The 119,336-nt window shown below is 42.3% G+C and overlaps 3 protein-coding genes and 2 long non-coding RNA genes across 10 annotated transcripts; 3 read left to right on the forward strand and 2 right to left on the reverse strand.

The window, feature by feature from the left end:
• Window positions 1-1,755: 1,755 nt before the first annotated feature.
• On the forward strand, window positions 1,756-36,439 carry CD244 (CD244 molecule). 5 transcript variants are annotated; one of them, XM_081491651.1, is made up of 10 exons: window positions 1,756-1,976; window positions 2,260-2,776; window positions 25,080-25,418; window positions 25,508-25,783; window positions 27,232-27,336; window positions 27,803-27,870; window positions 30,061-30,114; window positions 31,827-31,892; window positions 33,766-33,822; window positions 35,120-36,439. In XM_081491651.1, the coding sequence occupies exons 2-10, from the start codon at window positions 2,611-2,613 to the stop codon at window positions 35,198-35,200; spliced, it is 1,212 nt and encodes a 403-aa protein (XP_081347777.1). In that variant the 5' UTR covers window positions 1,756-1,976; window positions 2,260-2,610; the 3' UTR covers window positions 35,201-36,439. The 5 variants fall into 5 exon arrangements, with proteins under 5 accessions (XP_081347777.1, XP_081347779.1, XP_081347781.1 ...); XM_081491653.1 differs by lacking the exon at window positions 2,260-2,776 and having other exon boundaries at window positions 25,493-25,783; XM_081491655.1 differs by lacking the exon at window positions 2,260-2,776 and having other exon boundaries at window positions 25,493-25,783; window positions 27,283-27,336.
• A 189-nt stretch (window positions 36,440-36,628) lies between these two features.
• On the forward strand, window positions 36,629-45,877 carry LOC145506625 (uncharacterized). Its single transcript, XR_014054074.1, has 3 exons — window positions 36,629-38,349; window positions 43,963-44,066; window positions 45,593-45,877. It is a non-coding gene; the product is annotated as an uncharacterized LOC145506625 (long non-coding RNA).
• LY9 (lymphocyte antigen 9) lies at window positions 37,168-72,795 on the reverse strand. 2 transcript variants are annotated; one of them, XM_081491649.1, is made up of 11 exons: window positions 72,606-72,795; window positions 72,273-72,485; window positions 68,814-69,137; window positions 50,483-50,758; window positions 49,648-49,986; window positions 48,232-48,501; window positions 47,059-47,166; window positions 46,032-46,085; window positions 41,327-41,649; window positions 40,944-41,018; window positions 37,170-38,399 (listed from the first exon to the last, which is right to left on the reverse strand). In XM_081491649.1, exons 3-11 carry the CDS (start codon window positions 69,097-69,099, stop codon window positions 38,331-38,333), a joined length of 1,800 nt encoding a protein of 599 aa, XP_081347775.1. In that variant the 5' UTR covers window positions 69,100-69,137; window positions 72,273-72,485; window positions 72,606-72,795; the 3' UTR covers window positions 37,170-38,330. The 2 variants fall into 2 exon arrangements, with proteins under 2 accessions (XP_081347774.1, XP_081347775.1); XM_081491648.1 differs by lacking the exon at window positions 72,273-72,485 and having other exon boundaries at window positions 37,168-38,399.
• A 14,114-nt stretch (window positions 72,796-86,909) lies between these two features.
• LOC145506621 (SLAM family member 7-like) lies at window positions 86,910-108,686 on the forward strand. Its single transcript, XM_081491680.1, has 8 exons — window positions 86,910-86,988; window positions 92,617-92,961; window positions 95,616-95,716; window positions 95,858-95,960; window positions 96,063-96,329; window positions 97,370-97,607; window positions 105,001-105,055; window positions 108,436-108,686. The coding sequence occupies exons 2-6, from the start codon at window positions 92,754-92,756 to the stop codon at window positions 97,402-97,404; spliced, it is 714 nt and encodes a 237-aa protein (XP_081347806.1). The 5' UTR covers window positions 86,910-86,988; window positions 92,617-92,753; the 3' UTR covers window positions 97,405-97,607; window positions 105,001-105,055; window positions 108,436-108,686.
• Window positions 94,620-97,473, reverse strand: LOC145506626 (uncharacterized). The gene is made up of 2 exons (XR_014054076.1): window positions 97,360-97,473; window positions 94,620-97,066 (listed from the first exon to the last, which is right to left on the reverse strand). It is a non-coding gene; the product is annotated as an uncharacterized LOC145506626 (long non-coding RNA).
• Window positions 108,687-119,336: the final 10,650 nt, after the last annotated feature.

The following is a 119,336-nucleotide window of genomic DNA, read 5'->3' on the forward strand; positions in this document are numbered from 1 at the left end:
ATTGAAGGTAGTCTTAGGTATCCCAAATTTACAATTAATCTCAGAACTGGGACTATTCCATCTTTCATGGGAGGAAATTTATTCTTCCTACTGTATCATGCCTTGAGCACCATCTCAAGGTCAGGGGCATGGCCAGATCAACTCTGAGGAAACTTCCCAGGGCTAAAGGGCTGCCTCTTGGGAGGGGAAAAAAGAAAGAAGAGATGATAACCATTAGATCAGCAGGAAAAATCTGTGTAGGTCTGCATTTAAAAAAATAAACAAAACTTTATTGTTCAGAGTTTTTAATATGCATACTCTCAGGTACAGTTTTTAATTTCATTCTTTTTTTTAAAAAATACATTTGTTTGTGTAATATGCATATACATATCAAAATAACTTGTTAACCGGCTTGTTTTTCTTTACTTCAATTAATGGAGATTATACTAATTTGATTCTGAAAACTACCCTGTGAGGGATGGGAGCCAAGTATTGTTGACCCCACAGGCTCAGAAAATACTTTGGTCAGGATCACACAGGCTGTGAGTTGCTGAACTGGAACTCAAGTCTACATGTGTGTGTGTGCTGAGTTGCTTCAGTTGTGTCCAACTCTGTGCGACCCCATGGACTGTAGCCTGCCAGGCTCCTCTGTCCATGGGATTCTCCAGGCAAGAATATTGACCTCCTCCAGGGGATCTTCCCTACCCATGGATCAAACTTGTGTCTCTTAGGTCTCCTGCATTGGCAGGTGGAATCTTTACCCCTAGTGCCACCTGGGAATCCTACATTCTTGACTGTAAATCCGGTGTTCGACTGAGAAAATCATTGCTGCCTTTTTTTTTTGGTAGGCAATTCTTTCATTCTGCCTCCCTTCAGCCCAACTTCAGACACAGTGACTGGACATGGATCAACAGATGGAAATGGAGAAGAGGGACTGAATTGAAGGGAACTGAAAGTATTTTCTGCTGAGGGGAAAGCAGAAGAAAAAGAAGGGCATAGAACTCTGGGTGCGGAAAAAAAAAAAAAGAACTCTGGGTGCGGTCTCAAAGCAATTGAGTTCTGGGGAAAGTTGGATGCCTCCACCACTCCATGGCGGTGTGAAGAGAGTCAAATGCTGTCTGGCCTTTCTGGAGGGTGGAATCAAAGTGTGTGTTGGGGGGCAGCAAAAATGGGTCTACATGCTGTCTAGGTGAGAGAAGCTGAGAAGAAAGAACTATTACAGGAAAGTAGAAAAAGAAGAAGGGAAGCAATTTAAAAGTGCAGATCGGAAACTAGACAAAAGGATATTATTATGGAAACATTTTAATTTGGATGTGCTTAAGGTTGAAACTATGGTATCAACCTTCAGAAAATCCCCAGGCCTGCCAGATTTTTCTAGTGCCTTTACTTGTCTCCTTCAGCATTTCACCTATTTGTCTAGTGATCCACTTTTCAATCTACATCCTTCCCAAACCCTCTCTCTTTCACCTTCACAATGTCTGTTGGGATTGGACAGGCTTACCTAATGGCTGTTTGGTCCCCATATAGTTTTCTCTATATTGCCAGTAGAATGCAGAGAATAGGAAACTTTCTTGGGCATCTGTCCTTTAAACAAAGCAGCTGGGCTGGGGCAGAGCTCAGGAGAAGAGTTCTAAGTTGGTTTTGTGAGTCACTGTGTATTCTGAGCATCCGCCCACTTGAAGCGAACTTCGCAAGTTTAGCTTGTGGGAACTATCAGACCAGGTCCAGGGGCTGGGGCTTCCTCAACGACCTTGCTAGCGTTCAGCTGACGAGAACATCCTCAAGCTGAGGAAACTGTGGCTGAAGCGAGACTGAGTTCTGCTCCCTGTCACCCTTCTGCTAATGGGTGGCTGCTGAGCTTGTGCAGAGCAGAGTATCTGGTGGGAGAGGAGCTGGCTTGACCCCTCTGTCAGCATCCTACATCTGTTCTGTGGGGATGCTGGGGCAAGTGCTCTCCCTCACACTCCTCCTGCTCGTCAAGGGACATCAGGGTCAAGGTAAGGAGGCCCAGCCTGGTAGGGGTGGGCTGCCATGGACCAGGCGCTGTGGCCTTCAGGGAAATCAGGATGTGAGCCTCTGGATTGTGCTGCTTACATATTCACCTGGACCTGTGACTCAGAGCAGCTCCCTGCAGCTCTGGGCAGGCTGGGTCAGACAGCAAAGGCTGGCAGTGGGTTGGGAGGTCCTTGAGAAGTGTGCATCTGGCCATGCCATCAGCAATCCAGGCCACTTTGGCAAGGTGAGTCCTTCCCACTGGCTTCTGTTTTCCTTTCCATCTAGGGGGAGAAAGTGTCCTTCCTGCTGGCTGTAAGAATGAAATATCCTCTCATTTGCTGCAGTTGCCAAAAGAGAGAAGCACCAGCCGTGAACTTGGGTTTCTCAAAGAAAGTCGGGTGGTTCTGGAGCTCAGAGACTGACAGATTATTCTCTGAGGCAGGAAAGTTGAGCCCTGGCAAGAAATAGGGGGGTGGAGTGTGGGGAGGGGGATAGGAGGCATGAGACGAAGGCCCGAACAGAGGCTTTACTTGCAAGGGCTGGTCCCTCTCCATCAACTCTGTCAGCAGCCCAGAGGCCAAGGGAGCCTGAGAATTATTAGGGAAATATTGGCTGCAGGCTTCCCTAGTGGCTCAGATGGTAAAGAATCTGCCCGCAATGAGGGAGACTGGGGTTCTATTCCTGGATTGGGAAGATACTCAAGAGAAGGGAATGGCTACCTACTACAGTATTCTTGCCTGCAGAGTTTTGTGCACAGAGGAGCATGGCAGGCAGAATTCCATGGGATCACCAAGAGTTGAAGGTGACTGAGTGACTAACACTTTCACTTTGGCTGGGGACAGGGGGCGGGAAAGGGAAGAGAAGGAGACAGTATTAGGAAGTTCCATAGCAAACTGAAAACTCTCAGCTGGGCCCTGAGCCAACAAATGAGGGGGCAGGGAATCTCAGTGAGGGGTGCTCCCTCTTTCTCTCCAACCTTGTCTAGGATGCTCTGAAACTTGGAGCCTGCATTTTAAATCAGTAACTCTTTGCGGGGCATGGTGAATGGAGGCCGAGTGAGAGGAAGGCACACTTGGTTGCAAAGGGAGGAAACTGAGACACAGGGAAGTGTTTGTTTACGGCCTGTTACAAGCCTTCCCTGGGTACCCAGTTCAATCACTGAGCCCCTGGCACTCAGAAGTCCTTCAAGAAGATACATTCTAGGCTCTGACATTTGTATGAGTACAGGTAGAGTGGGGCAGGGTATGATGAGGAGCAGGGAGCAGAGAGAGAAGTCTGGAGCCTGGGGCTCATGTGTGTGGGCTGGGCAGATCCAAAGATGCAGGATCCCAGGCAAGAAAGCTAGATTAGAACCTTGAAAGCCAAGGTAGGATTCCCAGGGTTTGATGCTTGGCTTTGGGAGTGCAGGAACAGAAGGTCGGGCTGACTCTGAGATCATGAGCCTACGTGATGCTCCCTCCATCCTTGCGGCAGTCTCTGGGCATGGCCATGCCAAATTCATTGCAGGGGGAAGCCAGATGAGTGATTCTTTTAACACTGAAAGGGATGGACTTGGGCCTTAACGGAAATTTTCTCTCTTCTTGCTATATACTGTGTCTGTGGGGCTGGGCTTGTGTAAGTTGACTGAAACTGCTATAGTCATTTGTTTCGATTTTTAAACTTCTTAGTGTAAAATAATTTTTACATTTCAGGGAAGTTGCAAGAATAGTACAAAGAATTCTTGTATTTCCTTCACCTAGATTCACTAGTTGTTAACATTTTATCACATTTGCTTTCTCTTTCTCTCCAAATATATGTATGTGCGAATAGCTGTATAATAATTATTATTTTTGTGGAATATTCAAGGGTAAATTACAGACATCATCCCTTTTACTCTTAACTATTTTAGCACACATCTTTGAAAAACAAGAATGTCCCCATATCATGATATCAGCACAGTTATAAAATTTGGTAAATTTAACATCAATGCAATCAAATATATAATACATATTTAAATATTACCAAATGTCCCCCCAGTGCTGTGTGCGTGCTTTCTAAGTCACTTAAGTTGTGTCCGGCTCGGTGTGACCCTATAGACGTAGCCCATTGGGCTCTTCTGTCCATGAAATTCTCTAGGCAAGAATACTGGAGTGGGTTGCCATGCCCTCCTCCAGGGGATCTTCCCAACCTAGGGATCGAACCCACATCTCCTAGTCTCCTGTATTGGCAGGTGGGTTCTTTACTATTAGAACCACCTGGGAAGCCCCAGATGTGCTATATAACATCTTTTTTCTCATCCAGAATCCAACCAGGATCATGTATTGCATTCAGTTATTATGTCTATTTTTTAAACTATTTATTTATTTGGCTGTATCGGGTCTTACTTGTGGTGCAAAGGATCTTCTTCGCTTTACGTGGATCTTTCATCGCAGCACATGAACTAAACTCTCTACTAGCAGTTGTGTCTCTCAGGCTTCAGTACCTGAGACACACAGGCTTAGTGGCTCCAAGGTACGTGGTATCTTAGTTCCTCAACCAAGGATCACACCTGTGTCACCAGCATTGCAAGGCAGATTCTTAACCACTGGACCAGGGAAGTTCCAGTTGTTGTGTCTTTTTGGTCATCTTTAATCTACAGTCATTCCCTAAACTTTCTTTGTATTTCATAACATCAACATTTTTGGAGTACAAGTCAGTTGTTTTCTAGAGAGTTCTACAATCTGAGTTTGTCTGATGTTTTGTTATAAGACTCAGGTCATGCATTTTTGGCAGGAATACCACAAAAGTGTCTTTTTCAGTGCATCCAACCTGGAGACACAATGAGAGTGAGACTTTTTTTTCTAAAACTTGGTTTACTGAAAAATTCAATATGCATCACATATGTGTAAGAAGTTCATATTATGCTTTGCAAATGTCTTCCAAAGCTTCCTCACTTCTCATAGAGTAAAAGCCATACATTTTACAACGGTCCATGTGATCCAGCCTCCCTGACCATTACCTCTTCTTCTCTGCTCTTTTCACTGCATTTCAGTCACACTGACCTGAGGGCCCTCACACTTGTTTCACTGGGGGCTTTGCACTGTTTTCTACTTGGAATGCTGCTTCCTCCTCATTTTCTCTGAGGCTTGCTTCCTTATCCTGCTCAGATACTACCTCCGCAATGATATCTTTCCCACTAAAAATAGCTCCTCCATCTTGCAACACCCTGTCTCCCTCTTGGTTTATTTTTCTCTGTATGCTCATCTCCATTTTACATACTATATGTTTATTTTTGTTTCATTTTCTGTCTCCCAGTTTCCACTTCACCTTATTAGAATGTAAGATCCATGAAGGCAGGGCTTTTGTTTTTGTTCACTCCTGTATCTCCAACATCTTGAGCAGTATCTGGCACAAGTATATCCTCAATAAATATTTATTGAATGAGTGAATACTTTAAATAATACATAGAAAAAGTGAGTTTATTGGCCTACCAGAAAGTTTCATTGGGAAAATAGTTTTAAATTTTAAAGCATGTACTATCTCTGTGGCCTTGAGGAAGTTAACCAACCTCTTGTTTCTCAGTTTTTCATTCAAAACATGAAATTAAGAGTGGTGCCTGCTTCCTAGGGGATGTGTTAGGATTAGATGAGATACAATATATAAAGTGCTTAGAGAAATGTTGAGTTATTATAATAACTCCAAACTGAACGTTCATGCTATTCAGCTCTTTGGAAGCAGGGCATATGTTTCACTTAGTTTTGTAGTCAGAGTGAAGAAGAGAGAGATTATTTGGTAATCCTTTGTTGAACTCTAATTAATTGAATAGAAAGTGAGTTAGAGAATGTTGAGATAAGATGATAAAGTTTTAAGTGTGACCCTTTTCTGAGGGTTTCTCGTTGTCATAACCAAGATCTTAGGGAGACTTCAACATTTTTTCTTTTACTATTGCTATATGAAGATATTTTTGACATAAAGATCTTTGAATTAGATGGATAGATTGATATTGCACAGTCTTAAAAGAACTTTTATGTTTTATTTTATTAAAACAAGTATTTATTAAAGCTGATTTTGAGTTTTCATGGAAAAAACACACAGATAAGCAGTGCACAGGCATTTTTTATTCAAAAAATGACTAATACATTTATTTCTCATAGAGTCCTGTGTATGTAATTTCATATGCAGGTATGCTCTGTAAATTTGTGTCTTTATTCTCTTAAAGTTTCTGACAATTTATCAATGTTATATACCTTCTAGATGGCTACCATGTTGAATTTTTTTGGAAAATGTTTTAGCAGTTTGTGTCACTTGCTTCTCTTTTTGCTTTTATTTGTTTATTTAAATCAGAGGATAGTTTCTTTATAATGTGTTAGTTTCTGCTGTACAACAACTTGAATCAGTTATAAGTATACATATATAGACGTCAACATTTTTAACTTAAGGCAACATGTATTTAAGACATTGAAGCACGTGATTATACTGTACTGTAAAATAGTCTGTTTTCACAATAGCATCTCCCTCTCTATTCCCATTCCTTCCCTGGATATGTTTTGAGCAGCTCTGCACCAGGTGCTGGACTAGAAACTGAGGATTCAGATGTGAATAAGTATACAACTCCTATGTTCACAGAGCCTACACCATTTACATCAATTAACATACAATTACAGCTGTGATTAGTGCACAACAAAGTGCCTAACACAGCAAGTGCTCAAAACATGTTAGTTGAGAAAATAAATGAATTCTTTTCAGACATCTTAGAGGAAGACTGGGATATTTTTGGGTCAGATATGTTGTGGAGCAAGGAACTTCAAATCACCGCTCATAAGAGTGGACTTGAGTCCTAAAGTTCAGTTTAAACCCTAAATTCAGATTTTGGCTATGCATTCTGAGGAAACTCTAAAGGACACACCAGTTTCATCCATCTCAGTAGAACCGATTCAAATGTATTTTTTTTAATGGCTGAGTAATATTCCATTGTGTATATGTACCACAGCTTCCTTATCCATTCGTCTGCTGATGGACATCTAGGTTGCTTCCATGTCCTGGCTATTGTAAACAGTGCTGCGATGAACATTGGGGTACACGCGTCTCTTTCAATTCTGGTTTCCTCGGTGTATATGCCCAGCAGTGGGATTGCTGGGTCATATGGCAGTTCTATTCCCAGTTTTTTAAGGAATCTCCACACTGTTCTCCATAGTGGCTGTACTAGTTTGCATTCCCACCAACAGTGTAAGAGAGTTCCCTTTTCTCCACACCCTCTCCAGCATTTATTGCTTGTAAACTTTTGGATAGCAGCCATTCTGACTGGTGTGAAATGAGGAGAATAGCATTGAAACATGTATATTATCATATGTGAAACAGAACACCATTCCATGTTCGATGCATGTGACAAGGGCTCAGGGCCGGGGCAATGGGATGATCCAGAAGGATGGGATGGGGAGGGAGGTGGGTGGGGGGTCCAGGAAGGGGAACACATGTAAACCCATGGCTGATTCATGTCAATGTATGGCAAAAACTATTACAATATTGTAAAGTAATTAGCCCCCAACTAAAATAAATAAATTTATAAAAACAAAAAACAAAAAAACAAACAAAAAAAAATAAAGGACACACCAGAGACTGCAAGGTTTGAGGTGAGATGTGCTCGACAAAAAATTAAATAAATAAGGGCAGGGACAGCATCTTACAGACAGCTCTGAAGGCTGCAGACTGTTCCTGTAGGTTGTGTTGAAACTTTCACTTCTCAGGTGGGAGTCACTGATTGCATATGCTTTGACTGGGATCCGGGCAAGTTCTAAGAAGACTGGATTCATTTTTGTCCATCTTTTCCTCTTTGCACTTCCCCTCAAACAAAGCATGAACAGTGAAGTTCCTGTGTATAGGAGAGAGATGAGGACTCAGGAAACTCAGGGCTGCAGCACTACCAGAGGGAGCCAGTTCTGTAGAAATATCTCCAGAGGTAGCTGAACCATTGTCTTCATGATATGTGTGCAGAGAAGTGCACACCATTGTAAACATACATTTTAATGAGTTATTGTTAAGTGAATACATCCATGTATCTACCACATGCTCTCTCCCTTTGTTATCTCCTCTGTCTTCCACAAATATAACTACTCTTTTGACTTCGAGCATCATAGGTTAGTTTTGCCTGTATATAAATGGAATCATAATTATGTACTCTTGCATTTGGCTTCTTTTGCTCAACATCTGATGAGATTTATCTCTGTTTTCACTTGTAGCTGGTTGTTTTCATGGCTGTATTCTACTGTATGACTGTACAATAGTTTATTCATGTATTCTACTATTGATGAACCTTTGAGTTGTTCCCAGAGTTTTCTCCCTATTATAATCACACTGCTATGAGCCATTTTTCTTTCTTCTTTCTTTGGCTGTGCTGTGTGGAACTCAGGATCTTGGTTCTTGACCAGAGATCAAACTTGCACCTTCTGCAGTAGAAGTACAAAATCTAAAGCACTGGACAGCCAGGGAAGTCCCCTGTGAGCCTTTTTGTGCAGGCATGTCTTTTGGATGTATCTCTGGGGGTACAATCCCTGGGTATGTATATATACATCTAGCAGATGCTGCCAAACTCTTTTCCAAAGTGGCTGAACCAAGCAGTGTGTGAGAGTTCCAAGTAGCTTCAGGGTCACCGGCTTTGTGTTCTCAGACCTGCAAATGGGAAATGAAAGCACAGGGCTGTGTAGCCTGAAAGGTGAAAGTAAAAGCCAGGGGAACCACATATCTGTGGCTTGTCTGGTATTCTGCACGAAATTCCTACAAAGAGTCACTTCTGAGAACTGAATTTAATTAATTATTTAATCAAATGAACATTTCATTAAACCCTTCCTATGTTCCAAGAACTATGTAAGATTTTGTAGAGGAAACAAAGATGAAACACAATTTGGTTCTATCCTTAAGAATCTTTCAGACAGAGGAAGATAGGCCTGTACAATATCAACTCTGAGGGAAGACAGAAAATGCTACGTGTCGCTGACAGGTAGATTAAACTCAAGCACAAAGAGTGCAGAGAAGATGGAAATTCCTTCTAGGTAGGGACACTGGGGAAGTGGCCTTGAAGGATAAGCAAGAGTTCAGGATGAGACTTCTCTGGTGGTCCTGTGGTTGAGAGTTTGCCTTGCAATGCAAGAGACACAAGTTCGATTCCTGGTCCGGGAAGATGCCACATGACACAGAACAACCAAGGTCCTGTGCCAACACTACTGAAGCCTGAGCACCTAGAGCCCATGATCTGCAATAGGAGAAGCCACTGCAATGAGAAGCCCGGATACTACAGTTAGAGAGTGGCCCACGCTCACCACAACTAGAGAAAGCCTGAGCGTAGGAACAAAGACCCGGCACAGCCAAAAATAAATACATAAATAAATAATAATAATAAAAATAAGAGTTCAGGAGAGAGGAGTAAGGTAGAAGGACAAGCTAAGCAGAGGGAAGAGCCAAAACAGAAGTAGGGAAAACACAGATTTGAGCAAGGAAACATGAGAAGCAAACATGCATTTATCTTGGAGAAAGACAGTATTACAAATGGGATGATTCAGTTAACTGATACAAAGAGTGGGACCTAGGCTAGGTAAATTTGACGGGGGGTCATGTGGCGGGGGGAGTTGCTTTGTCTGAGAGGAGCAGTCAGTAGGAAGCTCCCAAGGGTGGGGCTAGGCTGAGAAGAAGAGAGGTGAGAAAGTGGGTTGTGGACCTGGAGGGTATTTTATGTACTTTATAATTTTGCCTTGACTAGAGCCAGACCTGCCCCAGCACTTTGGGGAACTCACTGAGCTTTATCCACTCAGTCCACATCAGGAACCCCTTCTGTTGCCTCACCCCATACCTGGTGTCATAACTCAGAACTGAGAAAACCTCAACATCCTTTGCTGGCTAGGGGAAGTTATACTTCTCTGAAAGTTGTATTTTCTCTCTCCTGCCCCCTCTCCTGGTGCTCAGGCCTCACCCTTCCTCCCACCTCACCTTCCTCAGACCAGCACGTCCACATGAGAGGAAGCTGAGCTGACTGTGGACACTGCATGGCTCTGGAGGCAGCAGCTCCTACACCCAAACTTTACTGCTGAGCAGGACTCATTGCTGAGTTGGGTCTGCTCCTTAATTTTCTTCCACACTGGCTACCCTCTCCTTCCTTAGGAGGCAGTGCAGCTAATTACTTGACCTCCGCCCTCCCTCTGCAGAGTTGTTTCACCCCATTCTTTCTTAACCACCGGAAAAGGGGCCTTGAAGTTGCTGAGCACTAGCAACGGAGGTGGCAGCAGCCCTGGGGCCTCCTCTGACCACCGGAACCTGCTGTGGCCTCTCCTCTCTGAACACCCCACCACTTGTCAGGGCCACCTCTACCTCTCACTAAGAATGTGAGAACTTCTGTTGAGTTACCTTTCCACACTGGCATTTATTGTCTCTCTTTGGCATGTATGGCCCTCAGGGACAGGGACGAGGTCTTTCTGCATCAGTTACACGCCCACTCACCTTTTTGCTGTATCCCTCCCACTGCAACCTCACCCCATCTGCCTCCCTGTCCAGCCCTGCCTCACCCTGAAATATCTTCCTTTCCCCCACACTGGGCTGTTGAGGGCTGCAAAAGAATATTCAACAACAAACAGCAACTTCAGACTGAGAGTCTTCAATTTCAGCTGGGTCCACAGGTGTCCTAGGAATCCTTGTTTCTGATCTATAGCTTTCCCCATTCTCCAAAGAGGTGATTCCAAACCTTCACTGTCTCTTCAAGATCCTATTCCATCATCACAACCTCTATTGGCCTAACTCTCCTTCTCCAAGGAAATGAAGATCCCAGTTAGGGATTCTGCCAACCCCATCAACAATCCCATAATGTCACCTGACCTCACCTTATCTCCCTTAAGTGACCACACTCACCTCTGCTCTGTGTTAGGGAGCTCTCCTCCTGTCCTTGGTCAGTCCTTGTGCTCTGGACATCATGGCTTTTTCTGGGAGGCCATCCGGAACCTGCCCAGTCCATGATATCTCTGATCTTTCTTCAACTGCTCCTTTTCTGTTGGTTCTCCACTCTTAGTTCATTATCCTGACATTTGAAAATCTATGTTGGAATACCACCCAGTTTTCCCCTCCCGTATTTTTCTTTCCCAAGTGTCTCTTTTACTACTCATACAGAACAGTTTCCTCCTGGTACCTCTGGTCACTGAAGGTGTATGTGTTTTTTTCCCCACACCAAGGAATTTTCTGTGACACCAGCTGGGTGTCCTACAATTTGACTCAGTTCTGACACCATCTGCCCAGAGACAGAGTTAGAGCTCACAGGTTAAGGGCTCTGTTCCCACAAGATTGCCTCCCCCTGATATTTCAGACACCAGTCTCAAGCCCAGGTTGTAGATCAGAGGTTCCAGTGACCTCGTCCTCTGGTTCAATTAATTTGCTAGAGCAGCTCACAGAACTCAAGGAAATACATTTCCCAGTTTATTAAGTAATATGAAAAAAGGTATAGATGAACAGCCAGATGAAGAGATCCATAGGGCAAGGTATGAAAAGGAGCTTCTGTTCCCTTGGAGTTGGGGTTCACCAAGCTGGAAGCTCCACCAAACTCATGCTATTGGGATTTTGTGAGGGCTTCTTCACTTAGATGTGATCAGTTATTAATTATTAGCTCCTATTAACTCCATTTCCATTCTCTGTTCCTCCTTTGAAGGATGGGGAATGTGACTGAAAATTCCAAGCTTTTAATCATGTCTTGGCCCTTTATTTTTTGCCCAGCCCCTCCAACCCAAGAATCCACCCTGAGTCACCTTTTAAAATATTTTTTAAAAAATTATTTATTTATCTTACTTTTTGGCTGCACTGGGTCTTCATTGCTGCCTGCAGGCTTTTCTCTAGTTGTGGAGGGTGGAGGCTGCTCTCTAGCTGTGGTGTGGGGGCTTCTCATTGCAGTGTCTTCTCTTGTTGCAGAGCATGTGCTCTAGAGTGTGTGGGCTTCAGTAGTTGTTGCGTGTGGCCTTAGTCGTCCTGCGGCTTGTGAGATCTTACCCGAGTAGGGATTGAATCTGTGTCCCCTGCATTGGCAGGTGGATTCTTAACCACTGGACCACCAGGGAAGTCCCTAGTCATTTTAATAAAATAAAGGATGCTCCTGGTGCTCTTCTTACAAAGGAATTTACACAGGTTTTAGGAGCCCTGTGTCAGTGATGGGGTCAAAGACTAAATACTAAAGCAAAAGATGCCTTTATCACTGGGAAATTACAAGGATCAGAAACTCTGTGCCAGGAACGGGGGGTGGAGAGAGACTTTTATGTATATAAAAATGACATATATATGTGTATATAAATATATATGATGTACATATGTGTATATTTCCATTACCTCACAAAAACCAAACCCACAAAGCAAAATAACCCCTGATGTTCCTCCTGTGGTAGTTTCTTTCCTAGCTCTTTTTTATTTGGAGACAGACCCTTTGTAAGTGTACAAACTGATACAATTCACATGAAAGTAAAAGAAAATAGAATAGTGTAATTTAAAAATGACCACAAAGGCAGCATAGCATCAGAAGTGTAGATCACACATTTGATTCCTTAAGTATTTAATAGTCTAGTCTATAGCTTAGTCACTCCTTGTGTACTTTCTATTCAATTTTGTCACAATGAAGGAGAACTGGAATGAAGGCTCTATCTCCATAATTTATTTTATTTTTTGACTTGCACACACTGTCAAATACATTTATTTATTTATTTTAAATTTATTTTATTTATTTGTTTTGGCTGCGCTGGGTCTTCTTTGCTGCTTGTGGGCTTTCTCTAGTTGTGGAGGGCGGGGGCTATTCTCTAGTTTCGGTATGCAGGCTTCTCATTGTGGTGGCTTCTCTTGTTGCAGAGCACAGGCTGTAGGAGCACAGGCTTCAGTAGTTGCAGAACGCCGGCTCAGTAGCTGTGACTTGCTGGCTGTAGGGCACGTGGGCTTCAGTAGTTGCGGCACAGGGTCTCAGTTGTGGCTCACGGGCCCTAGAGCTTGCAAGCTTCAGTAGTCATGGTGCACTGGCTTAGCTGCTCCTCATCATGCGGGATCTTCCAGGATCTGGGATCAGACCTGTGTCCCTGCATTGGCAAGTGAACTCTTATCCACTGCACAACCAGGGAAGTCCTGAAGACTCCATGTTTTGATCTGGTGGTGGTTATACAGGAGTTTATAATTATTCATTATATTATATGTTTATATCTTAGGCACACTTTAATATTTGTGCTACCTCTCAATTTTAAAAAAGGTAAAAGTAAAACAAAACCATCGTAACCCTCTAAAATTAAACTCATGTTCTATCACTCCATTCTCCAAACCTGTTGGAGAGAGTTTTTGGGCCATCCTTAGCAGACCTGTAAGTCAGAGACATGGGTGTCCACAGATATGCTGCTGCTCTGTCTCTGATGCCCTCTTCCATACACCTTTCTCTATCTCCCTGGCAGGTGTGGATGCCCCAGGAAACAGCTAGTCATCTCCTCTGGGAAGCCGTTCTTAATGCCCCAGGGAAAAATAATGCATGCTTTCCTTATGCTTGTGTCGCACCTTGGGCATACCCCCGTAGCACAGCTCATATCAAGTCTTTGGTTATTTTAGGTCTATATTCCTCTAGACTGTATGCATAGTAAAACAGAGATTATAACTTTTCTTTTATGTCTTTGCCCAGTGCCCTTAATAATCCTATTCTGTAAAATAGTGATATTGCAAATATCTACTTGCAGATACGATATGAGCAACAATAATCATAATAGATGCCAGCTCTGAGCAACCTAGAGAGCTTTCTTTGGTGTATTGGCTGAACTTCTTCTCTGGCTTTGGGCCAGTAAGCTGCTTTCATGCATGTGCTAGTAGCTGTGGCTCTTCACAGCTTCCATATTATCCTTACATGCTTCTGTTTTGGTCCTGTTCTCTTCTTACTATTTGGCTTTCATACCTTATTTAAAATCATGCCCTGCTCTATAAATTTTGGTTTTGTATCAAGGACTTCTGGAACCCGTCCTTGAGAGCCCTTAAACTTGTTTTTTTTTGGCTGCATCGGGTCTTAGTTGAGGTATGTGAGGTCCTTCCTTGTGGCTCCTGGGTTTCTCTAGTTGTGGCCCATTAATTGCCCTATGGCATGTGAGATCTTAGTTCCCCAACCAGGGGTCAAACCCACATTCCCTGCACTGGGAGGTGAACTCTTAACCACTGGACCACCAGGAAAGTCCAAAACTTGGCTTTTATTATTGCTCTTGGAGTTACCACCCATGGAATACTCAAGAGCCATCTGCAGTCTGAGTTCTTTACTACCTTGCGTGTGTGCTCAGTTGCTTCAGTCATGTCTGACTCTTTGTGACCCTCTGGACTGTAACCTGCCAGTTTCTTCTGCCCATGGGATTCTCCAGACAAGAATACTGGAGTGGGTTGCCATGCCCTTCTCCAGGGGATCTTTCCCACCCAGGGATCAAACCTGTGTCTCTTCTGTCTCCTGCACTGGCAGATGGATTCTTTACCACTGAGCCACCTGGGAAGCCCTTCCTTTAGCACTTGCTTGTTATGTACCGGGTGCATTTCCATCTTTCCCTATACCATTCTGTTCACGATTCTCCCCAACCCTACTTGCCTGGGATAATCTCTTGGATGTAATATTTTAAAAAAATTGTCTCCTGCTTCCATAGTCTGTGAAGGTGATGTCCTGTTTCTAGAAAATTAAGACTTATGATATATATGTATTTCCATCTCTCTTAATTCTATCTCTAATATTCTGCCTAAGGGCTGCAACTTCTGCTTGATTCCCTGTCCCCAGAGGGCCCTTGAAGCTGTGGTTCTTCCTCCTTGGAATGCTTTTTCTATAGCTCTCCTCCCGGTTGAATTCTTCATATCTTTCATTTCTTAGCTCAAATGTCACCTTCTCTGGCCATGAATCTACCAATTATTCTGTTACATTATCTTTTAAAACTACTTTCGTGGCACTTATGCTTCTCTGAAAGGATCTTGTTTCATTTTTCTCTTATTTATGGTGTATAACCCAACTGAAGTGTAAGCTTCATGAGTACAGGGATCTTGTCTCTCTTGCTCACTTTTCTAGTTCAATGTCCCTGAACAGTGGTTCTCAATTTTGTTCCCCAAGGGACAATTGGAAATGTCTAAAACATTTTTTGTTGTTGTTGTCACGACTGGGGCAGGGGTGCTGGCATCTAGTGGGCAGAGGCCAGGGATGATATTACATATCCTTATGATTCACAGGCCATCTCCCCGTCCCCTGCAACAAGGAGTTAACAGGCCCCAAAGATCAAGAGTTGAGATTAACATATCTTCCCTAGAACAATGTCTGACACATAGAGAATATTCAATAAATACTTGTTGAATACAGGAGTGAATAGTCTTCTCATTGCCTCAAAGGAGCTCACTGATTCTTATACCTGGAACATGGGTTTAGGAAATCTTCATCAATCTGTAAATTTACCTAGCCTACTTTCTAGTCTGTTTCACCTGTGAAAGTTTCCGATCCACTGATTTCTGGTTGTCATTTGAGTTAAGTATCAGGAAGACTTTTCTAATAATTAGCTAAAAGGAGATTTAGAAATCTGTTTTTCCACTCTTGCTCTGGTAATGTTTCCACAAGTGGCAATATCACACTTTGCTCTTATCAAAGTACATATGACTTAGTTAAATGACCAAAACAGCTCCCTGAGGGGTAGTAATTACTCCTTTTTTAATATTTTATCAAAATATAAGATATAGTAATATACAAAAAATTTAAGCAAACAGCTTGATGAACTTTAAAAAATTTATATTACAATGTTATATTATTTTCTGCTGTGCAGCAAAGTGAATCAGCCATAAGAATATATTCCCTCCCCCCTTTTTTTATTTCCTTCCCATTTGGTCACCACAGACACTGAATAGAGTTCCCTGTGCTCTACAGAAGGCTCTCATGAGTTATCTGTTTTATACATAGTATCAATAGTGTGTGTGTGTCAGTCCCAATCTCCCAGTTCATTCCTCCCTCCCTTCCCTGTTTAGTGTCCATACATTGGTTCTCTACTTCTGTGTCTCCTGCTTTGCAAATAGGTTCTAGATTTCACATATATGTGAAATGTGTTAGTATATGTGTTAGTATATGATATTTGTTTTTTTCTTTCTAACTTACTTCACTCTGTATGACAGTCTCTAGGTCCATCCACATCTGCGCTGTCTGTCCAAATAGAGCAATTTCATTCCTTTTGATGGCTGAGTAGTACTGCATTGTATATACATGCCTCATCCTCTTTATCCATTCCTCTGCTGATGGACATTTAGTTTGCTTCCATATTCTGACTGTTGCAAACAGTGCTTCAGTAAACACTGGGCGCATGTATCTTTTGGAATTATGGTTTTCTCAGGTATATGCACAGAAGTGGGATTGCTGGGTCACATGGCAACTCTATTAAGAACCTTCATACCATTCTTCATAGCGGCTACACCAAACCACATTCCCACCAACAATATAAGAGGATTTCCTTTTCTCCACATCCTCTCCAGGATTTATTGTTTGTAGATATTTTGATGATGGCCATTCTGACCAGTGTGAGGTGGTAACTCATTATAGTTTTGATTTGTGTTTCTCTTAATTATTAATGATGTTTAGCATCTTTTCATGTGTTTATTGTCCAACTGTATGTTTTCTTTGCAGAAATGTCTATTTAGGGTTTCCACACATTATTGATTGGATTGTTCTTTTGATATTAAACAATGTTTTAATATTTTGGAGATTAATCCCTTGTCAGTTGCTTCATTTGCAAATATTTTCTCCCATCCTGAGGATTTTCATTTGTCTTGTTTATGGTTTCCTTTGCTGTGCAAAAGCTTTTAAGTTTGGTTGGGTCCCATTTATTTATTTTTATTTTATGTTTTCATTACTTTAGGTGGTGGGTGAAAAAAGATCTTGCTGTGGTTTATGTCAGAGAGTGTTCTGCTTATGTTATCCTCTGAGTTTTATAATATCTGGCCTTACATTTAGGTCTTTAATCCATTTTGAGTTTATTCTAATATATGGTGTTAGGGAATATTCTAATTTCATCCTTTTACATGTAGATGAACTTTTACATATGTATGTACATGCAACCACCACCCATCTCAAGAAGTAAAACATTAATAACCATGCTGATAAGATCCATCCACATTTTTGCTTGTAGAGTAGTTTATTCTTTTTCATTGCTGTGTAATTTTCCATTATATGAATATAACATGATGTATTTACTCAGTTAATGGTGACTGATATTGGGGATTTTCCCCCTTCTTGAATTATTATGAATAAAGCCATTATGAGCATTCTTGTATACCTTTTCTTGAGTATTCACAAATTCTTCTCGGCCATAGGGCATATGTAACTTTAGTTTTAAAAGATATTGTCAGTTTTCCAAAGTGATTGTGCCAATTTGCACTCTCCCTAGCAATAAATGAGAGCCTCAATTGCATCTCATCCCTGTGAACACTTGGAATTTTCAGTCTTTTAGCCATCTTGGTGCAGATATAGTAGTCTCATCATTTTCTGATAACCAACAATTTGGGGATCTTTTTGCTGCTTTTTTACCAACTGGGTATCAGTTTTTTGTCAAGTGTCCGCCCCAGTCTTCTGCCAGTTTTTGTTGGGTTGTCAATTATAAACAGGCATACCTCATTTTACTGAACTTCATGTTATTGCGCTTTGCAGTCATTGAGTTTTTTATAAATTGAAGGTTTACGTCAACCCTGTGTCACACAAGTCTATTAGATCCATTTTCCCAGCAGCAGCATTTGCTCACTTTGTGTCTCCTTGTCACATTTGGGTAATTCCCTCAATATTTCAAATGTTTTCATTACTATCATATTTGTAATGATGATCAGTGATCAGTGACCTTTGATGTCATTATTGCAATTGTTTTGGGTTGCCACAAACTGCACTCATATAAGATGGTGAATGCAATTAATTGTTAAAATGACAACAAAGGATTCAGATTATTACATAAACTTAGTTGATTAAGCAGCAGCAGGGTTTGAAAGGACTAACTTCAATTTTAGAAGAAGTTCTACTGTGGGTAAAATGCTATCAGACAGCCTTGCCTGCTACAGAGAAATCATTTGTTAAAGGAAGAGTCAATCCATGTGGCAGAGCCTGACTCCCCTTCTCTAACCCACTAACCCCCATCTGAGTGGAGACTGCTCTGATGTGCATGGTGTGAGGGTGTGTTCTAACTTTACTGATTTATATTCAACTGTCAAAATTTCCCAGTACCACTGACTGAAGAAGTTGTCTTTTTCTCATTCTGTATTCTTGCCATCTTTGTTGAAGATTAATTGACTGAAGATATGTAGATTTATTTCTGGGCTTTCTAGTCTGTTCCATTGATCCATATGTCTGTTTTTGTGCCAGTACCACACTGTTCTGCTTACTGTAGCTCTGTCGTGTTTATCTGAAACGTGGGAAAGTTATACCTCCTGCTTTGTTCTTTTTCTTGAATATTGCTTTGGCTATTCTGGGTTTTTTATGATTCCATATAAATTTTAAGATTATTTGTTCTAGTTTGGTGAAAAGTGTCAAGAGTAATTTGGCAGGGATTGTATTAAATCTATAAATTGCTTTGGGTAATATGCCCAGTTTAACAATATTAATTATTCTAATCCAAGAGTATGAGATATCTTTCCATTTCTTGAAATCATCTTTAATTTCCTTTATTAATGTTTTATAGTTCTCAGCATACAAGTCTTTTACCTCTTTGGTCAGGTTTATTCCTAAGTAATTTTTTTTGTTTTGGGGAGTGATTTTAAAAGGTATTGTTTTTTTCTTTTTTACATTCCCTTTCTGATGTTTCATTGTTAGTGTAATGAAATGTAACTGATTTCTCTGTATTAATCTTGTATTCTGTTACCTTGCTGAATTCATCTGTTACTTCTAGTTGTTTTTGTGTGGAGTCTTTGGGTTTTCTACATATAGTATTTTGTCATCTGCATATAATAACAATCTTACATCTTTCTTTCCAATTTGGATAGCTTTTATTTCTTTTTCTTGTTGGATTGCTGTGTCTAGGACTTCCAATACCATATTGAATAGAAGTGGTGAAAGTCGGCATTTTTGTCTTATTCCAGATTTTAGTGGGAAGGCTTTCAGGTTTTCACCATTGAGTATTATGTTACTATAGCTTTGTCATAAATGACTTTTATTATGTTGAGATATAGTCCCTCTATAACCAGTTTGGTAAGGGTTTTTTTTTTTTTAATATCATGAATGGATGTTGAATTCTGTCAAATGCATTTCCTGTGTCTATTGAGATAATCATGTGGTTTTGTCTTTCCTCGTATGAATGTGGTGTATCACATTGATTGATTTATGTATGTTGAACCATTCTCGTGACCCTGGAATGAAAGCAACTTGGTCATAGTGTATGATCCCTTTTTATGTAATGTTGGACTCAGTCTGCTAATATTGTATTAAGGATTTTTGCATCTATTTTCATTAAAGATATTGGCCTGTAATTTTCTTTTGTTGTAGTGTCTTTGTCTGATTTTGGTATCAGGATGATGGTGGTTTTGTAGAATAAATTTGGGGATGTTTTCTCCTCTTAAATTTTTTGGAATAGTTTGAGAAGGATAGGTATAAGTTCTTTTTGGTATGTTTGGTAGAATTCCTTAGTAAAGCTGTCCAGTCTTGGATTTTTGTTTGCAGGGAGTTTTGTTAAATTACAGATTCTATCCACTTACAGATTCTATTTCACAGTTAAATGGTCTGTTTCTTCTTGACTCAGTTTTAGTTGGCTATATGTTTTTAGAAACTTGTTAATTTCTTCCAGTTTGTCCACCTTGCTTGCATATAACTATTCATTGTATTCTCAGTTTAAATTTTTTGTGTGTGTGTGTGGTTTCACTGGTTAAAATGTCTTCTCTTGCATTTCTTATTTTGTTTATTTGGATCCCTCTCTTTTTTCTTCTTGGTGAGCCTGACTAGGGCTCTTGGACTTATTGATCTTTTCTATTGTTTTTTGATCTCTATTTTATTTATTTCCTCTCTGATCTCCTTTATTTTCTTTCTTAAGCTGACTCTGGATTTTTTTTGTTCTTCTTTTTCTAATTCTTTTAGGCTATAGGTAGCTTGGTTGTGATTGTTCTAATTTTTTGAGGTGGGCCTATATTGCTATGAACTCCCCTCTTAGAAGTGCTTTTGCTGCATCTCATAAGGTTATGTTTGTTAACTCACAAGGTTATGATATTATTATATTTGATAGCTCATAAGGTTCTCTCATGAGGTTATAATGTTTGTAAGGTTATGTTTTCATTTTCATTTGTCTATCAGGCTTTTACTGATTTCTTTTTTGATTTCATTGTTGACCCATTGGCTTTTTAGGAGCACATTGTTTAGTCTCCATATGTTTGTTCTTCTCATTTTTTCTTTATGTGAAAAAAGAAACAGTTTCATACTGTTTCAACAGTTTCAAACAGTTTCATACTGTTGTATTCAGAAAAGTTCTCATTTGAGTCAAATTTTCAGTTATTTTATACTTTATTTCTACAATTTTCATTTTTGCTGTTGTTCAATCACTCAGTCATGTCTGACTCTTTGTAACCCCATGGACTGCAGCATGGCAGGCTTCCCTGTCATTTACCATCTCCCAGAGCTTGCTCAGACTCATGTCCATTGAGTCAGTGATTCCATCCAACCATCTCGTCCTAACCATCTCGTCCTCTGTCGTCCCCTTCTCCTCCTGTCTTCAATATTTCCCAGCATCAGGGTCTTTTCTAATGAGTTGGCTAATTTTCATTTGGCTCTCAAAAAATTCATTTTTTCAGGTAATTATTGCTGTATAATGAAGCACCTCCAATCTTAGTAGTTTAAAACAACCACCACTTATTTAGTCAATGGTTCCACTAACTGGCAGCTCAGCTGGGCTCAACTGAGTTATTCTTTTCATTTCAGCTTGCACCATTTATGCAAATACGGTCAGCTGCCAGGTTGGCTGGGGATGGCTATCTAAGATGGCCTCAGCTTGCCCCATGTGATCTCTCATCCTCCAGAAGGCTGAGTCTTGTTTATATGTCAGCTAGACAGGTTTCAAGAGAACATGTAAGGCACATTCCAAGAGGCATGTGCAATGCCTCTGTAGATCTAGGCTTAGAACTAACAGAACCTAATTTTTGCTGCATTCTCTTCAGAAGGCCAGCCTGGTTACAAGAGATGGGAAAGTGAACTCTATCTCTTGATGTTGGAAGGAGCTACAAACCACATTGCAGAAAGCATGGCTACTTTTGCTTTCTATCACACTTATTCTTTGCTATAATTCTCAGGCATATTTTATTTCCTTAAACATGTTAAACAAAATTGCTTTAAAACTTAACGATTGATAACGTTATTATCTAAATGTCCCCTGGGCCTAGTTCTCTTGGCTTATGGACATGTTTCTTCTTCTTATGTCTGTTTATTTTTTATTTCATTTTTGACACTTTTGTATGAAAAATTTTAGAAATATTTAATTTGCCTGCTTTTGTTATTTTTCTATAGGAATAATTTATATTTGTCTGTAGTAGGCAGCTAGATTAGAAATACTGGAGATTTTTTATAATGTTAATCCAATCCAGGGTTGACATTATTCAAAATTGGGCTTTAATCTCTATGAGAGCTGGCCTATTCCTTATTCACCCTTATTTTACCATGTACCTCTTTGTGGTACCAACCCCAAATATGATGAATTTTAGGTGTACCCACTTCCTATCAAGATGTTCCTCAACTCCATGTTCTTTTAGATCCTTGAGTTTACTGTAAACTCTGCTCAGCTTCTCAGCCTTTCAGCTGCTTTTTATGGCTCAGAAGATGCCTCTAATGGGTAGGAGTCAAAAATGCTGGTCTCACTTCTCTGAATTTCCTTCTTATAGATCTTGAACCTATAACTTTATACAAATTTATTAGCTCTCTGATGGTGTTAACAACATGTTTTTATACTTTGCCCATTTTTCTAGTTATTCTCAGTGGAAGCACTGGCTAGCATGTCTTAATCTGGTCTTCCATTATTGGAATTAGAATTGCTTAGATGATTATTAGTCTCAATGTTTAAGTGTATGCTGCAGAATGAAAGCATGTTCTATTTCCAGATCGTAAATTCTCTGGCATCAAGAATCATATTCATGAAGAGGCTCTGCCTTTTTAGGGCCCTGGGTACAGTAGGGACTCAGTAAAGACTACATAATTGGTGAGTACAGTGCATGTCCTTTTTATAGGTTTAGTAATTATTTTACTGTTCACCTTTGTTGTCAAGATCTTTAGATAGTGGCAAGATCTCAAGAGACAAAGTCAGAGAGATGTATAGCATAGTCTCTGCTTTTGGTTTGGTAATGAGCAGAGCCAGTTCAAGTCATAAGAATATGAATAGGAACTCCATGTGTTTTACTTTTAGGAGTGTCAAATCAGAGAAACATATTATATTCACCAAATAGTAATTACAAGTCATTTAATTATTTACTTAGTCTCTTGAGAAAACGCCAGTGTGAATGTATGGTTCAGTTCAGTTCAGTCGCTCAGTCGTGTCTGACTCTGCGACCCCAGGAATCGCAGCATGCCAGGCCTCCCTGTCTATCACCAACTCCCAGAGTTTACCCAAACTCATGTCCATCGAGTCGGTGATGCCATCCAGCCATCTCATCCTCTGTTGTCCCCTTCTCCTCCTGCCCCCAATCCTTCCCAGCATTAGGGCCTTTTCCAATGAGTCAACTCTTCGCATGAGGTGGCCAAAGTATTGGAGTTTCAGCTTCACCATCAGTCCTTCCAATGAACACTCAGCACTGATCTCCTTTAGGACAGACTGGTTGGATCTTCTTGCAGTCCAAGGGACTCTCAAGAGTCTTCTCCAACAACACAGTTCAAAAGCATCAATTCTTCGGCGCTCAGCTTTCTTCACCGTCCAACACTCACATCCATACATGACCACTGGAAAAACCATAGCCTTGACTAGACAGACCTTTGTTGGCAGAGTAATGTCTCTGCTTTTCAATATGCTATCTAGGTTGGCCATAACTTTCCTTCCAAGGAGTAAGCGTCTTTTAATTTCATGGCTGCAATCACCATCTGCAGTGATTTTGGAGCCCCGAAAAATAAAGTCTGACACTGTTTCCACTGTTTCCCCATCTATTTCCCATGAAGTGATGGGACCAGATGCCATGATCTTAGTTTTCTGAACGTTGAGCTTTAAGCCAACTTTTTCACTCTCCTCTTTCACTTTCATCAAGAGGCTCTTTAGTTCTTCTTCACTTTCTGCCATAAGGGTGGTGTCATCTGCATATCTGAGGTTATTGATATTTCTCCTGGCAATCTTGATTCCAGCTTGTGTTTCCTCCAGCCCAGCATTTCTCATAATGTACTCTGCATATAAGTTAAATAAGCAGGGTGACAATATACAGCCTTGACGTACTCCTTTTCCTATTTGGAACCGGTCTGTCAGGAGTTAATATTTATAATGCATGTGGAGATCTAGAAATCTCTCTCCATTGCTCTATTCTCAATGTCCTCCATTTGAAAAAATATGTTTATATAACTACCTCCATCTTCTGTTCTCTCCTCCAAATTCTCCTTGATCTTTTTAAACCCACTCAGATAGGCTTTTAAACTTCCTGCATCCACTGGGCCATACTACATAGCTTCCCTGACAAAAATGGTCACAGGAATTTCCACTTGTTTACCTTGATTGCAGTGGAGTGCTCTAGCATAGGCAATGACAAGCAGCTCTATGTCACACTCCCATGGTCATTAGCCCCCTTCTTGGTCCTTTGGGAGAGATGTACTGGGATATGCTTTGGTAGTACAGTTTTATTTTTCTCTCTTGATTTGTTTTCTATGGAATAATCCTGTGGATACTTCTGGTAACAAAAAAACTGGCAAACATTAATGAATAATGATCACAGCCCTAAAATGAACACTTTTACAAAGTGCTAAAAGAAAGGATTATGAATCTAATTCTATGGGAGGACAGATGAGGGAGCCATGAGTTCAGCTTGGGGAGTTAACCTTACTGGTTCTGGTCATATGAAACCATAATTGAAAAAGACACATGTACACATATTCACTGCAGAACTATTTACAATAGCTAAGACACGGGAGCAACCTAGATGTCCATCAACAGATAAATGGGTAAAGAAGTTGTGGTGCATATATACAGTGGAATATTACTCAGCCATAAAAAGGAACACATCTGAGTCAGTGCTAATGAGGTAGATGAACCCAGAACCTGTTATAGAGTTAAGTATGTCAGAAAGAGAAAAACACATATTAACACATGTATATGAAATCTAGAAAGATGAAACTGATGAACTTATTTGCAGAGCATTAATGGAGATGCAGACATAGAGAACAGACTTGTGGACACAGTGGGGGAAGGAGAAGAAGGGATGAATTGAAAGAGTAACATTAAAACATATACATTACCATATGTAAAATAGATTGTGAGAATTTGCTGTAGGACACAAGGACCTCAAACCAGGTGCTCTGTTAACAACTTAGGTGAGATGGGATGGGAGATGGGAGGGAGGTTCAAGAGGAAGGGGACATATATGTATACCTATGACTGATACATGTTGATACATGGCAGAAACCAACACAGTATTGTAAAGCAATTATCCTCCAATTAAAAATAAAAATTAAAAAAAAAAAAGAATTTCCGGCAGTCACTGCTGGCCACTGTTGCTTACCTCAGCACTACAGGGAAAGAGTGACTTCATATATAATATTTAAAACATGCTGGTTAAGGATTTGTCCTCTAAAGCCAAATTGACTGGATTTTAGATTCATCTTTCTCTGTGTAACTTGGTCCAACTACTTTTAAGTTTTTTCTAACTCAGTTTCCTCATCTCTAAAATGGGGATAAGACCCTTTTCGAGTCATTGTAAAGTGAAAAAGTAAAAATATGTAAAGTGTTTAAAATCTTCTTGTCCCATAATAAGTACTCAAGAGATTTTCACTATTATTACTGGTTTGTGGGCTCTTCAAATGAGGGCACAGAGCATGGGGTAGGGGAGGCAGATAAGGGAGACAGACGTTCAGGTTTTCTTAGACTCTGGGCTCTTCATATGCATTTCCATCCTCTTTGTTTAAAGGAGGTCACATCCAACAATCCACATTGCTCAGGCTTGATACCCTTTCTTCCAGCTCCAGCATGGGTTCTCTTTCCTGTAATTCCTAGGTTCTGCTGATCGTGTGGTTGGAATCTCAGGAGAACCTGTCTGGTTACGGCCCCCCAGCTTACAAACAAATGTATATTCTGTTAAATGGAAGATGCAATCATTCTCAAATTCAAGTAGTTATTTGATATGGTCTTGGAGCAATAATTCTGGCTTGATCAAAGCAAGGGAAACTTTGAGTCAGCCTTCAAATTTTTTCAACAAAAGACTCAATTTTACAAGCAAAGACTTCACTCTTCTCATCGAGGCAGCTCAGCAACAGGACAGTGGCCTCTACATCCTGGAGGTCACCAGTCACTCTGGGAAGTTTTGGACACACAAGTTCCAGGTTTCTATATTTGGTGAGTCCTCAGAACAGCTCATCTTGCCCCTGTAACTCTTGCAGGGCTTGTATTTCCAGCATCTTTCTGATCAGAATCTCTGCTTCTAGATCGTGTTGAGAAGCCCCATCTGGTGGAGAAGTGGAAGGTCCTGGATGGGGACATATGTCGAGTGACTCTGTCCTGCTCAGTCGCCAGAGGTGGTGATGTGAGCTATGCTTGGTATAGAGGGACTGAGCTGATACAGACACCTGGGAACCTCACAGAACTGGAGGAGTCTGTTGATGTCAATGGTTTGCACTTATATACCTGCAATGTCAGCAATCCAGTCAGTTGGGCAAACCACAGCCTCCAACTAACGCAGGGCTGTCAGAGTTACCACCAAGGTAAGTGGAGCAATTTGGGCTATAAGAGGGGCTGAAGGTGTGGGACCCCACAACCAGGCTCATGTGTAAAGGAGACTTGGTTATGAGATCCCTTGACTGACTCCCACAGAGCTTTGCAGCCCTTCCCCAGGTAAGCCTTGGCCTCTAGGTATACAGTCCCTGTAAAACCAGGGATGTCTTGGTTGGGGAAGAATTTTATCACCATAAAGATCTTCCTTCCGGGAGATGTGAGTTTCTCCTTCATATAGGGAATGCTTAGTTGTTTGATGAGTCACTGCCCTGACGTGGATGCTGATCATTACATTCTTTTTCTGAGAGACTGATGGAGACCTCCTTCCTCCTCCTGAGTGATAACTCCCCCAAGCCATATAGTTTCCCAAGAGGTAACTATGCTGTACACTGTACTCTGGGTCATGTGGTCATCAGGATGATCTTGGGGGTACTAAAAGAGTTCTTGTTTTTTTCTTTTTTTGCTTATGTTCATTCTAAGAGTTAACCTGAGTTAAGTTTTTTTTTCCTGAGTTAAGTTTACACCACTTTTCATTATATAAACAAAGACTTAATGTGCCATCAGCATAGGGGACACAGGAAAAATCCTGCTGTCCCCATCCTCAAGGAACTTCTAACCAAATGCAGCAACAAACTAAACACTCGTGAGCAAAAAAGAAACAAGCTGAAGGAATGTGGAGTGGCAAGGACACTGGAGTTTTGTTCATCCAGCCATGGCTTCATCATTCACTAGCTCTTTGATCTCAAGCTGATTCATTATATCTCTGAACCTCAGTTTTTCTTTTGAGTAAACTAGGGATGATAATAATAAGTATCTCATAGAAGTGCTGCTAAGATTAAGATAATGTTGGTAAAGAGCCTAGTCAGCTGGCACCTGCAACATTAATTTATTTCCCTTCCCATGTTGGTTGGGTTATGTATCAGGCTACATTTGTGACACAAGTGTTAAAATTTGTATGAAGAAGAGCAGGGAAGGCAGGAATAACAGAAGGTGAAGTGGAAGACTTGCCTGGCACATAGTAGGTGTCCAACAAATGTTTGTTGAGTTAAAAACAAAAGAATGAATGGGTGTAACATTTGCCGTGAAAGATGTTTTACATATATTAAAGTCATAATTAACCCTCATGTGTAGATAACATTATTTCCTTTCTCTAAGTGAGAAAACAGGCTCAGAGAGGCTAAGGACATTATCCAAGAGCACAGAGTCTATAGAGTTAGAATGGAGCCAGGTCTGTGAGATACTAATACCCATGATCTTAGCATCACTCAAGGGAGGTCACTCGAATGAGCAGGGAGACCACTTTGATGGTGAATTCACAAGGTGAATTCAGCCACCTGAGAGAGGAGTGGGGTTCTGAAACAGATTCTGTAGCAGACAGAGGGGGAGGGAGAAGAGAGAGGGCTTAGCACTCAAGACTCATGTCTTCCATATCCCTCAGATTTCACCTTTCTGTTCATTTTGGTGAGCATCATGATTCTCCTCATGGCAGTGTTCCTGGGCGCCATCACCTGCTATGTGTGGAGGAGGAAGAGGAAGCAGTCACGTAAGTGCAGAGTCCCTACATGTATCGCCTGATTTGACATCCACAGTGGCATGTGCCTGGGTGCCCAGTACATACTTTCCTTGGGGGCATTGGGCGGTGTGTGTGTGTGTGTATGTGTGTGTGTGTGTGTGTGTGTGTGTGTATGGCTGGGGGAGGGGTGGCAGTGGCTGCTGGGCCCTCTTTCTGTTCTTGCCCTCTGGGGTAGCTGCTGGACACCTACAGCCTGTTCCCCAATGTGCAAATTTGCCTGCAGTCTGCCTGGCCTGATAGAATAGGTATGTCAGGTGAGGTTGCTGCCACTGTGCTTTTCAGATCCTGGGAAGAACAGTAACCTGCCTCCTTTCTAGAACTTTTCTCAAGGTCTTAGTCATCTGGGATGGAGGTGGGACTGCCAGAAGTGGAAGCCTGGATAGGACATCCTCTGGAGATCTCTGCAGCTCTTTTCTTTGCTTCCCTCCTCTAACAGGGACAGTCCCAGAAGAAGTTCTGACAATCTATGAAGATGTCAACAACCTGCAAACCAGGAGGAATCACGTATGACACGCTAGGGCCTGGGATTTCTCTCAGCTAGTCTGAGAGATATTTTTTGGAGGATGGCCATTCTGGACAGGGGGAGAGTGAGGACCAGACAATTGTCCTCGGTCCTCCCCATATATCTTTTCTCCATTAGCCTCTTAGCTCTGGCTGTGGAGGAGAAGAGGAAAATAAGGGGGCAGAGAAGACAAAGGAAGCAGAAGGGGATCTTGGTGCAGAATTGTACCTGCTGGGAAGGGATGGTGCCCTGGTATCCTCATTTCTGCCCAGTCTCACCAGCCAGGTTAAGCTCCAGGAAGAGTCCAACCTGCTTGCATTTTGTGTCTGACCACAGATTCTTAGGTCCTTGCAAATCTGAGTTGACTTTTGTGAGTCCTTAATCATTGCCCAGGCTGGGAAGGATGCCAGCCTGACTAGCCAAAGCACAGCAGTTTCATAGCTGACTCCGTGATCTATGCTCACAGTATTTCTGGAAGAAGATGCCTGAGTCTGCCTGAGGTGCTAGAGAGTGACCAGGTTAGGGCAAAGGTTAGCTCCTCCGGGAACCTCTCTGGTCAGTCAGTATCTGCTGGCTGTGGCCAACTCTGCCTGTCATCCAGGGGTGTCAGAGAGGAGGAAACTGCAGGGGGCTACGCGGCCCCTGAGCAGGGCAGGATGTGGTGACAGGCCTTGGGGAAAGGCAGTGACCAGCTGAAATGCCAGGAGGGAAGGGTGATGGGTGTAGGGAGGAAGGGCCCTCTTCCTACTCCCATTCCTGATGCTTCACTTCAAGAGGAAGTCATAGCAGTGGGACCCCTCCTGGTGACCAGTGTGAGGCCCTATGAGGCCTCACAGAACAGAGAAGCAGCTTCCTAAAGGTCTAGGCTTTGGAATTAGGGAATTTGGAATTAGAGCAGCTCCCCTGGCCTATTTCCTTGGAATAATTGGGCATGAAAAACTGCAGGAGACTGTTTCTCCCATCACTTCTGTATGCTGGTACAAGTTCCTGGGGGCAAGTGCATCTTCCAACAGTCACTGATGCCCAAATACTCAGTAAAAATAGCCTTTCTTCCCCAGCAGAATAAAGATGACTTTAAATTAGGTAAAAGGAGAACACAGGGGAAAGTAACTATTGAGAGTAAAAGAGATCTGTTGGGGATGGAAGTCTGTTACTCTGCTTCTGACTCAGGTCTTTTTCCTTCTGTGGCCCCCTCTCTCCACGGCCTGTCCCTAGTGTCCCCAAGGTTCTGCTTGAAGGCTTATATCTCAAGCTTCACGTGGTCTTGGCTTTGGCCTTTCTGGAGATACTTCAGTCAGGTCTGGACTGAAGAGAAAAGCATAAATTTCTGTTTCTTGCCAGATGCTCACAAGTCTAGCCTCCAAGGATGGCTGATGTTTCTCTGCTTCTCTCAGTGCCTTCCTGCTTCTGGGGAGTTCAGTTTGTTCCTTGTCTAATGGACTGTAATGGGCTCCATGGACTCTCCCCCAGAGCCAAACCTGGCAGTATGTACTCAGGGCATCATGAAATGCCACAAGCTCCAATCTCCTGTGGGGCAGGACTGAAGAGGGAAGAAGGAAGGGAGTGTGCCCCCTGCACTGGGCCTTGGCCAGGGCTCCACTCAGCATCACAGCTGCACACGGGGCTGGATTAAGGCCGAGGGCAAGATGGCCACCAAAGCTGGGTCTAGAGAAGGGGATTTGGAACAATTAGGGTCCCTACATTTGTGTCCTTTGGAGTGGGTTGCCATTTTCTTCTCTAGGGGATCTTTCCGACCCAGGGATTGAACCTGGGTCTCCTGCATTGTTGGCAGATTCTTTATCATCTGAGCCCCCAGGGAAGCTGCTTCTTAATAGGTAAGGCTCAGATTAGAGCCCCACCCAAAGCTCAGCCCATTGTCAATAATTACATTGCAAATTTAATCAGAAAGTCAGCAAAGGCAAGTTTCTAAGTTACCAAAGTAAAGCAAGTTACAGGAGACTCCCTTGGGCAGGATCACTTGCAATGCTTTCACATCTGGATGGTTTCTCACTCCTGACACTAACTGCTGCAGGGTGAGTATCTGTCCCCATCCTGAGATATGCAAGGGACCACCTCCTTCCCATGCTCCCCGGAGCCCCTTCTCTTATTGTTTCTCCCCAGTCAATTCAAGTCCAGACAGACACAGCTGTCTGCTCATGTCACCATATGTCCCTTTACTATCTTTTGTGCAGGAGCAGAAACCCCCTGGAGAAGGGAATACCATCTACTCCACAATCCAGCCCCAGGTACCACTCTGGTTTCTAGAATCCATTTCATGCCTATCCATGGGGTTTCCTATGCCACCCTAGAAACTCACACCCTTGAATGGCAGAGTAAGACCTTGGTGCTCCTGGAGTATGGAAGACAGTTTGGCCTCAGTTGCATTACATTGTTTATATAGATAAGTGCGGTTCTGGAATGTCTAGACAGCTGAACAGGGCTGGACATCTGACACAGACATTCTCTTCTCTTCCATGCTTGGTAGCAAGGGTGGTCCATTGGGAGGAGGAAGCTTGTCAGGGGACTCAACTTCTGTTTTCTCTTCCTGATGCTCCCAGTACTTGGGGACTTGGTACTTTGTATTCTCGCCCTTAACTATACCTGTTTTCAGGAGAGATTGCATCTGTGTTGTTCTTTTATCTAATTATGACTTAATAATAACATTTACTAAGCACGTAACTTGCCATTTTCTTATTGAATCTCACAAAACAACCTCATGAAATGGGTCTAATAGAAACCTCATTTCGTAGATGAGGAAACAGACTCAAAGTTTAACTGAACGTGCTCAAGGCCACATAGCTCTGTTGTGACAAAGCTGAGCCAAATGATTTTCAAGTCTTCTCTCTACCTCTACCTACTTCATCTTTAACATTTTGGGATTGTAGGACTTTGTTCATAGACTAGAGAAGCAACCTCTAATATTGACGACTAAAATGACTATTGATAACCCAGATTGGGGGATCTTTTTCAAAAGAAATGCTGCCTCCTGGTGGCCAGTGATTAAAAATGTCTGATAAAAATGACTTTTTTTTTTTTTTTTTTTTAAAGCTAAGACTTCAAGCAACAAACTCTTTAGCTTTGTGGCTAGGCTGCAGGGCAAAGAAAACTCTTAGGGGATGGTGATAAGCTTCAGAGGAAGATCAAGAAAAGAAGGAAGAGAAGAAAGGGAAAGGGAAGAGGGCAAGGAGAGGCAATGCAGGGAGGGAAGAGAGGAGAGAAATGGAAGAGAAAGAGGAAAGGAGGCAGGGAGGCACCCAACCACTCAGAGCCACTCTGGAATTCCCAAGCTGGGTGTTGCTTTCTCTTGTTCCCCTTAAGATGATGTGATCTGCTGATAGTGGGTCAGAGGGTGTCAAAGAGAGATGTAAGGACAATTTCTGGCTTTAGCCACTTTGAATTATAACAAGAGGAATTTAAATAAATGCAAGAGAAGATCTCCTCTCAGACTGAGATGCTGATGAGAATGAGATTTCTCCTCTGAGCAAAAAGAGGATGGTTACCTGCCTTTGAGAACACCTGGTTCAGGTCCAGAGAGGGAAGGCATGATGTCAAAAGGAGCTATTGAGGTGTTGAAGAGGAGAATCTTGGAGAGTCTGAGGTTTAAATCCTGCTTGTATTGTGAGCACACTGTCTGACTTGGGCTATTTACCCTTTTGGAGTATCATTTGTAGGATGGGGCAAATTATGATCATTCTAATATTGTAGGAGTGTTATAAGGGTTAGGGGAGGATGTATATACAGAGTAAGCACTCAGCAGCTAGCAGCTATCTTTAATGACAAAGCAGGACAAGCATTCAGATTGTCTGACCTCCCAACTAGTCCAGGGTTCTTTTCACTAATATTTCGAGCTTCCATCTGGGGAAGATTGAGGGTGAGGAATGGAAGAGATAGATGCCTGCCTCCCTAGGATTGTGCTGGATGTATGCTTCTGAAATGGCTTTATTTCTGTTCTCTTTAGTCTTCTGCTTCCACGTCACAAGATAATGCAAATACACTGTATTCATTAGTACAGGCTTCCTGGAAGGTAAGTCTTCTCTATGGGCTGCTGTTTATACAGATATGTATTTTCTCCATACATATGCAGGTATGTGTTTGCAGAGGGTGTGTTGTGTGTCTGTGTGAGTGTACTTTTAAGTGAGTTGTCTTCCACTGTGTGTATCTGAGTAGCTTGTGTGAAATGACTGTTTAAATGTTAATGGATCAACTAGAAATGCCTTTCTGGTTCTGTTTGGAGAAAAAGAACAGCTCTGAGATTAGGAGGAGAGTTGGATTCTCTGTGAGTTTCTGTGAGAGGCAGTAGACCATCAAAGACAGAAAGGAGGTGCTTTGTGCAGAAAGACCACAGAGTCCTCATTAGACCAGCTGAGGCTATGGTGAGAGATCCTGGAGAGGTTTTCAAGGCAGGGGCATATAATCTACAGCTGGAAGAGTAGACTGGACCTAGAGAGACACAGTGTTGACTTTTAGAGAATCAGACGAAGGTTCTGGCCAGTCACCTGCTGGTGGTGGTCTCTAGACTGAGGTAACCCATCACAGTCCTCTTGAATCCTGCTCCAAGCTGAGCTCATGGCTGTTACCTGTGCCTGGGACCACAAAGTAGGGCATCTTAATGCCCCTGGTCATATTTCTACCTTGGAAGAAAGGTGGTGGGAAGAACGTTAATTCCAAGGCTGGAGTCACAGTATGAAGCCAAAACCTTGCCACTGTAGTGTGGAAGTTGGGAATCTGCCAAACCATGGAAGTGTTGCACTCATATGGGTCAAGGATCCTGTGTTTGTGTCAAATGGAGGAGAGGTTTGGGAAGATTTTTATATTTTTCATTCACTCCCCTTCTAATAAGTCATTAAATCAACTTGGATTCTACCATGCATGTGTACTAAGTTGTTTCAGGACTATCTGACTCTGTGACCCTATGGACTATAGGGTCCTCTGACCATGGGATTCTCCAGGCAAGAGTACTGGAGTGGGTTGCTATGCCTTCCTTCAAAGGATCTTCTCGACCCAGGGATTGAACCTGCATCTCTAATGTCTCCTGCATTGGGAAGCAGGTTCTCTACCACTAGTGCCACCTGGGAAGCCCAGATTCCATGAGAGATATCTATATTTAAATTATGTTGTTGTTGTTTTGTTGTTAAATCATGTCTGACTCTTTTGTGACCCCATGAACTGTAGCCCACCAGGCTCATCTGTCCATGGGATTTATCAGGCAAGAATACTGGAGTGGATTGCAATTTCCTTCTCCAGGGGATCTTCCCCATCCAGGGATCAAATCCTCATCTCCTGTATTGGCAGGCGGGTTCTTCACTGCTGAGCCATGAGGGAAGCCCATATTTAAATTATACACTGTAGTTTATGAACATATAGTTACAGACACCATGATCACATGCTTTGGTATTAGGTTTTGAAAGCTCTGTACACTACTGAGAAAGCTTCTGAGTTCCCATGTCTCCAATGTTTCACCGTGTTCAGGGTATATGCTAGGACTGGTACTTAAGCGTGTGGCAGAATTGTTTACACGAACCGTGTGTATGTATGTTATGTGTTGAAAAGATACACAGTTTGAGGCAGTGTTTGAATTAGATTTGTCTGAAGGGTGTGTGTCTGTGTCGGTGCTGGGAGTATGTGTATGTGTGGATTTCAGGGGTATGTGAGTGTGGGATACTAAACTTTGACTTTGGTTCAGAAATATCATATCATAGGCAAGTGTGTATTTTGCCTTCTTTGGAAGCCACAAACACCATTGTTTACTCCTAGGGTAGAAAACTCTGCACACTTCTGGCTGAGAAAACTTTAGGGACTGTCTGGGTTCTGAGTCTCCTTTGGGACCTCTCACATCAGTTAAAAGTAAGACATTTCTTAACTTGAAGTTAAGCACTCTTTCCCCTCTGAAATTCCAGACTGGATCAAAGAAGACGAAACACAGCCCGTCCTGCAATAAAACTATCTATGAAGAGGTAAGATTCTGGAATTCTTTCTGAATGGGTTTAGTGCTCACAGCATAGCCCTGAAATCACATGTGAGAAAAGTCATCCATAGCATCTCAGAGTTGGAGGGATTTCAGGGATCTTCTAATATGAATCTTCATTTTAGAGTTGAAGAAACGGAGGTTCAAGAAGAGCTATGGTCTAACCCAAGATCTTATCATATTTTGGGGATTTGACTCCTTTTGGGGAGGTTGTATCTTCCCCCAATATTTATTTATTTATTTGGCTGCTCCAGGTCTTATTTATGGCATGTGGGATCTTCAATCTTTGCTGCTGCATGCGAGATCTTTAGTTATGGCATATGAACTCTTAGCTGTGGCATGTAGGATCTAGTTTCCTGACCAAGATTCGAACTCCAGCCTGCTGCATTGAGAGTGTGAAGTCTTAGCCACTGGACCACCAGGGAAGTCTCCAAGATTGAGTTTTAAACTAGGGCTGTCCCCAGACTTGTTTCCCAGCTGTGGGCCACACATTGGACCTCTCTCTCTTCCATGGATATGTGCGTGTTGGGAAGTGAGGAGCAGAGAACGGAGGATAAATGAATCTAAACGATTTCCCCAAGTTAGCAAGTAATTGGGCATCACTCCAGGACACATATAATCTTCAGCTGCTGCTGGGATGGACACTGCACAATGGTGACCACTGTGTCTGGTGGCTGGATTGATTCTCATCAAGCCTTTCAGGGAATGGACAGTAGGCACTCAATGTTTATTGGAGGTTTATTGTATATATATATGAATGGTAGCCTGCCAGTGGCTTTATGTGCACTATCTCATTTAATCTTCACAGAATGCTACGAGGTAGTATAATTACACTTCCCATTTATACCCAGAGAATTTAAGGCATGGAGAGCACTCTGCTCACCAGCCTCATATAACACCTGAGCTTCCACCTGTGGTCTGATAAAGATGTTGCCACAGGTCACAAGGGAGAGTGTGGATGGGTGCCTGCTGGAATTTCTGGCACTTGAGCTGCAGCCCCACACTAAAGCCAGCTGGACAGGCAAGGTTTGTAGAGGCACTGTGTGGGCCAAGGCAAAGTGGGTCATGAAGAAGCGTAGTGTGGTTAAAAAGCACTAGAGATGGAGCCAGGAGAACTGGATTCAAGCCCCTTACTTCTTACTAGTTGTTGACCTTGAGTTATTTCCCTTACCTAGCTGAGCTTCCTTTTGTTACAAATGATGAATGGGGATAATAATTCATAGCCCAAAGGGCTGTTATAAGGATCTCTCAGTCGGTGAGTCTGAAGTTCTTCTTTTCTTCTGCAGGTTGGAAAAAGAACTTCCAAAGCTGAGAACCCTGCTCGACTGAGTCGTAGGGAGCTGGAGAACTTCTGGATATATTCCTAGTTGCCATGGCTGTTCTCACCCCTCTTACAGCCCAGCTTCTGCTTTGGGAATCAGCACAATGGATGATATCACATGATTCTCTGCAGAGTGGTTCCTAGTCTGGAGACGATATAAGAGTTTGTGCGTGGTCTGTATTTGTTTTGAAAATGATTTCTAACAGACGCTTTAAGAGCAAGGCTGTTAAATAATATCTCAACTCACAGACCAGACAAGAACAGATAGAGATGTTGGGTAGTTTCCAAAAGACGACACAGCATGTCCAAGTGCCGGTCATCTCCAAGTGCTATGTAAATGTGTGGTGGTGTTACTATCACATTAAGATTCTGTTTCCCTGGTTTTCCCCTGGTGACTCACCCACTCCTCCCTAATCAATGATGACCACATTTCTAGACCCTTCCTTTGCCCAGACTCATCTTCCAAAAAGGAAGGAAAGATAGTGGGTGCTCAGAGGAGAAGAAAGAGGTCCCTCTGTGAAGGTATACTAAACAGCCCTAAGCCGCTGGCAAGTTCTCCAAGGAGGCCAGGCATGGGCTATACTCAAATACAGAGGAAAAACTTGCCCACTACATATTAAACTTTACCTCTAGCCATCTGGTCACAAAGGGGTGTGGGCAGGAGCAAGAGTAGATGAAGCAAATCAAGCCCATTGCTGAGTGAAAAAATCACCCAGAGTCCATGCCATCCTAATAATCGGGCAGTGCAAGCAGCTTTGCCTACAGAATGAAGTTTGATTTACAAAAACACATTATTAGACATCCATTTTGGCTTCTTTACACATTCCTCACTATTAGAAACAGTATCATTTAAGTTCTGAGTCCTGATGCTCCCCATGGCAAACACTGGAGGGAGGGCTCAGGCAGGTGAGCACTTAGGAAACAGGCACCTTGCTGGGCTGCCCCGAGCCTTCAAGCCAGACCCTTCCACAAGACTGGGGAGCAGGCTGAAAGTCTGGCTGAGCCCAGGAAAGGGGGAACTGGAAGAGGGCCTGGTCAGAGACCCCAACAGGTAACATTGCATGGAGCCTGGTTCTTCAATTGCCCCATTCTGTGTTTAAGGTATGAATTTAATATAGAACTGTGCTATTACTTAAAGGCAGTCTAAATTTCTTTTCTGAAATTTAGGAAAGAAAATGTAAATGGGTCTCTTCCCTACTCTGCACTTTTCCTCTCCCAGCCAAAGGGCACTTGTGGGCCATCAATAAACACACACTGTTTAACTCCTGCTGGAGAGGAGTCCGGACTCCTGGTGAGCTGTCAGTTGTCTCCTAGCCTTGTTCACACTGGAACAGCAGATTCTAGGGTCCCCAGATCCCAGGGGCCACTTAGTCTTGGGGGATAGCCACTTGCTCATGCCCCTCAGATCCTTCTCCCCTGTGGGTGTCTGATTGGTCAAGCTTGCTTCTTCCTGGAAACTAGTTGATAGATTAGGGAGAAAGTGTTGGGGTAAAAATCGGAAAATATGTGCAAAAGGATAGGGAGAGGATCCAAGGCATTTGTGGGCAGCTGAGCAGCTGAGTCAGGAGTTTCGTGAGAAGAAGGAGTAGCAAATTATAGGGGTCACAGCAATTCAGATGAACAGCAGAGATTCTAACCATTGCCTACTGCTGGGTTTTCACATGTCCTGAGTTGCATAGATCTTGAATTGGGCAGATTCATTTAAGGAGCAGAAGAGATCCTATGGGTCCAGGGACTTCTGGGATGCTCTCTTCTGGAGTGTAATAATGATTATCATTATCATCTTATATGTCTTTGTTGACCTCTGTGATAATGCCATAAAAACATAATTATCTATGCAATGGCCAGCCAATGAACAAAGCAGTAATTAAGCTCCTGCTGTATATGAAGCACTGCCTGGCTCCCTGGGAGTACCCACTGCGGGCCACAGAGGACATTCTGATTCCACAGACCATGTGCTGGGGCAGATGACAGCGGAAGCACAGTATTAAAAAACACAAGTACACACAAGAGTATCATGAATCTAAGTCAAGAGCAGTGTAACTTATAGGCAGGGAGACAGGATGGAGGCCACTGTTTGGGGGAGAAGAGAGATATGGCTCTTTTGCATCTGGACATGACAATAAGGAGGAAAATTCTTATGGGGTAAATATGGAAATCTTATACAGAAGGGACATTCTAAGCTCTTAAAAATATATAAAAAGAGTAAAGTGAAAGTGAAAGTCGCTCAGTAGTGTCCGACTCTGCGACCCCATGGACTTCTCCAGGCCAGAATACTGGAGTGGGTAACCTTTCCCTTCTCCAGGGAATCTCCCCAACCCAGAGATCGAACCCAGGTCTCCTGCTTTGCAGGTGGATTCTTTACCAGTTGAGTCACAAAGGAAGCCCAAGAATACTGGTTAAAAAGAGTAATACACACAAATGGTTTAAAAAATCCAGCAGTACAAAATACATGCAGTAAAAAAATCCCCAAGCCAACCCAGCTCCCTCCCAGAGGCAGCCACTGTTAATTGTTTTGTATTTCCTCTCAGAATTTTTCTTTATGTAAACATACAGCTATCTATTTCTTTTTTATTCAACTGGTGACATACGATACACACTGTCCAGGACTTTGTTCTGTCCATCAAATGACGTATCTTACAGCTCCTTCTATATTAGCACATATTAGTCTCTACTTTCCTTCTTTAAAAAAGTGGCAAGCTTTGCCATTGCATGGGTACACTTTCATGCGTTTAATCAGATTCCTACTAAATGGACACTTAGGTTATTTCTAGTCTTTTATTTAAAAAAATATTACAGTGGTCACGATTTCACCTAGATCTTTGTGTTCATAAGTGAGACCATCTGTTGGATTTATCTTAGCAGCTGTTTAGAGGACCACGTGAAGATCCTGGTCCCCTTCGACGACATGACAAGCCTTGGCAGAGTTTTGAGGCATGCATCTGAGCTGAGAGGTTGTACAGTATGAGCACAGAAGGAGACAAATGGAGCCCAGAGGCTGTCTGATCTGTTAATGGATTTGGGAAGTCACGAGGTGTGAGAAAAAGAGGAGAACCAGATCCAGGCATATCTGAGACACTGAAGGAAATTCTGAAGTTCTTCTGTCTGCAGGGGCCCAGGCCCTATTAGGTCCAGCAGCCTCTCCGACTCACTGAGGGAGGTAGCTGGTTTTCTTTTCAGTGGACATTTTCATAGGTAGGTATTTCAGGAGACTCAAGGTCATTCTGTTGTGGTGGTGGCACAACCTGTGAGCCAAAAGACACACAAGAATATGGTTAATAAAGCCTGGAAGGTACCAGTTTTCTCAGCCTTGTGCTGGGGGGAGAGAGGAAGGTGAGGCCAGGCTGTGATTGGTTCATCCTATAGAAGTAAGGTCATATGAATTGGCCTAGGGATGGAGCAATCATTCAAGCTGATGATAAGCATTTATGGAGAATCTCCTAAGGGTAAGGGCCATGTGCCAGGCTCTCTGGAAGGGAGATTTAGGACAGTTTTGTGCAACAAGTTGAGGGGGTTCATAAATGACAATAAAAGGCCTTGCTCTCAAGAAGCTACAGTTTGGGATCCCAATCTTCACCCTAGCAAGAGAAACATTTATATAAAGATAATTCAAGTTTTAGAGATTGAGTTCCATAGTAATAGTCCAAACCATTAGACCTTCATGTTCCAAGGGTTCTGGGAATCCCTTGTTTGTGAGTACTCAGGAAAGGCTCAAAAGAGCAGATGAGACGTGAGCTGATGCAGAGGGAAAGTCTGTTGTTCTTTAGTCACTAAGTCGTGTCTATTCTTTTGCCACTCCATGGACTGTAGCCCGCCAGGCTCCTCTGTTCATGGGATTTTCCAGGCAAGAATACTGGAGGGGGTTGCCATTTCCTCCTCCAGGGAATCTTCCTTACCAAGGGATCATACCTGAGTCTCCTGCATTGTAGGTGAATTCTTTATCACTGAGCCACCTGGGAAGCCCAGAGAGGAGGTTAGGTACCAGCAATAGCTTGGGAATAGCACAAATCTTCTTTGAGATATCATGCAGATACAAGTGTCAGAAAATAATAACTAAAGAAGGCTTGAGGATTTCCTGATCAAGTGGGAAATAGTGGCTTTAGGAAACCCAGAACTAGGATTCCTGAAAATTCTGAAGGTAAAGAATAAATTCTATCTGGAGGTGGCTCAGGAAATGCATTGATTTTTCACTTATATTGTGGGTGAGGGTGGTTTTAGGGAGCTTAAGTTCCTAGAGTGGTGTAGGAGTTATTCAGGACTGACCAGATAAAGGGGGTCTCATGACCAGTCTGAAACTCGGAGCAAGGACTGATGTCAATGACTTTAAGATTGACTAATATTGACCCAAACACAAAGGGCCAGGCCCAAGCAGCTTTGGGAATGTAGTGAACAATACAGATTTGGCTTCAAGGCCAAAGATAAAGTTCTTAGCTGGTTAAGCATTAGGCCATGCTCTAGAAATCAGGACATGAGGCAGAAGATGGTTGAATCAAACTATATAGTGGCACAAGTGTTTATCAAGCAAATTCTATCAGTCTTTTAAGGTCTGGTCCAAATTACTTTTTCCATGAAGTCTTTCCTGTCTACCTCTGTGCAGGGCTATCTACCATTTCCAATGTCTGAAAAACCCTTGGGAACTGCATACATAATATGTAGTCATGTAGAGTATTTTCTCTCCCCATCCAGGTTACTAAATCACTCCAACTCTCCTACATCAAAGATAGATAATATAACAAGTCTTAAAAGTCAAGGCTAGTGCCTTAAACATATCTGAATCCCCAGAGCACTCAGCCCAGTTCTGGGCAAACAAAAGGTATTCGTTAATATCTACTGTTTGATTTATCAACTATAGAGAAGGAGCATAACTGAAAAACTTTAAGAGCTAAAAAAGAGAAAATCTTATTTGAACATTTTACAGGGAGGGAATTCTGGGAGATACTTGAAAGCAAAAGTATGAATGGGCCCAATATTTTCAGGAAAGTGAAAGTAGAGCAGATAGCCAGATTCAGATCAAAGTTAGTTGTTTAAGAGTTTTCAGGATTAATTAAAAACTCTGTGTTTCCTAACCACTAGCTCTGTGTACTTAGGCAAACTTAGTTTCCTCAATCTCAGCTTCTCTGGCTATAAAATTTGCATGATAGCACACTTACAGTGGTGTTATAAGGATTAGATGAGACTATGTTTGTCAATGTTTTATAAACTATAAAAGTTTATATAAACTTATTATTAACGGGAATTTCTATGTTTAGTGCTCAGTCACTCAGTCATATCTGACTCTGCGACCCCAAGGACAGTAGCCCACCAGGCTACTCTGTCCATGGATTCTCCAGGCAAGAATACTGGAGTGGCTTGCCACTTCCTTCTCCATTTCTATGCTTAAGGGATCTTTTAACACTATACTGAAACCAATGTGCTGTAATTAATAGCACATTTTCCGAAAATCTTGACATTATACTGTTGGTTATATTCCAATTGTTTTGGAAAGTTTCCATTTTGATGGATGAGAGATAGATTTAGAAACATATATGGACCATATAGTGTTTGTGTTTACAGACTCTCATTCTCATCAGTGTTAACACCAATCAATATAAGATATTATTAAATTAATTAGAAATGTTCAGCTTTTGGCTGCGCTGATGTAAATCAGGAATATTTATTTCAGTATCTCTATGGGCCAAGGAATGTGTCAGCGGGTGCACAGTGGGTGGAGCTTAAGTTCCTCCGCTTTCAGTTAAAATGGTCTGGGCCTCAGTTTATGGACCTCAAGATACAGAGAAAATTGTTCTCACCTTCTGGTGAGGTTTCTGTACAGAGCAGTAGATTGTGGCTGAATTCTCTTTCTTCTGAGGAACTGGAGTCTTTCCCTGTAACAGAACAACAACAGACTGTCCATAATCACCCAACAAGAGTTTTCCAGAGATTCGCCCTCAGTCCTTGAGGTGAAGGAACACCTCACCAGGTTCTGATTTCACATAGAGGGTTGGACTGCCTTAGTGCAGTGGAGACAGCACCTGTTTTCCCAGCATCTCCCTTATTTATGGTACAAGAATCACAATTCTCTACCCATGCACCGCTGCGCCTGTCCCCCAGTTTGGAGGGATTAGCCTTCCAAGATATTGGATGGTCTTAGAAGGGAAGGGTGAGGGAAAGTGTACTGATCAAAAGAGCTCACCTGCAAGTTAAGGAACACTTGTGTGTACACCGTTTCCCCTTCAGCCACAAGTGCCGGTGCCATGTCATCTGGAGTGACGAGATCATACTCTGCTTGGCCCTCAGAGTCTGAGTCAAGTCCAGCATCTTCCTGAGTGACCGGGTCACACACCCGGTCTCTGCCATGGACGAGCTGGTGCATCCCTGCTCTCTCCTCATCCTCCTCAGTTGTTTCATGGCTGTCAGAGATGCTGTCGGAGGTGTGCCTGGCAGTCTTAGGGAAAGTGTCCAGCTTCTCATACCCGTGGGAAAGCATGGAGTATGATGTGTGACCAGCAGTGGGCTCTGGAACACATTGTTCAGGATTGGTAAAGGATGTACCAGCACCCCACTCTCTCTTGCTTTGTGTAAGGATTCAAGCTGCTCTGACTCCTACCCCAGATGAAGCCTGGAGAACTGGAGGAGAAGGAAAGTTTTCCTGTCTTCCCTCATGGGGCTCCATTCCCCTCCCCCTTCCTCCTTTCTTTCAAGCACTCACTTATTCATTCATTTGATAAACATTCATCGAGTGTGACATGTGATGGTCTTAGCAGCTCTCAGTGAGCAGAACTAGCCTTGTTGAATCAAGTAAACTAGGTATTCTGGGGAAACATAAAGGTGAATTAGACCTGGTGTTGAAGGAGTACACTGTCTAGCTGGGAGTCAGATACATAGATAAATCAAATTATGTAAGGCTAGCTCTGACAGTGTCATAGGAAAACTATGAGGAGAGTACATGAGTGAGAGGACATAGTCTGCAGTTCGGAAGCAGAGAAGAGCTTATGAAATGACGGAATTAAGGGGGGCCTTCGCACTGGGACTTCAATGAGTGAAAGTGTATTCTTGGTGGAGAGAACAGCATGATTAAAGGCAGGTATGAAACTTGAGGCACTCTCTCTTTTGGGAAAGGATGATATTTAAAATATTTAGCAACCACCTGATTTGGGCATAGGACAATCAGAATGGGTGGCTGCTATAAACAACTGGGTGGACCTCTACTGCCTTTGGGGCATATCAATCAACCCATTTGATCTACATGTAGAATAATAATGGCTTATACTTTCTAGGTGCCAACTGTGTGTCAGACACTGTTCTAAAACAATGCTTTTCATGAATAAATTCATTCAACCTGCATAAAACCCTATTAAGCTTAGATAATAACTATCCTTATTTGTGTTTCACAGATGAAGAAACAGAGCACATTAAGGTTGAATATTCCCAAGTTTAAGTGGGAGGGCCAGGATTTGAATGCAGGTAGTCTGGTCCCTGATGTTCTTACCTGCTACTCAGTACTGCTCCCTATGAGTTTTACTTAGGAAAAAAGTAGACTAAAGGTGACCTGGCCCAATATTGACTGGTAATAGTACTTATCTACTTGGGAAGCCAGGGAGTGCTAGTGGTAAAGAATGTGTCTTCCAGTGCAGGAGACACAAGAGACCCTTCCATCCCTGGGTCAGGAAGATCCCATGGACAGAGGAAGCCTGGTGGGCTACAGTCCATGGGGTCACAAAGAGTCGGACATGTCTGAGCCTCCCTGCCCCGACACACAGAGTTATCTCCTATTGAGTGCATACTGTGGACTCCCTGTTGTCCTTGCAGTCCTCACAGCAACACTGAGAGGTTGGTGCCCTCATTTTGCAAAGTAAGGAAACTAAGGTTTAGAGACTGAAATGCCCAAGATCACTAAAAAGGGGGAGAGCTAAGATTGAAACACAGCATTATCTGACCTCAGATGTTATATACCTGGGAATTCCTTGGTGGTCCAGTGGTTAAGAATCCATCTTCCAACCGGGGGATGCAGGTTGGATCCCTGGTTGGGAAACTAAGATCCCACAGGCTGCAGGGCAACTAAGCCCGTGCACTGCAACTACTGAGCCCGTGCTCCTCAACTAGAGAGCCTGTCTGCTACAAACCGCAGAGCCCACGTGCTCTGGAGCCCACGCCACAGCTAGAGAGAAGCCTGTGTGCCACAAACTTCAGAGCCCACACGCTCTGGAGCCCGTGCCACACCTAGAGAGCCTGCGTACCACAAACTGCAGAGCCCACACCACAACTAGAGAGCCTGCGTACCACAAACTGCAGAGCCCACGTGCTCTGGAGCCTGTGCCACAACTAGAGAGAAGCCTCTGTGCCACAACGAAGATACAAGGTCTGCAACTAAGACCTAATGCAGCCAAAAATAAATACATAAATAAATATTAAAGAATTTACACACATGACCACTAGGTTATCTTGCGTTTTGAGTAACAGACGAAGACCACAAGGAGCCATTGGTGGTTATAGAACAGTCATAATTGAGCTTTGCAAAGTGGGATCACAAAGGCTAAAAAGAAGAAAATCTGGAGAAGGAATGGCTAGTTAGAAACTATTATAATATTTTAGACAAGTTACAAGGAATGAGAATGTCTGTTAATAAAGACTTGTTAAGGTATGTCTGTAGAATGGAATAAATGAGAGTCAGTCTTAGTCTACAATTAAGTTAAAAAAAGCAGAATCAGAAAAATTGATAGATTACTCTCTCACATGTAATCAAAGGAAAAATATACAGCTTGTAAATGCATGAAAATGCTCTCAAAGGATGTAAACATACGTATATCTTAACAATGGAGGTCTTTTCAGGGAAATACCTGGGCATTGGTGCCGGAGTCCAGCTCCAGCAGCCAGGGAATCGGCCTGAAGGGATGAGCGGTGTCTGCGGGGAATGATGCAGCCTCTGACTCAAGGTGTGGGACTGCATGTTTATTTCAAGCATCAGGTTTTCTTTTATACTTTGACAAAAGCATTAGGTCAGAGGTTTGACATCTTTAGTTCCCCCTCACCCAGATTTATTATATCCAGAAAGTGTCTTTGTGATTACATTGTAAGTCATGCTTATCTCTGGGCTGTGTACCACATTCCTCAGTTTATTTCTTAAAAAGGCTTCTAGCTATTAGTATCTCTAAAATTCCTAATCTCTATAAGCTATAGTAAAATATGCCAACACTACAACATTCCTTAAACTTTTAGCTTCTAACTATTTTTAATTATTCCTAAACCCTATTCTTTTGCCATAAACATTTTGCTCACAAGCAGGTCTCAGATAACAATCTTTCCCATGGCCTCAAGCTGTGGCCTACGTGCTCATCCTGGAACATTCTTTGTAAAGATCCTTGAACAAATGTAACTTTATGGATTATTTCCTGGGCATAACTGCAGAAGGCTTTGTGCTTTCTCATGCTCCTCACAAGAAAAATAAGCACCTTAACATTCTTTCCAGCCAACTCAACCAAAGGAAGGAAAGGACAAGTCAGAATCACAAGACCTAACTCCTTCATCCCTGGACTGTGCCTGCGGGATGAGGAGAGGGGGTTGGGGCCGTGCCTCCATTTTGTCAGTAATGTCTAACACGGCTCCTGACACTTTAGGATTTAGAAGGAGGGGATTATTTTTAATTTATACCACGTGAATATTTGACTTTTCAATTAAAAAAAGAGAGAACCTATTCAATAAAACAAAAAATTGGTGACAGCATGAACTCAGGCAGTGGCAGAGTCTTTAGAGAAAAGGAAGCTGAAACGATAATGGAGAAATGAAAGAAGTAGGACTTGGGCACTGTTGGGGGAGGCAGGAGGGACACGGATGGCAGTGGTGTCCCCAGTACATTTTTACTCTTCCTCTTGTGCCCAGGATGCCAAAGAAGGAGAGTTCAGGCTAGTGGAGACCAGGGTCTGTCCTGCCAGCTCTAAGGAGGAAGCTGGTGGGAATCTCCAAAGTCCAGATTTATTTCCATCTCTTGCCCCTTTTTCCTTGGTTACACTTCCCTATCAGAAAAGGCTACAGTGTTAGCCACTGAGCCCTGGCTCCCCCGAGCAGGCCCTCCTCCTATGCTACCTCCTTGGGGCATCCCCTCCACGAGAGAGGACACAGGGGTTTTTAGAAGAAGGGTTTGATTGAGTGGTCAGGGTTTGGGGATTCCTTAGAACACCAGAGCTCCAGAGTTCAAGGTGCAATTTAGAACACTGAGATTCCAGAGTGAGAGAGTAGGGTGCAGGCATCTCAGCTCTCCCTCCCAAAGCTCAGCAGAACAGCTCCACTTTTACATGCATTGTGCTTTTGGGGGTGTTGCATAATATTTTGTTTGAAGAAAGCATTCCTTAGCTTTTTCAAAAATTGGAAAACCACTGCCTCAGTAATACTCTTGGGTAATAGGTAACTAGAAAGTCTTATGAATTTTAATTTCAGTGAAGTTTTAATTTTGCTTCTGTTACAGATTTACTATTGCATCTGGTCTTTGTTTCTCCATTCTTGGAGTGGAGGCAATAACTTCATCCTCATCATGGGACACACTGCAGTAATGACAGTCAATGCCTGAGGAATCCTAGATATCCCAGAGGACAGACTACTTCTCCTAGCTCTGGTTACCATCTTTCAGGAGTCCAGCCTCCTTGTGTTTTTTGTTCTCCAAATCACCTTCCTTTAACACGTTGCTTCTCAAACTTTAACAGTTTTGTGATTCACTTACAGATCTTTTTAAAATACAGATTCATGTTCAGTATTATGGGGTGTTGCCCAAGATTTGCATTTCTAACAAGCTCCTGGTGATACTCATGTCGCTGGTCACACATGCAGATCACACTCTGAGTAGCCATGCTCTGGAACTTCCATGTGGCCTGGGGACCCCATAGCCTGTGTCATTGGTGACACATTACCTGATGTGTCAACTGAGGTCTCAGCTTGACTGGAACTGAAGGCTGGGGCTGAACCTGGGAAACCAAGTTAGAGAAGGAGTGTCAATAGGTCTGTGAGAGGAGAGAGTCTTTGATTTTGTGAGAGTCAGAGGAGAGGGAGAGAGATTTCTGAAGATGTAGACAGGGAAAAGGCTTTTGGGAGGAGGGGAACCCTGATGTGAGTACAAGCCCACAGGAAGGGATGGCCACAGTCTAGGGTCATTTTCAGCTGAGGACAATGCTCTGGAGACTCCTGCCTTCTCTCTGGAAGGGAGAGCTATAATCCCTCTGTGGTAGCCACTTATCAGTTTGGTTTGCTGACTCACAGTAATTCTTCCAGGGACCCTGTGTTCTAACCAATCTGTTCTTCCTGGAAACTACTCCATCTCCCTTCAATATTCCAGAAAGAGCTGCCAATCACGAAAGTTCATCCTATTGCCCACAGTGATTAGTCCAAGCAATAGTCACATGACTTAAGTGGAGCCAATCAGGTTCCTAAGGTTCTTCAAATTGGAGTTGGTGGGGAAACATCTTTCTCCCCTTCCTGGTGTCTGAACTACTAGTACATGTGAGAATGGAGTACTAGCTGCTCTGTTTTGGTACACCCACCCTGCCCTTCAGTTGGCTGAAGAAAGAGAGCTAAGCTGGCTCAAAGGGAAAAATAGGGATGAAAGATAGAGCGTTCTAGTGACTTTTGAGTCTCTGGTGATGTTTGTCTCTAGGCCAGCTCTTCCCTTCCTTCCCCAAAGACTGACCATATAAGCCCTCAGATAACAACTCACTCCCCTTGTGCTTCTCCTCACCCTTTTTTGTCTAAGCTTGTTTGAGTTGGGTTTCAATTATTTGCAACTAAAGAGTCCCCACTGACACCCCGCCGTGATCACTCTGAGAAGAAATGAGGTCTTGAGAGACAAGGGGTAGAAGAGGATTAAAAGAGGACAAGGATGTCTCCAAAGGTCCCAAGGAAATGGCCTAGTGCTGGCAGATGTCACTGATCTCAGAAACTCACATCGTCTTTTCTGCTTCCAAAAGCACCAGCCAGAGATCCCAAAGCCCAGAAGGATGAAAAGAACCACCAGGGATATCCCAATCCAAAACTCTGTGCTTCTCTTAGGTCCTGTGAAGAGGAAACGGGGAATATTAGTATAAGTAATAACAAGAGAGTTAGGGCAAACTGTGGACAGAACAGAATGGCCATTCTACCTGCCTCTTAAAATCCCACACTATTGTAGAAAATATTCCTTTTCATTCATTCATTCTACAACTGTTTATTGAGCAGTCATCCTCTAAGCAAGAAATTATAGCAGTAAGTCAGGCACCATCCCTGCATAGAGAGGTTTATGGCTTGCCCAGTGTCACAGAGTACCTGAGCTGGGACTTGAATGCAGGCTGCCAGACTCTAAAACACCCTCATCCATCATATCACTGTCCTTTTCTAAAAATGGCATAAGGAGAGTTTTAGGTAGTGAGTCCAGATTACTATTAATCAGGGCTCTAAACCCATTTGCCAGTCACAGCCTGACTCAGCATTTTCACACCCTGGGTGACCTTCCTTTTTTTTCCCCCCTACTTCTCCCTAGGGAAGAGCAGAGCACAGAATGCAGAATCTCAATTCTGCTTTTGCTGTGTGATCTTGGTTAGTGTGACTGAGGAATTAAACTATTTAATTTAAATTAAAATTTAAAAATAGTTACTTAATTCCTAATTGAAAAACTGTTAAGTATATTTGGAACAAGTTGTATATAAATATATTTTTTCAAAGACAAGTTTTATGAAATCTGAATACAGATCAAGTACTTCCCATGAGAATTTAGCATCTTCATTGAGATGTGCCATAAGGGTAAAGTACATCCTGGATTTCAAAGGCTTCATACAAACTGAAATGCAAATTATGTCATGAATAATTCTTTGTATTGATTACATGTTGAGGGATGATATTTTGGATATGTCTGGTAAAATAAAATATATGATTAAAATTAATTTTACCTTTGTTTTTGCCTTTCCCATACGACTTAAAAATTTAAATTACCTATGTGACTTCTGTTATATTTCTATTGGCATGTGCTGCTCTAAAGAGTCTCACTCTGCTTGCTGCACTTCATAAAGAACCACTTGGAAGGAAAACTCTTGGGTCCAAGGACCCAAGGCTCTGAGGTCTGGGTGAACAGAGGTGGGGAGCAACCTGGACAGAGGTCTCTAGAAAGAAACAGCCGGGAGCTGTTGCTGACAGGGTTGCTGGCTGTGCAGGTGAAGTTGAGGCGTTTTTCTCCACTTCTCCAGAAGATGCTGAGGTGAGCTCCCCCTTGGGAAATGACAGCTCCTTTAGGCAGAGGGGTCCATCCATATGTCACGTCGTGTCCACTGTCCTCCACTGAGCATGTCAGGGAGACCTTGCAGACACCGTCTTTTGTGAGCCCTAGGCTCCTTGTGACGTTTGGCTTCTTCAGTCTCTCTGTGTGAGGAGAAAGGCAGACCAGATGCTGAGTCAGGCCCGGCCTCTGGGCAGGGACCATTCAAAATATATTCATGAAGTTGTTCATTGACACTGCCTTAGGGCTGGGAAGGTTCACCTGGCCTTTCCTTTGGTTGCTATGAAATCTCAGCTTATCACTTGATGCTCAGATATGTGAAACAGAGAAAGGTGAAAAAACATACCTCATCGTTCTATATGGTACACCTTGAAGAACAAGCAAACCAATCAGCACAGATAAGCACAATGCTTCTACATGCTCTGAGACCCTCCAAGGCTTACATTCTGAGGTCCCATCATCTAATTTGTTTACTTATACGAGATAAGGAATATAGAAAGGAGAGCAGAGCACTGTCGCAGAGTAAGTACTTAATAAATATAACAATTTTAAAAGCAACATATGGCTGGCACCCTTTGTTCCCAGTTTCTTATTTCTTTTACTTGATTTTCTTCCTGGTTCTTTGATATCTGAGTCACAGTAGGCAACAATAGATGCGAACTAGCTGACTTGCATATTTTAACAGGATCATGGATTGTGACTCCTTTCCCAAGTACTGAGACACCAACAGGCCCAGGCAGGAAATAGGTTGACCATGTCTGAATGGTACAGGTGAAGGAGCTGGCAAATATAAGTTATACAAACTGTCCAGCCAAGCTCCAGTGAAGCCCAAGGTAGAAGAGGGAGACTGTGAGTTTTGTCCCTCACACTTAGGGAAGCTGAGTACCCTTCCAAGCTCTTGGAGCTCACAGAATATTAAATACTTTCTCCACAGTCTTCTATGATTTTACCCCCGCCATCTTTGCTTTTATACAAAATTGCAATGTTCTATAAAAATACATGTTGGAGAGTTCCTGGTCCCACCCAATAATCAATGCAGGAGGACAGGGCAAGTACTGAAAGTTGCTTGGTTGAGGCTTAACTGGAAGGCTAGAAGAAGGGGGCTCTGAGCAGGGAGATTTCGCCCATCTGCTGGTTGTATTGTCCTCCTGTGAACCGACTGGTGTGAACTGAGTAGTCGTCCTAGTGGTCTGAGGCATTTTGTAGGAGGAGGGAGGTGGGATAGGCAGCAGAGAGAGAAATCTTTCAGGAAAGGAATCTAATGATGGGTGCTCAACTCAGAAACTCACGGTAAACGTGCAGATTGATGTGTTTCATGCTGGCAACTCTGGCATTTGAGCACACGTAGGCGTGGTAGAGGCCAGCGTGCTCCATCTTCAGCTGGACAATCTTTAGAGAGTAGTCTTGGCTCGAGACCCACACTGTGTTCTGATGCAGATCCTTGAGCTCAATGAGCTGATTGGCTATTCCTTCTTCTCTCCACTCTTTGCTGATAATAGACGTGTTAAACATCCAGACAACATTGTCTATGTGCTGACTGTCCAGGAGTGCCAGGGACAGGGTGATGGACTCCCCCAGGACCCCCATCACTGTCTCCCCCATTGGTCCTCCTCGGGAGGCTCCTAGATCTGTAGTCAGAGATGAGATACTGCAATTTCAGCCACTGGTCCTGACCCCTTGACCCTCAGCCTGCCTGAAGGGACTGAAGTCCCAGAAACCCTCGTTCCCAGGATCGCTTCCCCTCTTTTCTGATGAGGCCTCCCTGCTGCTTTCCCATGGCTGCTTGTCATGCACAAGTAAACATCTGGCTCTGCCTAGTGCATACCCAGGCCTCTCCTGCCTCTCTGCCCTTTTGAGGACACCCTAGGAGACACGCCTACCCCAGCAAAGAGCAATCTAGCATCCATACTTTCTTTCCCTCTCTCTGCAGACTCTTAGGGTTTCACAGTGCCCTGGGAGTGCCTGAGTCCCCTGTCAGTCTCTCTTAGCCTCTTGAGGGTAGAGAAAAAGGAATCTGCAAGTCTGTTCTCTTATCTTTCTACTTCATCTGTGTCCTGCCAGAATCCTGGGGTTTAGACTCTATAGCTGCTTAGACTATTTCTGGGCCTTAGTGGAGCCAGTTACCTGTACAGAACTGCGAGACATGGACAGGGTGGGAGCTACTCTGGCTGACCGGGTTCTTGGCTGTGCAGGTGTATAGTAGGTCTGTGTCACAGGGCAACCAGGAGACGGTGAGAGTAGGGTGCCCCCAGGATTCAGAAGCACGAGGATCCCTCGAAGTCCATTGGTACTGAACATCTTCCCCTGCCCCCTCCACGGAGCATACCAGGGTGATGGTACAGGAGGCATTCTCAGACACGTTCACAGACTGTATGGTGACTTGAGGCTCCTGCAGCTGTTCTGCAAGGACAATGGCAATGAAAAGACTACTCCGACCACTTCCCCAGCAGGAAAGGGCTAAGGGGAAAAGATGGGGATGGTAGAGGAGCAGAGGGCAAAAGGGAGATGCCAGCATTGTCTGTTCCTGTGGGAAATTTTTCTTTCTTTTTTACTTAGTTTACTTACTTTGTCTTAATTTCCCACAAAGGTTGAGTGCCTTTCCTCTGTGCTTACCTAGTACCCTGTACAGGTGTTATCACTGTGACTCAACATGACAATAGTCTGAATGCTCTCTCTTCCCCACCAGTCTGTGAATGCCTCAAAAACAGAGCCAGTATCCATACCTGAACATCCAGCACCTGCCTGAACCATAAAAGGCACTCATGAATCTTTGGTAAATATCAATAAATGAATGAATTGAGCCAGCCTCAGACTCTAGGGAGTTGGAAGCTCTGCCTCTATAATTTGAGTTGCCCTTGCCTTTTGGTCTAAATTTGGAACCCATTTTGCTTTCAGACTTTCTTCCTGGTCCTCTCCTTCCCTTTTGTTCTATCTCCTCTGTTCACAGTGTGTGTATGTGTGTGTGTGTGTGTGTGTGTGTGCACACCCGTGGGCGCGCATGTGTGTATATGTGTGTAAGTTCACTTTCTCTTTTTTGGAATAGGCAATATATAAAATTGAAATTGCAAAGATACAAAAAGTATACATACACACACACAAAGAAACAAGCTCTCTTGCCCTTAGTCACCTAATTTTTCTCCTTAGGAATTATTGTTCCTGGAGGGAATTAGTGTTATGAATTTCTTGTTGATCTTTTCAGAGATATTTTAGTTGTAGACACATGTATGATAGCATATTATACATATAGTCCTAAAGCTTTTAAAAATTTTAATAATATATTTTGGAAATTGTTGTATATTAGTATATATTAAGTTGGTTCTTTCTATTTCTCTTAACTGCATAGAATTCCATTTCCTTAATATACACAGAGCTCCCTACAAATCAGTCAAAAAGGTCAAACAATATGATAGAAAAATTAAGCCTTAGGCTTAATTTTGGTGTCTCAGATGGTAAACCGTCTGCCTACAATGCAGGAGACCCAGGTTCAATACCTGGGTGGGGAAGGTCTCCTGGAGAAGGAAATGGTAACCCACTCCAGTGGTCTTGCCTAGAAAATCCCATGGACAGAAGAGCCTAGTAGGCTGCAGTCCATGCGGTCGCAAAGAGTCGGACACGACTGAGCGACTTCACTTTCACCTTCCTCGAAATGCATATGTAGAAGTCTTAACCCCCAGTACCTTGGAGTGTGATTGAATATAGGACTGTATTTGGAAACAAAGGTAATTAATTTAAAATCAGGTCATTAGGATGGTCCCTAGTCCAACATGACTGATGTCCTTAAAAGAAAAAGTTGCAGGATATAAAATTAACACAGAGAAATCCCTTGCATTCCTATACACTAACAATGAGAAAACAGAAAGAAAAATTAAGGAAACAATTCCATTCACCATTGCAACGAAAAGAATAAAATATTTAAGAATGAATCTACCTAAAGAAACAAAAGGCCTATATATAGAAAATTATAAAACACTGATGAAAGAAACCAAAGAGGGCACAAATAGATGGAGAAATATACCATGTTCATGAATCAGAAGAATCAATATAGGGAAAATGAGTATACTACCCAAAGCAATCTATAGATTTAATGCAATCCCTATCAAGCTACCAGTGGTCTTTTTCAGAGAACTAGAACAAATAATTTCACAATTTGTATTGAAATACAAAAAACGTCAAATAGCCAAAGAAATCTTGAGAAAGAAGAATAGAACTGGAGGAATCAACCTGCCTGACTTCAGACTATACTACAAAGCTACAGTCATCAAGACAGTATGGGACGAGCACAAAGACAGAATTATAGATCAATGGAACAAAATAGAAAGCCCAGAGATAAATTCATGCAACTATGGACAACTTATCTTTGACAAAGGAGGCAAGAATATACAATGGAGAAAAGACAATCTCTTTAACAAGTGGTGCTGGGGAAACAGGTCAACCACTTGTAAAAGAATGAAACTAGAACACTTTCTAACACCATACACAAAAACAAAATAAAAATGGAGTAAAGATCTAAATGTAAGACCAGAAACTACAAAACTCCTGGAGGAAAACATAGGCAAAACACTCTTTGACATAAATCACAGCAGGATCCTCTATGACCCACCTCCCAGAGTGATGGAAATAAAAGCAAAAATAAACAAATTGGACCTAATTAAACTTAAAAGCTTTTGCACAACAAAGGAAACTATAAGCAAGTTTTAAAGACAGCCTTCAGAATGGGAGAAAATAATAGCAAACAAAGTAACTGATGAAGAATTAATCTCAAAAATATACAAGCAACTCCTGCAGCTCAATTCCAGAAAAATAAAAGACCCAATCAAAAAATGGGCCAAAGAACTAAACAGACATTTCTCCAAAGAAGACATGCAGATGGCTAACAAACGCATGAAAAGATGCTCAACATCACTCGTTAACAGAGAAATGCAGATCAAAACCACAATGACGTACCATATTACGCCAGTCAGAATGGCTGCTATCAAAGAGTCTACAAAACAATAAATGATGGAGAGGGTGTGGAGAAAAAGGAACCCTCTTACACTGTTGGTGGGAATGCAAACTAGTACAGACACTATGGAGAACAGTGTGGAGATTTCTCAAAAAACTGGACATAGAACTGCCATATGACCCAGCAATCCCATTGCTGGGCATACACACAGAGGAAACCAGAATTGAAAGAGACACGTGTATCCCAATATTCATCGCAGCACTGTTTACAATAGCCAGGACATGGAAGCAACCTAGATGTCCATCAGCAGACGAATGGATAAGGAAGCTGTGGTACATATATACAATGGAATATTACTCAGCCATTAAAAGGAATACATTTGAATCAGTTCTAATGAGGTGGATGAAACTGAAGCCTATTATACAGAGTGAAGTAAGTCAGAAAGAAAAACACCAATACAGTATACTAATGCATATATATGGAATTTAGAAAGATGGTAACGATGACCCTATATGCAAGACAGCAAAAGAGACACAGATGTAAAGAACAGTCTTTTGGACTCTGTGGGAGAAGGCGAGGATGGGATGACTTGAGAGGGTAACGTTGAAACATGTATATTATCATATGTGAAGTGGACCACTGGTCCAGGTTTGATGCATGAGACAGGGTGCTCAAGGCTGGTGCACTGGGGTGACCCTAGCGGGTGGGGTGGGGAGGGAGGTGGGAAGGGGGTTCTGGATGGGGAACACATGAGGGCCTGTGGCTGATTCATGTCGATGCTTGGCAAAAACCACTACAATATTGTAAAGTAATTAGCCTCCAATGAACATAAATAAATAAATTAAAATTAAAAAAACAAAAAAAGAAGAGACTGAAATAAAGGCAACACAGACAGAGACAACCATCTGAGGACATAGGGAAAGAAGGTGGCCATATGCAAGCCAAGGAAAGAGGCCTCAGAAGAAACCAAACCTGCTGACATCTTAACCAGCCTTCTGACTTGTGAAAAAATAAATCTTTCTTGTTTAAGTCACTCGGTCTGTGCTGTTTTGTTATGACAGCCCTAGCAAACCAATACAGACTTTTGCACCAGAGCTGGGGTGCTACTATGAAAAATTCCCAAAAATGTTGAGGTGACTTTGGGACTAGTTAATGGATAGAAGCTGGAGGAGTTTTAAGATGCATGTGAGAAAAAGCCTAGATTGTCTTCAAGAGACTGTTCACAAAAATAGGGATGTTAAAGGTGATTCTGTTAAGAGCTTAAAAGGAAAGAAGACAGCTATAGAGAAAGCCTCTCTTATCTCAGAGATAGACATATATTATCATCAACATAACATTGGTAGAAATATAAACATTAAAGGTGTTCCTGGTAAGGTATTAGTTGAAAATGAAAAACATGTTATTGGAGGAAAAGTGATACTTATTATAAAGCAGCAAGGAACTTAGACTAATTGTGTTCTACTTTTGAACATTTAAGTGATGAACTTATTGCTCAGCTAAGGAGATCTCCAGGCAAAGTGCTGAGGGCACTACTTGTTTTCTCCTTTTGTGCTGTGCTTAGTCGCTCAGTTTAGTTCAATTCTTTGTGACCCCATAGAACATAGACTGCCAGGTTCCTCTGTTTGTGGAATTCTTCAGGCAAGAATACTGGAGTGGGTTACCATGCCCTCCTCCAGGGGATCTTCCCAACCCAGCGATTGAACCCAGGTCTCCTGCATTGCAGGTGGATTCTTTACCAACTGAGCTACCCGGGAAGCCTGTTTTCTCCTTTTGCTTGTGGTAAAATGTCAGAAAGGAAAGATAAAATGAGGAAGGAATTGTTTAGCAAGAAGAAAACAGAATTTGAAGATCTGGAAAAGTTTCAGCCTATCTATATTGCAAAAAAATGAGAATTTGTGTCTGGAGAAAGCACTGAGAGTATGGATAGACAATGGTGTGATTCATGGATCCAACCAACTATCTAAGTAGAAATTCTGCCAGCTTGGACTAAACAGACACAATTCAGTTCAGTTCAGTCGCTCAGTTGTGTCTGACTCTTTGCTACCCCATGAACCGCAGCACGCCAGGCCTCCCTGTCCATCACCAACTCCCTGAGTCTACCCAAACCCATGTCCATCGACTTGGTGATGCCATCCAGCCATCTCATCCTCTGTCATCCCCTTCTCCTCCTGCCCTCAACCTTTCCCAGCATAAGAGTCTTTTCCAATGAGTCAGCTCTTCGCATCAGGTGGCCAAAGTACTGGAGTTTCAGCTTCAACATCAGTCCTTCCAATGAACACCCAGGACTGATCTCCTTTAGGATGGACTGGTTGGATCTCCTTGCAGTCCAAGGGACTCTCAAGAGTCTTCTCCAACACCACAGTTCAAAAGCATCAATTCTTTGGTGCTCAGCTTTCTTTATAGTCCATCTATACATGACCACTGGAAAAACCATAACCTTGACTAGACAGTCCTTTGTTGGCAAAGTAATGTCTCTGCTTTTAAATATGCTGTCTAGGTTGGTCATAACTTTCCTTCCAAGGAGTAAGTGTCTTTTAATTTCATGGCTGCAATCACCATCAGCAGTGATTTTGGAGCCCAGAAAAATAAAGTAGCCACTGTTTTCAATGTTTCCCCATCTATCTGCCATGAAGTGATGGGACCAGATGCCATGATCTTAGTTTTCTGAATGTTGAGCTTTAAGCCAACATTTTCACTCTCCTGTTTCACTTTCATCAAGAGGCTCCTTAGTTCTTCTTCACTTTCTGCCATAAGGGTGGTGTCATCTGCATATCTGAGATTATTGATATTTCTCCTGGCAATCTTGATTCCAGCTTGTGCTTCCTCCAGCCCAGCATTTCTCATGATGTACTCTGCATATAAGTTAAATAAGCAGGGTGACAATATATAGCCTTGGCATACTCCTTTTCCTATTTGGGATCAGTCTGTTGTTCCATGTCCAGTTCTAACTGTTGCTTCCTGACCTGCATACAGGTTTCTCAAGAGGCAGGTACAGATGGCACTAAATGAAGGAAGCCTACCAGGTTTGGAGGATTTTCAAGAATGAGCCAGTAAAGATATCCAGCTGAGATCTTCCTTTATCCTTCAGGGAAAGGGAAGAATGACCCCATGGGAAGTTCAGAGGTTAATGGGTCTGCCACTGGCATCACGGGCCTAAAGGATGTAGGCCCAGGGAGTGTTGGTGGGGTGGTTCTTGGACCTTAAAAATATGTGGTACTCAGTCATAAAAAAAAGAAAGAAAGAATTCCATTTATAGCAACATGGATGGGCCTAGAGATTGTCATACTGAGTGAAGTAAGTCAAACAGAAAGACATCAAATGGTATTGCTTATACATGGAATCTTAAAAATGAACTTATCTGTAAAACAGAAATAGAGTTACAGATATAAAAAATAAATTTCTGGTTACCAGGGGTAAGAGTGTGAGGGACAAATCGGGAGATTGGTATTGACATATACACAGTATTACATATAAAACAGATTAACTAACAGGGACCTACTGTATAGCATAGGGACTCTACTCAATATTCTGCAATGGCCTATATGGGAAAAGAATCTAAGAAAGAGTGGATATATGTACATGTATAACAGATTTACTATGCTGTACATCTGAAACTAACACTACATTGTAAATCAACTATATCCTCATAAAATTTTTTTAAAAATCTAATGGAATTTGCCTTAATAGGGTTAGACTTGCTTGGGACCTGTGACCCCTTTCTTCTTTTCAATTTCTCCCTTTTGAAATGTAAATGTCTATCGTGTGCCTGTGCCAACATAGCAGGTAACTTGTCTGGTTTCACAGGTCCATAACTGGAGAGGAATTTTGCCTCAAACCTCACTTACATATGATTTAGATGATATCGAGATAAGATTTTGAACTTGATGATGGAATGAGTTAAGACTTTGGGGGCTGTTGAGATGAGGTAAATGTATTTTGTGACAAAGATATGAGTTTTGGGGGACCAGAGACCACAGTGCTATTTTTATTTTTATTCAGTGGGGAAAATAAAAATTCCTATGTTGAAGTCATAATCCCTAGTACCTCAGAATGTGGCTGTATTTAGAGACAGAGCCTTTAAAGAGATAATTAAGTTAAAGTGAGGTTGTAATGTGAGCCTTAATTCAGTATGACTGGTGTCCTTGTAAAAAGAGGAGACTAACAGGATGGCTGCTATCCAAAAGTCTACAAGCAATAAATGCTGGAGAGGGTGTGGAGAAAAAGGAACCCTCTTACACTGTTGGTGGGAATGCAAACTAGTACAGCCACTTTGGAGAACAGTGTGGAGATTTCTCAAAAAAACTGGACATAGGACTGCCATATGACCCAGCAATCCCACTGCTGGGTATACACACCGAGGAAACCAGAATTGAAAGAGACACGTGTATCCCAGTATTCATCGCAGCACTGTTTACAATAGCTAGGACCTGGAAGCAACCTAGATGTCCATCAGCAGATGAATGGATAAGGAAGCTGTGGTACATATACACAATGGAATATTACTCAGCCATTAAAAAGAATATATTCTAATCAGTTCTAATGAGGTGGATGAAACTGGAGCCTATTATACAGAGTGAAGTAAGCCAGAAAGAAAAATGCCAGTACAGTATACTAACGCATATATATGGAATTTAGTAAATCGGTAAAGATAACCCTGTATGCGAGACAGCAAAAGAGACACAGATGTATACAACAGTATTTTGGACTCTATGGGAGAGGGTGAGGGTGGGATGATATGGGAGAATGGCATTGAAGCATGTAAATTATCATATATGAAACGAATTGCCAGTCCAGGTTCGATGCATGATACAGGGTGCTCGGGGCTGGTGCACAGGGATGACCCAGAGGAATGGGATGGGGAGGGAGGTGGGAGCGGGGTTCTGGAAGGGGAACACATGTACACCCATGGGGGATTCATGTCAATATATGGCAAAACCAATACAATATTGTAAAGTAAAAAAATAGATAAATAAATAAATTTATAAAAAAAATAAAAAAATAAACTTTTCTAAGTGAGGGCATTAGAAAGGGGGAAAATCCATTAATATCATTGTTTGAAAGGGATATTTTTTAGCACAAAAAAATTTAGTAATGACAAAACTCATAAAGTCACTAAAATGGATCTGTTTGGCTATAAGAAAAATTCCCAACATTTGTCTTATTTTGTTGTAGATTAGGGAACACTTCATCATAAACTGGCATCAGTGCTGGGGAGCCCCTGGCTTAGAGAGCACATCCTTCTCAACATCACACTATTAGTGATTCACCAGACATTGTCCCTGAACCCCCAGATAACCCCTTTGGCACTACATTTGCTTAATTTACACCATATGACTTCCTTCAAATTTTACCACTGAAACTATGTAATTCCATCTCACCAGGCACTCCTAGCCAGAGGGAAAATAAACGGGAATAGTACAAGTTAATTTAGACAGAACTGCTGAATAATTATTTCTTAATTAACTTCAATTTTCATGGGAATCAGTGCTAATATTTAAAATACAAATACACATCTCTAGACTTAGTGCAACGCCATTGGTTAATTATCACCATCTCCATTAGCATCACTGCATGGGGTAGTAAGAAAGAAATCCGAACAGCAAAAACTCTCAGCAGATTCAGCAACCCACCTATACATAAGAAAGGCAGTGGAAATACCCGATACCCATTTATTCAAACAAATCATTCTCCTAAAATTACTAGGAGGAAAATTCTGTGATTGCATCCCAATGCGTGAGGTTGATAAATTTGTACTGTGTAACGTAGTGAAGCTACATTTCCTTTACATACCGTCACTGATTATATGCTGTCTAAACATTCATTATGTAACCAAAGCCCTCACTGATTCCTCTTTGGTGGATTTATTAAGACAGAAAATAGTCAGGGAGGAGTTTTCAAAGGTTAGTAAATAGGAAAGGCTACTGGGGTTTTCTGTAAGATACTTGGGTAATGATGGTGTATATGGTGTACCCAGATATATGGCCCTCTGAATTGTTTTAAATTAAAAATATTTTTAAATCAAGTAGACAGTACCTTGTGGCATGAAACCTGATTCTGATATACCTTCAGTATGAAGTACCCCAAAGAAACATGAAAAATATCCATTTTTGACTTGACTTAAGAGCAGTTTATAAGGAATCACTCTCTCTGGGCAACGGGCACTTATCAAATTGTACTGTGTGTAAAGCTGGCAAGACAGTGCTGTCCTAGAAGAAGTACCATGGCCTACTTTAGGAGCGTACCATCTCGGTGAGTTAGTTAGGGGGACCAATTTAACTTACCTGTTAATGCAGATCTTTGTAACCCTGGCTTTAAAACATCCAGAATTAAATGCACTAAATGAATCTGATTCCTTTCATAACTTTCATTATTGTGGGCTCTAAAAACTAAAATACAATTATGATATCATTTCATTCTCAGATTTTTTTTGTATAGAAAGGAAGATTAAAGCACTGAGAGAGAGCTATTTCCTCACAAAGTAGCAAAGTAACATCCACACTTCTGGGGCAAATTATGCTGGTTCCTAAACAGCATCAAAACAAAAGAGAGAAAAAGCAGATACCGTATTTATATCTAAATCTGTCCTTCTGTCTCAGTAACAAGCAAGCATCCTGACAAAACTTTTCCACACCCAAAGCTCACTCAGTATCAGACCTATTCACACTCCGCTGGCAGAGAGCAAACCAGATGACTCAGAGAATGCAGTTCCTTTCAAAGTGGGAAATTGGGGCGGGGCTAAAATGGCGGAGAAATAGGACGGGGAGACCACTCTCTCCCCCACAAATCTATTGAAAGAACATCTGAACGCTGAGCAAACTTCACAAAACTACTTCTAAACGCTGGCAGAGGACGTCAGGCATCCAGAAAGACTGCGCATTATCTTCGAAAGGAGGTAGGAGAAATTATAAAAGATAAAACGAGAGACAAAAGAGTTAGGGACGGAGACCCGTCCCGGGGAGGGAGTCGTAAAAGAGGAGAAATTTCCAAGCACCAGGAAACCCTCTCACCGGCGGGTTTGGGGGAAGATTTCGAATCTCGGAGGGCAACATAACTGGGAGAAAAAAATAAATAAAACCCACAGATTACGTGCCTAAAGGCAACTCCCAGCAAAGAACCCCAGACGCTCGCATCTGCCACCAGCAAGTGGGGGCTGAACGGAGAGGAGCAGGTGGCACTGCTTAGGGTAAGGATCGGGCCCGAATACCCTGAGAGCAATCTGAGGGAGCTAATGTGAGATAGCAACCTAAACTGTGGGACAGCCAGAGAGAGAGAACTATCCCGCGAAAAGCCCAAATATAACGTACTGCCGGCCCGCTCACAGAACAAAGGACTGAGCAATACCAGAGGAGAGCTAGCCGGCCGCGGATCGCCCCATCCCCCGCCGGACACAGAGAGCAGGCGGGACCAGCCAGAGCCAGAAAGGGGCAAACTCGGACCCAGAGAGGGCACTCCCTACCAAACTGCAAACAGGCTCCCAGTTTCTAAGCAAAGACTGCCTGAGATCCCAGAGGGTCGACAGCTGCCGGGAGGGTCGCAGCCAGAGACCAGCTCCCCAGAACTGACACAAAGCACACCAGAGCCGGGCACACCCATAAACCGAGGCAGGGACCAGGGAGGTGATAAGCCGCACTGCCCCAACAGGGGAGAGTGAGCTCGCCAAACTCCTGGCTGCCTGAGCTGCTCCGACCGGGAACGACACAAACCGCGGGCCCAACCGAGTCTGTGCCTTTGTGGAGTACCCGGGAACCTGAACCTGAACGGCTTAGACCTGAAAACTGCGCGCATCTCAGGGCCCACTCCCCGGCCGAGTAACCTGAAGCCTGAGCAGGGTAGACGGGGAAAGCACACACGCCTTGAGCGGGGGCGAACCCAGTGCGACTGAGACACTGCGAGCTCTCCACACACACGCCAGTGATATTGGTTTGCAGTGTTCCTCCCTCCCCACAGCACGACTGAACAAGCGAACCTAAAGAGACTACCTCCACCCCTTTGTGGCAGGGAGGAAATTAGACCCTGAAGAGACCTCTAAACAGAAGCCAAATAAACAGAGGGAAGCGCTTTGGAAGTGGCAGGCCAACAGATTAAAATCCCTGTAGTTAACACTGACTGCGTTTAAAGGGGCCTATAGATCTTGAAAAGTATAAGCAGGAACAAGGATCTATCTGAAACTGAAAAGACCCCACACTGCTCACAACAGCTCCAGAGAAAGTCCGGGATATCTATTTCTACTATTATCATTTTTTTTTTATTTTTTTCTTTCTTTTTTCTTTAAGTCCTCTATTACACCTTTCATTTTCATTTTCATAACACACTATTACCTTGCAAAAAAAAAACAACTCTACTTTTAAAGCAAACTGCATACATATATCTTATACTTTTTGTGTTTTCTTTTTTTACTGTTTTTTTTTCCTGTTTTACTTTTTTTTTTTACTGTTTCTTTTTTTTTTTTTTTTTTACCGTTTTACTGTTTTTTTCTTTTTATACTGTTTTCTTGTTTTCTTTTTTTATATTGTATTTTTTATAAGAGTCTAACCTCTACTCTAGATTTTTAATCATTGTTTTACATAGTTGATATCAATTTTGTACATTTGAGAATACAATCTTTAGTATCCATTTTTACTCAGGAGTGTGATTACTGGCTTGATTACTTTCTCCCCCTATTGACACTCTTTCTTCTCCCCCAGGGAACCTCTCTCTCCCACCCTCCTCCTTCTCTTCTCAACCCAAATCTGTGAATCTCAGAGGGTGTTCTGGGCACCGGAGAACATTTTGGGAACAGAATACTGCCCAGATCTCTCTCTCCCCTCTTGATTCCTCCCTTTCTACTCATCCTCACCTCTATTACCTTTCTCCCTCCCTCTATGTATCTCTGTGAAACTCTCTGAGGGTTCCAGACTGTGGAGAGCACAGAGGGAAGTGCTTACTGGCTAGACTGCTTTCTCCACGTTTGAGTCCCCCTCTTCTCCTCCTGGTCATCTCACCCCCCCCTTCACCTCTCCATATAACTCAGAGAACCTCTCTGGGTATCCCTCACTGTGGAGAATCTTTTCACCATTAACCTAAAAGTTTTATTATCGATGCTGTATGGATGGAGAAGTCTTGAGGCTACTGCAAGAATAAGACTGAAAGCCAGAGGAAACATTAATTAATAAGAGATCATCCAATAGCCTCCACATATACACTGAAACCAAGCTCCACCTAAGGGCCAATAAGTTCCAGAGCAAGACATACCACACAAATTCTCCAGCAATGCAGGAACATAGCCCTGAGCATCAATATATAGGCTGCCCAGAGTCACACCAAATCCATAGACATCTCAAAACTCAATACTGGACACTCCATTGCACTCTAGAGAGAAGAAATCCAGCTCGCCCACCAGAACACTGACACAAGCTCCCCCAACCAGGAAACCCTGACAAGCCACCCGCCCAACCCCACCCACAGTGAGGAACCTCCACAACAAAAAGGAACTTCTAACTACCAGAATACAAAAAGGCCACGCCTAACACAGCAATCTAAACAAGACGAAAAGGCAGAGAAATACTCAGCAAGTAAAGGAAATGAGAAATGCCCACCAAACCAAACAAAAGAGGAGGAGATAGGGAATCTATCTGAAAAAGAATTTAGAATAATGATAGTAAAAATGATCCAAAATCTTGAAAACAAAATGGAGTTACAGATAAATAGCCGGGAGACAAGGATTGAGAAGATGCAAGAAATGTTTGTCAAGGACCTAGAAGAAATAAAAAGCAGTCAATATATAATGAATAATGAAATAAATGAGATAAAAGACACTCTGGAGGGAACCAACAGTAGAATAACGGAGGCAGAATATAAGGTAAGTGAGGTAGAAGATAGAATGGTGGAAATAAATGAAGCAGAGAGAAAAAAAGGAAAAAGAATAAAAAGAAATGAGGAAAACCTCAGGGACCTTTGGGACAATATGAAACACCCCAACATTCGAATCAAAGGAGTCCCAGAAGAAGAAGATAAAAGGAAAGGCCATGAAAAAATACTCGAGGAGATAATAGTTGAAAATTTCCCTAAAATGGGGAAGGAAATAGTCACACAAGTCCAAGAAACCCAGAGAGTCTCAAACAGGATAAACCCAAGGCGAAACACCCCAAGACACATATTAATCAAATTAACAAAGATCAAACACAAAGAACAAATATTAAAAGCAGCAAGGGAAAAACAACAAATAACACACAAGGGGATCCCCATAAGGATAACAGCTGATCTTTCAATAGAAACTTTTCAGGCTAGAAGGGAATGGCAGGACATACTTAAAGTAATGAAAGAGAATAATCTACAACCCAGATTACTGTACCCAGCAAGGATCTCATTCAGATATGAAGGAGAATTCAAAAGCTTTACAGACAAGCAAGAGCTGAGGGAATTCAGCACCACCAAACCAGCTCTCCAGCAAATGCTAAAGGATCTTCTCTAAACAGGAAACACAGAATGTTTAAACACGAACTCAAAACAACAAAGTAAATGGCAATGGGATCATACTTATCAATAATTACCTTAAATGTAAATGGGTTGAATGCCCCAACCAAAAGACAAAGACTGGCTGATTGAATACAAAAACAAGACCCCTATATATGCTGTCTACAAGAGGCCCATCTCAAAACTAGGGACACATACAGACTGAAAGTGAAGGGATGGAAAAACATATTTCATGCAAACGGAGACCAAAAGAAAGCAGGAGTCGCAATACTCATTTCAGATAAAATAGACTTTAAAATAAAGGATGTGAAAAGGGACAAAGAAGGACACTACATAATGATCAAAGGATCAATCAAAGAAGAAGATGTAACAATTATAAATATATATGCACCCAACATAGGAGCACCACAATATATAAGGCAAATACTAACAAGTATGAAAGGGGAAATTAACAATAACACAATAATAGTGGGAGACTTTAATACTCCACTCACACATATGGATAGATCAACTAAACAGAAAATTAACAAGGAAACACAAACTTTAAATGATACAATAGACAAATTACATTTAATTGATATTTACAGGACTTTCCAAGCCAAAACAATCAATTTCACCTTTTTCTCAAGTGCACACAGAACTTTCTCCAGGATAGATCACATCCTGGGCCATAAATTTAGCCTTGGTAAATTCCAAAAAATTGAAATCATCCCAGCCATCTTCTCTGACCACAATGCAGTAAGATTAGACCTCAATTACAGCAAAAAAACTATTAAAAATTCCAACATATGGAGGCTAAACAACACGCTTCTGAAAAACCAACAAATCACAGAAGAAATAAAAAAATAAATCAAAATATGCATAGAAAAGAATGAAAATGAAAACACAACCACCGAAAACCTATGGCACACTGTAAAAGCAATGCTAAGGGGAAGATTCATAGCAATACAGGTGTACATCAAGAAACAAGAAAAACATCAAATAAATAAACTAACTCTACACCTAAAGCAACTAGAGAAGGAAGAAATGAAGAACCCCAGGGTTAGTAGAAGGAAAGAAATCTTAAAAATTAGGGCAGAAATAAATGCAAGAGAAACAAAAGAGACCATGGCAAAAATCAACAAAACTAAAAGCTGGTTTTTCAAGAAGATAAACAAAATTGACAAGCCATTAGCCAGACTCATCAAGAAACAAAGGGAGAAGAATCAGATCAACAAAATTAGAAATGAAAATGGAGAGATCACAACAGACTCCACAGAAATACAAAGGATCATAAGAGACTACTACCAACAGCTATATGCCAATAAAATGGACAACTTGGAAGAAATGGACAGATTCTTAGAAAAGTATAACTTTCCAAAACTGAACCAGGAAGAAATAGAAGATCTTAACAGACCCATCACAAGCACGGAAATTGAAACTGTAATCAAAAATCTTCCAGCAAACAAAAGCCCAGGACCAGACGGCTTCACAGTGGAATTCTACCAAAAATTTAGAGAAGAGCTAACACCTATCCTACTCAAACTCTTCCAGAAAACTGCAGAAGATGGTAAACTTCCAAACTCATTCTATAAGGCCACCATCACCCTAATTCCAAAACCAGACAAAGATGCCACAAAAAAAAGAAAACTACAGGCCAATATCACTGATGAACATAGATGCAAAAATCCTTAATAAAATTCTAGCAAACAGAATCCAACATCATATTAAAAAGATCATACATCATGACCAAGTGGGCTTTATCCCAGGAATGCAAGGTTTCTTTAACATCCGCAAATCAATCAATGTAATACACCACATTAACAAATTGAAAGATAAAAACCATATGATTATCTCAATAGATGCAGAAAAAGCCTCTGACAAAATTCAACATCCATTTATGATAAAAACCCTCCAGAAAGCAGGAATAGAAGGAACGTACCTCAACATAATAAAAGCTATATATGACAAACCCACAGCAAACATTATCCTCAATGGTGAAAAATTGAAAGCATTTCCCCTAAAGTCAGGAACAAGGCAAGGATGCCCACTTTCACCACTACTATTCAACATAGTTTTGGAAGTTTTGGCCACAGCAATCAGAGTGGAAAAAGAAATAAAAGGAATACAGATAGGAAAAGAAGAAGTAAAACTCTCACTGTTTGCAGATGACATGATCCTCTACATAGAAAACCCTAAAGATTGTACCAGAAAATTACTAGAGCTAATCAATGAATATAGTAAAGTTGCAGGATATAAAATTAACACACAGAAATCCCTTGCATTCCTATACTCCAATAATGAGAAAACAGAAAGAGAAATTAAGGAAAAAATACCATTAACCACTGGAACAAAAAGAATAAAAGACTTGGGAATATATCTACCTAAGAAACAAAAGACTTACATATAGAAAACTATAAAACACTGATGAAAGAAATCAAAGAGGACACAAATAGACAGAGAAATATACCGTGTTCATGGATTGGAAGAATTAATATAGTGAAAATGAGTATACTACCCAAAGCAATCTATAGATTCAGTGCAATCCCTATCAAGCTACCAATGGTATTTTTCACAGAACTAGAACAAATCATCTCACAATTTGTATGGAAATATAAGAAACCTCGTATAGCCAAAGCAATCTTGAGAAAGAAGAATGGAACTGGAGGAATGAACCTGCCTGACTTCAGGCTCTACTACAAAGCCACAGTCATCAAGACAGTATGGAACTGGCAAAAAGATAGAAATATAGATCAATGGAACAAAATAGAAAGCCCAGAGATAAACCCACGCACCTATGGACACCTTGTCTTCGACAAAGGAGGCAAGAATATACAATGGAGAAAAGACAATCTCTTTAACAAGTGGTGCTGGGAAAACTGGTCAACCACTTGTCAAAGAATGAAACTAGAACACTTCCTAACACCATACACAAAAATAAACTCAAAATGGATTAAAGATCTAAACGTAAGACCAGAAACTATAAAACTCCTAGAGGAAAACATAGGCAAAACACTCTCCGACATAAATCACAGCAGGATCCTCCATGACCCACCTCCCAGAATATTGAAAATAAAAGCAAAAATAAACAAACGGGACCTAATTAAACTTAAAAGCTTTTTCACAAAGAAGGAAACTATAAGCAAGGTGAAAAGACAGCCTTCAGAATGGGAGAAAAAATAGCAAATGAAGCAACAGACAAACAATTAATCTCTAAAATATACAAGCAACTCCTGCAGCTGAATTCCAGAAAAATAAACGACCCAATCAAAAAATGGGCCAAGGAACTAAACAGACATTTCTCCAAAGAAGACATGCAGATGGCTAACAAACCCATGAAAAAATGCTCAACATCACTCATTATTAGAGAAATGCAAATGAAAACCACAATGAGGTACCATTTCACACCAGTCAGAATGGCTGCTATCCAAAAGTCTACAAGCAATAAATGCTGGAGAGGGTGTGGAGAAAAGGGAACCCTCTTACACTGTTGGTGGGAATGCAAACTAGGACAGCCACTATGGAGAACAGTGTGGAGATTCCTTAAAAAACTGGGAATAGAACTGCCATATGACCCAGCAATCCCACTGCTGGGCATACACACCGAGGAAACCAGAATTGAAAGAGACGCGTGTACCCCAATGTTCATCGCAGCACTGTTTACAATAGCCAGGACATGGTAGAAACCTAGATGTCCATCAGCAGACGAATGGATAAGGAAGCTGTGGTACATATACACAGTGAAATATTACTCAGCCATTAAAAAAAATACATTCGAATCGGTTCTATTGAGATGGATGAAACTGGAGCCCATTATACAGAGTTGAGTAAGCCAGAAAGAAAAACACCAATACAGTATACTAATGTGTATATATGGAATTTGAAAGATGGTAATGATAACCCTATATGCGAGACAGAATAAGAGACACAGATGCATAGAACAGTCTTATGGACTCTGAGGGAGAAGATGAGGGTGGGACGTTCTGGGACAATAGCATTGAAACATGTATATTATCATATGTGAAACAGAACACCATTCCATGTTTGATGCATGACACAAATGCTCAGGCCTGGGGTAATGGGATGACCCAGAGGGATGGGATGGGGAGGGAGGTGGGAGGGGGGTTTAGGATGGGGAACACATGTAAACCCATGGCTGATTCATGTCAATGCATGGCAAAAACTACTACAAAATTGTAAAGTAATTAGCCCCCAACTAAAATAAATAAATTTATTAAAATAAAAAAAACCCAAACAAAGTGGGAAATTGATGCTGATTAAATGGTGAACCGGAGAAGGCAATGGCACCCCACTCCTGTACCCTTTCCTGGAAAATCCCATGGAAGGAGGAGCCTGGTAGGCTACAGTCCATGGGGTCGCTAAGAGTCGGACACGACTGAGCGACTTCACTTTCACTTTTCCCTCTCATGCACTGGAGAAGGAAATGGCAATCCACTCCAGTATTCTTGCCTGGAGAATCCCAGGGACGGCGGAGCCTGGTGGGCTGCCGTCTATGGGGTCACACAGAGTTGGACACGACTGAAGCAACTTAGCAGCAGCAGTAGCTGCAAATGGTGAACCTATTGTCAGGGCCTGATGAGAAGAGCTTAAGAGTACCCACAAATGTGATTAAAAAAAAAAAAAAGAAAAAGAGGAGACTAAGACATCGACAATGCAGACAGAGGGGCCACCATGTGAGGACACATCAAAATGCTGGCCATCTATCTGCAAGCCAAGGAGTGAGGCTCAGAAGTCAAGCTTGCTAACACCTTGATCTTGGACTTCAACACTCCAGAATTGTAAGAAAATGATTTTCAGTTGTTTAAATGACCCAGTCTGTGATATTTTGTTATGGCGACTCTAACAAGCTAATACAGATGGATAAAGGATATTAACAGAGAGAATCCAAATGGCTCTTAACCATATTTTGGTTGTTTTTCACTCTTGACATTTGTATTTATGGAATTGGGTGAAAATGGCCAATATCATTGTTCTCTTCACCTTAGATAAATTCCTGGAGAGGAAAAAAGACTGCTTTTAAAAATAAAAGGTCAAAGCTCACACATGCTTTCTGGAACTCACCGTAGATATGTAAGATGAATTTCTTGGTGATGACTTCAGATTCCTTTTGGTTTATCAGGGCTTTGTATGAACCAGCATCTTTCAGAGTCAGCTTGTTAATAGACAAAGAGTTGTTTTCTGTGATGTTTATTCGCCCTTGATAGCTTTTGTCTATAAACAAAATATTTCCACTTGGGAATGCTACAGCAAAAGGGTTTTGGGGACCATTCCAGGTGATGTGCTCAATTTCTGCATCCACTGAAATGTTCAGGGAGAGAATCGCTGAACCCCCTAGAATGCCTTTCATCACTGTTGAGGCTGAGTCCTTTTCAGAGGCTCCTTGCCCTGCAGAGACAAAAGAGGGATTTGGAGAAGCAGCTGGGATCTTCTAGCCAGCATTCATTCATTTGTTTTTTTATTCATGCATGCATGCATGCAGTCATTCATTCATTCTAAAAACACATGTTGATAATAAATGCTAGATGTTGAGAAATGAGATGATATTTTGGCAGTCCTCCTTCTAGGTCCATTGCTTAGCAAGGTTATTCATTCACTCACCTGACATTCTCTCTCATGAATGTAGCTACAATAATCAGTACAAAAGACCTTATAGGCTTCTATTCCACAAGGAAATGAGAATAGTGACTTTGGATGAATTTCTGAATTTCCCTGAGAATCAGTTTACTCATCTATAAGCTAGAAATGATCCACCTGTACCATCTTCCTCAAGAAATGTGTTAGAGATGAAATAAAATCAGGTTGCTGTAAATCATAAAGGACTAATGAAGTGAAAAAGCAGCACCTTTAAAAAAACAAGATGTATTGTTGGATGACTAAACCGGTGGATAGATGAATAGGTGTGTGATATAGCAAGAAAAGTAAAACCCCAATGGGAGAACTGAGATGGGAGGTATCTGAGTGTTCACTGCAAAATTCTTTCCAGTTTTCTGTTTGTTTGAGAGTTTTCATAATAAAATATTGGGAACAAAAAAAACATCTTTCACCTCTATTATCACCTTACCTTTTCCTTTATGTCCAGGGAATCTCAGCTTAACTTTGGCTTGGTCAGGAAAATCTGGTCTATCCTTGGGAAAAAGGCTTGGGGTTGGGAATAGTAGGTAGCATTGATTAAGCACCTGATTTCCTCATCTCAGGAAAGACTCAGATCACTGATAACCATTGTTTCCAAGGCTTCCAGAGGTCTGACATTTGGCTACAGCAGCTTATTTCCTTGGAGAGGCCTTGCGAGTTCTGCTGAGTGACTCCAGCCTGGATTCCCAGATTTCAGGCTTCTAAGGCTCTCAAGAGCACTCTGTAAACCCTAGACTAAATCAGATGGGTTCAGGACTCAGACTATTCCCACTAGGAATTTTGGGTGGAAATATATGTAGAGAATGTTGGAGAGAGTGGAGAGGCCAAAGAATAGCTGGGAGGGATGAGAAAAGTTTGAAGTGTGTTCTTAAAGCCTAAAGGTCACAGAAAACACAGACGCAGAGCGGAGGCTGGTGCAGGCCAGGGGAGTGGTCTCTGCCCAGATCCCCATCAGCTGAGCACTTGGACCTTCTGGAGAGGCTGCCAGGGAGGACACAGGACTAGACGCCCTGGACGTGAGAGGGTCTGTTCAGGTAGACTCTGGGACAGATTCAGAAGACAGAAGCTCAGCTGATATGATGGTGGTTTGAGGTTGTCTAAAAGAGCTCTTGTCATCCAGAAGACCCTGCTTATGATTGCTATGTGTATGTTAGGCACTTTGTAGAAATCAGTCATTTGAATTCTCAAAATGAATCTCATAAGCAGCCCTTTTTTTTTCTGATAAGGAACTGAAACTTAGAGAGTTTAAGCCACTTGACTGAGATTACAGGGTTGATCAGTGGGAGAACCCAGATTCTGGGTAGATGATATCCTGGGGTATAGAGGCTGGGAGCACTGACTACCCCATCCTGGGAGCCCAGAAAGTGGTAGGTCTTGGCTGGGAGCATATGGATGTGTCTTGACCTTGTCTCTCCTCACAACAATGGTAAACAAAAACTCACACATGTCAGTGGGAAGAGTAGGATGGGGTTCCCACAGGTTAGATCCTATTTCAGCGAGCAGTGCTACATAGGTCCCATACAGGAGTTGCAGAGATGATCCATCTTATCTTGAACTACATCGTTTGATAAATTATTAAAGGGAGGGTTTAAGGACTGTGATAACTGAATTTGACCTGCCTATCCTTTAATATTTTCTGAATAATGTACTTATAACAGTGATTATTATAATAACAAACATAGCTTCCACCAACTGTATGCCAAGCATTTACACATACATCCTTAATCTATGAAACAGTCTTGCATAGTACATCTTATTGTTTGTATTCTACACTTAAGAAACAGAGGCTCACACACCTGATAAATGATGGAACAAGGACTTAATTTCGAATATTCCTTATATTAAAGCTGGGGGCAGGGGGTTGGACTTGTTTACCCTACTGCCTCCTAAGTTCCTGAAATCACTCCTTGGAAACACGGAAGCATCAAGAAAACTGCCTTCTAGACCAAAACAGTGAGGCTTCAGGTCACCCTAACTGGTTGTGTCAGACAGAGCGAGATGTCTCTTTGTCCTGAACTGTTTGAAATTCTCTGTGTTGACCATCTGGACGGCGTTGAATGTGGCTAATTCCAGGTTTATCCAACACAACCAGGAAGCACCCCAAGAGTGAGTGTAAATAGCCTTGCTGCTACTGTGTTGTTATGGTGAACAAAGATGAAATAGAGAGTGAAGAGAGATTAGACTAGGCTCTCTCTACCCCTATACCTGCATCTGAGAGTTTTCTAGAGTTCTCCTCACTGCCAAGCCACTAACTTCATCCTTACTGCTGTCAGGTCACTAGTGCTCCTGCATTATCCTCCCTAAATCCCTGATGAGGAAGCAGAATTCCAGAGGGACAGTAGCTGCCACTGTGTCAGTGGTTGAGACCCTCCCTGGGTACTGGGTCAGCTCTGCCCACTGGAGAGAGGTGGCTCAGACCATGCTTCTGAGAAATTTCCCCAGAAACTAGCAGAAATTGGGCCTTCATGGGGAGGTAGAATTTGGGGAGAAAGGATATTCAAATAGAAGCCAACTAGCTAAGGGCCACCAGACCAACTCCAGATCCCCAGTGAAGCCTCCAAACATGTGATAAACAAGGCAGGATATAAAAAGAAGCTCCAGCAGTCCTATCCTTCCCTTGGAAACTGGTAGGTGGTTTGTTATCAGGACAAGTTTCCTGTATCCCTCTGTTGGTCTTACCCACATTGCATAGGGAACAAACTCATCGTGCAGCATTTCTTATCCTGAAAATGTGAGAGCGAGAGGAATAGAGTCTGAACCTGAGGTTACTTGAGTCTGGGGCTAGAAATTCACCTACTCATGGTGTGTAACTATGTATACTCACACACACACACATACACACACACACACACAGAACTCACAGTAAGGTGGAACCCACACAAAAATTACCAAAAGAAGACAGTTTCTTGCTTTTAACGACTAGTGCTGTGTGCCATGCTCAGTTGCTCAGTCATGTCCGAATCTTTGTGACCCCAAGGACTGTAGTCCACCAGGTTCCTCTGTCCATGGAATTTTTCAGTCAAGAATACTGGAGTGGGCTGCCATTTCCTCATCTAGGAGATCTTCCCAGCCCTGGGATGGAACCTGCAGCTCCTGCGGCTCCTGCATTGGCAGGTAGATTCTTTACCACTGTGCCACTTGGGAAGCCCTTAAATAACTAGAATCCCCAGCAAAAATGTGACCAGCCTCATGGGAATACCAGTGGCCACAGTGTGGACTTACCCATGAGCAGGAAGAGGAGAGGAGTCCATACATAGGGAGAGAATGTGTGTGGTTGACTCTTCGGTGGCTTATTGGAGAAAGGGTGCAGAGCCCAGTCATCTGCACGTCTCCTTGGGCTCGCCATGATGATCTACTTTCAGATCACAGGCTAAAGGAGGAAGCACTTACCACAGCTTCCGCAACTGTGTGTGTGTGTGTGTCCCAGCGAGGGCTGTTTATACCCAGCACCAGACTCCTCCCATATGCTCAGGCTATGGTAGAGCTCCCAAGTCTATTATTAACCTTCACAGTACTTGCAAACTTATAACGGGCATAACTTGCTTCAGTCTCAGGAGGCTTAGTTTCTCAACTTGGCTCTGAAGATGCCCCTTAAAGATCTCTACCTCCTGCTGGAGATAACTAATACATTCCCTGGTGTAATCAACTCTTCTTGAGTATGAGATGGATTTAGTGACTTGCTTCTAGTGAGTAGAATGTGGCAGAAGGGATGGGATGTGGCTTCCATTTTGGGCTGACCCTCTCTACCCTCCCTTCACACCCCCATCCTTCCCTGACCTCATGCAAGGAGATAGGTATTATGTTGTAAGGATGGCCTGCAGTCAGCAAGGAACTAATGTCAATAGTTGATGAGCCCTTGAGGCCTTCCAAGAGCCATGGAGATGAAATTGGAAGTGAACCCTCCCCTGGGAGGGCCTTGAAATGACTGTAGTCCTGACTGACACCTTGACTGTAGCTTAGTGAGGGACTGTGAGCCAGAGGTGCCCAGGTAAGCTGTGCCTAGATTTTTGATCCATAGAAACTGTGGGATAATAAATGTTTAGTTTTAAGCTGCCAAGTTTCATAATTGGTTACATAGCAGTGGATAAATAATACAATGATCCAACAAATTCCCTACTTTGCTTAAGCCAGTTTGTGTTGAGTTCCTGGCAGTGCAACTGAAAGACTTTTAGCTAATCTGGAAAAAGCACCAGGGAAACTGCACTGAGGATGGATATTGTAAGTGACAGTTGTATAATCGACTGCGTTGAGAAGGTAGGTTGTCAGTTCAGTCACTCAGTTGTGTCCAGTTCTTTGCAACCCCATGGACAGCAGCACCCCAGGCTTCCCTGTCCATCACCAACTCCCAGAGCTTGCTCAAACTCATGTCCATCGAGTCGGTGATGCCATCCAACTAGCTCATCCTCTATTGTCCCCTTCTCCTGCCTTCAATCTTTCCCAGCATCAGGGTCTTTTCCAATGCTGTCAGTGATGTCAGTTCTTCATATCAGGTGGCCAAAGTATTGGAGCTTCAGCTTCAGCATCAGTCTTTCCATTGAACATTCAGGACTGATTTACTTTAGGATTGACTGGTTTGATCTCCTTGCAGTCCAAAGGACTCTCAAGAGTCTTCTCCAACACCACAGTTCAAAAGCATCAATTCTTTAGTGCTCAGCTTTCTTTATGGTCCAACTCTCACATCCATCCATATATGACTACTGGAAAAACCATAGCTTTGACTAGACAGACCTCTGTCAGAAAAGTGATGTCTCTGCTTTTTAATATGCTGTCTAGGTTGGTCATAGCTTTACTTCCAAGATGCTAGTATCTTTTAATTTCATGGCTGCAGTCACCATCTGCAGTGCTTTTGGAGCCCAAGAAAATAAAGTCTGTCACTGTTTCCATTATTTCCCCATCTATTTGCCATGAAGTGATGGGACCAGATGTCATGATCGTAGTTTTTTGAATGTTGAGTTTTAAGTCAGCTTTTTCATTCTCCTCTTTCACTTTCATCAGGAGGCTTTTTAGTTCCTCCTTGCTTTCTGCCATAAGGGTGGTGTCATCTGAATATCTGAGATTATTGATATTTCTTCTGGCAATCTTGATTTCAGCTTGTGCTTCATCCATTCCAGCATTTCTCATGATGGACTCTGCAAGATGAACTTATATAAGTTAAATAAGCACAGTGACAATATACAGCCTTGACATACTCCTTTCCCGATTTGGAACCAGTCTGTTTTTCCATGTCCAGTTCTAGCTGTTGCTTCTTGACCTGCATACAGATTTCTCAGGAGGCAGGTCAGGTGGTCTGGTATTCCCATCTCTTGAAGAATTTTCCACAGTTTGTTGTGATTCACACAGTCCAATAAAGCAGAAGTAGATTTTTTCTGTAGCTCTCTTGCTTTTTTTTTTTTTTTTTAAGATTCAACGGATGTTGACAATACAATCTCTGGTTCCTCTGCCTTTTCTAAATCCAACTTGAACATCTGGAAGTTCTCAGTTTGTGTACTGTTGAAGCTTCGCTTGGAGAATTTTGAGCATTACTTCGCTATCGTGTGAGATGTGTGCAATTGTGTGGTAGTTTGAACATTCTTTGGCATTGCCCTTTGTTGGGATTGGAATGAAAACTGACCTTTTCCAGTCTCTGTGGCCACTGCTAAGTTTCCCAAATTTGCTGGCATACTGAGTATAGCACTTTATAGCATCATCTTTTAGAATTTGAAAGAGTTCAACTGGAATTCCATCACCTCCACTAGCTTTGTTCGTAGTGATGCTTCCTAAGGCCCAGTTGACTTTGCATTCCAGGATGTCTGGCTATAGGTGAGTGATCACACCATCATAGTTATCTGAGTCATTAGGATCTTTTTTGTATAGTTCTTCTGTGTATTCTTGCCACCTCTTCTTAATATTTTCTGCTTCTATTGGGTCCATACCGTGTCTGTCCTTTATTGTGCCCATCTTTGCATGAAGTATTCCCTTGGTATCTCTGACTTTCTTGAAGAGATCTCTAGTCTTCCATTCCATTATTTTCCTCTATTTCTTTGCATTGATCACTTTAGGAGGCTTTCTTATCTCTCCTTGCTATTCTTTGGAACTCTACATTCAGATGGGTGTATCTGTTCTTTTCTTTTCGCCTTCGCCTTTAGCTTCTCATCTTTTCTCAACTATTTGTAAGGCCTCCTCAGGCAAACATTTTGCCTTTTGCATTTCTTTTTCTTGGGGATGGTCTTGATCACTTTGTTGAGTATGTACAATTGCCTCCTGTACAATGTCACAAACCTCCATCCATGGTTCTTCAGGTACTCTGTCTATTAGATCTAATCCCTTGAATTCATTTGTCACTTCCACTGTATAATCGTAAGGGATTTGATTTAGGTCATACCTGAATGATCTAGAAGTTATCCCTACTTTCTTCAGTTTAAGTCTGAATTTTGCAGTAAGGAGTTCATGATCTGAGCCACAGTCAGCTCCTGGTCTTGTTTTTGCTGACTGTATAGAGCTTCTCCATTTTCTGTTGCAAAGAATATAACCAATCTGATTTCAGTATTGACCATCTGGTGATGTCCATGTGTAGAGTCATCTCTTGTGTTGTTGGAAGAGAGTGTTTGCTATGACTGGTGTTTTCTCTTGGCAAAACTCTGTTAGCCTTTGTGCTGCTTCATTTTGTACTCCAAGGCCAAACTTGCCTGTTACTCCAGGTATCTCTTGACTTCCTACTTTTGCATTCCAGGCCCCTATGATGAAAAGGACATCTTTTTTTGGTGTTAGTTCTAGAAGGTCTTATAGGTCATCATAAAACCGTTCAGCTTCAGCTTCTTCAGCATTAGTGGTTGGGGCATAGAGTTGGATTACTGTGATATTGAATGGTTTACAATGGAAACAAACAGAGGTCATTTTGCCATTTTTGAGGTTGCACCCAAGTACTGCATTTCAGACTCTTGCTGACTATGAGGGCTACTCCATTTCTTCTAAGGGGTTCTTGCCCACAGTAGTATACATAATGGTCATCTGAATTAAATTTGTCCATTCCAGTCCATTTTAGTCAACTGATTCCTAAAATGTCAATGTTCACTCTTGCCATCTCCTGTTTGACCACTTCCAATTAACCTTGATTCATGGACCTAACATTCCAGGTTCCTCTGCATCATTTTCCTTTACAGCATCAGACTTTACTTTCATTACCAGTCACATCCACAACTGGGTGTTGTTTTCACTTTGGCTCTGTCTCTTCATTCTTTCTGGAGTTATTTCTCCACTGATCTCCAGTAGCATATTGGGCACCTACCAACCTGGGGAGTTCATCTTTCAGTGTCATATCTTTTTGCATTTTCATACTGTTCATGGAGTTCTCAAGGCAAGAATATTGAAGTGGCTTGCTATTCCCTTCTTCAGTGGATCACGTTTTGTCAGAAGTCTCTGCCATGACCTGTTTGTCTTGGGTGATCCTACATAGCATGGCTCATAGTTTCATTGAGTTAGACAAGGCTGTGATCCATGTGATCAGTTTGGTTAGTTTTCTGTGATTGTGGTTTTCATTCTGTCTGCCCTCTGATGAATAAGGATAAGAGGCTTATGGAAGCTTCCTGATGGGAGAGACTGACTGTGGGGGAATCTGGGTCTTATTCTAATGGGTGGGGCAATGTTCAGTAAACTTTTAATCCAATTTTCCATTGATGGGTTGGGCTGTGTTCCCTCCCTGTTGTTTAGAAAGAAAGAAAGTGAAGTTGCTCAGACTCTTTGCGACCCCATGGACACCAGGCTCCTCCGTCCATGGGATTTTCTAGGCAAGAGTACTGGATTGGGTTGCCATTTCCTTCTCCAGGGAATCTTCCTGACCCAGGGATCGAACCCAGGTCTCCCACATTGTAGACAGACGCTTTACCGTCTGAGCCACCAGGGAAGTCCAGACTTCCCTGTTGTTTAGCCTGAGACTAAGCTATGATAGAGGTAATGGTGACCTCTTTCAAAAGGACTTAGGCCCACACTGTTGTATTCAGTGCCCCTGACCCCACAGCAGGCCACTGTAAACCCATGCCTTCGCCACCCACCGGCAAGTCTGGCTCAGTCCCTTGTAGGGACACTGCCTCTTTCTCCTGGCTCCTGGTGCATACAAGGTTTTGCTTGTGCTCTCCAAGAGTCTGTTTCTCCATTCCTGTCAAAGTTCTGTAATCAAACCCCAGTGGCCTCCAAGGTCAAATTCCCTGGGATTTCTCAGTCCCTTTGCCATATCCCCAGGTTGGGAAATCTGTTGTGGGTCCTTAAGAACTTTCTTAACAGTGCAAGAATTTCTTTGGTATAATTGTTCTGCAGTTTGTGCATCATCTGCTCAGTGGCTTTATGGTGGGGCTAATGGTGACCTCCTCCAAGAGGGCTTATGCCACATGCTACATATCCCAGGTCTGCTACAGCCAGAGCACCTGTCCCTGTGGCAGGCCACTGCTGATCCATGCCTCCGCAGGAAACACTCAAACACTCAAAGTCAGGTCTGGCTCAGTCTCTGTGGAGTCACTTGGTGGTTGGGGGTGACATAATTCCTTTTATCTTGCCTTGGGAAGCTGGCTTCTTTTTAATTGACAGTGTAATAGCTGTAACTTCTTGTATCTTGAGATTCATATATTTACTTAGGCTGTAACATTAGAGTACTTGAAAACTTCAGGATGGTGGAGTGTGTAGTTTTAGTTAACATTCAGTGAGTGCTTCTTGGGTGCTAGGTTCTCTTCTAATACTTGACATGTATTAATTCATTAATCTTCACAACAGCTTTATGAGATGGATATTTTTAAAAATCATTTCCACTCGATAGACAGAGTGGACACTCTATGTCCCATGGACAGAGAAGCCTGGCGGGCTACAGTTCATAGGGTAGCAAAGAGTCACACAACTGAAGTGACTTAGCTTGAATAGAAGAGGAAACTGAAGTACAAAGAGATTAAGTAGCCTGCTCTGTGTTTTGTAGTCAATGAGAATTTGAACCCAGGAAGTCTAAGAGGAAGGAAAGGAAGGGGAGGACAATTAGGATAGTAGCCTCTGCCCATGGAGAGCTTCTCCAGAGGCTGGTCATGTTGATGATGTACAATCCAGAGAGAATGTCTCCTTAAGTTTGTGTCTCCTTAAATTTGTGGATCAGTGGTCCCCAATCTTTTTGGTACCAGGACTGTTTTTGTGAAAGACAATTTTTCCACAGAGCGGGAGCTGGGGGATGGTTTTGGGGTGATTCAAGTGCAGTAGGGTTTGTGCTCCTTTGAGAATCTAATGCTACTGCTTACCTGACAGGGGGTGGAGCTCAGGTGTTAATGCGAGTGATGGGGAGCCACTGCAAATTTGGATGAAGCTTTGCTTACTTGCCCACTGCTCACCTCCTGCTGTACGGCTCAGTTCCTAACAGGCCATGGACTGGTACTTGTCCATGGTCCAGGGGTGGGGGACCCCTGCTCTAGGTGCCTCTCTCACTTCACTCTAGTACTGGCCCTGTGGCTAGAACATAGCTGTCTAGAGAGGAGCTGCAGGACGTGGGGCCAAGAATGGTTGCCAAGCCCAGAAAAAGAGTCTTACAACCTAGGAGCTAGGGACTAAATGTTCGTGTCTCCCCAACATTTACATGTTGAAATCAAACTCCACATATGATGGTATTAGGAAGTGGGAGATGATGAGGTCAAGAGGCTGAAGCCCTCAAGAATGGGATTAATGTCCTTATACAGGAGATCCCAGAGTTTGTGCCATGTGAGAACACAATGAGAAGATGACTGTCTATGAATCAGGAAGCAGACTCACCAGACACCACATCTGCTAGTGACTTAAACCTTGACTTCCTAGCTTCCAGAACTGTGAGAAGTAAACTTCTTGTTTATTAGGAACCCAGTCTATGGTATTTTTGTTTTAGTGGCCCAAAGGGACTAAGACAACAGACTAAAGGCAGTGGTGATCCAGCAGGTATTTAAAAAAAAATAATTTTATTTATTTTTGGCTGTGCTGGGTCTTCATTGTTCCTTGGATTTTTTTGTCTAGGTGTGGCAAGTGGAGGCTACTCTAGTTGTGGAGCACAAACTTCTTATTGCATTGGCTTCTCCTGTTGCAGAGCACAGGCTCTACGGTGCTTGGTCTTTAGTAGTTGTGGCATGTGGGTTCAGTATTTGTGGAGCATGGGCTTAGTTGCTCTGCAGCACACGGCATCTTCCTGGATCAGAGATCAAACCCTTGTCTCCTGCATTGGCAGATGGATTCTTTACCACTGAGTCAGCAGAGAATGCCCTAGCAAGTGTTTTAAAGCAGAGGAATGGCATAATTCAAGGACTTGTAGAAAGCTTACTCCAACAGCGGTAGTGAAAGGTGGATGGAAGGAATGAGACTGCAGTATGAGAAGACAGGTAAGGGGCTTTTAGGGAGCCCAGGTAAGAGCATAAAAGTAGCGATAGCCTGGGTGGGAGGAGAGAACAAAGGTGAGAGATGGTTCAAAGGTTTTGATAATAATAAATATAATCACTAATATCTGTTGAGTAATTACTATAGGTAAGGCTTTGTGCTTGGAGGTTTCCCTCCTTTTCTCTTTTAATTCTCTCTTAATTTTCTCTTTTAATTCTCTTTTCCTCTTTAACTTCTCTCAACATTTTGACATGTTTTCTCTTTTAATTCTCAAATCAATCCTACTTCATTGATGTTCCTGTTAGCCCCATTTTAGAGATGAGGAAAAGTGAAAGTGAAGTCTCTCAGTCGTGTCTGACTCTTTGAGATCCCATGGGCTATAGCCTACTGGGCTCCTCCATCCATGGGATTTCCCAGGCAAGAATACTGGAGTGGGTTGCCATTTCCTTCTCCAGGGGATCTTCCTGACCCAGGGATCAAATCTAGGTCTCCCGCATTGCAGGCAGATGCCTTACCGTCTGAGCCACCAGGGAAGCCAACTGAGGCTTATTGAGGGAAATGTCATTGGAAGGACCTTCTTTAAAGTTGTGAACGTAGATGAGTCTTGTGATACACAGACTCCAAATGGAGTATCACTTAAATATAGTAATTAAGTACAGTAAAAATCTAAAATAATGTGAATTCTGATATAATGCAGTCAGCAAGTGGGGTCTTGTATTATCCTAGCCCCTGTGGTCATACAGGGAAGGCTAATGTTCTCATTGGGCTGTGGATGCAAAGGCACCTAGTGCTGGAAAGCAGAGAGGAGGCAGGTTGGTCCCAGCATCTCCAGTTTCTCAGTGTCCTTGAACCAGACCAGCAAAGGGTACAAATGCCTGGAAAATGCTACTGTCCTGGAATCCAGCCAGTCATAGGCTTTTATCTACTGGGCATTGCCCACAGATAGCATCAAACCCTAGCCTGGGCTATGATTTGGATCCTGAAGCCATAGTCCTAAATTTAGTTGCATAGACTCACCATGAGTCCCTAGTTAGCTCTTCGTGAACTCTGCAACTAAGGCAACCCTGCATTTTACACAACTGCACTTTTTTGGACTTTACTTTTAATGTTGTGTGGGGTTCTAATATGTATAAACTCCTAAAGTTTGGAAGAATATGAAAAGAGTATAGAATTTTGACAAGTTCAAAACTCCTTACACCTAAATGGAAAGAGAGTTAAATATCTTAAGAAAAAAAGAAATGCAAAGGAAAAATCAAGTTCTGTAGCTGCAGGAAGGGGAAGAATTAGAGAATACCACAGTGAGCAAGTTGAATCTAGAGGACACAAGCTATAAGACCAGCCTTGTAGAGGGCATCAGCAAAGCAAGTAAATAGAACCTCAGCTAACATCTCTGTGATGCTTGGTCATTAAGCAACTGTCTTTGGCTGAGAGGACTTCCTTGGCAGCTCAGTGGTAAAAGAATTAGCCTGCAATGCAGAAGATGGCCTGCAATGCAGGAGACGCGAGTGTGATCCCTGGGTCAGGAAGATCCCCTGGAGAAGGAAATGGCAACCTACTCCAGTATTCTTGCCTGGAGAATCCCGAGGACAGAGAAGCCTGGTAGGCTACAGTCCCACTTCAAAGAATAGAACGTGACTGAGTGACTAAACCACTTGGCTGAGAAGGTTCCCCAAGGAATAACTGGCCTGGAGGCTATTGTTTTCTTTGTAGTTATGAATCTTTCAATCCTGGAAGGGTTCAGAATAGACATGTTCAAGATATTAATTAATACAATTGTTGAGGCATATGTATTGTTTGAGAAATTTAGCTTATTAAAGTAATAGTTAACTTCGTGGTTCTGATTTGAACTGTGTAGTTGAGTAATTGATTTACATTAAGGATTTTAGTTGGAAATCTTATCAAGTGTATATGAGGTATTGAATATTTTAAAACAAATTAAGAATTGCCATAATTAAAACTTCAAAGTGTTAGATTTATAAGCCTTCTTTAAGTATTTGGGAGGGCTTATTTGTTGATCAAACCTTTAAAAGGAAATTAAATATATAACACTTGATAGTGAGATTTGAAGTTCTTGTTGTTCAATCACCCAGTCGTGTCCACTCTTTGCTACCCCATGGACTGTAGCACACCAGGCCTCCCTGTCCTTCACCTTCTCCCAGAGTTCACCCAACTTCATGTCCATTGCATCAATGATGCCATCCAGCCATCTCATCCTCTGACTCCCTCTTCTCCTTCTGCCCTCAAGCCTTCCCAGCATCACGGTCTTTTCCAATGAGTCAGCTGTTCACTTCAGGTGACCAAAATATTAGAACTTCATCCTCAGCATCAGTCCTTCCAATGAGAATTCAGGGTTGATTTCCTTTAAGATTGACTGATTTGATCTCTTTGCTCTCCAAGGAACTCTCAAGAGTCTTCTCCAGCACCACAATTCAAAGACATCAATTTTTTGGTGCTCTGCCTTCTTTACAGCCCAGCTCTCACAACCATATGTGACCACTGAAGAGATGACAGCCTTGACTATACAGACCTTTGTTGGCAAAGTGATATCTTTGCTTTTCAATATACTGTCTAGGTTTGTCATAGCTTTCCTGCCAAGAAACAGCTGTCTTCTGATTTCATGGCTGCAGTCATCATCCACAGTGATTTTAGAGTCCAAGAAAAGGAAATCTGTCACTGCTTCCACTTTTCCCCTTCTATTTGCCATGATATGATGGAGCTGGATGCCATGATCTTAGTTTTTTTAATATTTAATTTTAAGCTGGCTTTTTCACTCTCCTTCACCCTCATCAAGAGATTTAGTCCTTCTTTGCTTTCTTCCATTCAGTTCAGTTCAGTCGCTCAATCATGTCCAACTCTTTGCGACCCCAAGGACTGCAGCATGCCAGGCCTCCCTGTCCATCACCAACTCCCAGAGTTTACTCAAACTCATGTCCATTGAGTCGGTAATGCTATCCAATCATCTCATCCTCTGTTGACCCCTTCTCCTCCAGCCCTCAATCATTAGAGTGGTATCATTTGCATATCTGAGGTTGCTGATATTTCTCCTGTCTATCTTGATTCCAGCTTGTAACTCAACCAGCCTAGCATTTCTCATGATGTGCTCAGCATGTAAGTTAAATAAACAGGGTGACCAAAAAAAAAAAAAAAAAAAGCCTTGTCATACTCCTTTCTCAATCCTGAGCCAGTCAGTTGCATACAGGGTCCTAACTTACTTATTGACCTGCATACATGTTTCTCAGGATACAGGTAAGATGGTCTGGTATTCCCATCTCTTTAAGAGGGTTCCACAGTTTGTTATGAGCCACACAGTTCAAGGCTTTAGCGTAGTCGATGAAATAGAGGTAGATGTTTTTCTGGAATTCCCTTGTTTTCTCTATGATCCAGGAAATGTTGGCAATTTTTCCTCTAATTCTTCTTTCTTTTTTAAACCCAGCTTGGATATCTTGAAGTTCTTGGTTCATGTAATCCTGAAGCCTAGCTTGTAAGATTTTGAGCATGACCTTCCTAGCATGGGAAATGAGTGCAATTGTCCCATGGTTTGAACATTATTTAGTGCTGCCTTTCTTGGGAACTGGAATGAGGACTGACTTTTTCCAGTCCTGTGGCCACCGCTGGGTCTTCCAGATTTGCTGACATATTAAGTGCAGCATTTTGATAGCATCATCTTTTAGGGTTTTAAATAGCTCTAAAGCAATTCCATTAGCTTTATTGACAGCAGTGCATCCTAAGGTCTACTTGACTTCATGCACTAGAATGACTGTCTCTGGGTGACTGACCACACCATCATGGTTACTGGGGTCATTGAGATATTTTTTGTACAGTTCTTTTGTGTATTCTTTCTGTCTCTTCTTGATCTCTTCTGCTTCTTCTAGGTCTCTACCATTTCTGTCCTTTATTGTGCCCATCTTTGGGTGAAATGTTCCCTTGATATATACAGTTTTATTGAGGAGAACTCTAGTCTTTCCCCTTCTGTTTTTTTCCTCTGTTTCTTTGCATTGTTCATTGAAGAAGGTCTTCTTGTCGCTCCTTGCCATTCTCTGGAACCCAGTGTTTAGTTGGCTGTACCTTTCCCTTTCTCTCTTGCTTTTTGCTTCTCTTCCTTACTCATTTATTTGTAAAGCCTCCTCAGATAACCACTTTGCCTTCTTGTATTTCTTTTTCTTTGGGATGGATTTGGTCACTGTCTTCTGTACAATATTATAGATCTCCGCCCATAGTTCTTCAGGCACATTGGTTACTAGATCTAATTCCTTGAATTTATCCTTCACCTCCACTGCATATTCATAGGGAATTTGATTTAGGTTTTACCTGGCTGCCCTAGTGGTTTCCTCCACTTTGTTTAAACCTGAATTTTTCTATGAGAAGCTGATGGTCTAAGCCACAGTCAGCTCCAGGTCTTGTTTTTGCTGACTATATACAGCTTCTCCATCTTTGGCTACAAAGAATGTAATCAATTCTATTTCAGTATTGACCATTTGGTGATGTCCATGTGTAAAGTCGTCTCTTGTGTTGTTGAAAAAGTGTGTTTGCTATGACCAGTGCATTTTCTTGGCACAATTTTGTTAGTTTTTGCCCTGCTTCCTTTTGTACTCCAACGTCAAACTTGCCTGTTACTCCAGGTATCTTTTGACTTCCTACTTTTGCATTCCAATCCCCGATAATGAATAGAACATCTTTATTTGATGTTAGTTCTAGGTAGTCTTCTAGGTCTTCATAGATCTGATCAACTTTAGCTTCTTCAGCATTGGTGGTAGGGGCATAGACTTGAATATCTGTGATGTTGAATGGCTTGCCTTGGAAAGGAACCGAGATCATTCTTCTGTTTTTGAGGTTGCACCCAAGTACTGCATTTCAGATTCATTTGTTGATTATGAGGGCTACTCCATTTTTTCTTTGGGATTCTTGCCCGCAATAGTAGATATAATGGTCATCTGAATTAAATTTGCCCATTCCTGTCCATTTTAGTTCATTGATTCCTAAGATGTTGATGTTTATTCTTACCATCTCCTGCTTGACCACATCCAATTTACCTTGATTCATGAGCCTAGCATTCCAGGTTCCTACGCAGTGCAATACTGTTCTTTGCAGCATGAGATTTTACTTTCATCATCAGACACATCCATAACTGAGCATTATTTCTGCTTTGGACCAGCCATTCTTTCTGGGACTTTGTAGCTGTCCTCTGCTCTTCCCCTTTAGCATATTGGACACCTTCAGACCTGGGAGACTCATCTTTTGGTGTCATATCCTTTTGTCTTTTTATACAGTTCATGAAGTTCTCATGGCAAGTATACTGGAGTGGTTTGCCATTCCCTCCTCCAGTTGATCATGTTTTGTCAGAATTCTCCACTATGACCCGTCCATCTAGGGCATCCCTGCATGGCATGGCTCATAGCTTCATTGAGTTATGCAAGCCCCTTTGCCATGACAAGGCAGTGATCTGCCTTCTCTTAAGGTTGAAGTCCTTAAGAGAATCAGTTTATACATTTGTAAAACCAGTCAACTATTATCAAAAGTCCCTAGAAAGGTTTGCTAAAAGTTTCTTGACTTGTAAATAGACCAACATGATTTGTAAGCTGAACTGGCCTTAAGGCTGACCAAGGTTTTTAATTTGTTTTTAATAAACTGAATATGAATTCTTAAAAACAATATAGCCTATGAATGATTTTATATGCACTAAAACCATCTTTGGGGAAGTCTTATTGATTGGAAAGTAGTTTGCTAAGATCACAGGGCTAGCAAGCAGCAGAGGCAGGATTCAGATCACAAAGTTTCCCACCTATCCCACTGCATCCAATCCCCAGGCTAAGTCATCCACATCACTTTATTTTTCTATTGATGTGACTTTCTTTCCCACTGGCCTGTGAACAACATGCTTGCAGAGACTTCTTTTCATCTTTGAATCAGCAGTCTCAGTGCAATGCCTTGAATAAATGAGTGAGGAGAACCCAGTGAGAGTAGCATCCTGGAGCACCCCCAAGAGAGGGTTTCAAACAGGGAGGGTTGCAATATGAAATTCCACCAAGCAGTCACATAATATAAGGGCCAAATGGTCTATAGCATGTGACCAATGGGAGACCACTTGTGACCTTCTTAAAAGCAGCATGGATCCTCAAGTCTTGTCAGGACATATAGCCACCACACACTGAAGACTAGGGAGATGCTTGTCAAAATTTGAGGAGTAAGGAAGCCAACGGGGGACACTAGTCAAATCACATCCTCATGGAGATGTCAGCAGAGTTTGCATAGCCTCACAAAGCCATCAGGACTCTTAGGTGTGAAGAAGAGGGGAGGGATCTCTATACCTGCCCCAACTCTACCTTTTCCCTCCATCCACCCACGGATCAGGACTTTTAAGACAACTCCCTCAACCATGCCACCAACAGGCCAAGAGAGCAAAATAATATCTGGTAGTCCTTCATGGTTGGAGGTAGATGTAGGCACACATCTACCTGGATGCTTCCAGCCTTGTTTCTGGGCTAAAGAAGGTACAGTATGTAGGAACTAAATTCATATTATATGCTGATGCTGAGCTAGGCACTAGGAACTAAAAGATGTAAGGTAGACCTGACCCTCAAGGAGCTGAGAGCATACTGGGGAAAGAGTATGCAAGTAAGCAGACTTTTATGGTAAGCAAGGTGGATATAGCCATAGAGGTGAAAAGAGGGAAACTGAGAGGCCCAGAAGAAGGCACCTGCTCTAGCCTGGGGCTTCAGGGAAGTCTTTCCCAAGGTGGTTACAACTTTAATGGGGGAATGGGAGGGTGTTGGAGAAAGGTGAACTAGGTGGCAGGGAGTAGGGTAGTCCAGTAAACCAAGTTGCAGCAACCATTTCCAGCAGTAAGAAATCATGTATGGGGAGTCCTAGATGGGAGACTTGGTGACAGAACATGAGACTGAGCTCAAGATGGGAAGCCAGCAGATCCTGAAGGAGTTTGTCCTCCAGGACTGCGACCTTAGTTAGACTTTTGCTTATAAGGGGTGGGGGACCTTGGAAGGGTTTAAAGCAAGGCTGAGACATGGTCAGCTTTGGCTTTTAAACAGCTCACTCTGCTGCTTCTCATGCTTCTTTCTTTCATGTCCCTTTATTTTCATATCCTGTAATGCAAAAGCTACATGTGATTAAAGTGAGCTCTAAAAATGAGAAATGTCTGTGGGCGGACATTTACATACACACAGTCCATCGGCCATCCTGAGGCGGGCCAGTCTGCTGTATAGGATGGGCTTTTCTCTCCTGTGGTCCTTGATCCTCCTTGGTCTTCCCACTGGTGAGTCTGTCCCTGCCGCTGCCTCTCAGGCACCTCTACCTCCTTGCACATTGGGTTTCTCTAGCAATAGGTCATTGTCACTGAAGATGTTGCTTCACTGGGAGCCAGACAGTGTGTATGTGCTTGTGTATGTGTTTGAGGCAGGGAGGAAAGTAGTGTGTGTGAGGTGTGTGTACTATCATCTCAGATCATGCAAACCCTGATCGTGTCTTGTCACTCTCACACTGCTAGTGAGTCACAAGGAGCCTGGACGTCCCCAGACAGACTGAAGCTGGGGACTTGAGATAGAGGATCTGCTACAGTCAGTTCTGGGACCTCGTCTGCATCTTGCCATCTCAAGCATGATCCTCTCATGCCTTTTTTCCGTTCTGCCCTCGTGAGTCACCTTTATTGTGAATTGGTCTTTCCTATCCCACAAATGACATCAGTAGGTGATCTCGAACCTAGCACCTTGTGACAGGTCCTGTCCCTCTGAGTTCTTACTGCTCCTTCCCCTGCCCCCAAGAACCTGAGTGGTGGCAGAAGACAGGCTTGGAAACCGGAGGCCAGGGGAATAGAGCTCCTGAGAAACCCACGGTGGGGGACCAGGTTCTGCTCTTAGTCATCTGAGTTTCAGTCTTTCGCTTTCATCCTCCTTCGGGAGGAAAACAGCTTGCATTAGTTATCATGGTCATCTGACCTCAGGGTGGCCCCCACACTAGACTTCAGGGTGTGCCCTAAGCCTGCCATAGAATCCCTTAGAGGTATTTAAAATTTGGCAGTTTATAAAGAACTTTTACTCAAATTTAAAATAGTCTGATTCCCCCAACAATCTTGTGTTATAGATAAGGCAGAGAGTATTAAGCCCACTTTACAGAAGATAACTGAGACATGAGGTGACACCTTCTGGCACACAGCTGGTGATCTGTGAGAATGGAAGTCAGTGCAGCTGTGGGAATTCAGAAGCAACAAGGAAACTCAAAACCACACTGTCTCCAACCAAATTCACAGAATTGAAACTCAGAGAACGGATTCCTGTCAGGTTCCCTTTGCTGCCACTTTCCTGTCCTCCCACAGAGCAAATGAATCAATGAGCTTCCCTTCCTCCGTGGTGTCCAGGTCAGGCCCTTGGAGATCATTGTCCATGGAGGCATCCTTTGGGCACATGACAAGGAAATGGGTGAGACAGATCTTGCCTTAAAAAAAATGTTCATATTTCTTGGGTTCAGTTCCAGGAACATCTATTGAGGCCTCTCGTGTGCTGGTCCTGTGCTGTGTGTGATGGGGTAAAGGTGAGTGGTACACAGGGAGGAGTGAGGTGGGGTACAGTCCTGCTGTTGGCAGCACAGGGTAGTCGACAGAGCATCAGCTTTGGGGGCAGGTGACTTGGGTTTCATGTGGACTCTGCTGCTTCCAATAGCCAGCGACTCTGGGCAAGTAGGCTTTTTAAGCTCTTTGAGTCACATGGTCTTCATCTGTGAAGTGGGAATAAGAATATGGACCTTACTAGATTGCTGTGAAGGTTAAATAAAATAGTGTGCTTAATGCACTTGACACAGTGTCTGGCACTGAGGATTCATGTCCTGAGCTAATCCCTTTATGTCTCTTTCCCTCACTTGAAGCCAGAAACAGGATTCAGAAAAGGAAGTTCTACACACATCCCACTGCACATAGCCACTCGGCTAAACCATCAGTCTTACTCTACTTTATTGCTCAGATACTAATTCCCTTCTACCTTCTCCTCTCATTGGGGAACTCATGAACTATGGGGAAAGACAAACAACACAGCTATTTGTATGAAGCAGAATGAAGTAAGCCAACAAACAAACCAACAAAAAGCACAGTTTAGTTCAGTTCAGTCACTCAGTTGTGTCTGACTCTTTGGGACCCCATGGACTGCAGCACGCCAGGCTTCCCTGTCCATCACCAACTCTCGGAGACTACTCAAACTCATGTCCATCGAGTAGGTGATGCCTTCCAATCATCTCATCCTCTGTCATCCCCTTCTCCTCCCACCTTCAATCTTTCCCAGCATCAGGGTCTTTTCAGATGAGTCAGTTCTTTGCAGCAGGTGGCCTAAGTATTGGTGCTTCAGCTTCAGCATCAGTGCTTCCAATGAATATTCAGGACTGATTTCCTTTAGGATGGACTGGTTGGATCTCCTTGCAGTCCAAAGGCCTCTCAAGAGTCTTCTCCAACACCACAGTTCAAAAGTATCAATTCTTCAGTGCTCAGCTTTCTTTATAGTCCAACTCTCACATTCATACACGTCTACTGAAAAAACCACAGCTTTGACTAGATGGGCTTCTGTCGGCAAAGTAATGTCTCTGCTTTTTCATATGCTGTCCAGGTTGGTCATAGCTTTTCTTCCAAGGAGAAAGTGTCTTTTAATTTCATGGTTTCAGTCACCATCTGCAGTGATTTTTGGAGCCCAAGAAAATAAAGTCTCTCACTGTTTCCATTTCCTCCCCTCTATCTATTTGCCATGAAGTGATGAAACCGGATGCCATGATCTTAGTTTTTTGAATGTTGAGTTTTAAGCCAGTTTTTCCACTCTCCTCTTCACTTTCAACAAGAGGCTCTTTAGTTCTTCTTTGCTTTCTGCCATAAGGGTGGTGTCATCTGCGTGTCCGAGGTTATCGATATTTCTCTCGGCAATCTTGATTTCAGCTTGTGCTTCATCCAGCCTGGCATTTCACATGATGTAATCTGCATATAAATTAAATAAGTAGGGTGACAATATACAGCCTTGACGTATTCCTTTCCCAATTTGGAACCAGTCTGTTGTTCCATGTCCCGTTCTAACTGTTGCTTCTTGACCTGCATACAGATTTCTCAGGAGGCAGATCAGGTGGTCTGGTATTTCCATCTCTTGAAGAATTTTCCACAGTTTGTTGTGATCCACACAGTCAAAGGCTTTGGTGTAGTCAATAAAGCAGAAGTAGATATTTTCCTGGAACTCTCTAGCTTTTTCGATGATCCAACAGATGTTGGCAATTTGATCTCTGGTTCCTCCGCCTTTTCTAAATCCAGCTTGAACATCTGGAAGTTCTCAGTTCACGTACTATTGAAGCCTGGCTTGGAGAAATGTGAGCATTACTTTGCTAACATGTGAAATGAGTGTGATTGTGTGGTAGTTTGAACATTCTTTGGCATTGCCTTTCTTTGGGATTGGAATGAAAACTGACTTTTCCCAGTCCTATGGTCACTGCTGAGTTTTCCAAATTTGCTGGCATATTGAGTGAAGCACTTTAACAGCATCATCTTTTGGGATTTGAAATAGCTCAGCTGGAATTCCATCACCTCCACTAGCTTTGTTCCTAGTGATGCTTCCATAGGCTGAAGGAAACTGGGAGGAAGGCATGGCTGGACCAGAAGTATGGAGCTCAGCTAAGGCCCCAGAAAGGAAGCAGCACTTGAACTAAGTTTAAGGAATCACTGTACTCAAGGGTGACCATAGCTCCTTGATCAAGGATAGAATTCTTCCAGGCTGGACTGCAGGTTCTGGGCCAACTTGGATCAGGAAGATCCATCTGATGTCAGCACTCCCTTGGCATACTTCCAGTCAACTCGCACATTCCTCCAAGTGGAGCCAGAAGAGCTGCATGGGAAGAAGGAACACCAGGTCATAGGGTGCATTCTGTGGTGGGCACATAGGACACTGCATGTCCCCCAGTGTGGAATGCCCACTCTCACAGCACAGCAAGCTCTCTCCTACTCCTCGTCACCACAGCTGCTATCACAGGACTTCTCAGTTCAAATTTCAGCAGTAAAATCTCACCACATGGCTCAGAATTGGTGATGTAGCCAATACTTCTGGATTCCAGTTTAAATCAGGACCTGCATCCCTCACTGGGCCAGGCATCATTTTCTCTTTAAACAGCTATGCAGCAGACCTGAGTCAGTTTCAGACTTTCTGCCTCCTGGGACTCATGTCAGTGTTATAAAAATAGAGATGGATTGCACTACTTGGAGTGGGTTGTTTTTTTTTTTTTTTTTTAATATATAGAGTTCTCTATAAGAGCGCTAACTAGTTTTGGTGAGGATGCAAAAAGATATAGACACCAACTTACTTCAGTGACATTGAAAGAGTGCGTGAGTGTTAGTCGCTCAGTCGTGTCTGACTCTTTTCGACCCCATGGACTATAGGCGGTCAGGTTCCTCTGCCCAGGGAACTCTCTAGGCAAGAATACTGGAGTGGGTTGCCATTCCCTTCTCCAGGGGATCTTCCCGACCCAGAGATCGAACTCAGGTCTCCTGCATTGCAGGCAGATTCTTTACCATCTGAGGCACCAGGGAAGCCCTCAGTGACATATCAGTGACATATGGTATCTTGAACAATACCATAGTGAGGTATTTATGTGATTATCTCATTTAACACAAAATCCTGGAAGATGGCAACCCTGTTTCACAGGTTAGAAAACTTGGACTCAGAGAGGTTAAGTAACTTGTCTAAGATCACACAGCTAGCACTTGGTAGAGCAAGGGCTTGAACTCGGGCAGTCTGACTAGTACCCTGGAGTTACACTCTTCTCTCAAGTGCTTTATAGACTGGTATCCAAATGCTTTGTCCCTCTCACCATGGTTAATGTGGCCTGGCCAGCACAATACTAGCCCTCCTGCCCTAGAAAGATATGTTCCCAGATTCTGGCTGCACCTGAGAGGAGCTGGCTTTTGTCTCAGAAGTGGCCAAATAAGCAATTATAGGGGATGCTGCAAGGCAGTTCTTGCCTGGATGCGACTGGGCTGGGTGATTTCTGTTCCTTTTCTCTGAATTGGCAAGAGATGGACTCACAGAAACAGTAGAGATTATCCACCTCCCTCCCCTGACACCAGGGCCTCTCCCAAGGATTTTGCTTACTCTCCAGGACACTTAGTACCTGCAACCTTTAGGACAGTCTTCATTGATTATTTCCTTATATGTTAATTAATTAATATAAATGTGGAAGGAAACCATTGTGGTGTGGTGGTTGTTGTTTTTCAGTCACTGTCATGTCTGACTCTTTGCGACCCCAAGGACTGCAACACACCAGGCTTCTCTGTCTACTACTACCTCCAAGAATTTGCTCAAACTCAAATGGCAACCCACTCCAGTATTCTTGCCTGGAGAATCCCGTGGACAGAGGAGCCTGGTGGGCTGCCGTCTATGGGGTCGCACAGAGTCAGACATGACTGAAGCGACTTAGCATGCATGCATGCACTGGAGAAGGAAATGGTGACGCACTCCAGTATTCTTGCCTGGAGAATCCCAGGGACAGAGGAGCCTGGTGGGCTGCTGTCTATAGGGTCGCACAGAGTCGGACACAACTAAAGTGACTTAGCAGCAGCAGAATGTCCATTGAGTCAGTGATAGACTCTCATCCTCTTACATCCCCTTCTCCTTTTGCCCTCAATCTTTCCCACCATCAGGGTGTTTTCCAATGAGCTGGCTCTTCACATCAGTTGGCCAAAGTATTGGAGCTTCAGCTTCTGCATCAATCCCTCTTGAGTTCTAGTTCTGTCTATAACTAGCAATGTCATCTTGAGCAAGGCACCTAAATTCTGTGGGTGTCTGTTTTCTCACCTGTAAAATAGGAATACTAATCATGGCCCTGACTCTCCCTCAGGTGCTGTGAGCCTTCAATGTAACAGGCTGTTCTCTGCCTGCAGGACCAGGGGCTTCCAGAGCCCCCATGGTGGTGACTGGGACCCTGGGGGGCTCAGTCACTCTGCCCCTGCAGCTACAGGATGGACAGAAGGTGGAGAGCATCTCTTGAGTATGTCGCTCAGTCCCTGGGGCAATAGCCATGGTGACCTTGGTAGAAGCTGGAGGACCAGACACCTTTCACCAGGCAGAATCGCGGTACTGGGGTCGTTTGAGTGTGGTGGTGGGCCCAGACCTCTCACTGCAGATCAGCCACCTGAGTTGGGCAGACGCGGGCTCCTACCGAGCCCACGTTAATCTTCGGAGCTTCCGCATCACCCACACCAGGGAGTACAGCCTGCACGTCTATGGTGAGTGTCTGGGGTATGGCAACAGGTGGGTGTGTGTGGAGCCTGTCTTTCAGTCACTTTTATAGCCTTTCCCATTTCCCTTTTAGAAACAATTATAATTTTCTTTCTAATTATGAGGCTAACATGTGCTTAACTGAGAAAAACGTAGAAAGTAGATTTGCCTGGGAGAATATCCTCAAAAATGTTGATGGCTGGATGTGTCCCAGACCAACTGCTGTAGAATCCCTGCATTTGGGCAGAGAATGGGATTTCGGGCCCTGAGAATCAGCTTCTGCCACAGCTGAATTGTGAGGCCTTGAGCTTCCTCCTTGCTAATAAAATAGAACACTACCTTTTGTGAGAATAATATTCACAGGAAAGAGCTTTGTAAAGCTCTGTACAGATGTAGGAGAACACTACTATCATATTCGTCAAGGAAATGTCAGTGATTGTTTTAGCAGGGGAAACTACAATAGAGACAGTGGGGCGGGGGTGCCAGGCACACACAGCAGCAATGTGGCCAGTGGAGACACAGTCAGGTACTTTTAGATTTAGCCTGCTTATTACTTATGTAGAGAGGGAGAGGAGCCGAAGGTCTCAGATCCCTGGGTCCTCATCCCACAGCCCAGAAAGGATGACACTGAGGCTAAAGGGGCCAGATGACCATAATGGGAGTTGCTGAGAAGCCAGTTCTAGACTGTAGAGAAGTTTCATAGTCAGCAGCTCTGTTCTGTGGGGATGGAGCAGGAAGCGTTAGACCTCGAGACAGAAACAGTCTCATGACAGCCTCCCAGGAGAGACCAGTGGGAGGCCTGTGGGAGCTGGCTTCAAGATAATGACTCACAGGCCACCCACCTCTCATGTTCTGGGAGGATCACAAGGCCTTTGCAAGACTTGGATTATCTGTGATTCCAGTCTTTGCCTGAGGGTCAAGGGTGCTGTGGATGGCAAGTTCACCAGGATGCCATGGCAGGAAGGTACCAATGAAAAGTGAGGATGAACACAGGAAGGTGAGTGATTGTGGGAAAGTGGAGAACCTTCTCATACATTTTCCTGGGTTATGGAACAGGGAATATTCCTATTGTTACTAGATGAAGGGTTTTTTTTTTTTAACTTGGGTTGACAGAATTGCCCTGGTCAGATTCACATGGTTGGGGTGAAAGCATTTCTGTCATAAATTGGCTTGGAATGACTGTGGCCCATTCCTCAGACAGAGCAAGGGAACACTGGGTGGAGGGCTGTTGGGACCTGGGGTAGGGCTGTTCACCCAGAGATGGTGGGAGAGCCCCTCTCACTGTGCTGATGGATGTTCTGGTAGGACGAGCTCAGTGTGGATTCTGAGCAGGCTATAAGGCTGTGCTAACTGAGCAGAGTTGGGTTCTTCCAGAGGCGGTTTCTGGGGCAACAGTGATGATAAAAGGCCAGATTTTCATGCTTCACGGGGCATTTCCCAAGTCACGGTTGTCCCATGACAGCTTTGCTGGCAGGTAGGAAAGTGCAAGTCGCTCAGGGGTGTCCAACTGTTTGTGCCCCATGGACATGGAATTCTCCAGGCCAGAATACTGGAGTGGGTAGCCTTTCCCTTCTCCAGGGGATCCTCTCAACCCAGGGATTGAACCCAGGTCTCCCGCACTACAGGCAGATTCTTTACCAGCTGAGCCACAAGGGAAGCCCAGGTAGGAAAAAGTTTTTATTTCTAAGCTAAGGAGATAGACAGCATATTAAAAATCAGAGATGTTACTTTGCCAACAAAAGTCCATCTAGTTAAGGGTATGGTTTTTACAGTAGTCATGTATGGATGTGAAAGTTGGACCATAAAAGAAAGCTGAGCTCCAAAGAATTGATGCTTCTGAACTGTAGTTTTGGAGAAGACCCTTGAGGGTCCCTTGGGCTTCAAGGAGATCAAACCCATCAATGAAGCTACTACTTCATACTATTGTTCCAAGAATCAGAGGAGATATTCAGTGACACGTCTTATAAAGCCCAAAGCTCTAGAATAGATGTGAGCAGATTCTACCTCTGTGTTTCTTATGTGTATTCAGGGTGGTGCAGGGTCTTGGTGGCAGCACTTCCTACTTCTGCCGCGTGAAGGGAAGGCCCAGAACAGTTTCCCAGTCCTCAGTAGGTTCTTTTTTTGACACACAGAGCAGCTAGCCCAGCCCCGTGTCACAGTGAGCACCAGGATTAGTGGGAATGGACACTGTCTCATCATCCTGACATGTGTGGCAGAAAGCAGAGGAGGGACAGTGACCTACAGCTGGACACCTCTGGGACCCCAGACTGCTGTGTCTCTTGGAGGGTCTGTCCTCAGAGTCACCTTGAGGCCTGGGAACAGTGCTCTGAACTTTACCTGCATGGTCAAGAACCCAGTCAGTAACAGTAGCTCCCATCTTGGTGTCGCCTTCATGCACAGGTACCTGGAATCCGAGCATGTACCCTGCTTGACAGCTCTGAAATGGGAGGTGGAGGAAGGAGTCCTGTCCCCTCAGGCCCCGAGGAGAAAGGCAAACACTTGAGAGACAGTGGGTGGGCCAGGGTGTGTCCAGGTGGTCGGGGAGAGGGAGACCCACTGGAGTCGACGGGGAGGTTGGAGGGGCTGGCTGGGACCTGTGGCTGCCCTGAGCGGGCAGGGAGGCCCTGACGCAGAAGCTGTGGTTTTCTCTCTCCATCTGCAGGGCCAGAAGTCCTGGGCGGTGAGGAATCAGTAGGGGAGACAGTGATCGGCACCCTTGGAAAGTCAGCCACTCTGCCCCTGGAGGTCCCAGTGGGGCAGGAGGTAGAAAAGTTTACCTGAAGCTCCCGAGGCCCTGTTGCTATTTTGCGACCAGGACCGGCAGGGGAGCCAATCCTGGTTGCTGGGACTCAGGGACCCTATAGCCAGCAACTGAGCATCCCCCGCTACAACTACTCTCTTCAGATCAGCTCCCTGAGGCTGCAGGACTCCGGCCCCTATAGAACCTGGATAACTCTGCAGAGTCCCCCAATCAACATCACCAAAGATTTCATCCTGCATGTCTATGGTGAGGGGGTTAGAGGGATTATGTTTGAACTTGAACTTCTCTCTCCTCTCCTTGGCCAGGCTGGGGCCTTCTCATAGCTTGAACCTTCCCTTCTTGGCACAGAGAGACTGCAGGAGCTCAAAATCACGGCCAGCTTTCAGATCGTGAAGGATGGGACCTGCTTCGTCACCCTGGCTTGTTCGCTGGACCAGGCTGGAGAGGATATTCAATACAGCTGGGATCCTCGAGGCCAGGGGGCGGTTGTGTCACACGGGGGCACCACTATGAGCGTCTCCTGGAGATCTGGAGTCAGCGACAGCTATCACTGTACAGTCAAGAACCCCATCAGCCAGAACTCCAGCTCCATCCCTGTCAGGGCTCTCTGCTCAGGTAACCGCTTCCTTCTGAGAACCCTTCTCTCCCAGTCCAGATTCTCAGCATGCCTGCCTGCCTTCCTTGGGGCTCTGGGAATGACTGAACAAAAGAAGGGCTGGATTAGTTTGCAACAGGGAGTGTCTCTGGGGTGACAGGAGATGAGAACTCTGGAGCTCTGCCCACCTTCTGTCGGCCCTGTGCCTAGACGTGAGGCAGGCTCAGCTGGGTAATGGCTCATTCCTGGGACTCCCTGAGGAAAGCTGCTTCACTCACCCCATTCAGTCCTGCAGAGCCCCTGGAGGAGGGGCCCCAGACTTCCTTGCCTGTGTCCTCCTTGCCTGTGAAGCTTCTGCCCTCCTCCTTGCCTGTAGCTGCTCTGAGAAGCACTGGGGCTGTGTTCCTCTGGTGGGCAAGGGTGGCTTCTCCTGGCTTCCACAGGCCACGGCAGGAAACCACCTCAGTCCCAACACACCTGTCCCTCTCGTCTTTTCCATTGATTTCTGAAGCGGTTGTCTCTGCTTCCTGTCTCTGGTTCCTCACCAACCGTCCACTCTTCAACTCCTTGTGACTGGTTTGTCCCAGTGGCGTCCTGATGACTAAGCTCATGGGTTACTCCTCAATTGTTATCCTTGACCTGCTTTCCTCAGCCACTTGGGCCGCTCTCTCCCGGACTTTTTCTCTCCAGCCACAGTCTTTTTCAGGACTGATGCTGTCCTTTGCCCAGGCCTCTCCCCACACCTCTTCTTTTCTTCCTGTTGCCAAAGACAGAAAGTCAGGCGTTATTTAGAACTCTTATCTTCCCCACGCTACCTGCCCTTGCTCACACCTTCCTCACTTCACATATTCTTCACCTGGTCTCCTAACTTCTCTCCCCTCCCAATCACCCTCCTGATTGTGCTGTTAGGGGAATTCTAAATGAAAGAAATGTTTGTGTTTCTTTTCTACTTAAAATACTATGGTGTCTGTCCAGTATCTAAAGTACAAATATTTTAGCACCTCTTTGTTCATAAGCAACACACATTTACAGAGCATTTTTAAGGCCTACTTTGTTCTAGTCATTGAAGATACAGTGAAGAAGACGTCTGGATAAATTCCCACCCCTTGGGGAACCCACAGTTACAGTCGTCGCCATCTTCAGCTAACTCTAGTGAACGACTTTAGAAGCACACGGAGCACGCTGTAGAATGGCCTTCGTGCACGTGTCTCCTCAACGGAATCATGACAAAGCCCATGCTTACCTTTCTCTGCACCTCCAATATCCAGTTTGTAATAGATGGTCAAACTGTGAATTTGGTAAGTATTTAAGGGCAGTCTGTGCTGGGTGTAATGGGACACAAGGAAAAAGGATAATTGGCTTCAGCCATTAGCATTCTCCCTCCCTATGGGGCCTGGAGGATATTTCAACTCCATCCCCCAGGGATGGAGGATACAGCTTCCTCAAGGGGCCTCTAGCTCCCCCTGCACCTCTGACTTTTCTTCCTGGAAAATTCCTCCCCCTGTTTCTCTGTCTTCCTGTTTCTTTCCTTCTCTTCCTTTTACCCAACTCCTAACCTGTGATCATTGTTAATTCAGGTTCCTTCCTACCCTGCTGCCTGAGGAAAGAGTTTCTTCCCTTTTTGATCCTGGGAGCTTTGCAGATTAAATAGATTTTGAACTTGACATGTGGAAAAGCCAAGGGTAGGAATGTGAAAAGAAGGTCACTCTGTGAAACACAGATAAGGAAGTCTACACAGAGAAAGAAAGAGGAGTGTGACCTGATCACCAAATCTCCAGGTGTGAGAGAGAAACACTTGTGCTGATTAAAGCATGAAACCGATTTTGTTTGCAAACTGAGTTCAAAACAATGAAGAAACAGCTACATATTTTCTGTTTAAAACCATCTGCTTATGTTTTGTTTAATTGTATTTTAACGTGTTCAGAAAGAAAAGAGACTTATTCAACTTAAGAAAAATTGAATGGTTTGAAATATAATATAATGATAATCAGATTATTAAATATTGTGCATAGATATTATTTTTTATTAAAATTTATGTAAATGGGCTCAGAGGGCCCAGCTTCAACTTAAATTTTGTCTCCTTGGAGCATTCTTTCACCACCTCATTTAAGCAACTCTCCCTGGGTCATTGTACCCAGTTGGTTTTGTCAAATTATCACAATTTGTAAGTATACATTAATTTGTTAGTTTACTTGTTTTTTGTCTGTCCTCCCCACAAGGCATTCAGCCATTGAGGGTTCTTGGCTTATGGTAGATATTTCAATATTTTTTTTAACACATGAATGACTAGATGGATTAGAGTTGAGAACACTCTTTTTAAGATTTGAGGACTATTAGGAAGTTTCATAAAAATTGGAGTCCTATATGATTGTGTGTTTTTTTCCTTTCTGCTTTTGATAAAAGGAAGAAGAAAATGGAATCTTTAGCCTAAAATTTCCTTGAGTGTTCAATAGCTAGCAAAAGAAAGAAGTTGGAGGTTTTGACAGCAAGCTGCTTTGAAGTGCTAAATAGATTGCTCTAGAGTTTGAACCTTGTGCAAACAATGGAGCCAAAAGTATAATTTAGGTGAGAGAATGACCTTGAACATCTCTTTTTTCACTCTCAACTGATTACTTTAGTTCCTATTTCACTTACAATGAGGATTAACATACTCCATCCATTACAAAGATTCTAGTAAAGTAATTGGTGATATATCCTGAAATATAAATAGGCAGCCAAGATCACAAGATATTTGAGGAAAACTGTGAAAGAGAGTCTCCAAACAAACAGAATCAATTAAAAAAAGAAAAAAGAAAAAAACTTGAAAGAGAGAGAATGCAGGGAGTAAGAGAAAAAAAATACCCCCCCAATCTGTATTTAATATTCTTAGAAACATGAGAAGATACTACATTTTTAAAAAGGAATAGAATGGAGCATGATGGAGTAGGAAGACCCTGAACTCTTTTCCTCCCATAAAGAAAGAAAGAAAGAAAGAAAGTGAAGTCTCTCAGTCGTGTCCGACTCCTTGCTACCCCTGGGCTGTAGCCCACCAGGCTCCTCCATCCATGGGATTCTCCAGGCAAGAATACTGGAGTGGGTTGCCGTTTCCTTCCCCAGGGGATCTTCCTGACCCAGGGATTGAACCCAGGTCTCCCGCACTGCGGGCAGACACTTTAAACTCTGAGCCACCAGGGAAGCCCATGGGCACACAAATTATAACTATTTACAGAAAACTATCAATGAGGAAAGCTGGAAGACTAGCAGAAAAGATTTTCTACAACTAAAGAGACAAGAAAGTAGCCACAGTGAGACATGGTATAGTCAAGACCAGTATCCTCAGGTAGACCATCCACAAATGAGTGGACAATTGCAATTACAAAGGTTCTCCCCAGGGAGTTGAGCAGTCTGAGCCCCATGGAGAGATTCCCAGAGCAGAGGTCCTGCACTGGGAAGATGAGCCCCTGGAATGTTTGGCTTTGAAGATAACTGGGGATTACTTGTGGGAGAGCCAGAGAGCTGTGGGGAATAGAGACTCCACTCTTTAAAAATTTTTTAAATTTTATTTATTAATTTTTATTGAAGTATAGTCAATTACAATATTGTATTAGTTTCAAGTATACAGCAAAGTGATTTATCACCCCTCCACCTTCTCCTTTGGTAACCGAAAGTTTGTTTTCTATGTCTGTGAATCTGCTTCTTGTAAATATCTGTTTTGTAAACAAGATTTGTGGTTATCAGAGGCAGTAAGGTAGAAGGAGGGAGAATTGGCTGAACTGGTGTTTAAAAAGTACAAACTTCCAGTTATAAGATAAATAAATACAGGGATATAATATACGCATGATAAACATAATCATCATTGTTGTATGTTGCATGTAAAAGTAGCTAAGAGGATAAATCCTGAAGTGACATTTTTTGAAGTCACATATTATGAACCCCTACTGGCAGGATTCAGAGTTCTGAAGGCACAGAAAAAGTGGAATTGCTAGATTACTTGATTGCTTGATGTGTTTGACCATATTAAGCTAAGTTTTACAAGTAGAAGAAAGAAATGATCAGTACTAGGAAAAACAAAGAGCTGTTAGAAAGGAAATGGAGTCATAATGCTCTATTTGACTCAAATGTGAATATATATTATCTTATATATTGAATATTAGTTTAACAAAAAGGTATGTCACAACTATCCTGGTAGGCTTTGTGGAAAGTTTTTTGTGTTGTTAAGGGCTATAGGGGAAATGTAGGGTGGGAGTGAGCAAGGTGAAGAAGGGTAGGGTATAAGACGGTCAAATACCTATTCCCATAGCATGAGGTCAATAAATAGCGCCCAAACTCAAGAAATAGCAGAACTAGGTATAATATTTCTATGTATCAAGGGAATATAAGAAACAAATCAAAGAATTGATGATAGATACCTATGTGAGGCAGAAGTTCTGGCGTGTGGCAGAGGTTGGCTATTTTTTGTTATGTTTTATGTTACTAAGTTGAACTTTAAAGGCCATATGTGTGTATATATGTAATACTTTAAAAAATTAAAATGCTAAAAAACATAAAGAGATAAAGAACAACAACAACAAGACAACAGAAAGTTCTAAATTGACTGGGGATGGGAAGACTTAGATCGGAGATGGGAGTTCCTCAGAACAGTTTAAACAAAGGTGCAGGGATTAACCAGTGAAGCTTTAGTTGAAACAAATAAACTTAATCACTGTTGGATATCTTTTCAGTAAATCCAGCTTCAATTATGGATTCAGCATAATTCAACATTATTAACTAGTTAATATTTATGCTTATTCAAAAGATAATAAAATGTCCTAACTGAGGGAGTCATTCTGGGGCTGTCAGTGATCTTGTGTACTGCTTCACACAGTTGTCTATCAAGCGCCCTATGCAGCATGCTCTGTGACAGGAAATACATAGTGATTGAAGGCACAGACTTAAAATGTAAACCTATGTCACAAGGCACTGTTCACTCTCTGCATCTGAAGAGAACCAGCACCCTTCACTCATGGGCTACAGGATGGCATTGGAATATGAGGGAGAAGGAAGAATTTGTTCCGAGTCTGTTTTAGAGATCTTGCAGAAGTCACCAGTGTTTGTGGGAGTGGAGTACTTCATCACTAACCTCAGCTGGGTAGCAACATGGGAGGCTTATTCCTGATAGAAATGATCCTGAAGGACTTCCTTTGTGGTGCAGTGGATGGGAACCAGCCTGCCTGTCAGTGTACACATGCCGCAGAGCATGCGTCACAACTATTGAAGCCCGGGTGCTGTAGGACCCACAAGCCACAGTTACTGATCTTGTGTGTTGCAACTGCTGAAGCTCTTGCACCTAGAGCCTGTGCTCTGCAACAAGAGAAGCCACAGCAGAGAAGCCTGCACACTGCAACGAAGAGTAATCCCCACTTGCTGCAATTAGACAAAGCCTGCAAGTGGCAAAAGAAGACTCAGCAAATATCCTGAGTTACTGTAGTCCTCAGAAATCTAGATGAGAAGAAGCTCAAACCCTGGCCTTTACCCACAAAAAGCTAAGGAAAGTGGGTGTTTATTAGATGTTATTTTAGGTGTGAAGTGTGAACTGAGTATATCTGAGTGTTAGGTACAGCCAGAAGTACTTCCTGTGTTGCAAAAACAGGTGAAAACAGGAAGGACTGACCCTCAGAAGTAAATTAGTCACAGTTGTATTACTGTTGTTGTTCAGTTACTCAGTCGTGTCCAATTCTTTGTGACCCCGTGGACTGCAGCACGCCAGGTTTCCCTGTCCATCGCCAACTTCTGGAGCTTGCTCAAATTCATGTCTGTTGAGTTGGTGATGCCATCCAACCATCTTGTCCTCTTTTGTCCCCTTCTCCTCCTGCCTTCAATCTTTCCCAGCATCAGGGTCTTTTCCAATGAGTTGGCTCTTCGAATCAGGTACCCAAAGTATTGGAGCTTCAGCTCCAATTCAGTATCAGTCCTTCCAATGAATATTCAGGATTGATTTCCTTTAGGACTGACTGATTTGATCTTCTTGCTGTCCAACGGACTCTCAAGAGTCTTCTCCAACACCACAGTTCAAAAGCATCAATTCTTTGGTGCTCAGCTATCTTTATGGTCCAACTCTCACACCATACATGACTACTGGAAAAATCATAGCTTTGACTATATGGACCTTTGTAGGCAAAATGATCTCTCTGCTTTTTAATCCACTGTCTAGGTTGGTCATAGCTTTTCTTCCAAGGAGCAAGTGTCTTTTAATTTCATGGCTGCAGTCACCATTTGCATTGATTTTGGAGCCCAAGAAAATAAAGCCTGTCACTGTTTCCATTTTTCCCCATCTATTTGCCATGAAGTGATGGGACCAGAGGCCATGATCTTAGTTAGGCCAGCTTTTTCACTCTCCTCATTCATCTTCCTCAAGAGGCTCTTTAGTTCCTCTTTGCTTTCTGCTATAATGGTGGTGTCATCTGCATATTTGAGGTTATTGACATTTCTCGCAGCAATCTTGATTCCAGCTTGTGCTTCATCCAGCCCTGCATTTCTCATGATACACTCTGCATATAAGTTAAATAAGCAAGGTGACAATATACAGCTTTGACATAATCCTTTCTCAATTTTTGAACCAGTCCATTGTTCCATGATTGGTATGCAAAAGTAAATCGACGGTCTAGACTATGGAGCAACAAATTGTTGGGAAAGCCTCCTTAGATTTTCTCCATTGAAAAGTAAACAGATTTCCACAATGTGGCTTCTGCACAGCTTTCCCCACCTGTTCTCTCTCTGCACTCCCCAGAGTACAGCCATTAATGCCCTGTGGTTTCTATGGTGCCTCTGTGCTATCATATCTGCTTCTCCCTTTGCCCAGAGGGCTGGTTGCCCTTGCTCCATCTGGCTGGCTTCTCTCTTCTCTGTTCCCATAATTCTTTATCCAAACTCAAATCTGTCTAGCTGCTTATTGACTCATTTATTTTTCTCATCAGATAAGAGCTCTTTGAGGTTAGGAGTCACACCTTATTTATCTCTGTTTTTTGGCCATAGCACACAGTGCTGTTGTTGTTCTTTAGTTGCTAAGTCATGTCCAACCCTTTTATGATCCCATAGACTGTAGCCCAGCAGGCTTCTCTGTCCATGTGATTTCCTACTCAAGAATACTGGAGTGGGTTGCTATTTCCATCTCCAGGGGATCTTCCCAACCCAGGGATTGAACCCACGTCTCTTGCATTGACAGATTCTTTACCACTGAGCCACCAGGGAAGCCCATAGAACACAATAGGTGGTCATTAAATGCTCCTTGAGTAAGTGAATTAAAAAAATGAATGAGTGAATTGTTAATAAAATCTCTGTGGAAGAAGGAACACAATCATTTCTGTTTGTCTACACTACAGTGGGTAGAGTCTAGTTGGGCAGTATTCACAACTTTACAGATGTTTATTTTAAATTTTGAAGCAATAAGAAAGTTCAGAAATAGATGTGAAATTCTAGAGTATCTAAATCCTCTATCCCACAATTCTTATCAGTCTTCTATGGCAATTATGTGTCTTCTATAACAATTACATTCTGCCTTCTTTTCCCTCTGTTCTTTTTAGACTTCTTTCCTGATTATGTTACCTCAATATTCTTCCCTCAGAAGGATTAAGTAGATACAGTTTGGCAGCTTTACTCCATGAAAATGTTGTATGTTTTTTCCAAGTTCTCATGAAGCTTAATGTACAGATATTTTTCATATGGTTTTATATTTCATTCAAAGGGCAAATATAAAAACAACTGACTATAATAAGAATCTATGATCAGCAATCTATTAATATGTTCATAGTTCAGATAAATACAATCCTAGTACCTAAATATTTCAATTTCTTTTTATTGTGTTTTTAAATAAGAGATGGGGCTTCCCAGGTGGTGCAGTGGTAAAGAATCTGCCTGCCAGTGTAGGAGACACAAGAGAGCTGGATTTGATCCCTGGGTGAGGAAGATTCTCTGGAGCAGGAATTGGCAACTCACTCCAGTATTCTTGCCTGGAAAATTCCATAGACAGAAGAGCCTGGTGGGCTACAGTCTATGGGGTTGCAAATAGTCAAACATGACTGAGAGACTGAGCACGCAGTAAGAGACTTTTCCTAAATAGAATTTTTAAATTGTAAAAAAACAAACAAAACCCCAAACCGGACCACTACATTGGAGGAATTTACTCATGGTTTTCCAGCTAACACCAGGAGGGGGCAGCAGCATGCTGACCCAAGGCTTTTTTTGTTTTGTTCATTGCTTCCTCACCACAAGGGCTGCAGTACAACAGGCTTCCCTGTCCTTCACTCTCTCTGGAGTTTGCTCAAACTCACATCCTTTGAGTCGACAATGCCATCCAACCATCTCATCGTCTGCACGCCCTTCTCCTGCCCTCAATCTTTCCCAGCACTGGGGTATTTTTCCAATAAGTCAGTTCTTCGCATCAGGTGGCCAAAGTATTGGAACTTCAGCTCCAATTCAGTATCAGTCCTTCCAATGAATATTCAGGGTTGATTTCCTTTAAGAATGACTGATTTGATCTCCTTGCTATCCAGGGGCCTCTCAAGAGTCCTCTCCAACACCACGGTTCAAAAGCATCAATTCTTTGGTCCTCAGCTTGCTTTATGGTCCAACTCTCACATCTACTTGCTTTATAATTTGTTAGAAAATCCTGAAGTCACTAGTTTGCATTGTGTTTTTGTTTTCATAATTTTCTCTGTTTTTTTTTTTTTTTAATAGATGCTTCCCTGGTGTCTCAGTGGTAAAGAATCTGCCTGCAATGCAGGAAACCCAAGTTCGATCCTCGAATGGGGAAGATCCCCTGGAGAAGGACATTGCAACCCACTTTAGTATTCTTGCCTCGGAAATCTCATGGACTGAGGAGCCTGGCGGGCTACAGTTCATGGAGCTGCAAAGAGTCAGTCACGAGTGAAGTGATTTTTTGTAAATGTATATAATAATTTATTGTTTACAGATGAAGAATCTGAATTAGGCACAGAGCAGTTAGAAAGGTTGTTTAAAGCTTTCGGACCAAGGAAAGGAGTACCATAATGGAATTCCAGCTTCATTTCACCCTGGAATTAGTTGGGGAAAAGTGGTGACTTCCTCATCACGATACAACCAGCTGACAACAGGTGCAAATATATTGCTAACTCGGCAAACCAGTTTGGCATTCCCTCCTGTTTGAACTACTTCTCTGAAAGTGAGTTTTCGGTGAATTTCCAAAAGAACAATGGCTTCTTGTGTCTGTCCTTTGGCATTTGTTACTTGACAAGATACACCTGTGCATCTTCTATATTTGCAAAGTAGATGGTTAATTGTGACCTAATACCTTCCTTTTGCACCACTACCTTCTGTTTGAAATTACCTTCTTTCCTTGAGGATTTGGCCAGGGTTCTTTGTTTTCTGTCTGTTTTGATTTCTCATCTGTGAAACGTGAGGTTGCATTGAGTTATCCTTAGAGTCTCTTCCAGCTCGAAAATCATGTGTATCAGGTTTAAATAGGAGAAGTCTGGCTCTGATCTGGGCTGTGTGAATGAACAAACGAATGAAACAGAGGAGAGTGTTAAGTACTTCACTTGATCTGTGAGCGCTGGTCTACCACCTCTTATCACATCCTTCACTATTTTAATTGTCTGATTAACAGCTATTCCCAGGTCTTCAACTACTCTTTATACTTAAAGGTCTGGAGAAGAAAATGGCAACCCACTCCAGTATTCTTGCTTGGAGAATCCCATGGTCAGAGAAGCCTGGCAGGCTCCAGTCCATTGAGTCTCAAGAGTCGGACATGACTTAGGGACTACACCACCGCCACCATACTTAAAGGTCTAGAGGCTCAGTTCCAAATGGAATGTGTATGATTAGGCAGTGGCTTCCTAGATAACTTTTGTTGAATGATTATCATGTAATAAATTCTCTGTTAAACCCTTTTTGTGTATGATTACCTTTGATCTTTAATCCCACTATGCACCTATGAAGTAGAAATTATTATCTATATTTTCTAGGTAAGGAAACTGAGATTCAGAGAAGCCCAATTGTTATAAGATCATGGTTATAGGATCAGGAGGAGATATATAATACACAGAGTTGTTCCCTCTTTTCTCTTATCCCAGTTTTCAGGGTGGCAACAGTAATTCAGGTTAGTGATTAACTACCATTGGAAACATGGACATTTCCTTATCTTTCCCATTTTTAATTGAGAATTCTTTTATACACTTTTGCTCCCTGGTGCTCCAAGTCAGTGTACCCCTTGGTTTTTGTTCTGCCTAGTGTCAACTGAAAAATAATGCGGGAACCTGCAAATAAGAAAAGAATTTAGGGGATTTCCCTGGTGGTCCAGAGGTTGAGACTCTGCACTTCCACTGCAGAGGGTACAGGTTTGGTCCCTGGTCAGAGAACTAAGCTCATGAAAGGTGGGCAGTATGGACCAAAAAAAAAGTTTATGTAGGGTCTTAAGAATTGTAATTATGGTTTTTTCAAGGTATACGCACAGTAGCAGGATTGTTGGGTCATATAGTAGTCCTGTTTTTAGTTTTTTACCTCCATACTGTTCTCCATAGTGGCTGTATTAATTTACATGCTCACCAACAGTGCAAGAGCATTCCCTTTTCTTTACATCCTCTCCAGGATTTATTGTTTGTAGATTTTTTGATATGGCCATTTTGACTGGTGTGAAATGATATCTTATTGTAGTTTTGATTTGCATTTCTCTAATAATGAGCAAAATTGAGCATCTTTTCATGTGCTTGTTCGCCATCTGTATGTCTTCTTTGGAGAAATGTCTGTTTAGGTGTTCTGTCTATTTTTTGATAGGATTGTTTGTTTTTTTTGATGTTAAGTTGCATGAGCTGCTCGTATATTTTGGAGATTAATCCTTTGTCAGTTTATTCATTTGCAAATATTTTGTCCCATTCTGAGGGCTGTCTTTTTGTCTTATTTATGGTTTTCTTTGCTGTGTAAAAGTTTTTAAGTTTAATTAGGTCCCATTTGTTTATTTTTATTTTTATTTTCACTACTGTAAGAGGTGGGTCAAAAAGGATCTTGCTGCAATTTATGTCAAAGCAGAACAAAGCAGAGTAGCACTGACATATACACACTGCCATGAGTAAAATAGATAGCTAGTGGGAAGTGACTCTATAGCAATGGAGCTCAGTGGTCTGTGATGACTCAGAGTGGTGGGATGGAGTAGGGTGGGAGGGAGGTTTAAGAGGGAGGAGTATATGTGTCCATATAGCTGATTCACTTTATTGTACAACAGAAATTAATATAACATTGTAAAGCAACTATTTGTTGTTGTTGTTCAGTTGCTAAGTCATGTTTGACTTTTTGTGATCCCATGGACTGCAGCACACCAAGCTTTCCTGATCTTCATCATTTCCCAGAGTTCGCTCGAATTCATGTCCATTGAGTTTGTGATGCCATCCTACTATCTCATCCTCCTCTCCTCTTGCCTTCAATCTTTCCCAGCATCAGAGTCTTTTCTGATGAGTTGGCTCTTTGTAACATGTGGCCAAAGTGTTGGGGCTTCAACCTCAGCATCAGTCCTTCCAATGAATATTCAGGATTGATTTCCTTTAGGATCAACAAATTTGATTTCCTTGCTGTCCAAGGGCCTCTCAAGAGTCCTCTCCATCACTACAGTTAAAAAGCATCAATTCTTCAGTGCTCAGCTTTCTTTATGGTCCAACTGTCACATCCATACATGACTACTGGAAAAACTATAGCTTTGACTATATGGACATTTGTAGGCAAAGTGATGTTTCTGCTTTTTAATATGCTATCTAGGTTTGTCACAGCTTTTTTCCCAAGGAGCAAGTGTCTTTTAATTTCAAGGCTGCAGTCACCATCTGCAGTTCTTCTGGGGTCCAAGAAAATAAAGTCTGTCACAGTTTCCATTTTTTCCCCATTTATTTGCCATGAAGTGATGGGACCAGATGCCATGAACTTCGTTTTTTGAATGTTGAATTTTAAGCCAGCTGTTTCACTTTCCTCTTTCACCTTCATCAAGAGGCTCTTTAGTTCCTCTTTGCTTTCTGGCATTCCACACTAGTTCCACTAATTTACTTCAGTCATGTCTGACTCTTTGCAACCCTGTGGACGGTAACCTGCCAGGCTCCTCTGTCCATGGGATTCTCCAGGCAAGAATACTGAAGTGGGTTGCATTTCCTTCTCCAGGGGATCTTCCCCACCTAGGGATCAAGTCTGCATCCCTTAAGTCTCCTGCATGAGGCAGGTGGGTTCTTTACCACTAACGCCACCTGGTTAGGGTGGTATCATCTGTATATCTGAAGTTATTGGTATTTCTCCCAGAAATCTTGATTCCACCTTTTGATTCATCCAGCCAGCATTTTGCACGATCCACTCTGCATGTAAGTTAAATAGGTAGGGTGACAAAACAAAGCAAGTATATTTCAATAAAAAAAAAAGAATTTCAATTTAGGAGACATTGATTTGGGTAACCCCCAAAGGGTATAAAGAATGTTCTGAGGAAGAGAAAGAGTCAGAGGCTTATAAAGACAAAAAGCACAATGTTGTTAAAAGTTGCCTATTGACAAAACACTCTCCGACATAAATCACAGCAGGATCCTCCATGACCCACCTCCCAGAATATTGGAAATAAAAGCAAAAATAAACAAATGGGACCTAATTAAAATTAAAAGCTTTTGCACAACAAAGGAAACTATAAGCAAGGTGAAAAGACAGCCTTCAGAATGGGAGAAAATAATAGCAAATGAAGCAACAGACAAACAATTAATCTCAAAAATATACAAGCAACTTCTGCAGCTGAATTCCCGAAAAATAAACGACCCAATCAAAAAATGGGCCAAAGAACTAAACAGACATTTCTCCAAAGAAGACATACAGATGGCTAACAAACACATGAAAAGATGCTCAACATCACTCATTATTAGAGAAATGCAAATCAAAACCACAATGAGGTATCATTTCACACCAGTCAGAATGGCTGCTATCCAAAAGTCTACAAGCAATAAATGCTGGAGAGGGTGTGGAGAAAAGGGAACCCTCTTACATTGTTGGTGGGAATGCAAACTAGTACAGCCACTATGGAGAACAGTGTGGAGATTCCTTAAAAAACTGGGAATAGAACTGCCATATGACCCAGCAATCCCACTGCTGGGCATATACACCGAGGAAACCAGAATTGAAAGAGACGCGTGTACCCCAATGTTCATCGCAGCACTGTTTACAATAGCCAGGACATGGAAGCAACCTAGATGTCCATCAGCAGACGAATGGATAAGGAAGCTGTGGTACATATACACAATGGAATATTACTCAGCCATTAAAAAAAATACATTTGAATCGGTTCTACTGAGATGGATGAAACTGGAGCCCATTATACAGAGTGAAGTAAGCCAGAAAGAAAAACAACAATACAGTATACTAATGCATATATATGGAATTTGAAAGATGGTAACGATAACCCTATATGCGAGACAGAATAAGAAACACAGATGCATAGAACAATTTTATGGACTCTGAGGGAGAAGGTGAGGGTGGGACGTTCTGGGAGAATGGCATTGAGACATGTGTATTGTCATATGTGAAACAGAGCACCATTCCATGTTCGATGCATGTGACAAGGGCTCAGGGCCGGGGCAATGGGATGATCCAGAAGGATGGGATGGAGAGGGAGGTGGGTGGGGGGTCCAGGAAGGGGAACACATGTAAACCCATGGCTGATTCATGTCAATATATGGCAAAAACTATTACAATATTGTAAAGTAATTAGCCCCCAACTAAAATAAATAAATTTATAAAAAAAAAAAAAAAAGTTGCCTATTGAAAATTGTGATTCACTCTGAAGCTATTTAGGGTAGGGGCCCAATAAATAGATAGATTCTCATGAATTATTGCAGAGTAACGGTCCAATAAATATAATCTTGAGTTCTCCCAATAAGTATCCTGAGTTCCTGGTGGATGTTCTGGATGACTTCATTAGGACAATAAGTGCTCAAAATGTAAGATTCCCTCCTGCCTGAGACATGTGTAAGTCACATTTTATTAATGACTTTCTGGCTCCATTTTAAAGAGCTCTCTTAGCAATACCAACTCCCTTTTTATTTTCCTTTCTCACTAGTTTGGTGTGGAAATGGTGTGGAAAAGCAGGAGCAAAAACTGTGTTTTCCTAGCCCTGGGGAATCCTGGTCCCCACAACTGTCTTCTTTTTTACATTATTATTATTTTTAATTGTAGGATAATTGCTTACAGTGTTGTGTTGGTTTCTACAGTACAACAACACGCTGTCTCCTCTTAATTTCCTGGTCTTTGGTCTCTCTCCACTTCCCCATCACTCACCTTGCTGTCCACAATCTCTGAAGGGTAAACCTCAGCTGTTAACCTCCGCTCTCCTTTGAACTCATCTTCATTTCTTAGCCTGGATTTTTGTCAATTGCATCCTTCCCAGACTGACTCAGCTCCAGGATCATTGCTTTTGGAAGCTGATCCAGTGAGGCTATGCAAACCTCATATAAAGAACTACCTTGGCAAAGAGGAAACACTTCTTAGCCCTTGGTACACACCTTTCAGTTCTTACCTGCCATCTCATTTCTTAGTGTTTATACCTTTGTCTCTCATTTTTATTGTCAGCAACTGAAAGTGTGGTGAGCACATTGATGGTGCATAATAGATATTAGTTGCAAGAATAAAAGATTTAATAACTGGAAAAGATGAACAATAGCAGCATTCATTTTAAAAGGCTGTCCAGAGCAGAATTATTTGTAAGCCAAAAATCAAAACCAAACCAGATCAGTAAGGTAAAAGATAATCTTTGGCCTATTACCTCTTGTGTAAAATGGCTGTATTTATTATGAGGATTAAATAAGTGTATAGATATGTATGTATATATGTATATACATATACACCTATATATGTTTGTGTATATACATATATACATACACCAATATTTTAAATGTTTAGAATGATGCTTTGTGTACAGTCAATACTCAGTAAATATTCAATATTATAGATTATTATTTTATGGTTGGTGATCTCTTCTCTCTTTCTGGTCACCTTCTTGACAAATTGTAATAAAGGGCACACTTAGGGCTTCCTTGGTGGTACAGTGGACAAGAATCTTCCTGCCAATGCAAGGACACTGTTTCAGTCCCTGGTCCTGGAAGATTCAACATGCCACAGAGCAACTACAAACCGGTGCACCACAACTACAAACCCACGTGCTGCAGTTACTGAAGCCTGTGTATCTAGAGCCTGTGCTCCAGAGCAATAGAAGCCACCTCAATGAGAAACCCATGAACTGTAACGAAGAGTAGCCCCCTGCTCACTGTAACTAGAGAAAGCCTGTGTGCAGCAACAAAGACTCAGTGCAACAAAAAACTTGTCCACAGGGTCTTTGACATTCCTCCTTCCAAACGGTGGAGCCCAACTGCCCACCCCCACCTCTGCCACAGAGTTGGCTGTAAAAATAAACAAATAAATAAAGGGCATGCTTAGAAGTATAGCCAGACTGAACCCAAAGTATCTTTAAAATTTTTTATAAATACATGAGTGGACATGTCTTGCAGTGTTCTCTCTTCCTCCTAAGGATGAAATTGTAGAGAAAAGGGTCATGCTCCTCTGTGGGCTAGTCTGTGACAGGCTGTCCCCACCAGGAAGTTCTTGCTCATGGTGTCTTATCTTCTAGGATGCTTGTATCTCTGGTTGTGTGAAGAATACTGTTTATGAAGATTTATTTTTAGAAAGAATTTAAGGCCTAAAAATATATTTTCTTCTAGAGATAATCTTTGTTTGCTTCTGCCAGGTATTCATGAACACTAACAGTTTTAATACTGTAAGCACCTAAATCCAACTTAAGCTCCTACTCATCTTTATTTTTTAGCTTTTTATTTTATATTGCAGTATTGCTGATAACAATGTTCAGGTGGACAGCAAAGGGACTCAGCCATACGTATACATGTATCCATATCCATTCTTCCCCAAAGTACCCGCCACTACAAGCTGCTACACAACACTGAGCAGAGTTCCCTGTGCTATACAATAGGTCCTTGTTGGTTATCCATTTTAAATATAGCAATGTGTACATGTACAAGTTGACCCCAAACTCCCTACCTATCCTTTCACCCAGTAACCATAAATTTGTTCTCTAAGTCTGTGAATTTATTTTTTTGTAAGTAAGTTCACTTGTATAATTTCTTTTTATATTCCACGTATGAAGGACATCATACGATATTTCTCTTTCTTTCTGTGATTTCACTTAGTATGACAATCTCCAGATCCATCCATGTTGCTGCAAATGGTGTTATTTCATTCTTCTTAATGGCTGAGTAATATTCCATTGTATGTATGTACCACACTTCTTTTTCTTATTTACTCATTTATTTTAATCAGAGGATAATTGGCTTACAAAATTGTGTTAGTTTCTGCCATATATCAACGTGAATCAGCCACAGGTATATAAATATATATGTTCTCTCCCTCTTGAACCTCCATCCCATCTCCTACCCCATCCCACCTCTCTAGGTGGTCACATATCACCAGCTTTGAGCTCCATACATCATAGAGTAAATTCCCACTTGCTGTATATTTTACATATGGTAATGTGTAGGTTTCAATGTTACTCTTTCCATTTGTCCCACTCTCTCCTTTCCCTACTGTATCTACAAGTCTGTTCTCTATGTCTGTGTCTCCATTGCTGTTCTGCAGATAGGTTCATCAGTACCATCCTTCTAGATTCCATATATATGTGTAATATAAGATATTTGTTTTTCTCTTTCTGACTTACCTCACTCTGTATAGTAGGCTCTAGGCTCATTCACCTCATTAGAAATGACTCAAATGTGTTCCTTTTTATGGCTGAATAATATTCCATTGTATATGTGGACAGCGTCTTCATCCATTCATCTGCTGATGGACTTCTAGGTTGCTTCCATGCCCTAGCTATTGTAAATAGTGCTGCAATGAATATTGGGGTACATGTGTCTTTTTCAATTCTGGTTTCCTCAGGGTGTATGTCCAGAAGTGTGATTGTTGGATCATAAGGTAGTTTTATGCCTAGTTTTTAAAGTTTTAAAGGAATCTCCATATTGTTCTCCATAGTGACTATATCAAATTATTTAATGCATTCCCACCACCAGTGCAAGAGGGTTCCCTTTTCTCAACACCCTCTCCAGCATTTATTGTTTGTAGATTTTGTGACTGGTGTGAGATGATAACTCATTGTAGTTTTGATATTCTGCTGGGAGCCAGCTCACGAGATTCCACCCATGACAGAGTCATGAGGAGAAGACCTGAAGAACAAAGCAACTCAGGCCTCAGGGGTTCTCGGAAGGCTGCCTCAGCGCTCACCTTAAAGATGATATCTCTCTTTCTGATGCTTGCTATAATAAACCTCTTCTTATTTTCTGTGACTTAGGTAAAAGGCCCTTCCTGATCTCTTCCTAAATAGATCAATCTGGAACCCTGACCGATATGGCCCCTGAACGGTGGCACCCTATTAGATTATCTAGGATATAGAGTATTTTAATCTAAACTCCTCTTGCTAGCATATTAGTTTGTTTAATAAATAAGCCTATGCCTTTGGAGCTAATGTGCATGACTGCTCCTTAGTAATAAAACAGCATTGAGAGCCTCCGCACAGAAAGCCCCTATGGGCACAAAACCCTTCGTAGGAAAAAAGGCTTGTTAGGAAATATAAAAAATATTGCTTTATGAAACTGATACTTAGTCTATATTTACTCACTATGTTTTTACTCTTAATGTATTTAGCCTATATAATGAAAGCATAATAGTTAGAAATTTATATAAATAAAAGTTTAGCTTTAATACAAATAATAAGACAATTGTTGATTTAACTGATGATTCTTACTTAGAGCTGACCTTCAGCTTGCTGTTCTATGGCTTTACGGAACCACATTCTTTTCTGTTAAGCTCAAGGTGTAGAATAAATGACCGAAAACAGGTTTTACCTTGAAACTTTCTATTGATGAATTCTTTCCTGCTGTGCCTGATACAAAAGTGTTCTGACTGATCAACCCTTGTCAATGGAGAGTCACAAGATGTTAGCAGGCCCCCAGGCCAGAAGATGATGTGAACAAAATGAAGCTTTTTGTAACTAAAGATATTCAAACTGTTTCGATAAGGGTCAAAATTGCTGGCCCATTAAGCTGAATTGGTATGACTCTACATTTTACATTTGTTTCTATGTACCACTGAAAATATAAAAGCTGTCTTAAAAACAATAAAGTCAGGAGACACTTGGAAACACTAAGACTTGCTGTGTCTTCTCATTCACATCGCCGACGCCGCCCATTCTGAGGGAACTTTGGATGGACCAGCTGGAGCAGGACTCCGGCAATGTTCATTTCTCTAAATGAGTGATGTTGAGCATCTTTTCATGTGTTTACTAGCCATTTGAATGTCTTCTTTGGAGAAATATCTGTTTAGGTATTCTGCCACATTTTTTTTTTTTTTTTTGCCTCACAAAACACAGACTTTATTGGAGTATTTGGCATAGAAACCCCACAGCTCCAGCCACACAGCCAAGGACACAACCACTTCTGTGGTGCACCAGCCATCACACAGGAGCAATAAGTTATCATGTGATGCAGGCAGGTATGTGGAGTGCCCAGCCTGAGGAGCCCTGTGCTCCAGGAAGACTGGGGGTGAGGTGTGTGTGTGTGTGTGTGTACACAGAGACAGCAGATTCAGACACATATTGCAAGAAAACAGCTTCCAAAGTCAGCCAACCAACATGCTAGGGCAGGTGTACCTAAACCAGGATGCTGCAGGCCAGGAAAAGCAGAGATCTGGCCTCTCCCTCCTCCTGACCCTTCAGTCAGACACCGTGGGCAATGGGAGAACTGTGTCTCATTTGGGCCAGGTTCTTGGAGCCTTGAGCTGTCTCCACAGCCTCCGTCCTGCAGATGGAGGACACTGCTTGGGCAAAATCAGCCCTAGTGCATCCCACCACTTCTGGCCTTGGCTCAGCAACTCTCTCTTGGGAGCAGGGTCCATATTTGGGGATCTGACAAGGCAGTAAAGGCCCTACTAGGACAAGAGCCCAGGACCACAGATGGTCTTCACATGGTCGGCTACCAGGCCTCAAGTCTCAGTGCTAAGACGATTCAGTAACATCCTACAGGCCAAGTGTCCCCATGTCTGTAAAACAAGGACTTGTCCTCCTTCAACGAGATCCAGTCTCAGGTTCTTCCCACTTTTTGATTGGTTGGTTCTTTTTTCTGATATTCAGCTGTATGAACTCCTTGTATGTTTTGGAGATTAATCTTTTGTCAATTGATTCATTTGCTATTATTTTCTCCTATTCTGAGGGTTGTCTTTTCACTGTATTTATAGTTTCCTTTGCTGTGCAAACGCTTTTGAGTTTTGTTAGGTCCCCCTTGTTTATTTTTCTTTTATTTCAATTACTCTAGAAAGTGGGTCACAGAGGATCTTCCTGATTTATGTCAAGGAGTGTGCTGCCTATGTTACCCTCTAGGAGCTTTATAGATTCTGGTCTTCTATTTAAGTCTTTAATCCATTATGAGTTTATTTTTTTTTGTATGGTATTTTGAGGTATTCTGGTTTCATTCCTTTACATGTAGCAGTCCAGTTTTCCCAGAACCACTTATTGAAGACACTGTTTTTTTTCCATTGTATATTCTTGCTTCTTGTGTCAAAGATAAGGTACCCATAGGTGCATGGGTCTAACTCTGGGATTTCTATCATTTTCCATTGGTCTATAGTTCTGATTTTGTGTCAGTACCACTCTATTGTGATTATTGTAGCTTTGTAGTATAGTCTGAAGTCAGGAAGGTTGATTCCTCCAGAACCATTTTTATTTCTCAAGATTGTTTTGGATATTCAGTTTATTAGGGCTCATTTGCTCACTCAGGCTCACTTGTTCACTGAAAGCATTTCCTCTAAGATCAGGAACCAAACAAGGGTTGTCTTGTCCACTCTCACCACTTTTATTCAACATAATCTTGGAAATCCTAGCTACAGCAATCAGAGAAGAAAAAGAAATAAAAGGACTCTAAATTGGAAACGAAGAAGTAAAACTGTCACTGTTTGGAGATGACATGATAATATACATAGAAGCCATCAGGAAATTACTAGAGCTAATCAATGAATATAATAAAGTTGCAGGATATAAAGTTAATACACAGAAATCGCTTGCATTCCTATACACTAACAGTGAAAAATCAGAAAGAGAAATTAAGAAAACAATCCCATTCACCACTGCAACAAAAAGAATAAAATACTTAGGAATAAACCTACCTAAACAGACAAAAGACCTGTATGCAGAAAACTATAAGACATTGATGAAAGAAATCAAAGTTAACTCAAACAGATGGAGAGGTATACCATGTTCTTGGATTGGAAGAATCAATACTGTGAAGATTACTATATTACCCAAAGCAATCTACAGATTCAATGCACTCATTATCAAACTACTAATGGTATTTTTCACAGAACTAAAGCAAGGAATTCCACAATTTGTGTGGAAACACAAAAGATCCCGAATAGCCAAAGCAATCTTCAGAAAGAAAAATGGAACTGGAGGAATCAACCTTCCCAACCTCGGACTATACTATAAAGCTACAGTCATGAAGACAGCATGGTACTGGCACAAAAACAAAAATATAGACCAATGGAACAAAATAGAAGGAGATTAATCCACATACCTATGGAAACCTTACCTTTGACAAAGGAGGCAAAAATATACAATGGAGAAAAGACAGTTTCTTCAGCAAATGGTGCTGGGAAAACCGGTCAACTACATGTCAAAGAATGAAATTAGAACAATTTCTAACACTATGCACAAAAATAAATGCCAAATTGATTAAAGATGTAAGTGTAAGGCCAGAAACTATAAAACTCTTAGAGGAAAACATAAGCAGAACATTCTCTGACATAAATCACAGTAAGATCCTCTATGACCCACCTCCTAGAGTAATGGAAATAAAAACAAAAATAAATAAATGGAACCTAATTACACTGAAAAGCTTTTGCACAACGAAGGAAACTATAAGCCAGCTGAAAAGACAGCCCTCAGAATGGGAGAAAATAATAGCAAATGAAACAACTCACAAAGAATTAATCTCCAAAATATACAAGCAACTCACGCAACTCAATACCAGAAAAACAAACAACCCAATCAAAAAAGTAGGCAGAAGACCTAAACAGACATTTCTCCAAAGAGAGCATACAGATGGATAATAAACACATGAGAAGATGCTCAACATTGCTAATTATTAGAGAAATGCAAATCAAAACTACAATGAGGTATTATCTCATACCAGTCAGATTGGTCATCATCAAAAAATCTACAAACAATAAATGCTGGAGAGAGTGTGGAGAAAAGGAAACTTTCTTACACTGTTGGTGGGAATGCAAATTGATACAACCACTATGGAAAACAGTATGGATATTCCTTAAAAAACTGGAATAAAACTACCATATGACCCAGCAATCCCACAACTGGGAATATACCCTGAGGAAATCAGAACCGAAAAAGACACATGTACCCCCATGTTCATTGCAGCACTGTTTACAATAGCCAGGACATGGAAGCAGCCTAGATTTCCATCAGCAGATGAATGGATAAGGAATTTGTGGTACATATACACAGTGGAATATTGCTCACTGTAAAAGGAATGCATTTGAGTCAGTTCTAATGAGATGGATGAACCTAAAGCCTATTATACAGAGTGAAGTAAGTCAAAAAGAGAAAGACAAATAGCATACTTTAACGCATGTATATGGAATCTAGAAAGATGGTACCAACAATCCTACGTGCAGGGCAGCAAAAGAGACACAGATGTAAAGAATAGACTTTTGGACTCAGGAGAAGGAGAGGGTGGGATGATTTGAGAGAATAGCATTGAAACATAATACATTACCATATATAAAATAGATAACCAGTGAGTGTTTGATGTATGATGCAGGACACCCAAAGCCAGTGCTCTGTGATGACCTGAAGGGATAGGGTGAGGAAGGAGATGGGAGGGGTATTCAGGATGGAGGGGACCCATGCATACCTATTGCCTATTGATATTGATATGTGGCAATATTGTAGAGTAGTTATCCTCCAATTAAAATAAATAAATAAATAATTTTAAGAAAAGAATCATATACCATGATCAAGTGGGATTTATCCCAGGGATGCAATGATTTTTCAGTATTTGCCAATCAATCAGTGTAATACACCACATCTACAAATTGAAGCATGAAAACCATATGATCATCTCAATAGATTCAGGAAAAGCTTTCAACAAAATTCAGCACCCAGTTATAAAAAAAAACTCTCCAGAAAGCAGGCATAGAGGAAACACTGTTGTTGTTAGTTGCTAAGTCATGTCCGACTCTTCGATAACCCCATGGACCCTCGCCCACCAGGCTTTTCTGTCCATGGGGTTTCCTAGACAAAATTACTGGGGTGGGTTGCAATTTCCTTCTTCAGGGGATCTTCCTGACTCAGGGACTGAAACCACAGCTCCTACATTGCAAGCAGATTCTTTATTACTGAGCCACTAGGGAAGCCCAGGTTTGCCATGTATCGTCTTTATTACGTTGAGGTATGTGTCGTCTGGCTTTCCTGGTGGCTCAACAGTAATGAATCTGCCTGCAATGCAAGTGATGCGGGTTCAATCTCCAGGTCAGGAAGATCCCCTGGAGAAGAGATTGGCAACCCACTCTGATATTGTTGCCTGGAGAATCCCATGGACAGAGGAACCTGGGGAGCTACAGTCTGTGGGGTTACAGAGAGTCAGACAGGACTGAAGCGACTGAGCACACACACACTGGGACCCACGACCTGGGGCCAATTCCTCTGGGAGAGCACAAAACTGGCTTTAAACTGTAACATCTGGCATGTCTTTGCCACCCCAGGCACTCCCCGGTACATCCCAATTGTGGCTGCCATACCCATCCCTCTCCCCAGGCTGAAGGAACAAATTCTTAAAAATTTGCCAAGCCTTGATTTAGTATCCAAGATGTGATTTCCCCTGAAGAACAAAAGTTCCATGCAAACTGGAGAAAATGTGAAATCTTCTGTTTTTGGATGAAATGCCCTAGAGATAACAATTTAGTCCAAC

Source organism: Giraffa tippelskirchi, chromosome 5, assembly GCF_054371585.1.
Source record: "Giraffa tippelskirchi isolate mGirTip1 chromosome 5, T2T-mGirTip1v1.2.pri, whole genome shotgun sequence".
NCBI lineage: Eukaryota > Metazoa > Chordata > Mammalia > Artiodactyla > Giraffidae > Giraffa > Giraffa tippelskirchi.

What these genes read in the sequence shown, in the direction of transcription:
- CD244 (XM_081491651.1), top strand. Translation starts at nt 2,611, where the DNA reads ATGGTAAAGAATCTGCCCGCAATGAGGGAGACTGGGGTTCTATTCCTG. An exon ending in GTTCCAGGTTTCTATATTTG is followed by an intron (nt 25,419 to 25,507) that starts GTGAGTCCTCAG and finishes CTCTGCTTCTAG; the next exon opens with ATCGTGTTGAGAAGCCCCAT. An exon ending in TGCAAACCAGGAGGAATCAC is followed by an intron (nt 27,871 to 30,060) that starts GTATGACACGCT and finishes TCTTTTGTGCAG; the next exon opens with GAGCAGAAACCCCCTGGAGA.
- LY9 (XM_081491648.1), bottom strand. Translation starts at nt 72,729, where the DNA reads ATGGCGAGCCCAAGGAGACGTGCAGATGACTGGGCTCTGCACCCTTTC. An exon ending in TGTCTCGCAGTTCTGTACAG is followed by an intron (nt 49,987 to 50,482) that starts GTAACTGGCTCC and finishes CTCTGACTACAG; the next exon opens with ATCTAGGAGCCTCCCGAGGA. An exon ending in GACCTCAGTTGACACATCAG is followed by an intron (nt 41,650 to 46,031) that starts GTAATGTGTCAC and finishes AATGTGTTCCAG; the next exon opens with AGCCCACTGCTGGTCACACA.
- LOC145506621 (XM_081491680.1), top strand. Translation starts at nt 92,754, where the DNA reads ATGGTGACCTTGGTAGAAGCTGGAGGACCAGACACCTTTCACCAGGCA. An exon ending in GTACAGCCTGCACGTCTATG is followed by an intron (nt 92,962 to 95,615) that starts GTGAGTGTCTGG and finishes CTCCATCTGCAG; the next exon opens with GGCCAGAAGTCCTGGGCGGT. An exon ending in TTTCATCCTGCATGTCTATG is followed by an intron (nt 95,961 to 96,062) that starts GTGAGGGGGTTA and finishes TTCTTGGCACAG; the next exon opens with AGAGACTGCAGGAGCTCAAA.